The following is a 141,554-nucleotide window of genomic DNA, read 5'->3' as shown; positions in this document are numbered from 1 at the left end:
AAGAAGGGAAAGGGGTGTGGTGAATCTGGGAGGGCGCAGGGTATTCCTTATTTGGTGGTCTCTTCGGGTATCGTGGCAGTATCTGGTGCCGGTTGCGTCAGTCTTGGGACCGCTAGTCCCGCCCCTCGAAAGGCGGGAAGGCTGGGCCGAGTGGAAGGTCCCCAGGTCAGTTCCTGGAACTGGGTGGTCCGGAAAGTCTCCAGGTCAGTTTCTGGAACTGGGTGGTCCGGAGAGTTTCGGTCTGATGCAACCTGTGAATCTGATTGCGTTCCCCTGCCTCGGGCCAGTTGGCCTTACAGTGGGGTTCCCCTGTAGGACCACTACAAGTCATGAGGATTGATCCTCAGACCCTTTCCCTAGGTTCTCAGTCACCTGAGAACACCTTGTGGCTGGAAGGAGCAGATGTCCCTTGTTTCTCAGAGGTGAATTAATTTAATCTCTCATTTCACTAGCAAAAGTTTTGTTCAGACCATGTATCAACTTTTTCTTTTTTTCCAGTTTAGGCCAAATTTAACAAAAACTCAGCCACCTATGTTTCCCTGGGCCTCCTGCCCTGATCCCCCTAGGTCCCTGCCTAGGAAATGCACCAGTACCCCTTAAGACTCCAAGTCTTAAGTGAAAACAGCTTGAATAAAATTTGGGGGATCATCACTTAAAAGCGTCAGTTTGGCTTAGACTTCAGGTGTCCTCTAGGGGGTATCTGATATCCTGCCAACTATACCATGCATATATTGATGAAAAAAATTAATCAATAGTCGATCTAAGAAAGAAATAAAAAATTTTATTCAAGCCAACTTGAGGATTATAACCCAGGAGGGTCTCTCAGAAAGCTCTGAAGACTATTCTGCCTTTTAGAGGTCAAAGCACAGTTATATGTTTTTGAAACAAAGGCTTATATGTCAAATTATGTAATTATTGACAGTTCACACAATCCAGATCCACAGTAAAAAGCATGGGTCATGGGTCATTATGGCCCCTTACAAGATTAAGAAGGAAGGTTATCTCCTAAGGGGTGTGACCTTTTATGAGATTAGGAAGGAATGTTAGGCAATTCCCTGGTGGTCCAGTGGTTAGGACTCTGTGCTTCCACTGCAGGGAGCACGGGTTCGACACCTGGTCAGGGAACTGAGATCCTGCATGCCACGTGGCATGGCAAAAAGAAAAAGAAATGTTCTCTCATAAGGAGGTCTGGTTAATGCGGATGTACAATACACACTAAAAGGGAGGGAAGAGACCCAAACAGGCAGAGAAAAAGATTTGTTTAAATTTTGTTTTGCCATGAAATATGAATTTTATTTCATCATTCTCAATTTAACTCAGTCTTGTTCTACATTCTCTATTTGTCAACCTGTCTCTCTGACTGTCTCTCTTTCTAAGTCCCTCTCTCTAGTCAGTCTGTTTTTCAGTCTCTCCCTCTTACTGTGTGGTCTTTCCTCTCTGTAGGAACCCCTAGTTTCTTTGCAGATCAGCTTTTTCTGCTCCCCAGGGTTCATAGAAGAGGTGGCCATCTCTTAAAGCTAATGAAGAGCCCTGACCTAAGCCCAGGTTCCTTGGAGATTCTGATTGGTTCATTTCGAATTGGGGCTGTACCTCTAGTCCAAACAACTGTGGCCATAGCGGGGAGTGGAGTATAAAGGGCAGTCCTATGATACAGTCAAAGTTGCTGGGGAGGTGGCACAGTTCTCAGAGGAAAGGGATCTTGGAGAGTTGGGAAGACCCCCCTGAGAGGTGAATACTTTCAGTGGGACAGTGAGCAGATCACTGTGGGTGTATGGTCAGGCCATTCAAGATGGGTGTTCTCTTGGTCTCTGTACTTCCCCTGCTCAACCAGGCCCTGCTTCACTCACATGACCATCCAATTGTCTTAATTATAAGACTTAATTAGTAACTATCTACATGCTTGTCCCCTGCCTCAGCCGCTGGTTTCCTTGGTAACTGATGAGTCAACCTGACTTCAATTCCCCCTATAAATGGCAGCTTACTTCTCCCCCAAGTAGCATCTCTCCAGGACCTTTTGTTTTGTTTCTTTAATAAATTTATTTATTTTTGGTTGTGTTTGGTCTTTGTTGCTGATTGCAGGCTTTCTCTGGATGTGGCAAGCAGGGGCTCTAGGTGCGTGAGCTTCAGTAGTTGTGGCACGTGGGCTCAGTAGTTGTGGCTCGTGGGCTTTAGAGCGCAGGCTCAGTAGTTGTGGCGCATGGGCTTAGTTGCTCTGTGGCATGTGGGATCTTCCCAGACCAGGGATCGAACCTGTGTATCCTGTATTGGCAGGCGGATTCTTAACCTCTACACCACCAGGGAAGTCCCGTACCTTTTGTTTTGGATGTGTAAGATCCCCTGACCAATAAACCATTAATGTCTGGCTGTCTCCGAACTCTTTGGCCTGGAGGCTGGGCTACTACAAGGCTTGCAAGGCCTGCAGGGTGCAGTCCAACAGTGGGTTTACTGGAAGTTTAGAGTTTTCCGTTTCCAAACATCAGGGGACTTCAAATACATCAAATGAGATCTGGGTGGTACCAATTCTTTGAAATCTGTTGTGTATTACTTCATGACCTAGTACTTGGTCAGTTTTTGTAGTTTCTATGTGCAATTAAAAAAAAAAGTATATTCTCTAATCATTGGGTGCAGGTCTCCATACAGGACCATTGACTTATACTTTTTAATTGTTTAGTTCCATAAATGAAGAGTGTGTTGAAATCATCCACTAATGATGTGCTTGTCAATTTCTCCCTGTGATTCTTCCACTTTGGCTTTACATATTTTGAGGCTATGTTAATAGATGCCTATTATGTATTGAATTTTCATTCCTGTTTGTGAGTTGAATCTTTTTTTTTTTTTTTTTGCGGTTCGCGGGCCTCTCCCGCTGCGGAGCACAGGCTCTGGATGCGCAGGCTCAGCAGCCATGGCTCACGGGCCCAGCCGCTCCACGGCACGCGGGATCCTCCCGGACCGGGGCACGAACCCGCGCCCCCTGCATCGGCAGGCGGACCCCCAACCACTGCGCCACCAGGGAAGCCCGTGAGTTGAATCTTTTATCAATATGTAGTTATGTTCTTTGTTCCTATAATGTTTTTTTTTGTCTTAAAGTTTATTTTGTCTAATAATATAGCTTCCAACTCCCTTTTTGGTTAGTATTTGCTCAGTATATCTTTTCTATCTTTTTACTTTTAAGCTTATGTATCTTGTTTAAAGATGTGTTTCTTGTAAACAGCATTGTAGCTGGATTTTAGTTTATTTTATTCAATCTAACAATGTCTTTTAACTGTGAGTCTTGTAAGTACATATGGTGATTACAGTTATATTTGGACTTCTTTTTACCATCTTACCCAGTGGGTTTTTTTTAAAATCACTTTTATTGTCAGCTTTTGGATTGAGTAATATTTTTCTTATTCCATTTTTTCCTTATATTGACTTAGAAGTTTTATACCTTTTCTATTCTTTTAGTGCTTTCTCTTTTTAAAATAAATTTATTTATTTATTTATTTATTTTTTGGCTGTGTTGGGTCTTTGTTGTGGCGCACAGGCTTCTCATTGTGGTGGCTTCTCTTGTTGCGGAGCACGGGCTCTAGGCATGCAGGCTTCAGTAGTTGTGGTACGTGGGCTCAGTAGTTGTGGCTCACGGGCTTAGTTGCTCCATGGCATGTGGGATCTTCCCGGACCAGGGCTCGAACCCGTGTCCCCCGCATTGGCAGGCGGATTCTTAACCACTACACCAACAGGGAAGTCCTGATTTTTATTATACATATTGATTTTAACAAAATCAAAGTTAAACAGTATCTTCGCCCCTCAAACAATATTTTAATTCCTTTTTATTTGCCCTTCAAAATATTTATTTTATAAAAAAATTTATCATTTTATACAGTTTGTTTAAATTTATTTGCATGTTTACCACCTCAGATCTTGCTTTTAAAGTCATTTTTCTTCTTCCTGAAGAATATCTTTTAAAAATTATTTTAGTGAAGATCTGTTGTGGGTAGAACTATCAGGTTTTTTAAATTGAAACTTAATTCACATACTGTAAAATTCACAGTTTTTTAAAGTATACAATTTAATGACTTTTAGTATATTTTAGTATATTCACACCATCACTTTCTAATTCCAGAACATTTTCATCACAGAGAGAAACCCAATACTCATTAGTAGTCACTCCCTGACCCTCGTCGCCCAAGGCCCTGGCAACTACTTTGTCTTTATGGATTAGCCTATTCTGGACATTTCATATAAATGCAGTCCAGCAATATGCACTTGTCTCTTTCACTTAGAATGTTTTCAAGGTTCATCCATATTGTAGCATGTATCAATATGCCATTACTCTTTTTTTTTTTTTTTTTTTTTTGTGATACGTGCACCTCTCACTGTTGTGGCCTCCCCCGTTGCGGAGCACAGGCTCCGGATGCGCAGGCTCAGCGGCCATGGCTCACGGGTCCAGCTGCTCCGCGGCATGTGGGATCCTTCCGGACCGGGGCACGAACCTGCCTCCCCTGCATCGGCAGGTGGACTCTCAACCACTGTGCCACAAGGGAAGCCCTATGCCATTACTTTTTATGACTGAATAGTATTTCATTGTATGGATATACTACAATTTATCTATTAATCAGTTGATTAATATTTGGGTTGTGTCCATTTTTTGCCTATTTTGAATAATGTTTCTGTGAACACTCCTGTACAAGTTTTTGTATGAACATATCTTTTCAATTCTCTTAGGTATATACCCAGGAGTAGAAGTTCTGAGTCACGTAGTATTTCTTTTTTCTTTTTTATAAGTTTATTTATTTATTTATTGGCTGCGTTGGGTCTTCATTGCTGCGCACAGGCTTTCTCTAGTTGTGGCTAGTGGGGCCTGTTCTTTGTTGTGATGCGTGGGCTTCTCGTTGCGGTGGCTTCTCTTATTGTGGAGCCCAGGCTCTAGGCATGTAGGCTTCAGTAGTTGTGGCACGCAGGCTCAGTAGCTGTGGCTTGTGGGCTCTAGAGCGCAGGCTCAGTAGTTGTGGTGCATGGGCTTAGTTGCTCTGTGGCATGTGGGATCTTCCTGGACCAGGGCTCAAACCCGTGTCCCCGGCATTGGCAGGCGGATTCTTCACCACTGCGCCACCAGGGAAGTCCTCATGTAGTATTTCTGTGTTTAACTTTTGAGGAACTGCCAAATTGTTTTCCACAGCAGCTGCATCATTTTCCATTCCCACCAGCATTGTGTGAGGGTTCTAATTTCTCTACATCCTTGCCACCACTTGGGTGTTTTTTGCCTTTTTTGAATTATAGCCATCTAGTGAGTGTGAAGTGGTATCTCATTGTGGTTTTGATTTGCATTTTCCTAATGGCTAGTTATGTTGAGCATTTTTTTTTTTTTTTGTGGTACGTGGACCTGTCACTGTTGTGGCCCCTCCTGTTGAGGAGCACAGGCTCCGGATGCGCAGGCTTAGCGGCCATGGCTCATGGGCCTAGCCGCTCTGCGGCATGTGGGATCTTCCCGGACTGGGGCACAAACCAGTGTCCCCTGCATCAGCAGGCGGACTCTCAACCACTGCGCTGCCAGGGAAGCCCTGTTGAGCATTTTTTACATACTTATTTCTTTTTACTTAGTATTTATTTTATATACTTACATACTCATTTGTATATCTTCTCTGGAGAAATGTCTATTCAAATTCTTTGCTCATTGTCTTATCTATTTGAGCTGCTACAACAATACTATCAAAGACTGAGCGGCTTATAAACAATAGAAATGTATTTCTTATAGTTCTGAAGGTTGGGAAGTCCAAGAAGAAGGTGCTGATATATTTGGTGCCTGGTGAGGGTCCACTTCCTGGTTCAAAAGGGCAAAAGTGCTCTCTGGGGCCTATTTTATAAAGGCACTAATCCCATTAATGAGGGCTCTACCCTTATGACCTAATCACTTCCCAAATGCTCCAGCTCCTAATATCATCACACTGGGGATTAGATTTCAACATATGAATTTTGGGAGGACACGGACATTCAGTCTATAGCACCCCCTTTTAAAACTGGGTTGTCTTTTTACTGTTGAGTTGTAAGAGTTCTTTATATATTCTGAATACTAGGCCCTTATCAATACTTGATTTGCAGATACATTTTTCCCCATTCTATTGGTTGTATTTTCACTTTATTGATAGTGTCCTTTGAAGCACAAAAGATTTTAATTTTGCTAAAGTCCAATTTATTTGTTTTTGGTTGCTTATGTTTTTGGTGTCATATTTAAGAAACTGTTACCTAATCCAAGGTCATGAACTTATACCTAGATTCTCTTCTAAGAGTTTTATATTTTAGCATTTGCATTTAGGTCTTTGATTCATTTTGAGTAAATTTATGTATATGTATATAGGTAGAGATCCAACTTCATTTGTATGTGGATATCCAGTTGACCCAGCATCATTTGGTGAAGATTCTTCTTTCTCGTTGACTGGGCTTGGCACTCGTTGAAAATCAATTGGCTGTAAAAGTGAGGGTTTATTTCTGGACTCTCAATTCTATTCTATTGCTCGGTATATCTATTCTTATGACAGTACCATTCTGTCTTGATTACTGTAGCTTTGTAGTAAGTTTTGAAACCAAGAAATGTGAGTCTTGCAACTTTGTTCTATCAGCTTTTATTATCTGAAAATGTCTTAATTTTGTCCTAATGCTTGAAGACAGTTTTGCCACTACACAAACACTAATTCAATAGTCATATAATTTTAACAATTATATTTTTAATCTCAAAGTTTTTGTTGTTAGGGTTCTTTTTCAAAATACCTGGTCCCTTTTTTTTTTTTTTTTTGCCACACCGTGGCATGTGGGATCTTAGTTCCCCGACCAGGAACCTTCAGTGGAAATGCTGAGTCTTAACCATTGGACTGCCTGGGAAGTCCCCTCTGGTCACTTTTTTTTTTTTTTAAGATTTATTATTTATTTATTTTTATTTATTTTTGGCTGCATTGGGTCTTAGTTACGTCACTCGGGATCTTTCGTTGCGGTGCCTGGGCTTCTCTCTAGTTGTAGCGTGCAATTTTTCTCTTCTCTACTTGTGGCGTGCAGGCTCCAGGGCAGGTGGGTTCTGTAGTTTGCGGCATGTGGGCTCTCTAGTTGAGGCGCATGAGCTCAGTAGTTGTGGCGTGCGGGCCTAGCTGCCCTGCAGCATGTGGGATCCTAGTTTCCCGACCAGGGATTGAACCCGTATCCCCTGCATTGGAAGGCGGATTCCTTACCACTCGTCCACCAGGGAACTCCCCCTTCTGGTCACTTTTGATAGCCTCCAATTGCTTGCTCATTTTAAAAACAATTCCTGAGTTTACTTTTGATTCTTCAAAACATTTATATGACAATTTTCAACCTATGTAGTAACATAAGAATTTGCATGCATGTTCATGGAAAATTTTCTTATTTTTTTAAAGCTCAACAATGAAATAAAAAGTGTATTTCATCCAAGACAATCTAATAGTGAGTCCTGTGGAATATAGTATGGTGGTTAAGTGCATGGCTATAGAACCAGGCTACCTGGGTTCAATACTGGTTCTTTTACTTACTGGCAGTGTAATCTTGGACAAGCAGTGTAATCTTGGACAAGTTATCTAACCTCTGTGTGCTTCAGTTTCCTCAACTATAAACTTGAGAAAATAATATATACCTCATGGGACTATTTTAAGGATCAGTTGAACAAATGTATGAACACAGTATATATTAGTAAATGGAGGTTTGTACCTCTTAATCCCCTTCACCTATCTTCCTTACCTCCAACCCCCTCCCCCTTCTGGTAAGACCGATTTGTTTTTTTGTTTTCTGCATCTGTGAGTCTGTCTTTTTATTGAGTTTTAAAAAAATTTATTTGGCTGTGCCGGGTCTTAGTTGTGGCACGTGGGATCTTTTTATTTGCGGCATGAGGGATCTAGTTCCCTGATCAGGGATAGGATCCCCTGCCCCCTGCATTGGGATCACGGAGTCTTAACCACTGGACCACCAGGGATGTCCCTGTCTTCTTACTGAGTTCTTGCATCCACTTCTCCATTTCCTCCTTTTTTGTCAGGCTCTCAGAGAACACTTTGGCTGTGGTTAATATGCCTGCTTCTAGCACCACTCCCCTTTCTAATTTACTCACTTCTGGGCAGGAGATCCATATGACCAAATCAGTATTTGAAATGAGTAAATAGACACAGAATGAGATTCTGAAGGCCCAGGTATGAGCAAAGTATGTGAACTTTGAATTGCCAACTTTGCAACATCTATTTTGGTGGCTCAGAAGCTTTTCTCTTCATTTCTTCTTATTGACTAATTTACCAACGGGTACTACTTTACACACACAGCCCAGTGGATGCTTGCAAGTAATAAATGATTACAACTGTTACCAAAGCATAAATATCTCTTATTGTCTAATATTATGGCTAAGGCAAATTAATTGCAAATTGTAAAGGACTTATAAACCAAGGGTCTGTATCCTCTCTCTTTCGTCTCTCTTCTTCAATTTTGCATTTGAAATCAAGTGAGCTCCTTACAGTGCTAAGGTATAATGGAATAGGGTGAGGTTGTCAACAAGTTGGCCAGGAAGCGTAACTAAAAAGGAATTTTTTACAGGCATAAAAGGAAAGCCATAAATTACAGCATTGCACAGTAAAAAAAAAAAAAAATATTAAGCACCTACTGTATACTACAACTCAGAATCTTTTATTTACATTAACCCTAGGGGGTCAGGAGCTCCCCGATTTATAGTTGGAAAAACAGGCTTAGGAAGTTAAGTAACTTGCCAGAAGTCACAGGGCTGGTGAGTGACCCAGCTAGTAGACACACAGCATTCCTTCTACCCCTGACATCTGTGCCCTTTAGAAAATACTAAACAAGCATTCCTAGCACTGTCTTCAAGATCTGGTACACCAAAAGTTCCAATGGATTAGCTTTAAGAACACTTCCCCCCATCCTACAACGCCTCTACCATGGATTCAAAGAGGGAAGCCATGGTGAGTTAGTGCCATCTGCTGACCATCTCCCTGAACATCAGGATGAAGGACATTCCTCTAGCTGAGAACACGGTTGGGGGTGGGGGAACCTTGTGCCATCTTAGGTCACCACCCCCCACTCAAGGACAGACCCAGGAGGACAGTGAGCATCTTCTTGTAGAATCCTTGGTCTCCCTACAGTACCAAGGCTGGGCAATGATTTACTGAGGGAGAAAGTGGTGGTAATTAAGGAAGCCTAAAATAGAGGCCTTGAGAAATAAAGGCACAGGCTCTACCACCACAGAAAAGACACTTTGTTCATTTCGGCAAATAAAACTTAGCATTTCCTGATTCTAGTATTCTAGCAATAAAAATGGATTCCTGAGCCCCACTCCAGACTATTTTATCAGAACCTTCCCTGGTGGCGCAGTGGTTAAGAATCCGCCTGCCAATGCAGGAGACGAGGTCGAGCCCTGGTCCGGGAAGATCCCATACGCAGCCCATGTGCCACAACTACTGAGCCTGTGCTCTAGAGCCTGTGCACCACAGCTACTGAGCCCGCGTGCTGCAACTACTGAAGCCCGCATGCCTAGAGCCCGTGCTCCGCAACAAGAGAAGCCGCCGCAATGGGGGGCCAGCGCACCGCAAGGAAGAGTAGCCCCCACTCGTTGCAACTAGAGAAGCCCATGTGCAGCAACGAAGACCCAACACAGCCAAAAAAAAAAAATAAATAAATAAATTTATATTTTAAAAAAACCCTTAGGGAAAGGGCCGAGGTGTATTTTTTAAATTAATTAATTAATTATATTTCTGGGTAATGAGTGAAGATTCTGTGAACCTCTAAAATCTTACCAGCTTTTGGAGGAAGATACAGGGAAGTAACGAAACAGTAGTGGAGATTAGGGTATGAATCCTGGTTCAGCTGTGACCTTTGGCAAGTTACTTAAACTCTCTGTGTCTTGATTTTCTCAGATGCAAAACCGGAATGCAGATAACAGTACCTCACTGAGTTGCTGTGAGAATCAGATGAGAAGGTGGATGTGAAAGCACTTTGTAAAGTTCTATACAATGTTCTCAGTATTACTTTGAGTCTCATACTACTTACAGACATGAGCCTTCTTTTTTTTTTTTTTTTTTTTGGTCCTTATCTTTTAAAATATAAATATTGAGTTCCTGTTATGTGTCTGGCAGGATCAATGTCTGCTGGTCTGAAGAATCAGTGTTCAGCCATGAAAAAGAAATGTCTTTATTCAGAAGATACAGTGATTCCCAACAGAATGATGACTCTCTTAAGAGGCTGTATGAGAATCTCTGGTGGAGGAGAAGGTAAGAGTTTTTCTGTTTATCAAAAAGAGCCTTGGGTTAAAAAAGAAAAGATTGAAAAACACAGTTTTCAAATCAGGAGACTTGGGCTCTATTTCTCTTTGTTTCTGACTCAGTATGTGACCTTTGTCAAATCCCTGCTTTTTCATAGGCCTGTTTCCTCATGTGAAAAATCCAGTGCTAGATTGGATGACTCGCTGACTCTAACCTACAAAAATATTTTTCACTTAGCAAGTCACAGTGTTTACAATCCTGGGAGGTAGAATCAAAAACATAAAAGGAAAAAGTTTTACATAGAGTGGAGACATAAAATGTTATGTACTTTTAGTTATGTAGTTCACAAAAGGTAAATAACTCAAGAAGTCAACTCAAGTAAAACTATTTGAGCTGGAAAATTGTATTTGACTTTTTTTTTTCAGCTTTGGCAAAATTTTACTATTTCATTGCATATTTTTAGACTATTATTTGTAGTTATTATAGTCCAAGGCAAATAAATTTCCCTTTCTACAAATCTTCTACAGCTTTCAGTATCCAGGTTTGTCCTTCATTATCCTCTTTCACATTTTGGAACAACCTAGATACTTTTTTTTTTTTTTTGGCTGCGTTTGGTCTTCGTTGCTGCGTGCAGGCTTTCTCTAGTTGTGGCAAGCAGGGGCTACTCTTCGTTGCAGTGCACGGGCTTCTCATTGTGATGGCTTCTCTTGTTGCAGAGCACAGGCTCTAGGTGCTCGGACTTCAGTAGTCACAGCGCGTGGGCTCAGTAGTTGTGGTTCGCGGGCTCTAGAGCGCAGGCTCAGTAGTTGTGGCACATGGGCTTTGTTGCTCCGCGGTGTGTGGGATCTTCCCAGACCAGGGATAGGACCTGTGTCCCCTGTATTGGCAGGCCGATTCTTGACCATTGTGCCACCAGGGAAGTCACCAACCTAGAAACTTTATTTCAAGTGTGAAACTAATCTTTTCCCTTTAATAAACAAGAACATATGCCATTCATTATCTTGTATTTGACTTTCTTTTCAAAGCACCATTAGCCTATCAGAAAAGAGCTGAAAGTAGGTGTGATATGGAAATATTTTGTTCCACAAAGCTGATAAGAACACAAGTATTTGCCATCACTCTCCTGATAGAGGATCCATACTATCACAGGGAAAATCTCAAATGACTCCGTGCTTCCAAATTCAGAAGTTAAGGGAGGGGCCTGATAGGAACCTAACCAGAGGCTTCCCATGAAGTACCAAGTGAGAGAGAAGGGTCTTAGTATGCATCTAGAGCCTCACTGCTCTTTGCCCAGACACCAAGCTCTGCTCCATCTCATGGCTACCTGGTCATACCCTGGAGCAAAGACATTGTCCCAACCTTTGAGTTTCAGGTCAGGGAATGTACACTTGTAAAATGGAACATGCTCCTTTGTCAAACAGCCACGTGGTTCCTAAAGAATGATCTTTTACATTTGAACCTTTCTAGCACAGATGATATTTTATTTAAACATGACACTCCTCTGTGCTCAAGTACCAAATGGAAGTCTTGGTATATCCCCATGGTATAATTCCCCAATTTGAATAACACTGTAAGATTTATACCATCAAAGAGCCTAGCACAAAGTTAGTGTCCCAATACAGGCTTGTTGGGTACTGATCCTAATAATCCAGGTACATTCTGACCCACAGAGCATAGTTTGGGGGTGATGCATTGAAACTACCAAATTCATGTTGCCTGTGTGATGAAACCATTACCAGTCTGATGCCAAAGCCACATGACCTTTGCTCACATTTGAGAAAAAGTTAAACTGAGTTTTGTACACCTCCCTTTGTTTTGTACTTTCTAGGACAAAGTCTACATTCTGCTAATCAGGCATCTCCTGAGAATTCCTTCTGAGACACTCAATCAGTTGGATCAACCATTGTATAAATTTGTAGAATTTGTGTCTATTAACACTTCTTTGTCAATTATAATTTGCTCTGATTTTATGTCAGATTTTCTGAAGACACCATCCCAGCTTTCCGCCAAGCTAATGTAGTTGGAAGATAAGTACTTAATCAAGTACTTACTGAATTTCTACTGTGTATTCAGCCCACGTTTATAATGAAATACCTGCCTTCAAAGACTCATAGTACAGTTGGGAATACAGACTAAATACACAAAACATCGGCCCATAAATAAGACTGAATACTCAGTTGTCCTTGGAATGATAGAATATATTATGAAACAATATAAAGATATTCCTATGTCATCATACCAGTGGCACATATCTTTGTTTTACTTACTATCTTATCTTTCCCCACTAGAATAGAAGCTCCATGAGAGAAACTTTTTTGTTTTGTTCAGTGCGATTTCCTCAGTGCCTGGCATGTAATTGGTACTCAATAAATATTTGTTGACTGAATGAGTAAGTCAAGTTTTTAGAATGGACAGAGAAAAGGAAGGCTTCATGGGGTGCCCCCAGATGAGCCTTGGCTTAACAATGCTTTTATTCAGCTTGCTATATAGCAATCTATAGATTTTAGCAACCAACTTCTTAATTTCTATAATAAGAAGAAAATGTGTATATAATTGAAATAGAAGTTGGGGTGGAACGAAACAAATTTAAATTGGGTGTTAAGAGTCCATGTGACCTGCTTAGCTTACTGCTACAAGAAGTTTGTCCTAGAATCAGTGGTTTTCAAACATTGTTTTAAAGCAGAACAACTATATTTTCTCTTTTAAAAAATTATTTATTTATTTATTTAATTTAGTCTGCGCCGGGTCTTAGTTGCAGCATGCTGGATCTTCGTTGCGGCATGCAGGATCTTTCAGTTGTGGCATGCGGGCTTGGACTTCTTAGCTGTGGCATGTGGACTCTTAGCTGTGGCATGCATGCGAGATCTAGTTCCTGGACCAGGGATTGAACCCAGGTCCCCTGCATTGGGAGAGTGGAGTCTTACCCACTGGACTGCCAAGGAAGTCCTATGACTGTTTTTTCAAATGAAACCACAATAAATGAAACAGATAAAACCAGAGCTGCTCTGATTGACTTTGGAGGTGGCTTGGAGGAGGATTTGGGGAGGTTCATTCTCTTAGTCCCCTCACCCCCACCAAAGAGCTTTGGCTTCTGAGGGATTCTAGGGACACAGTTTGAAAACACTGGATTGTAGGAATTTTAGAGTCTCTATTCTCTTAACATTCTATTCATGAAGGCAGCTGAGTTAAGACCTGGGCTCCCTTCTGGTCTCTGTCACTTTAAGCTGAAGGAGTACCAGGAGTCAGCACCCAGAGAGACAAAAAACCTATGTGGTCTGGGCCAAGGCCAATGCCCCCCTTCTCATGGCCAGACCCGGGGAACTAGAAGCCACATTTCTCTGATCCCAGACTGAAGAGGGCTAAATAACTGACTCTGGCTTGCATGTCGTCGTTCCCCCACCCCCTCCGTCCCCACCCCCTCCTCCGCCAGCTCAGAACTGAAGGTATCCAAGCTCACTTGGCAATTTCTCTGGGCTTTGGAGTTTATGAGAATCTTATATACAAAGTAAGTACTCTGTCTGGTGCCAACCCAGATGGGAAAAGAGTATGATTCATTTGTCACCATCCTGCACTTTGTCAGCTAGCTGGTTGATCCGCTTTATTTATTTATTTCAAATTTATTTATTTTTGGCTGCCTTGGGTCTTCGTTGTGGGCTTTCTCTAGTTGTGGCAAGCAGGGTCTACTCTTCGTTGCCGTGCGCGGGCTTCTCATTGCGGTGGTTTCTCTTGTTGCAGAGAATAGGTCTCTAGGCTTCAGTAGTTGTGGCTCGCAGGCTCTAGAGCGCAGGCTCAGTAGTTGTGGTTCACGGGCTTAGTTGCTCTGCAGCATGTGGGATCTTCCCAGCCCAGGGCTTGAACCCGTGTCACCTGCATTGGCAGGTGGATTCTTAACCACTGCGCCACCAGGGAAGCCCTGATCTGCTTTAGATATCCAGAGAGGAACCAGCCAAACAGAGGTCTAAGAGTAACAGAAGAGAGATTCATGAAGTAACTATTTACCAGGGTGTGCTCAGGTTTAAGGGAACGGACAAAGGATTGTAAAGCACCCAGGGACTAGCAACGGCCTGAAGAGTCATCACCACTAGGCTTGAAAAAACAAGTAAAGAGAGCTATCATCCAACAGCTGTTGCTTGAGGAACTTGGTAAAAAATACCGCCACTTCCACGTCGCAAGTCAGGAAACCAAAGATAAGGAAAAGATAAGGAACACAGGATGGGGAACCCCCGTGGGGAGGAACTTATCGATTCTTATAGAATCGGCGGCTTTCAAGACTCCTCCTGCGACCGGCTAAGCCACCGGTCTCACTTTGACCTTCCCAGCCACCAGTAGAAAATGACCAGTTTACTGTTATGAGCTGGAACTACAACTCCCGGCATGCATCTCTCCGCTACGATCGCAAACTTTTCAACGCTAGGATAAAGGGACTTCCGGAAGAATTGTGGCTCGGGACTTGTAGTTCTCCATTTGGTGGTGGTTGGTGGGGGTCGGCCTTCTGCCGTAGCGTGCTCATTGGCGCCCAGGTCACCGCCCCCTTCCCCTCGCCTACGTTGGTGTCTCACGCACGCGCGGCTCGTGCCTACGACCCCTCCCTAGGCCTAGGACGCAGGCGCGCGCAAGCCCCCCTGGTAGGCGGGGGAGGGTGCGGGGGGAGGAGAACGTGGAGGGGGTTGTATGTTAGGTGTCTGTTCAGTAGACGGCAGTGGGGCACGAAGAGTGCGAAGGCACTGCTGCCAGGCGGGTGATATCTGCACTGGGCCTAGAACCGACAGGAGAGTCCGGAGCCAAGCCAGCGAACCCCGCGAGTAGCAGTTGGCCGCTGAGACCCGGAGGGCGGCAGGGGGCGAAGCCCCAGCCTAGGCCCCGCGGAGATGTCGGGCTGCGGCGCTTGTACTTGCGGCGCCACAGCCGCCCGGCTCATCAGCTCCTCGCTCGCCTCCGCGCCAAGAGGTAACGAAGTAGTCCCTCACCTGAGCTCTTGACCCAGCAGTGTCCCGGCCGGCTGCGGCGGGGACCCCGGGGAGGGCGAGAGGCGTCCCCCACCCCGAGGGTGTGAGGAGGTGCTCGGCGCTTCGCCTGGCAACCCCCGCTTTCTCCGTGGCATGGGTCTCTGCCAACCTCTGGAGCAGCTGGTTCTCACATTTGAAGTGAAACCCTCTGGCTCCCCTACCCCTCCCGCTTTCAGGCCCTCTGACTTTGGGGCCAGAATGTGGTCGCTTCGCAGAAACCCTGAAAGAGGCACGCAGTGCTCCGTTGGTTAAAAAGTGTCCCCAGACCCCACTCCGCAGGTGACTGCCGCCTCCCCTGCTGCGGCTCCTCTTCCGGAGCCCGGCCGGGTTCCCCTCGGGCCTGTCGCGGGCCGCGGGAAGGGCCTGGATGAGGAGCCGCCACTGTTGGGGTCCCCCCGGGGCCGCGGGGCGCCGAGCGGGCCGTCCCGGGCGCAGGCCGCGAGGGGGCCGCGGTGTCAGTCGTTGTGCGGCCGCTCACACCGGGACGTAAAGCAGACTCGCACTACTTTTCGGGGGCCGCAGCAAAGCGCCCGTGGAGATGGAAATTCCCGCAGAAATTGTTTCTGAAGGGCTTAGGTGTCTCAGGGAGTCAGTCGTTTGCCGGATTTCCTAACTTGACAGTCCCAAGTAGTTTTTTAAGGGTGGCGCTTGTTTACCTTTCCTTTCTGTTTATCAGGATCTGTGGGAGAGTGGCAACCCCAGCCAAGAGATTCCGGAAAAGAAACCATTTTTCTCTTCCCTAAATCTATGAATAGCAGACAAAGAGGCTAGATCCTGTTATAATCACTAACTTCTAGACAGATTCGTTTTGTTTTGGATTATCAGTTTATGATCTTTGGATTAGAAAAAAACAGCCCCCTTTTCCGAATTTTTAGCTTCATTGTAAAATTCTTACAGTTTACTAAATGTTTATTTTCCAACATTTTATTTCACAGAGGGATTCAATGAGGTTGTGTGGGCAGAAGCATTTTGTAAAATGGTACATAAATGTAAAGGAGTGAATTTAGTCCCAGGACACTGTTAATCCTGAACAAGTAGACATCCCTATTCCAGGAATATGAGTTGCAAACACTCGAAAGTGACAGATATTTAAATTCATTTATTTGACAAATTTGTTGAGGGCCTGCTATGTCTCAGGCCCTGCTTTGGTGCTGGAGATGGAGGGGTGAATAAGTCCTCCTCTTCGAGTTTAGAGGAATAGACAAAGAATAATATTGTTTCTGGGCCTGTATAAGGTATGTGTTCTCTTTGGGCAGGGAAGGCTTCTTTGACAACATTCTTTGTCTCTATCAATTGTTCCTGAAAACTATGAGTTATAGGAAGTGTGCAGCTATTTGTTTATTTTTCTTTTCAAAACAACGTCTTTCAAAATTAAATCTGTCATTAGGTAAATCAGCAAAAACTAATGACTTATTTAGGAATTATCTATTTGTTTCTCAGTTAATACAAGTTTACTAGAGGTTTTCAGAAATACCAAACCATAATTTTCACTGTAAAGGAGTAAATTAAACCTAAAATATGAGACATTACCCAATATCATTATAGAATTTAATATTTTTATATGACAATAGAACAGCAAATGGTTTTCACATGGATTTAAGACTTTCCCAAAGCTAAATTACATAAAATGTTTGTTTTCCATGGTAGAAACTCTAAAAGTATACATAAGTCTACAAGAGTATAAAGATGTATTTTTTTAAGGCCTGAAAAACCTTGAAGAGGGTTATTTTTATTTAGAATTCTTGGAAAGAGGAAGAGAGGTGAAAAATAGAAAAATCAGAATTGAACTTTAGCTCGTTTATTATTCTTATGTACAGAGTTAAGAATTTCAGCAACATAATTTAAACAAATAAAAATAGTTTCATCAATATAGTCTTCTAACAGGAAATTTGTACAATGAATTAAGAATAAAAGGGGAGATTTCAGAGCTCCTCTGAAGTACAGTGCTATTCTCTATTTCTATTGGTTTATCTGTCATGTTAGACTTTAAAATTTTTAAATGGTAGTTTGAAAAATTAATTTGATAAATTGTCATACTAGACACTGGATCTGTTTTCTTTTCCTGTTGGGCTATGTGTATCCAATTTAATGTGTTTTTCTTCACTATTCTCTTTGAATATGAGACCTATTAAAGTAAAAATTTTAAATGTTTTTTCTACTTGAATTGCTGGTGTTTTCAATATTGATGTATATTTTTTTAAATGTACTTTGCATATATAACAGTAAGTTTGCATTCTAAATATATGCATTCAGAAATGTTTGATTCCATTTAAAAAATTCTGGGGCTTCCCTGGTGGCGCAGTGGTTGAGAGTCCGCCTGCCGATGCAGGGGACACGGGTTCGTGCCCCGTTCCGGGAAGATCCCACATGCCGCGGAGCGGCTGGGCCCGTGAGCCATGGCCGCTGAGCCTGTGCGTCCGGAGCCTGTGCTCCGCAATGAGAGAGGCCGGAGCAGTGAGAGGCCCACGTACCGCAAAAAAAAAAAAAAAAAAAAAAAAAAAAAAAAAAAATTCTGAGTGACAATACTTGGTTTGAATTTGGCTGTGGGAATTGTGTGATCCTGTGTAACTCCCTTGATTTCTGGATGCTTTCTGTTCTTGTCCATTGAAAGGGTGTCACCTCATGAGGGTGTAAATGAAGATTTGAAGATGCTCAAACATGTTGGTGGGCATCCATAATTTTCATGATAGTTACATAATGTGCCTACCTTAACAGTTTTAAGCTAGATTTTAATTCCCTCCCTCCCTCCCTCCCTCCCCATCTCTCTCTCTCTCTCTCTCTCTCTCTCTCTCTCTCTCTCGCCCCCTCTTTCGTAGTTAAATCCAATACAAATTAAATAAGACAAACCGAGTAAATGATAGAGCATCTTTATTTCTAGAATAGCACACTATTTCCTAATCAACATTTCTCTTTTCTTGGGCATGTTCATCTTCAGACCAGCAGACTAGTAACCTTAGTGAAAACCTATCAAACGTTTTTAAACTTGAGGAAAGCTATCATAGGAGTGATGTTATTTTTCTTTATTAAGTATTCAGTATTCTTGAAGTAATAACTTGGGCATAAAATAAACATTTGAGATTATTAAAAGCAATAAGCATCTACTAAGTTGCCAGCATTGTGAGTTTTTGTTGAATTTTGTTTCCAATTTGTGTTGGAGGTTAGAGGACAGGTGTTTAAGAGAGCATTTAACTTAATTTGCCATTTCATCCGTTGTTATACACTTAAAATATTGTCAGTACAAATATAGTTTTAAATTTTCATTAGTTCTTTTGCTCTGTTTCTAAAATGCAAATTAAAGATTGGTTAATCTTTTAAGCTGAATCATTTGTATGTTTTTGGAGAATGCTTAGTTCAAGATTGAATATAGGAAGTCAAGTATTTAGAAATTGAATAAATTACCCTCCAAGTTCTTAATAGCCCTAAAATCGTTGTACCTTATTCTAATATATATTTTTTTAAAAAAACTGCTCTGAAACTCAAAGCTTTATCCTTATGACAGAAGTTTTGTAAGGGGTTTAACTTTTGACTGTCTTCTGTCATTGCTGTCAAGTACTCTTTCGAAATATACTTCACGTAAATACTTCCCTTTTTGGCTTTTAGGGGTTTTTCACCTGGGCTCACAGGCTTCCAAAGGGCCCAGGGATAGAATTCAGAGGTTCTTTGAACTTTATTTTCACTAATCTGAGTGAAATATAGCGTTTCCTTCAATTACGAATGTAGGCAACAAACCACAGTAGTAGTAGCAATACCTGTGGATTTGTCACCAATCAAAATCACAGATATTTCCATATCACATTACATTACTGGTATCTCAAAATATTGTTTATACTTTCCACTACTTTGAAATCATGGTAGTTACATTAAAAGCTGTTAGATCTTATTTAATTTTGTTAGTTAAGAAGAATATTTTTAAAGAGAAAAACAAATACCGTATGCTAACACGTATATATGGAATCTAAAAAAAAAAATGGTCATGAAGAACCTAGGGGCAAGATGGGAATAAAGACACAGACCTACTAGGGAATGGACTTGAGGATACGGGGAGGGGGAAGGGTAAGCTGGGACAAAGTGAGAGAGTGGCATGGACATATACACACTACCAAATGTAAAACAGATAGCTAGTGGGAAGCAGCCGCACAGCACGGGGAGATCAGCTCGTGCTTTGTGACCACCTAGAGGGGTGGGACAGGGAGGGTGGGAAGGAGAGAGACGCAAGAGGGAAGAGATATGAGGACATATGTATATGTATAACTGATTCACTTTGTTATAAAGCAGAAACTAACACACCATTGTAAAGCAATTATACTCCAATAAAGATATTTAAAAAAAAGAATATTTAAAAAATATTTTGATAACTACTTCAGGATAATTGGTTTCCTTTGTTATGTATTTTATTCTGTACATTTAGAAACATTCTGAATAGGCTTCACCAGACTGCCAGAGGGCACAAAAAAGGGTTAAAAACTGATCGGGTTGCTGCAATAATTTCTGTGAGGATTTTATATGATTGGTGAATGACTGGTCATTTAAATTGTTTTGTACAGTGGTTTTAAAAAGTGGGGTCCTCAAACCAGCAGCATCAGCATCATCTGGGAACTTGTTAGAAATGCATTCTTGGGTCCCACCTCATACCTTCTGAATCAGAACCAGGGAAGATCCCCTCCAGCCTGTGTTTTAACACGTTCTCCAGGTGATTCTAATGCATGCCCAAGTTTGAGACCCAGAGATTTAGTATTTATAGCATCTTGTTGGTGTAGCCCTTAGATTATATCAATAGAATATTACAACAGCTCTCCAGTACCATACCATCAGGGCCAGCAAAGAAATTCTTAAATTTAGATTTTTAAATGATATGAACATGTTTCTCATAGTATTTTCTGTGGTGACTGTATGGTTGCATTAGTTTCATGTTACTTGATAAATTATTTAAGGTGAAGGACACTTTTTCTTTCTATTCAAGTAGATTTTAAAAGGATCATGTTCATAATTTTTATCTCTCTTAAATTCCCAAAGATAATTTCCTTTCAGCTTATTTTCTAATAATACTAGATACTGTAAATTGTTAAATACTATTTTAAATGATGTATTGTAAGTGGGAAATAATACACTCTATCTGATACTTCAGGGCTAAGTTTTGTTCTAAACATCCAAGTACAAATAGCCTCACATAAAGCTTGTTACAATTGTAGTTTTCTTTGTGAATACATCATAAAGGTTCAATAAAAAAGTTACCCTTGTTACGTAGATTATAATAAATTATTGTATTATGCTGCCTTTCATATTAACTTATAATGGATGTTTTCAAGCACACACAAAATAGAACACTGATCCCCAAAATACCTGTCACCCAGCCTCAAGGTGCATTCAACTTTCTGCATTCTTGATTTCATCTATCCCTCTCCTCCATGACTTTTTCTAGACTTGCTTTCTAGATTGACATAGTCTTTAAATCATATTATGTCCTTGGAAAAACATTAATGTTTAGCTTAAATTTCATAAACTACCTTAGATCTCATTCTAATGAGAGAGTAATAGCTAACATAATTTACTGCAAAAAATGGGAATGTTACACTTGAGAAAATTTAAAATGTCTTTTGAAGATGTTTCTTAGAAGGAAAACATCAAATATAGTTTTTTTTTTCCTTATTAATAGTCAAACTTAATAGTGTTAAGCAAAATTTTACACTCTTTGGGTTAGGGACTGGGATGTCATAATCCTTTTTTGGTGTTCTTTGTGAATTTATATAGAAATGAGAAAATTTGTTTCCTCTTACTTGTATCTTTCCTGAGTAGTTTGGTGGGTTCATTTTTGTACTTCGTGGAACTGGAGATAGCCTGTGGTGATAAGTAAAGAAACTAGTTCTAACAGTAAAGAAACTAGTTCTAACAGTGTACAAAATTGTGTTGGAAAATGGGAGTCGTTAAAAAAACAGTTATATAATTAAGCAATTGGTTTTGAATTGTTTGGCGTACATAATTTTAAACCAGTTTTTGCATTTGGATACAATATATACATGTGTGCATGATCTTTTAAAAGCCCTAACAGGTGTGGGAATGAAAATTTAAGTCCTGAGTTGTGAATTTTGCGGGGAATAAAATGAGGGAGGGAAAATCAGTTTCTTAAATTTATCTAAGTGTTAACCCCTTGGTTGTTTATTACCTCCTAATAGCACTCTGCTGGGAAACTTCCTTTTTGGGGATTCATTAATGTACATTATAGCTTATGCAAGACTCTGAATAGCTCTAGGGTACTGAAGTCTATGGAATTTTGTTTAACCTATTGTATGACCATTCAGTTTTCTTGTGTAGGGAACAGTCTTTTAAAAACCAGCTTGGGAAATGCTGCCTTATGGGAGTATGGCTCTTTTGTCATTGACTATAATTTATTCGGAGGCCTGTTTTGTATTTATATGCAAAAAAGCAGGAGTCAGCAAACAATGGCCCCATGGAACAAATCCAGCCACACCCATTTGTTTACATATTGTTTACACTTGCTTTCATGTTACAGAGAGAATTAATGAGATTGAGACTACATATATGGCCCACAAAGCTGAAAATACTTACTATCCTTGTCTTTTACAGAAAAAGTTTGTCAAATAAGTCAGTGATTAGCCTATGTCTTTTCTAAGAATTTTGACTTCAAATATGGCAAAAGGTTAAAATGTTTGAAAGCTGGATGGTGGTTACACAATAATTTTTTATTGAAATATATTTCTCTTTTCTATAGGATTGAAATATTTTATTAAAACATGTGATTTAATGAATAGCACATAACTTTTAAAAGAACATTTGGGGGCTTCCCTGGTGGCGCAGTGGTTGAGAGTCCGCCTGCCGATGCAGGAGACACGGGTTCGTGCCCCAGTCCGGGAAGATCCCACATGCTGCGGAGCGGCTGGGCCCGTGAGCCATGGCCGCTGAGCCTGCGTGTCCAGAGCCTGTGCTCCGCAACGGGAGAGACCACAACAGTGAGAGGCCCGCATACCGCAAAAAAAAAAAAAAAAAAAAATAATAATAATAAAAGAACATTTGAAATTTGTTGCCATTGTTGCAGATATTACCCCCATATAACCAAAGAGACAGATGAGTTCATGTCAATTGTTTATTCTCATTGGTAGAAATAATATAAGAAGTATAAGAATATAGGACATAAATGGCCTTTTCCCCCTACAGGTGAGGCAGATGTTGAACTACTTATTTTTCACACTTTGAAAGAGCCATTCATTGTTATGACCTGGGTGGTCTTTCCTTACTTCCAAAGCACAGGTCCGGCCAGTTTTTGAAGATGGTGTCACCAGTTTGTACTACTGCTGTGAAGACTATGGCTTTTTCAACCTCCTTTATGCTTGAGGGATTTTTGTCCCCAGGGGACTTATTGAAGGTGTGTTAATATTTGATGTGTAGACTAAATTTCATTGTATTTTCAGGTATTTCTTGTGGTCGCATTCATATACCAGTTTTAGGAAGGCTTGGGACCTTTGAAACTCAGCTTCTACGAAGAGCTCCTTTTAGAGCCTTTACAGAAACACCAGCATACTTTGCTTCAAAAGATGGGATGAGTAAAGATGGCTCTGGAGATGGAAATAAGGTATTTTATCTTTATTGGCATCTATACACATATTTGAGTTCCCTCATTTAAACAATTAAATATAATAATACTACTCTGTATTTCATTGGTTTGTATGTTTTCTGTAGGAAATGTGAAATATATAAAATGATTCAATTTCATTGAAATGTAGTTTTTTACCTAGAGTAACTTTTTATTTACTAGTGCTTATTGATTTTTTTTCCTTAGTGTTTATTGATTGTCATTGCAGAAAAGCTAATTATTATACATGCTGGCACATACCATGTAAAGAAGGAATGCAGTAAATATATGTGTTTACTAGAACTGATTTTATTTTTTTTACAGCAGTGATAATAGAGATATAAATTATACTAATAATTCCATTCTAAAAATTGTAAAAATTATAAGATTACAAACAATATTGTTTATACTTAAGTTACATGGTGGTTGCCTGAAAGTAATAATTGACTCTTTCTTTTTTTTTTTCTTCCACAAACATTAGAAATCAGCAAGTGAGGGAAGCAGTAAGAAGTCAGGCTCTGGGAATTCTGGGAAAGGTGGAAACCAGCTTCGCTGTCCTAAATGTGGCGACTTGTGCACACACGTAGAGACCTTTGTGTGTAAGTATTACTTCTTCTATTGTTCTTCTTTTTCCCTGCCTTTTCTGTAAGTCGTTACTTGCATTATATACATTGTATAAACATATACATTATAAATACATACATTATATAAACCAGAATTATTTTCTTCCTGAACTTACGTTAGTCTTTTATGTTCACCAGATACTAAAAATCTCCTGGACTAGTAATGCTTTGCACTGTGGTATAAGGTAATTTAAGAAAACTCTTTGCTTCTTTTTTTTTTTTTTTTTTTGCGGTACATGGGCCTCTCACTGTTGTGGCCTCTCCCGCTCCGGACGCGCAGGCTCAGCAGCCATGACTCACGGGCCCAGCCGCTTTGCGGCATGTGGGATCCTCCCGGACCGGGGCACGAACCCGTGTCCCCTGCATTGGCAGGCGGACTCTCAATCACTGCGCCACTAGGGAAGCCCTCTTTGCTTCTTTATTTTGCTTACATGTGTTTATTTTAAATTTGGATTTTGTGGGTTTTCATGTATGTAACCATTAAGCTGTAGAAGAAGCAAGGCTTATTTATTCTGTATTTATTCTTCATATACCTATTAATCATCTCATATAGCTGGAGATTGTCAGTTATTCAGATATTAAGGTATTTTCCCTCTCTGAGTACTTACCAGAGGTTCTAAGTCCTCAGTTTTAGGAAGTGTCTGATAATTATTAGTGATTCAGACACTAAGAGAAGGAAGACATCAATAGTCCTATTTTTGCTGTTAGTGTCAGTAACTATTTCTGAAATACAGAGATGCTACTGCTGATATTTTATTTAATGAATCAGATAAATCATTTCCTACATGATTAGAGTTGATGGTAATGACTCAAGAGTAAATTACTTTGCACTACCATGTTACCTGCTATACTATCCCGTTGTGAAAAGATTGACGGTCAGGTTTGGCAGAAGTTTCAGTTTCTGATGATTAGCTAGAGAGGATTCTCTATATTCTAACTCAAATATTGAGACTTCAGTTACATTTTCACATCTATCATTAATATTAATTGGCCACTGTATGAAAAAGTATTACATGTAGCATATCTTTACAGTTTTGGAAAGACCTTTAAAGTGGTACCATTCTATATGAGGTTCTCTTCGTGGCTTTGCCTAGTAAGAGATCAAAGAGAAGAATCAGTATGAATGAAAATTAATTTGGATTGCAACAGAAAATGAAAGTGGTAGAATTGGATGATATAACTTCTAAATAACATTTACTATTAACACATTGGTGTCATATAATAAAATTCCAAAAAGTCTGAGGATTGCTCAATTCATAGTGGCAGTGTCATATTACATATGTTTTAATCAAGAAAATTTCCATTTTTTCCCCCAAAGAAAGATTTCAACTTTTATAGGCCTATAATTCTACTCTAAAAATAATTTCCTAGAATAGAGAAGGAAAGAAACTAACATTTAATAAATGTCAGTATGTATAATTTTATTCTCACAATCTTATTTTTGTCAAAACAGGGAATATCCTCATTTTTATAAATGAAGTAGCTAAAATTAAGTTTAAGTAATTCATCCAAGGTTATAGAGCAGTGAAGATATCTTATTCAGAAATTCCTTTCCTATTCAGAAGTTCCTGTCCTTTGTACCAACTGGAATTCTTTAGGGATAAACTAGCTCCTCTTGAGATTAAATTTTTCTTTTTATACAATGTTTTCATAACTTTCCAGGTTGTATTAATCACTGAAGGTGATTGTTAACATACAGATTCCCACCTTCCCTAGAGATTATCTAGATTAAAAAACACTATACTTTAGTGTTATCTAATCAACTCAAGGCTGTTTCCTTTGGGAATTATAAATAGGGAGGGAGATGTGGGAGTAGAGAATGTGAAAGAGAAGAGTAAAAGAAGAGTACATTCTTATAAAGCATCTGTTGAGTCAGACACTGCTAGGTCCAGGAAATACACAGATGAGCATGACACTGTCCCTTTCCTCTGGAGCTGTACTGCATAGAAGAAAGAAGCCCCAACAGTGAGGCCCTCTACCTTGGTTTTGCTGGCCCATAATAAAAGTCTCTCCAGAATGCATCCCTTTTGAATGCTGAGGATCTTCTGTGTCTACTCACTGAAAATTGGATCATCCTGGTTCTAAAGAATTTTGTTTGATCGTGGGTTATTCATTTTGTTTGAATCTGCATTTATTAGTTATTAGTTCATAAACATCTTTTTATGTGCTTTTTGTTTGTTCTTGTTTTTATTCTTTTATGTGCTTTTTAGTCACTTGTAATTCTTTTGCGAATGGCCTGTTTAAGTAATTGTCTACCTTTTTTGTCATTTTAAATTATTTTTAATTTCCCGAGGAATACATATGTATATCTCCCTTTGTAAAAAAAAAAAAAAAAAAAGAGCATTATAGATAATGCTAAAGATATATTTCTGTAATATGTCTTCATTGAACACATAACTTTTAAAAAGCATAAATGGTTTCATATTGTTCATGTTTTTGCAAATTGTTTTTTTTCCCAACTCAGCAGTGTTCTGAGAGCTTTGTGTGTTAATACATACAAGTCCTTTCTTTTAAATTTTAATTTTTTATTGAGCTATTATTATTCACATACCATACAATTCACCCCTTTAAAGTATACATTTCAGGAATTTTTAGTATATTCATGAAGTTGTACAGTCATCACCAGTATCTAATTCCTGAATATTTATATCACCCCCAAAAGAAACCCCATACCCCTTAGCAGTCACTTTCCACCCCTTCCCCTCCCAGCCTTGGCAACCATTAACCTACTTGTGGTCTCTATGGATACGTCTATTCTGGATATTTCATATAAATAGAATTTATACATTATGTGACTTTTTATATCTGGCTTTTTTTACTTAGCATGTTTTCATGGTTGATCAGTGTTGTATTATGTATCAGTACTTCATTGCTTTTTATGGCTGAATAGTATTTCCATTGTTTATCCATTCATCAGTTGATGGTGATTTGAGAGTTGTTTCTGCTTGTTGGCCATTATGAATGAATAATGCTACTGTGAACATTCCTTTGCAAGTTTTTGTGTGTAGTTATGTTTTTACTTCTCTTGGGTATATGCTTAGGAATGGAATTGCTGGGTGAAATGTTAACTTTGTTTATCTTTTTAAGGAACTGCTACAGAGGTAGTAGTTTTATAACCATTTTACAACCCCACTAACAATGTGTAAGGGTTCTAATTTCTCTACATCCTCTTCAACATTTGTGTCTTTTTTTATTACAGCCATCATAGGGATGGGAAGTGGTATCTCATCATGGTTGTGATCTACATTTCCCTAATGACTAAAGATGTTAAGCATCTTTTCATGTGCTCATTGACCATTTATATATCTTCTTTGGAGAAAAGACTAAATTTTTTGTCCATTTTTAAGTTGGGTTATCTTTTTATTGTTGAGCTATAAGAGGTCTTTATGTATTTTGAATACTAGACCCTTATCTAGATACGTGATGTGCAAATATTTTTTCTCATTCTATGGGTAGTCCTTTCCTTTTAAATGCTGTATAGCAGGAGTCAGCAAACTTTTACTATAAAGACCAAATATTAAATATTTTAGACTTTATGGGCCATATGGTCTCTGTTCTGACTTTTCTCCTTTGCTGTTATAGTGCAGAAGCAACCTTAGACAATGTAAAAGAGTAAGGATGGCTATGTTCCGATAAAATTTTGTATATGGACACTGAAATTTGAATTTCATATAACTTTCATTGTCATTTTTTAATGTAGAAACTGTTCTTAGCTCATTGATCTTGCTGTACATATTTCATCTCACAAGTATATTTGTAGTGATTTTTATGTTTTCTTATAGTGGTATTACTCTTGCTTGACTGACTAGAAATAAAATGCCGTTTTTATAGATACCATTATGAATGTATAGAAAATCATCAGAAATTGAAATAGTATCTAAGATTCTTGATTATAATGATATATATTATTTAATTTTTTCTTGCCCATTTAAAAAATAACTTGTCAAACATGAATAGCATCCCTACTTTTATTTAAGGTAGAGCTTTTAGTTGTTTTTTTTGTTTGTTTTTTGGTCTTTATTTCTTTTTTATTTTAACTTAAGGGAGAATTGAGATACAATTTCTTTACAGAAAAGGAAAGAAAGTGTATGGATTCTAAATGTACAGTTTGATGGATTTACATATCACATATTCCCACACCCCAGAAGGCTCCCTCTTCTTCTTTCCTAGTCACTAACCTCTCTTCCCCCAAGGCAACTACTACCTTGACCTCCACCATTAGAGATTGGTTTTGCCTGTTCTTATACTTCATTTAAACAGAGTCATAGTGCATGTTTTGCTTTTGGGTAGAGCCTTTAGTTTTTATTTTTATGTATATAATACTTTTTGAAGGCTTACTGTAATTACGTTTCTCATAGGTTAAGAATAAACTTTCCTGCAGTGGTTTGGAGATTTTATGTTTGACCCTGAAACTTTTTCCAAATCATGAAGAACTTTCATTTAAACAAATATCCTGAAAAAGGTTTTACTAAGGTAGTCTTTCTTCTGTCGTGGGTATATTATACAAGCATGTTTACTGGAATCAATATTCTGTTTATAAAGGAATATAGGATACCTGTAGTAATCATTTAAAGGAAGGAGGTTTGTTTATCCTCTGATAATTTAACAAAATAAGATTTTGCCCCTTGTTTTTAGGAGTAAAAAATATGCATTGCAATGCTTGTTTATTTGTTTGTTTTTCTGAAATAGCATTTTGATAAATAAAATTGAATCCTTGAACTTGGGTATATGTTGAACATGTTTCAGTGTAAAACTGTATTGCAAGTATCAGGTAGAATTTAAGCAACCCTTCAAACAGTAAGCAGAGAGGAATGTTATTTGTCAGTGTTTCTCTTTCCCTTTCACCTAATTTCTTCAGAGAAATATTTTGTTCTTGTGTTCTCAGGCCAGATTTTTCTGTCACACAGCCTGAACTAGATTAGAGGCTTCTCTTCCCTTTAATCCTTCCCCTGTTTACTGGTGCCTTATCGTAAAATAAAGCCACTGTCTTTCCCACTGATGGGAGCTGGTGATAATGTGTTTGGGCTTGTGTTAATCAAAGGTATTTGGAATAGCTTAATCTTTTTCTTTAGGGAAGGAAGCACTTACTAGGTGATTGATAAATGGAATACACAAATGACCCCTAATCTAGTTTAAAATTTGTGGCTAGAATTTATCCAGAATGTATTTTTGTTTGGCCTTGTGTTTAAGAACAGACACATAAGAATTAAATTGGCTGAATTAATAGTTAAATTTATTTTTAAAATGCAGAATTGTCTATTTTTTTAAAATTTAGATTATTTTGTGAAGATTGAGGTGTGCTTGCCAATGCAGTTTTTCTTGTAATGTATGGATAGGTAGTTATAATATTCCCAAAGGACAGAGATTCCCATGTTTTTAAAAATTCTTTTTACCTGTCTAGTTAGGTTACACAAAGGTAACACAAAAATGTATTACCTAGACCTACCAGCATGTAACTAATCCCTGTGTACCTTTTGCTCTGTATCTGTTAATAGTCTGTATGGGATTCTCTACCATGCCAACGGGGGCTACTCTTTGTTGCGGTGTGCAGGCTTCTCATCGCGGTGGCTTCTCTTGTTGTGGAGCACGGGCTGTAGGTGCGCGGCCTTCAGTAGTTGTGGTGTGTGGGCTCAGTAGTTGTGGCTTGTGGGCTCTAGAGTGCAGGCTCAGTAGTTGTGACACACAGGCTTAATTGCTCCGTGGCATGTGGAATCTTCCCGGATCAGGGATCGAACACGTGTTCCCTACATTGGCAGGTGGATTCTTAACCACTACATCACCAGGAAAGTCCCTGACTCCCCGCTTTGACTGCCGAGGACCCGGGTTCAATCCTTGGTTGGGGAACTAAGATCCTACAAGCAGTGTGGTGTGGCCAAAAATAAAAACTTTAGCGAATGCAGAAGTTGAAAGAATTTCAACTGATCTTTTCTCTAGATGCAGTCTATCACAAAATGAAAGAACCTAGTTAAAGTGAACAAAGTGTAGTTTACTGAACTCATCTTTATCATCTATTTTAGATATAAACTAGGCTGTTTGTTGTGGCTAGTGGAGTGAACTACAAGCATTTTTGTCAAGTACGTAGGTTTCAGTTTCAATGAGTCTTTAAGGTTAAACACTATTTGAATTATTTTTCTCTGTCCTTTTACAGCATCCACCCGCTTTGTGAAGTGTGAAAAATGTCATCATTTTTTTGTTGTGCTATCAGAAGCAGACTCAAAGAAAAGCATAATTAAAGAACCTGAATCAGCAGCAGAAGCTGTAAAATTGGCATTCCAACAGAAGCCACCTCCTCCCCCCAAAAAGGTATAGGTCTTAGTTCAGTCTTATAAATACTTTATCTTGAAAACATTTCATTGCTCCCCTCCCTCCAGTTTATATTGAATCTTAATACTAGTATCTAAACAAGTGTTATAAGTTCTTAATATGGACTATATCTGGCTAAATTGTTACTGATATTTGATACTTGAAATTCAGGCATGGAATCCATTGCTGTTTTCCCACGTCATGATTACTGTATTCATAGCAATGAAATATAGTTGATGATTATTAAAGTAGTGTTAATGCTGAGTTAATCTAAAATGATATCCTTAAAATAGAGCAGTTGGGGATTTATTTTTGTTAGTTTGGGCCCCTAAATAACACCAGCCTGCAATTTTCCCCCCTTAAGTTAAGCTACTTTATGGTAAAACAGCCTCAGGCTAACAATGGAAGCAAGTAATTTTTTCCTGACCAATGTGCCAGGGCTCTCCTGTATAGCACTGTGACTTTTGTGGTGTGGGCTCTTCCTAGGAGTCTCAGATGGATTGTGATTTGGCCATATGAAACACAGCAGAGTGTACCACCAGCTTCATTGGGTACTTGGTGTACACTTTCTGAGAAGGAGGAGCCCTGCTCTGGGCTGTGTGCCCTCTGTTCTGGCCATATCTCAGATGTTTGCACACTTATATCATTTGTCACCCTCTGCTTCGGTTTAGCTTTCTTCTACTGTTTAGGTACCAGTGCATTTGCCTCTGCAAATGTGCTATGGCAGGTTTAATAAATCATGGGTATAATTTGTGAGGAATGATGATTTTTAAAAACCATAATAAAATACATATGGTCAACGACTATAGAATTTGTCATGTAAAAATAAATGAAGTAATGGAAAATATAGCTGTTAAGCTTTATGTTCCCCACTAATTTGTGTAGACTTCAGACATCTGAGTCAAAGTTTTAGAGAATAAAGTTCTAGAAAATAACTATTTTCAGGAGTTAGTGAATATTAACAGTTAATTTCTGTTTCTAAAAGCTGAAATAATTTATCTCAGGTGCTAAGCTGTTGGCAGTATCCAAGTTTCATCTAGAGCTTTAGTTTCTACCAAGAATAAGGCTTTTAGATTGCCATTTAGATAAAAGCATAGCTTTAAAGTTAATATCTAAGAAGAAGCTAAATGTTTATGAGCATTAAAACACATTGATTCAGGTGGTATAATGGTCTTTATAATGCCTATTTTGAAAAAGTTAGTTTTTTAATATGTTGTCTTTGTGAAGAATATTATTCATATTGAGAGAGGTATAAAAAGGATTTTTAAAAATGATTTTCATTAATGATGATAGCTTTAGACCCATGGTGGCAAGTGTAGGTATTCTAATTGACTTTAATATTAACTTTCAAAAATTAGGATCAGTGACATTGTTTATAGAATAGAAACTGGCATAGCAGTAGAAGAGTACAGGGATACTTTGTTAAGCTAGAGAACAAAAGAATTGTGTTTTGTTCCTTTAAAGTTTGGGGCCTCTGAATCATTGCTACATAATGTGTCATGCCCTTTGCATTTTGTTTTGTTTTGTTTTGTTTTGAAACCTAAAGGGAGCAAACATTCATTCATTTGTTTGTTTGTTTATTTATTTATGGCTGTGTTGGGTCTTCACTGCTGTGCGTGGGCTTTCTCTAGTTGTGGCGAGTGGGGGCTACTCTTCACTGCGGTGCAGGGGCTTCTCATTTGTGGTGGCTTCTCTTGTTGCGGAGCATGAGCTCTAGGCGCACGGGCTTCAGTAGTTGCAGCGCGCGGGCTCAGTAGTTGCGGAACACAGGCTCTAGGGCGCGCGGGCTTCAAAAGTTGTGGTGCACGGGCTTAGTTGCTCTGCGGCATGTGGGATCTTCCCGGATCAGGCATTGAACCTATGTCCCCTGCATTGGTAGGCAGATTCTTAACCATTGCGCCACCAAGGAAGTCGTGGCATTTTGTTTTGGATGAGAATCTTTGTTCAAATTTAAAACTATAAGTAAATGTGCTCAGTATAGGACTTTCTCGGTGGTCCAGTGGTTAAGACTCCATGCTTCCACTGCAGGGGGCACAGGTTCAATCCCTGGTAGGGGAAGTTCCGTGTGCTGCACGGTGCAGCCAAAAAAAAAAAAAAAAAAAGTGTGCTCAGTATGTAACTTTAATGTGCATATTTTGTGGTAGCTCATAGTAAGTTGTTCATATCTAATCATTTTTCAGATTTATAACTACCTCGACAAGTACGTTGTTGGCCAGTCATTTGCTAAGAAGGTGCTTTCAGTTGCTGTATACAATCATTATAAGAGAATATATAATAATATCCCAGCTAATGTGAGACAGCAAGCAGAAGTTGAGAAGCAGACATCATTAACTCCTAGAGGTTAGTGTTTTGATAATTGACCAAAATAGAGATTACTGTGCTTTAGAGGTAATCCTTATTTGGAACTCTTTGCTTTTGTCTTAAAATACTTTTAGTACACTACAGCATTTTTCAAAATACAGATCACTTCCCATTAGTGGTTCATGAAATCATCAGTACATTGCCAGCAGCATTTAAAAAAGAGTTAATAAATGTGAGTAGAAAATACCAGAGTATGTTAACAACTTAAGTATTATTTCTTAAAACTTTTGTTTTCAGTTATATGTACATGGGTTCTGGTATACAGATTGAGACATCATTTCTGAATTGTAGACTTGACCACAACTAGTTCCCCATGACTGGATCATTGCAGTGCTTGAGTTCTTCTCTTTTGGGTTCAGGATACAGAATTTCATTTGCCTAAGTCAGAGATATATGGAGATGATAAAGCTTACAGAACATTTTCAGCACTCTTTCCTTTTAGTCCCCAGCTACAGAGTGCAAGGTTCAGGGCAAATTTGTAAGTGATTCAAAGTATAATTCCTATTAATGGTAGATTCGAATGTACCAGTATACTGTGTAATGTCAACTTACTGTGGACAATATTGTGTGTGATATTAATAGAATGATTTTATTTAAAAAACTATGAATAGAGTACAGTGTAAATATTTTAAGGGTTTTTTTTGTGTGTGTGTGTTTTTTTTGGCCAGGGAGCTGTAATTTCTGACTCGTCCTACAGTGTATCATTTTACATTCTTTTAGTCATCATTTTACAATTTTAGGGAGTTCTGCTAAATACTTTTAGTATTAAATTACTTTTAGTAGCTACTAAATGTATGACTGATTGGCTTAATGAAGACAGTTGTTCTGGTTGAACTTACTGCAAAATAGTCATGTAGTAGGATCAGTTACTTTTTTAGAAAGTATAAATCATAGTAACTATTGAAAGACTTGGAACCTTCATTTTTATAAGGTCCAAATTGCGTTGTTTAGTCATGGAGCAAAATGATTTTTTCTGATTCCTTCAGTTAACAGATTAATAGTTAAGCTCTTCTAGGTGTTGGAAAAGCAAATGGTTACATGGTATTTATAGTATGAGGGATTTAAACTCTTATTAAAGACCTAAATTATTACTACTCTTTTCTTAAAATAGATAGCAGCTTTGTATTTGACAAATGTGAATATTAGCAACTGGACAGCCATCATTAAGCATCTTTGGGGTTTTTTTAATATAGAAAGGAGGTAGCATATAAATTCTTTGATAATATGAAAAGCTGAAAGGACGTTAATGAACATATTCTTTAAATATATTTGCAAGAGGGCAAGAAGTGGAATACTCCTTGTTTGTTCCCCTAAATTAAACAAATATATAATATTTTCACATTGCCATTTTCATCCTCTTTCTTAGAGTTAGAAATAAGAAGACGGGAGGATGAGTACAGATTTACAAGTAAGTGACCTCTCTTCAGGTCCTCCTCTGTAATCATTCTTCCTTTTGAGATTTACCTCAGTGAAGTTTGTCAGCAGTAGTAATGGTAGACATGTATTTGCTTGTGTATTACTAAGAAAGATATTGTATATTATCTAAGCCTGTTTGTTATACATGGTATATATAACTTAGGAACAGTTTCATAGCTAATTTGTATAGTTTGTAGATGTTGGGTTATTTTAGATACTTGATTTTATCTTTTCTGTTGTGATATTTCTTAAAGCATAATGTAGAGAAATAAAAAGTATATGCAGTTTTTCTCTAGATCTGCATATTAACAGAAGTTGTATTTTTAAAAATCTGTAGCTTGAATATTATATCCTTTTTAAAAAAAAATCATACAATTAGAGTTGGTCTGCCTGTAAGTGACAAATTTTAGGGGAGGCAGATTATCTTCCAGCTACTCTTTGCCAGAAACCACACTGTTTATTTTTTGGTGTTTATGAAACTTAGTGTAGACTTGCTAATTATACATAAGCACCAGTTCACTGTTGCGAGCCCTAGACTGCCCCTATAAGCATCAGATGGTCTGCTGGAGGGTGTGGAAGGACCTGATACACCAAAGAGAGTGGCCCTTCTGATGTCTTGAACCCATTCTTTGGAGGTAGATATAGCTGCCATACAGAGGGAGAAGGTTCCAAAGTTATCATAAAAAGATTCATGTTGTCACAAAAGACAAAAAACAATAGATAAGCCAGTATGAACATTTTTCACTTAAAAGTTTGATAATTTTACATTTGCCTTTGAACCAAACAGTATTATATATCTACTATTTGAAGTGTACTATATATTCAGGATGAGCTATGAGAACATAACTAGTTTACCAATTCTGGCATGAGATTTATTAAATGTAATAAAATATGCTATCAATATATATTTGTAAATTTGGGCAGGTGGCTGATGAAGCTACTATGAATTATTAAAGAAAAGTCTATAGTGAGTATTTTGAGAAAATATATAGTGATTTTTTAAAATGTATGTAGTGATTTAATATAATATAAATGTTAACAAGTAACAGTATTTAAGAACTTAGGCAAAATAATTTGTAATTACATATATTGATTGACTTGGAAATTAATATTTTGAGAGCTTATATAGAATTTACTTTCATGTATAGTTTAGTCTTCTCCTATGTGGGGCATTCGTTTTTAAAGTTAGGGCATTAGGCCAAAGTCATATATAATTAAAATATTCTTGGATGTTCCTTTGGAAATCACATATTAGAGACTAACATATGTCTTTTTAACATGTTAAGATTGATGCTTTTTTCCTCCATCATTGGAACATAAAGTTTTTCTGAAGTTAAGCATGAAATGAAATAGTTGGCTTGCATATAAGGGCTATGTTATACAAATACTTAAACACAAGGAAATGGTAATACTAATAGTAAATTCTTCCAAAGCACATATAAAACTATCTGCCAGGCACTGTTTTAAGTGTTTTACATGTATATACTCATTAATCTTCCCCAAACCTATGAGACAGAAACTGTTATTTTCACTACCATTTTACATATAAGAAAATTGAAGCACAGAAATTTTAAGTAGTTTGCCTAGGGCCATATAGCTGATGAGCTGCACACAACTAACTATTCTAGCCTGCTTGCTCATAGTCCTTATTATAGAGAGCTGCCTATGTAGTGAGAGATATGCAAGAACAGAGACTTAACTGAAATAACAAGAGAGTTATCTCAAGTTTACCCTGGGGCATATTTTCATAAATGGAATGACAAACATCATTTGTTCTGTACTATTTAAATTATTCCTTTTTTAAAAAAACTTAAATCGTAGAGTAAGTTAAATACATGTGTCATATGATTTCACTATAGTCAGTATGCTTCTGGTGATTTTGTTCAAATTACCTAAATCATCTTTTCCCCATTGGGCAGACCTGCTTTTCAGCCAAGCACCTTCTTATATTGTCACAATTCCTAACTAGATTTTGCTGAAATTAAAAAAAAACTTTTCTTTTTTTTTTGTTTAGTAGGGACAACTATCTAACTGAACTAATATAGACTGCATTTTTTTTTGCCTAATGTGAATTGTACTGAGACATAGCATTGTGATTTATTCGCTGATCATTAACCGTCAAATGGAGCACAATTTAATTAAATTCAAATGTTTATTGAATGCCTATTATTTTTGATAACTAGAATAACCCTTTACCAAAGGGTGTGACCCAAAGATAGTTTGAAAGTGACAGCCAGATAGAATAGGACTATAATAATTTGTCTGCTGAACATCTGTCTGTTGGTTTGATTAAAATAATAAAGCATTGGAGGCTTCCCTGCTGGCGCAGTGGATGAGAGTCCACCTGCCGATGCAGGGGACACGGGATCGTGCCCCGGTCCGGGAAGATCCCACATGCCGCGGAGCAGCTGGGCCTGTGAGCCATGGCCACTGAGCCTCCGCGTCCGGAGCCTGTGCTCCGTGACGGGAGAGGCCACAACAGTGAGGGGCCCGTGTAGCACAAAAAAAAAATAATAATAATAAAATAATAATAATAAAGCATTGGAAAATACTGATATTCTTAGAAACAACCTAAAAATAAATCCAGAAAATATAAACAAGTATGATATGAGCACAGATACCTTAAATGCTGAGAGCCATGAGCAATATGGATAGTTACAAATCTGGCTAATTGAAAAGAGTATTGGGATTCTTTCCTTCAGCCAAGAGAGAGTGAGAATAAGATTTTTTTAAAGGGATCCAGCTGATAAACTGTTAGTTCGCCAAAAATATGATTCCCATATAGTTAAGATTATGCCTCTAATAAACGAACTGCAGTGATCCAGTTGAGATCCTGTAAAATCAGGAATTCAGATAGGGCCAGGGATAATGAATCTTACCATAGTTGGTTTCTCTGGTAGACTCACAGGATCATTTTTAAATGTGGAAGAGACTGTTTAAAGGTCATATGTCTCAGTATTTTCACTAAGGAAGCAGGCCCAGTAAAGCTAAGTGACTTGCCATGCTCCTACAATAGAACCGAGACTAGAACCCAAGTTTCCTATTTCTCAGTTCATTGTTTTTCCCTTTCTCTACAGCCCGCTTACTTTCATTTGTACTGAAAAAAATAATATACCTTTGTTTATCTTTCAAAGTGCCTCCAAATCAATTGTGTTTTGTTCTTTTTTTTATTACTTTTTATTGGCTGTGTTGGGTCTTTGTTGCTGCACGTGGGCTTTCTATAGTTGCGGCGAGTGGGGGCTACTCTTCGTTGTGGTGGGTGGGCTCCTCATTGTGATGGCTTCTCTTGTTGCGGAGCATGGGCTCTAGGCACACAGGCTTCAGTAGTTGTGGCATGTGAGCTCAGTAGTTGTGGCTCGTGGGCTCTAGAACACAAGCTCAGTAGTTGTGGCTCACAGTCTTAGTTGCTCCATGGCATGTGGGATCTTCCCAGACCAGGGCTCAAACCCATGTCCCCTGCACTGGCAGGCGGATCCTTAACCACTGCGCCACCAGGGAAGCCCTTGTGTTTTGTTCTTAAACACAGGCATAGAAACACAAAGTGTACATATGACTTGCTCAAGATCATATAGCTATTTAGAGGCAAATAAAGGACCAAAGCTAAAGCTTTCTGACTCCTAGCACTGTTCTCCTATTATACTGCCTTCTTTTCAGTAAAAGTATATTCTTCATACAAGTTTATGTAAATAAGGAAGGTAAAAATAATCCATTTCCTTTGCTTAAGGCTCCCTGAATAATCACTGTGTACTGTACATTTGTCATTAGATAATTTGAGGTTTTCTTGCTTTATAAGTAAGGCAAAATGTCAGAATATTTAAATTTTTTCTAAATAGGTAATTGGTTTTAGATGTAGGGTTTTATTGGGCATTATTTCAAGTAAAATCAAATGAAGCTCTAATAATTCCTTTGGCATTTTTTCAGAGTTGCTTCAGATTGCTGGAATTAGTCCACATGGTAATGCTTTAGGAGCATCAATGCAGCAACAAGTAAACCAACAAATACCTCAGGAAAAACGAGGAGGTGAAGTATTGGATTCTTCCCATGATGACATAAAACTTGAAAAGAGTAATATTTTGCTGCTTGGACCAACTGGGTCAGGTAAATAACTTACTGAAAAATCACTACTCATTAAAAAAAATAGAATATAAATGATTCTGTAACCTGTGCCTTATGACTGGGGGATTCTCACTCTTAAGAAGAACATCTAAGGCCAATCTTATGGTAGTTATAAAGGACTTAGAACTGAATTTGAGGTGTTGGTATTGCCTTTAGGCCAGTCCCTAATATCTTAACAGGAATAATGAAAATAGCATACCATTATATCTGAGTAATAGTAGAGAAAAGATGTAACACTAATTTTTCTTATTATACATTCTTCATATTTAATTTGTTTTGCATTTTTGTAGAGAAATTCCATGACAACATTTTTAGTAAATTTTTAGTTACTGTTTCTATTTGTAGGTAAAACTCTTCTGGCACAAACCCTAGCTAAATGCCTTGATGTCCCTTTTGCTATCTGTGACTGTACGACTCTGACTCAGGCTGGATATGTAGGTGAAGATATTGAATCTGTGATTGCCAAACTGCTCCAAGATGCCAATTATAATGTAGAAAAAGCACAACAAGGTATGTTTCAGTGTAGTTTGTCCCCAGATACAGTCTGTTGGGGAAGCAGTCTAATAACAAGAGAATATAATTTTTATTTTGAGTCAAGGAGTAAAATTCTATAATTATATAAAAGTAGCTATGTTAAAACATTTTCTAGCATACTAAGGGCCACAAAGTTTGCTTTGCCTTAATGTTATAATATGGCTACTAGGGTGAAAACAGGCTAAATGACTATTCCATTAGATCCTTAATACTATCATTGTTTTTCCTGTTCTGACTTTCCTCTATATACTCATAATGCTGGGGTGGGGTAAGGGAGGGGACAAGGACAAGTGCAGGAGAGTGCAAGATGTATATAGAAACAAATTAGGCTGTTGACTTAGGGGATGTCATAGATGCTGCATTCCTCTTTTCCCTATCTATCATCTGTCCTTGTTTACACGAAGAGCTTGACAGCTTCCTGTCCAAATTCCTTTAAGACAAGAATATAGATGGGAAAAAATAAGCTAAAATTTTGCTAATACCAGCCCTGTATCCACCTTCTGCTTTCACACTATGCCTCTATCTCAGCTTCGTAGAATAAAGAACCTGAAAACATTAGTGGGGTAGATAACTATTGTCATAGAGAATTGGTTATTATACCCAAGTGATATTCTATAGAATAAATTATAAAACGTTTGCACAAAATGATGAGTGGGAAAGCTAGCAGTGTATTTTTATAGTATTAAGCCATTGTATATGTTAAGTGTTAAAGATTAAATAACCTTGCTCTCTAGCTACTTAGTCGTTTAAAGCTGAGTTATCTTGTGTATATCTTTTTCATATTATAAATAAATAGAATCCTCCTTAAATTATAGGAATTGTCTTTCTGGATGAAGTAGATAAGATTGGCAGTGTGCCAGGCATTCATCAGTTACGGGATGTAGGTGGAGAAGGCGTTCAGCAAGTAAGCAGTTGAATATTTTGTTCAAGTCCACTAAAAGGAAGGGAATACATCAACCTCCCAAATATTGTACGTTTGGTTTCACATTCAATTAGATTCTGTTTTGTTTATTTCTCCCACTCCAAACTCCATATACCATTTAGTTCAGGTCCTAAGAGAAAGCTGTTGGCGATTTTAAATACCAAATTACCTTTGTTAGGAAATTAAAAATATTTTAAAGAAATAAATGAAATATAATTTTTGTTGGTTTTATTACACGAAGGCCCAGTTAAACATTTCTAGAGGACTCTTGAAGAAAGTTCTGGTTCTAACTAGACATAAATGAACTATGTACATGTATCTTATTCTTTGCACTTAATTAGAAGATAAAATAGAGTTTTATGCCTTATAGAGTCATACTTAAAGTCATAATAATTTATTGGGCAACTTGACCTTTTACTGGTAACTAATTATGACATAAACTACAGGGTAAGGAAAATTGCTTTTGTTTTTTTGACCAAGACATAGACAGGTACAGTTACACTTATAAAATGTGCTGGATGATGTTTTTTATAAAGGCATCTCAATATATAGGTATTCTCAAAGTTTAACACTAGGAGTAGAATAGAATTTTAATTTGCATGAAAGACAAATCTTCAAATATTTTCAAATTTTGAATGTTCCCACCATGGTTGGATAACATCTTAGAGAGCCATAATTCTATCTTTATGTCAGAACTATGTCTTTACTATCAAAAACAACCTCTTGGGTTGACTGTTTCCTGAATGCATCAGGAGTCCTATAACTATTCCAAATAAATTTATGAATAATTAATGTGATAGTATATTAGATTTTCATGTTAGTTATTGAAATGTGGGAGTTTTCTTCAGTTATGCTCATTGACCATAACCACATGTTATTTTCCCCATTGAATCCCATTACCTAAAGTATAATAAATAATACACTTATATGATGATGCCATAAATCATTTATTCTTTATTTAGGGCTTATTAAAACTACTAGAAGGCACAATAGTCAATGTTCCAGAAAAGAATTCCCGTAAGCTACGTGGAGAAACGGTACAAGTTGATACAACAAACATCCTGTTTGTTGCGTCTGGTGCTTTCAATGGTTTGGATAGAATCATCAGCAGGAGAAAAAATGAAAAGGTAAGTTTTTCTGAGTGATTACTAGGAGAGAAAGCATTTGCAGTTAGAGGATGGACCCTCAGTTTCTAATCTCATATCTGCTGGCTGCCAGTTGTGGATTTTTATGAGTTAGGTTTTCTTGGAGTATACCAGAAATATATGCCTAGTTATTTTTAAAATTTCATAGTTTGGAAGATTTCTAAATATCATCTATATATGGGTGTTTTTAAAGTATAACTTGATGATTTCAATTTTATATTTCATCTAAGGAGTTTTTTATTATTTGAGGTAGCTGCTGTATCAATAAAAATTCTACTCATTTCTCTTGCCCAATTCACTGGAGCCCAATAAAGAGCTTGTCCCCATTGCTCCTGTCCATAGAGTCTTCATAGATCACTGCTGACATGCACAAATGGAGGAAAGCAGTTTGGAGGTTGGGGGAAGGGTTGTGATCCCACCTAGTTTTATAGATGTTTCTTAAACATTCTTATAAGCCTTGATTTTAACTGGAACTTATTTTTTTCATATCCTCAAAGTTCATGCCCAGTACCTATTTATTGATTGATTATGATAAAATGTAATGTCAGCATAGTGGCAAGAAGCCCAAAAACATGCCTGTTTTCCATGCTTTTGTGTTTTACATAATAGCCACAAATGATACCTTTTATATAATATATTCTACGTAAATGAATATATCATAGATCACCTCTTTGCTATATTGTTTGCTTTAAGTCTCCTTGGCCTTGCATGTTTAGTAGTTTACTTTAGTTTTTAGTTTAGTAGTAGTAGCTACTAATGTAATAGTTTAGTAGTAGTAAAAAAAATAAATAAAATAACGCTGCTAATAAATGGTTGCCTGTGTTAATTCCTTTGCATAGCCTAGATGAGAAACCTCTTGTACAGATACTAACTGAGCCAGGCAGTGCTGTTATTCCTCAATAAGGTTAGATTTTTATTTTTCATATTAGTTAATTTATGTTTTTCTTGCTTTTGAAATTCTGTATAAATTAGCCTAATAAATTAGAAGAAATTATTTCTTTGTGTGTGTGCCCTCATACACACGCATGCGTTTGAGAGAGACAGATGGGGGAGGGTGGGGAAGAGAGAGAGAGAACTTTATATTCAAAATTCTGTAACCAAAGGCAAGGACCATGTTCTTATATTTATTTATAATTCATACTTCCAAAAAGAATTTGAAGCTAGAAACATTTAGAAAAGAACAATTAAAAGTATTATTAGTAAAGAGATCAGAAACATGTAAAAGGAAGGTTTAGGTCATTTTAACTTAGTGGAAATTAAGTCACTCTGTTTAGCTTTGAACTTCTTAATGAAAAGTAGGGAGAAATCGTGAGCTAGTTTTTATTGCCTGAAAGAGGAAGGGTATGATGTCTTCATGAGAGACAAAGATTAAAAAAGAGTTTTTCACTTAGATTTTTTTTTTAATTTATTTTGGCTGTGCCAGGTCTTAGTTGCAGCATGCAGGATCTTCGTTGTGGCATGTTTAGTTGCGGCATGCAGGATCTTTAGTTGCAGCATGTGAACTCTTAGTTGTGGCATGCATGTGGGATCTAGTTCCCCAACCAGGGATTGAACCCGGGCCCCCTCCATTGGGAGCGTGGAGTCTCACCAACTGGACCACAAGGGAAGTCCCTGTCACATAGATTTTTAGGAAAAGAAGACAGAGACATAAGAGAGTCTGCAACGGTGATTTTATAGGGATTAAACACATCCATTTGGCTACTGTTTTTACCAAACCTCATTGAAAGCCAGGAGAACAATATAAATAATATACCTCTACCTCTTCCTAACCATATGAAACTGCTTGCAGTCTTAAGTTTTATTCCTATTGCCTTTGCTCATGTCCTCCCCACCTCAGTCCAGTTGGCAGATATGTGTTCATTTTTTTTTAACACAATAAACATTTATTTCTTGCTCAAACAAATCCAGAAGTGTATTGGGTGGTAATATGTGTTCATTCTTTAAGACTCAGTCTGTTAAATGATTAGGCAATTCCTCTGTGAAGACTTTCTTGGTCACCTCCTACCCTCCGTCCCCAGTATTCCTCTTTTCTTTCTTTCCACTGCTGTAGTTTCCTGTACAGTTGTCCTTCATTGCACCTATGATGCTTTAATACCTTCATGTGTTCTCACTGTAAATAAGTTCCTTTAGGTTAGGATAAGGGCTGTCTTCAGGTCTGTATCCTCAGTGTTTTATAATAATGCTTAATGCTTAATAAATGTGTATCCAATATATAATAAATGAGTATATATATTTATTACTATATATGCCTATATTGTATATATAATAAATGCTTAATATATGTTTAAATTATTGAATGAAAGGTATTTTGCTTTCTGATACACTAACTGTCCACATACACAGCTTAGAGTATCAGGAATGGATTTTTAACTTAGCTCTTTTCTCATAAATCATGTACTTGTTCTTTTGACAAAAGTTGTATGACATATCAAAATTAAACTTCGGACAGTTGCCTGGAGTATAGTTCTTTTATATTGACTAAAGCAAGATCCATATTAGATACACAACTTTTTGCAGCAAAGTTACCATTTTTGTTTGATGTCCTTACATGTTCTTTATAAAATCGAAATTATTCTAACTCATAGGATGTTCTAACTCATAGGATATTCTAACTCATAGTATGCAACCCCAAATCACGATTTTAATAGAATGCTTAGCAATGACTTAGGACACTTGTGGATAATTTTAAGTCTGCTTGTTCCATAGGCACTACTCCTGTTTACAGTATTACAAAACTGACTTTGGTTACAAAATAATTACTATCTCTGTTTCCACAGTTCTTGCACATTTTGGAAGCCACACTAGTCTAGAGGTCTCAGAAAAATCCTGCAACATCATTGTATGAGTTCTAAGGGACTTCCCTTCACAGTTCTTACTTACCTACTTTTACTAGAATTCATTCTTTGAGAGTTGGTTAGGTTCTCAATTCTGAAGGCAGATAGACCTGAGTTTGAATCCTGGCTTTTACCACTAGCAGCAATGAGAGCTTTGGTCAAGGTACTTAACCTCTCTAAGCCTTTTTTCTTCATTGTAAAATATAAATGATAATACTTTCTTCTGTTTTGAAGAAGGCATGAGATATGCATGTAAAATGCTGAGCACGATGCAGCTTTATTCTGTTATTTGTAATACCTGTCTTTTCTTTGGCAGTATCTTGGATTTGGAACACCATCTAATCTGGGAAAAGGCAGAAGGGCTGCAGCTGCTGCAGACCTTGCCAATCGAAGTGGAGAATCAAATACTCACCAAGACATTGAAGAAAAAGATCGTTTATTACGTCATGTGGAAGCCAGAGATCTCATTGAATTTGGCATGATTCCTGAGTTTGTGGGACGGTTGCCTGTGGTAGTTCCTTTACATAGCCTAGATGAGAAAACACTTGTACAAATACTAACTGAGCCACGTAATGCTGTTATTCCTCAGTACCAGGCCTTATTCAGCATGGATAAGGTTAGATGTTTATTTTTTATACTTACTTAATTTATGGGGTTTTTTTTTTTGCTACTGAAACTCTACATGTGTTAGCCTAACAAATTAAAAAGCAATACTTAAAAAAAAAAAAAGCAATACTTATCTGGAACACCAGCCTATTCCTCACTAAATACGGATCTAGGAATCAGGGAAGGCACGTTGTGTCATATTAGACACTTAGGAATTGGCTTTATTTTTTTCTTAATTAAAATCGACATTGTAGCTTAAAGCCCAAGGATATATATAGAGAGAAATTGTGCTAGCAGCCTACCACTAACCCCTCAAGCCAGGCACACAGGATTGTCTTTTCAGCCTTGATATTCTAAATGCTTTCATTGTGACATACTAGGTATACTTTTTTCTAAAGTTAGCTCTCACATCTACTTCTCTGCAGCCCAACACCTGGAGCCATATATCTAATCAGATAGCAAATGTTTGTGTTTTCTGAACCTAGTGTCTCAAAATATCAGTCTCCTTCCCTCCATTGCCACTGTCCCTACCTCAAGTCAATCTCCTTTATCATTCTTCACCTTGACCCATGCATTTACTTCCTAATTGGTCTCCCTGTCTAAAGTCTATCTCTGACCACCACCACCAAAATATTATCATCTCCCACTTTACTTCCAGAGTGGATCTTTTTAAAATTATTGAACACAGTGTCCAACAAATAGATATTAAGTTCTTAATAAATACTTAATGAATAAACACAAAGCTAATTATTTTACTTCCCTCCTTAAAAATCCTTCATTGGTCCCCTAGCCTTATTTAGATGCCCCCACTTTGATGCTCTCTTAGCACCATGTGCAAACACTATGCTGTAAATGCTCTTTTGCTAATTTGTCACCACCCAATACACTTAAGTTTCTTGAGGGCAAAGGTGGTGTCTGATTCATCACTCAGTTTCTAATATATAAACACACAGGGGTTCAATAAGTGTTGAATAAAGTCCTAGAAAATCCATGTTAATGTAGAAAACCTCTTCAAGGACTAAGGACAAACTTGTGATTCATACTGATACCTTCCCATAGGTTAATTCATAGAAACAAGTGCTTTTTGAAGGCAAGGTTCTGAAGCACCATGAGAGATAATTACCTCACTTAAAATTTACATTTTCTGGATGTAGAAATTAATAAACAAAAGTTGTTTAATACCAAGATTTTATAAAATCTGATGTTCCAAAGTATTTTGATTTTGGGAGGGTATATTAACTTCTCAGTAAGTTTTGGAATTTGTGGTAATTTAGAGAGACTTGTCTAAAGTTTTACCTTTGTTCTATAGGATGAGAGGGTTAGTAACACTCTTTAAAATGAATATTTTCCAGAAATGAAGTTATAGTCTAAAAATGCTTTAGTCTGAAAGGGGATAGGGTCAGTCAAGACACAAAGATTCTGACCCTGTGTTTCTGAGTATTAGTGAATCAGTGTACTTAACTCTCTGGAACTTATTTCTTTACCAGTAAAGTCAGGGCATTAGTCTCTTTTTGTTCTAAAAAGACCAGTAATGGTGGTAGGTAGTAATAGTTAGTAGATCAAATACTGCATGGTTATATTAGGAAAATATCATCAAGTATTATCTGAGTTATTTCTTTTGAATATATTTGTAGTGTGAACTGAATGTTACTGAAGATGCTTTGAAAGCTATAGCCAGATTGGCACTAGAACGAAAAACAGGTGCACGAGGCCTCCGGTCCATAATGGTAAGTTGGCATAAATTTACAGAAACTAGATTATTTCTTGGTCTGAATTTTGAGAATATTAAACCTCGATGTTTTCCTCTGGAAATACATCCAGAAAATTGGTCTAATATTTTTTGTGATTTTTTTTTTTTGGTCACAGTATATTATATTTTTCTTTTTTCTAAAAAGGAACTCAAGGTGTTTGCAACAAAGGACATACAGTTAATATGATTAATATGATTAATGAAATAGAGGAAATCAGGATCATGGGAAGGAGAATTTCAGAAAACTCTACATAGGCCTTTTGACTTAAGCTCCAGAGTGCCTTCTCAGAATCATTGAAATCCTCATTGTTGTTTTTTGTTTGAAATTAAGTTGTAGATACTGTGGCATTTTACCCCTAAATTCTTCAGTATGTTATGAACTCACTATTTTTATTTTGTTACAAATCCTAGAGACCCAGCCTACTTTGAGTCACCACCCACCCTCTTCCTTAGAGTTCTCTCCCCTACTCTCCCAGGTCTGGCTGTACAGTGGGTTACTATTTCCCTGCATGCTCCCAAAGCAAGCACATATTCTGTTCTCTGAGGATTTCACTGCTAAATATTACTTCTCTCATCTCAGTAGGACTTTTTGATTAGAACTACACATCCATCACAATTTGAGATTTTACTCTTTAATGAAGGCCTGGACTTCAGGTGTTGTGACAGATTTATAAGCATGTAAACTAGAAGAACAGGTGATATAGTTGACATTTTTAGAAAATTTGATGTACTCAACCAGTATTTTCCTTAAGATGGAATATAATCCAGCCCCTACTCATAGGCAAAACTAGTTTTCTTTAGTAAATAACTTTAGATCTACTGCAGCACTTAAGACGAATGCCTGTTTGAAGTCATAGCTTGGTAGAGATGATTTAGGATTAAATCGTTTTCAAATTAAGGATTACTAGTTGACCTCCTTTGGTTATAGAGTATGTCAGGAATGCTTCTGAGTAACATCTGAATCACATACAAAATGAAGGTACAGTCTTTTTATATGTTCATGGTGACCTAAGTAGGCAGAACTACAGACAAAAAGCCTTCCCTTATAGAATGACTTCTCTCTGAATTTAGTTAGAAGCTGTTTTAATATGAAGAATATGAAAGCTTTTACATTGACTTTTCAACGTTCAGTTACTGGTGCATAACAGGGACTCCATAATATTTGTTGAGTTGATGAATTTGATTGATAACCTATAGAATACAAGCATTTTATATGTAACCTCAGTTTTCCATGTAATTCATTACTTTTTTATCTCTTTAGGAAAAGCTGTTACTAGAACCAATGTTCGAAGTCCCTAATTCTGATATTGTATGTGTGGAGGTTGACAAAGAAGTAGTAGAAGGAAAGAAGGAACCAGGATACATCCGGTAAAGTGTATTGTCAAACTAAAACAGATTTAAAGCTTAAGATAGGCTCTTTATTGCTATGGTTTATTGGTCTGTCATAAAATTGTATAAAAATCATTATAAATCATAAAGGAATCAGTTATCTCAAGTTTTCTGTAGAAAAATTTTCTAATTTTGGTTTATAAAATGATATTTTGAATCTTGAAAATTGATCTTCAAAATTAGTCTCCACTTGGGACTTCCCTGGTGGTGCAGTGGATGACTCCACGCTCCCAATGCAGGGGGCCCGGGTTAGATCCCTGGTCAGGGAACTAGATCCCACGTGCATGCTGCAACTAAGAGTTCACATGCCACAACCAAGAAGCCCACCTACCGCAACTAAGACCTGGTGCAACCAAATAAATAAATATTAAAAAAAAATTAGTCTCCACTTTTTTCTCCTAAAGGAAGAAGTATCAAAAAAAGATATAAAAGTAATCCAAATGAAAAGACTTAAATGAACTTTGCTGCTAATTCTGTAATTTATGAATTACTTGTTTCATGTCTTTCATAAGACCAAAACTTTTAAAATATTTATTTATTTACTTGGCTGCGTCGGGTCTTAGTTGTGGCATGAGGGATCTTTGTTGCGGCATGTGGGATCTTTCATTGTGGTGCAAGGGCTCTTCATTGTGGCGCACAGGCCTCTCTCTAGTTGTGGTCCCGTGGGCTCTGGCTCTCTAGTTGTGGCGTGCAGGCTCAGTAGTTGCAGTGTGTGGGCTCAGTAGTTGCGGAGCACGGGTTTAGTTGCCCCGCGGCATGTGGAATCTTAGTTCCCAGACCAGGGATTGAATCTGTGTCCCTGCATTGGAAAGTGGGTTCTTAAGCCCTGGACCACCAGGAAAGACCCACATAAGACCAAAACTTTGATGACATAATTTTTCTCTTAGTCGTATCTTATCAGTTGACAAATTTGACTTATCTTTCACTGCTTTATTTAACTATTCTAGGGGTCCATAAACTGTCTTGTACAGGGCTAGATTAATACTTCAGGGCCATACAATCTGTATTGCAGCTACTCTGCCCTCATAGCACTAGAGCTACAGTCCGTAAATGAATGAGCATGTCTGTGTTCAGATAAATATTTACAAAACAAATGATGGGCTTTATTTGGCCTGCAGGCTGTAGTTTACTGACCCAGATCTATTCAATAAATATTTATTAAACAGTGCTTGACATTAATGTTACCTACATAAAAATTAGATTTCTGCCACAACGTATGTTTTATGCTTATCTTCTAAGGTAACTTATGAGGCAGTTGATTGTTTTTTTTGTTTTGTTTTTTTTTTTTTTTGCGGTACGCGGGCCTCTCACTGCTGCGGCCTCTCCCGTTGCGGGGCACAGGCTCCGGACACGCAGGCTCAGCGGTCATGGCTCATGGGCCCAGCCGCTCCGCGGCATGTGGGATCTTCCCGGACTGGGGCACGAACCCATGTCTCCTGCATCGGCAGGTGGACTCTCAACCACTGCACCACCAGGGAAGCCCAGTTGATTGGTTTTGAACAACCTTTACTTATTCAAAGAGATATAATCTCTCATTTTTATTGTTTAATATTAATATGTAAAGGAATTGTGGTGGTCTGATCATAATTTTGACTAATATGAGTCATATTGGTTTGATCAGAAGCTTTCCACTTCTTTACCATTGACATGCTAAATGTCAAGCATTTTCGTTAAAATAATAGATTCTACTTTTTTGCTGGAGGAAAGGCCTTCACAGTTGAAGCCTTGTTGTTGATTTATTTCAGTAAAAAATTTGTTTGGGAAAACTACTTGTAGTTTTTGGTTGTGTGCTCTAAATGTTTCCCATATTTTACCATTAAGCAATCTTAGTATTAGAAGTGCTCTTAATATTTTCCTTCTTTGTATGTCATTTCTAGCTAAATGGATTAATTTTTTATTATTCATTTTTTTGAGAAGTTGTGTTTACCCCTAATTCTTATTTAAAAAAACAAAAAACACTGATGGCTTTTCATTATAGGGCTCCAACGAAAGAATCCCCTGAAGAGGAGTATGACTCTGGAGTTGAAGAAGAAGGATGGCCTCGTCAAGCAGATGCTGCAAACAGCTAAACTGTCAGACTTCTGTCCTGTATATAAAGTTTTCCTTCTTCTGTTTAGGATCGTAACTGTCTCTACAGTCTGACATTAAAAGCATTGGATCTATCTTGGATATCATACATGGTCAGAAGCTTTTAGGATAAAAATCAGATCATGTATATAATGTAACATCACATTGATTTATACAGACTGACATTACATGGACTTTAATGACACAATGTTCAGAGACAAAATGTACATTATTTTGGTTTGGTTTTTAAAAAATATGCTTTAAAAAAATTCCTAGGAGTTCTTTTAAGCAATGCAGGTGTTGCAATAACTGTGGATTTTACAATAATGTAACTATAAATGGGAAAATAAATTCTTTAAAATTGAAGATTGGGATGCCATTCTTTAGTTTAGCCTTTTCTACCCATGTTTGTTTCCTGAAAATATTAGAATTTTTTTCATCTTAAAAATTGGAATAGGTAGTTTCCAAGTAGTTAAAGATTTCATGGAAAAAGTACCCCGAAGAACCTTATTTTGATGATTTGTTTAGCTGTATTCTTAGTCTTATCCACTAATGCATGACACTAAACTTCCCCATTGGACTATAAAAAAAGGCCATTCTCTTGCTGACTTGTCTGATTTGCCATCTTTGGTCCATTTTAGTACCATGAGTGAGCAGATGGAATTGAAGTCTGCCTTAAATCTTCAGAAAAAGACTACATCTAATTCTAAAAGTAGCATTACAGCCATGTGCTGAGCTAAATAAAATATCCTAATACATTTACCTAAAGTACTTAGTTTTTTGTTGTTTTCTGGTGCTGGATATTTGTCTAATTCTTTGGCTTCATAGAATATTAAAGAAAATCTATGCTATCAGCAGAAGGGAATGTGTTCATACTAAAATATGTTATTAACTTCCATTATATAAGAAAACTAAACAGTGGGGGAAATTTGGGGGACTTAACAGTGAAAATTATTTCATTTGATTCCATAAATATTAAAATATTTGGGTACCTTTTAAACTTTTTTCTTTCCCACTATATTGATAGAAGTTCCTATACTGTCCCTTCAGTTCAGCCTCGTTGGAAATTGTTTAAATCAGAGTACCTTTAAACATTTGTTTTCAGTTTTTAGTTTATAAACTCGAGTTTTCCTCTTACTGCCCCCGCCCCCATTTTCTTAGGAAAAGAACCCTAAGCTATTAGCAAATCCTACATCTTGTTGATGAAATTGGGTTTTCTGTGATGTAATAAGAGATGTTAGATATCTATTTATGGCTGGGGTAGGACCAGAAATGCACTTTTGCAAAGTGTTTAAGCCTGGTTGCTAGAGTATAGAACAGAAACTGGTTATCTTTCTTGGTCTCCCTAGTAATGGTTGAAGTTCTTCTCAGGAAGTCTTTCATATTATAACTGTTCCTTATCTTTTTCTTACAGCCTCATCATTTTCCTTTTTGTAGAGTGAAAATTGGAGTAGCTACTAAATACATTAAAGGCAGTCCTCCAGAAATGCACTGGGAGACATTTTAGTCACAACAACTTACATTTGGTTTTGAAAGTTAAAGCATAATTGATGTTTTTAAATTAAACACAACTGAGTATAACTACGATTTGTATCTTGAAACTTGTTTTGGCATTTGAATAAAACAAAAGGATTAAATGAAAGCCATTGTTGTGGTGTGTCCATAATGCAGTGCCATTTTTAAAAGGACACAGATATCATGAGTGGCTTTATTCTAGAGACTGTTAATCCTGACACATTCATATTCCTCTAATAAATTCTCCTAGTTGTAGATTCCACAGACAAAAAGTCTGTTTATGTTAAACATTGATTGAAAATCCTTACTTAAATATCCTGCATGGGCCCCACACTAGGAATACAGACCAAGCTTTCCAAGAAGTTTACTAGTCTAGTAGGGGAAGCAAATACAAACATCAGTGCATTATAATAATGGAAGTGAGGTAGGTACCAGGTGTGGCACAAAAGGTTATAGCCCAGATGGATCTGGAAGAACAAGTAGGAATTTTCCAGAAAGGAATAATGAAAATTAAATCAAAATCTCAGAAATGTGAAACAACTAGGGAGATTTAGGAGTTGAGAAATAGGCAACCAGTACAACTTCATGTTACTACTCTGAGATGACCAGTTCATGTATTTTCTCCCCTCTCCATCTTGCTGAAGACTTTGCCTTTCATTGAGAAACCATCAAAAGATGGAACTCATCTTCCCACCGTCAAATCTATAAATGTATCTGCTTCAGCACCCAACCTTTCTTTCCAGTTACAGCTGAAGGATCCCTTTTATCAAAACTCAGTCACTCCATGTTATTATGAGGGGATCCCATCATCCCCTCTCATTTCTTAAGGCCTCCGGTTCTTTTGTTAGTATCTCTACTACATTATTGGTCTCCTTCCTTCTGAAACATTCCCAGAAGCATCTAAACAATGCCTAGTATTTCCTGTTCTATAGCAAACCCCCAAGCTTATTTTTCACTTGGCTTTCCAACTACACCGTTAAGTCCACTAGCATGAAGATCATGCCTGTTTTGTTAACTATAACCAGCACTTACATGGTGCTTCATATATTTGGTACTCCGTACATTTTTTTAAAATTACAGAATATCTTGTATGCCAGGTTAAGTTGTAATTGTATGCAGAAAGTAGCGGAGAGCTATTAAAAGGGTTTTAAGCATGAGAATTGGACATGACTAGATATGTGTTTTAGATTGTTGGGAAGGGAAGGTGCTGAGATAAATGGAAACATGACTAGAGGCCTACTTGTGGACATTTCTCCAGCACTTGCCCTTTATCTCCTACCATCTTTTGGATCAATTTTTTTTTTAAACTGGAGTATAGTTGATTTACAATGTTGTGCTAGTTTCAGGTGTACAGCAAAGTGAATCAGTTATAAATATATCCACTCTTTTTTAGATTCTTTTCCCATATAGGCCATTATAGAGTATTGAGTAGAGTTCCCTGTGCTATACAGTAGGTCCTTATTAGTTTTCTGTTTTACATATAGTAGTGTGTATATATCAATCAGATAAATTCTTATCAACATACAAAACATAACTCTCTTGAACCCACATCCCCTCCATAGTAAACTACAAGTTGATCTTGCTGTTTCCAGTTCCCTTCCAGGCTTTGATTCTGAGTGAGATGAGAAGTTGCCGGAAGGTTTTGCATGGAGAAATGACACTATCAGACCTAAGTTTTAAAAGACCACTCTGGTTGCGGTATAAGGGAACACACTATAGAGGACCAAGGATTAAATCGGGCACTTGGGGCTATTATAATAAGCCTACTAGAAGATGATGGATTGGACTAAGATGATAGCAATGTAAGTGGAAAAGTGGATGGGTAGGTATTTTTGCAAATCTGATGACAAGTGGTATCCCATGTTCCTCAATGGGAAAACTCAATATTATAAAGATGTCTGTTATCCCTATGTTAATTTATAAATATTCCAATAAAATGCCAATAAGTTTTAAGATGAAACTAGGCAAATGGATTCTAAAGTTCACACAAAAAAATAAGGATGGTAAACAAGCAAAATGATAATGAACACTCATAGTGCTTACTCTGCGTTACTCTGTTCATTTAATGCAACAACTCTATGAGGTACATACTCTTATCAACCCTTCTAGATGAAGAAACTTAAGCCCAGAGTGTTTAAGTAGCTTTCCCAAGGTCACACAACTAGTAAGTAACAACCAGGATTTAACCCCAGGTAGACTGGTTCCAGAGCCTCTCCACCTAACCAACAACTGAAGAATGAGGAAGGACTGCATCTTCTACTTTTAAAATATTATAAACCTTTAAATATTTAAGTGTGTACTAGTGCATGAATGAACAGACCAATGGAAAAGAATGTAAAGTACAGAAATAGATCCCAAATAATATATGGGAATTTAGTATTGGAAAAGGTGGTATTTCAAATTAGGAAAAGAATATTTAATAAATGGTATTGACAACAGTATATATCTAGAAAATAAAAAGGTATCCATACCTTACCTAATAAATTTTAAGATGAAAACTGAAGCCTTTAAATATTATGTACAGTATTACCTAATTACTGAATACATAAAATAAATATGTAGAATATTACAAAGTTTCTGAGAAATATTAGTGGTCCCTTGGGAAGTGAGGTCAGGCTCATGTTGGTTCTTCTCATGGTACAGAGCTGGACTCTTACCCAAGGGATCATCCATCACTTTACAGCTTTGAAAAGTAAAGCTCTAATCATGTGATACTGGAGCAATTGGACATCCAAAGGGGTGGGGTGGGAGTGGGGGCTCAAACTAGTCTCAATACCTTATCAACTCAAAATGGATCACAGACTTAAATGTAAACCTAGAAAACTTTCAGAAAAAGCACAGGAGAAAAGTTTTCAGGATCTAGGGCTAAGAGTTCTTAGACTTGACTCCAAAATCATGATCCATAAGAGGAAAAACTGCTAAGTTGGACTTTATCAAAATTAAGAACTTTTGCTCTGAAAAAACAAAACAAACATGTTAGGATGAAAGGACAAGCTATAAAATGGGGGAGAATATTTGCAAACCACATAGGACTAATATCTAGAATACATAACTCAAATTTCAGCAGTAAAAAACCCAAAAAATCCAGTTAGAAAATGGGCAAAAGACATGATCAGACATTTCAGTGAAGAGGGTATACAGATGGCAGATAAGCATATGAAAAGATATTCAATATAATTAGCCATTAAAGAAGTGCAAATTAAAACCACAATGAAATATCACCACATATCTATGAGGTTGTCTAAAATAAAAAATAGTAAATACACAAAATGCTGATGAGAGTGCAGGCAAAATGGATGATTCATATATCGCTGGTGGGAATATAAAATGGTACAGCCACTTTGGAAAACAATGTGGCAGTTTCTTTAAAAACTAAACGTAACTGGTGTGTGACCTAGCAATTGCACTCCTGGGCATTTACTCCAGAGAAATGATGGTTTGTGTTCACATAAATACCTGTATACAAATGTTTATAGTAGCTTTATTCATGATAGCCCCCAAATGGAAACAACCCAAATATCCTTCAGCAGGTGAATGATTACACAAAGTGTGGTTTCGTTTTATCCACACATTTTTTTGCACACCTTTATTGCAATAAAAAGGAACACTGATGCAAGAACCTGGATGTATCTCTAGAGGATTAGGCTGAGTGAGAAGAGTAAATCCCAAAAGGTTATGTACTGTATGATTCCATTTATATAATATTCTAGAAAGGACAAGTTATAGAAATGGAGGATTAGTGGTTGCCAGAGGTTAAGGAAGGGAAGTGGGTATGGCTATAAAGGGGCAAATGAGGGATCCTGGTAGTATGGAAGTATGGAAATGTTCTGTATCTTGACCATCAATGTCAACATCCCGGTTATGATATTGTAATACAGTTTTGCAAGAGAAACTGAGTAAAAAGTACGCGGAATTTTGCGGTACTATTTATTACAACTGCTTATGAAGCTACAATTATCTCAGAGTTTAATTTTAAAAATCTAATCATGTGGAGTGAATGGCCTTCCCTGTCCCTCCTGCTTAAAACCCTCCAGTGGTTTCCCACTGTTCTTAAGATATAAGATCCTGGACGCTACGATCTTGTCCACCTCCCAGGATCATCAGGCTCCCTTCCGGCTTTCTGTGCTCCATCCACACTGGCATTCTTTCAGTTCCCGCACCAGACCTACTCCTATAGTCTACTAGGGGGCTTTTGTAAATGCTGTTCCCATTTGGACTGTGCGTCCCTCTCTTCTTTCTCTTCTATTTCTACTATTTAACTCATAATTACCCTTCAGACCTCAGATGGAGTCTCAAATCCTTAGGACAACCTTCCCCAACCTCTTTAAATTTAATTTTCCTATAAGCTCTTCTTGCCCTTTTTTCCTCTTTGGTAGTACTTACATTCGCCGCTGCCCTTTTGCATTTGATTGCAGGACTACTTGATTAATGTGTTTTCTTTACTAGGTAGGTAGTTCTACGAGGAGAGGAACTGTATCTGTTAGTCGCACTGCAAAGGGGCTAGTTCCGCACCTAGAATGCTCAGTAAGGATAGTATTTATGAATTGAAGGGTTGAATGAACGCCCATCCATGCGCCGGGCTCCCTGGATCGGGTGCGTCACACTTATGTCGCGCGCGGTATACGTCACTTCCTCCCGGAAGACACTTTCGCTGGGAACCACTCAGATTCCTGTCACTTCTTAGAATCCCTCCGTGGTGGCCATGGCTCTGCCACCCTTCTTCACTCCAGGTCGCCAGGGCCCGCCGCTCCAGCAGCCGCCGGCTCCCGCTCCCTTCGGCTGTCCGCCACCGCCGCTACCCTCTCCGGCTTTCCCACCGCCTCTTCCCCAGCGGCCCGGCCCCTTTCCGGGGGCCTCCGCCCCCTTCCTCCAGCCCCCGCTGTCTCTGCAGCCCCGGGACCCCGGAGAAGCCTCCCGCGGGGGCGGGGGCGGCGGCGGCGGCGGCTCCTTCTACCAGGTGCCGCCACCGCCGCTGCCTCCCCCGCTGCCCCAGTGCCGGCCCTTCCTAGGGAACGACGCCGGTGAGCGCCCGCGGCCGCCGCCTCCAGGCCCGGGGCCGCCCTGGAGCCCGCGCTGGCCTGAAGCACCGCCGCCGTCCGACGTGCTCGGGGACGCGGCCCTGCAGCGCCTGCGCGACCGGCAGTGGCTAGAGGCGGTGTTCGGAACCCCGCGGCGGGCCGGCTGCCCGGTGTCCCCGCGCGCGCCCGCCGGCCCCAGCCTGGGCGAGGTGCGGGCCCGGTTGCGCGGGTCCCTGCGCCTGGTGCGGCGGCTGCGCGACCTGGGCCATGCGCTGCGCGAGGCCGAGGCTGACGGCGTGGCCTGGGCACAGCTGCATGCGGAGGCACAGCCGCTGCGCGCCGAGCTGGCAGAGCGACTTCAGCTCCTGACCCAGGCAGCCTATGTGGGCGAGTCGCGGCGCAGGCTGGAGAGGGTCCGGCGCCGCCGGCTGCGGCTTCGCGAGAGGGCCCGGGAACGCGAGGCCGAGCTGGAGGCGGAGGCCACGCGGGCAGCGGAGCGCGAGCAGGAGATTGACCGCTGGAGGGTCAAGTGCGTGCAGGAGGTGGAGGAGAAGAAGCGGGTAAGAGCAGCGGATGCACACGGGAGCAGGGGTAGTGGTGTTTGACACCCGATGGGGCTTGAGGCTTTGCACTGTCATTCCTCAGGGCTAAGCCTCTTTTTCCTCACCCGTAGAATAAAAAGATAGTTTACCTTTCCGACCTCATATTTCCGTATTGGTTGCGTGTTAGTGGTGTACAGTACACAACACAGGTGCTCTAGGTGCGCTGCAAAGTCCCATAAACACAAAGTATAGGATTGCATAGTGGTTTTGCAGGGATGACAGATCTGTTTTCTGCTCCAGTGTTCTGTCCACTTAGTAACATTCAAGACGAACAAGAATCTGGGTCCTTGCGTCTTGCCCTGCTCGAGGTAATTTTAAGAATACAAAATAAAGAGAACTTGGGGCCTTTTCTCAAGGAACATATACCCTAATTGGCTGATGGGGCACTAGTGATGATTTTCCCAGGATTCCTTTATTTACAAGTTCAACAATATCCCAAGTTCAACGATGGTATTTTTGAGCACTTACTCAAAACCTTGTAACAATCTGAGAGGTAGGCAGTATTATCCCAATTTTACAGATTAGGAAATTGAAGCATAGAGAGGTTAACTTGCCAACAGTCACACAACCGGTTTGTGGCAGTTTCACTCCTGATTTGAGCCCAGATGGCTCGATTCCAAAGTCTACTGATCTCAAGTTTTAACTTAAGTAGAGGGCCAGGGTGAAACTGGAAATCGGTCAAATAGTTAAGGCATTCTCATTACTTTTGAATGCCTCTAGGGACTTCCCCTCTTCCTCCACTCTCCACAACCAGCTGGTACAGGCTTGTGTCCTCCTTTTGTCTGCTACAGCCCTGGAGTCTGATCCAACTCCCCTCTAAAGTATATTGATGGCAAGCTTTGTCTTCACACCTCCAGGAATATATCAGCGCTTTAAAGGAGAGTACTAGGAGGCAATGCCTTAATCTAAGGGAATTTGATCCGTTCACCAGACATTTAATGTGGGCCCATTATGGCAGGCCCACTACTGAGTGCTGGAATTAAGGGTGAATAGGACATAGTGCTTGTCCTTGAGGGGCTTAGAGCACCATGGGGGATCATATCTGTACAGCATGGTGTGTGTTCAGATCTCAACTGTAGGTGCTATAAATGCCCAGAGAAGGAATATCTAATCCGCTGGGGGAAGGTACCAAGGAAGGCTTCCCAGATGATATGGTGACATCTCAGCTGAGTCTTGTAGGAAATGTCAAAGCTAAGTGCAAGCAACATGTGCAGTTCCAGAAACAAGAGTGAAACAGCATGGTGTGTCTGTAATGGTGAAACTATAGTGCTTATTTGACAGATGGGAAAGAGAGCTTTTAGGCAAAAGGATCCTCCCTACCATGCACTGTGAGGGTACTGGAGACAGAGTCCTGTGAGTAGTGACTTGAGGAACCAGGGTTATTTAGCTTACATGTGAACCAACTTAAGAGTAAGATTGGGTCTTCAGATGTTTAAAAGGCTGTCATATCAAAGAGGTCCTTGAGACTTTAGAGCATCGGGGCACAAACTGTGCTTAGGTTATCACAGAGAACATTGTAGAGTCCTAGTCCTTTCCAACCCCATTCTTTATCTTCCCTGCTAGTCTGAATCTTTGGATCCAGGAGTCTGCATTTTTAGTAAGAGAGCCCCAACTTAACAAGGTAAGTTGGAGGCAGATGTTCCTTGAACCACACTTTGAGAAACTCTGAGGAAGAAACAAAGGCAAGAGCCCACATGGAAGCTGCAGAGAAGATAATCCCTTGGCTGGACCAATGTAGAGGGGAGTTGTGCATGGCTCAGGAAATTGGGATGTAGATCCAGTAGAGTCTTTCTTAACCTTGGGACTGTCTGATCCTCTGAAATCTCACGGCCAGGCAGATTTTCTGTGCTGTAAGGTTGTTCCTCGTAAGGTTCCATACTGGGTCTCATGGGCTCTCTCTCTCCTCCAGGAGCAGGAACTTAAAGCTGCTGCTGATGGTGTCCTATCTGAAGTGAGGAAAAAACAAGCAGACACCAAAAGAATGGTGGACATTCTTCGGGCCTTGGAGAAATTGAGGAAACTCAGGAAAGAGGCTGCAGCAAGGAAAGGTAACCTGGCTTTGCATTTCTTTCCATTCTTTACCCTAACCCCCTCCTCCCCAAAACTGCTGAAGGAAAAATGCTTGATACTTCATTATTTTCACCAAGTAGGGCAACTAAGCTTATCAGCAGTACCTCAGAGCTTTTTGTTGTTGTTGTTGTTTTTGCCGTATGCGGACCTCTCACTGTTGTGGCCTCTCCCGTTGCGGAGCACAGGCTCCGGACGCGCAGGCTCAGTGGCCTGTGGCTCACAAGCCCAGCCGCTCCGCGGCATGTGGGATCTTCCCGGACCGGGGCACGAACCCGCGTCCTCTGCATCGGCAGGCGGACTCCCAACCACTGCGCCACCAGGGAAGCCCTACCTCATAACTTTTGAAGTAGAAAGCTTCAGAAGATATTTATCCCTGGTAGCCAAGATTGAAAAGGATGTGGGAACCCACTGCACTGTCTTCCTCTTTTTTTTACTTTTAAAAAAAAATTAATTTATTTATTTTTGGCTGTGTTGCTGCACATGGGCTTTCTCTAGTTGTGGTGAGCGGGGCTACTCTTTGTTGCAGTGCATGGACTTCCCATTGCAGTGGCTTCTATTGTGGCAGAGCACGGGCTCTAGGCTCACAGGCTTCAGTAATTGTGGCACGTGGGCTCAGTAATTGTGGCTCACAGGCTCAGTATTTGTGGCTTGCAGGCTCAGTAGTTGTGGCGCATGGGCTTAGTTGCTCTGAGGCATGTGGGATCTTCCTGGACCAGGGATCAAACCCATGGCCCCTGCATTAGCAGGCGGATTCTTAACCGATGTGCCACCAGGGAAGTCCTGCATTTCTTCCTCTTGACTCATCATTGCCACCCCAGGCATTCCTGGCCACACTTTTCTGAGTGAGGTTGGCCTGGCTGGTCAACTTTGCCCATACACCAAGGTGAAAGCTATTCTGTCTGTACTTGGTGCTTCAGAAGGTGTCGAAAACTTAGCATGCTCCTTCATATACATTTCAAACCTGAAACATTGATATTTGTAGAGGTGTGAATGGTTGGATGGGGCAGGGAGTGCCCTGAAGACTGTATGGGTGTCCCTGGTTTACCTGCGTGTCACTTTTGGACCCAGAGAACCTCAGTGGTCTCCTCTTGCCTCTAGAGGGAGCACTGGTTTTCTAGAAGTTCCCCAGTTGTGCTTTCCATTTTGCCTGCCTGCATCTTTGCTCTTGCCAGTCTGTTTGTCTGGAGGGCCTTCAGTACCATCTTTGCCATTGTTAGCTCTCACTATCCTTCAAAAGTAAATACAGTAAATTCCATCCTTCCCTGATCTGGGCTGAGGTGACCTACTGCTCCTTCTCATTTGCACCTGGCTTGAACAACATGCTGCCTTATTTAGTAGGCTGTAGGCCATTGACATTCACCAGGGATATTTGAGAGTATACAAATTAGCAAGTACCACAATAGCAAATGATCTGCCCTGTGTGGTTTAAAATATAATTGAAAACTGCAGCTCAGATCCTTAATCAAATGTCACTGGGACATGTGCATTCAGTCAGGCTCATTCATTAGCTAAATGATTAACTTCTACATGCCAGCCTCCAGACTGGCTGATTCAGATTCAGGTCTCAGAATCAGATGACCCCACAAAGCATTCATGAGTCAGAGGGAGTTTGCATCTACTGTGTCTACCTCTATCTCTTCTTTATAATAATGCAAAACCTGAGGGCTACTATTTCATATTCCCCTACTTCATGTCCTCCGTGAGCTGAGTGTTCAGTAAACTTATGCCAAGTGAATTTATTGTACAACATAATTTCTATTAGTCTTCCTCACTTTGGTCTGAAAGAAGGAAGAAATTTTAGGAGAAATTAAGATCTAAAATAAGCAGGCTCTGTGGAGTTAACTGACTTGAATGAAAAACGATTTAGTATCTAGTAACTGGTTTTGTTGGATACTTTAAAAGAAAAAGAGCAACTTTCTAAGTTCTCTAACTGTGCTGAGAAAATGAAGCTGGTTATGTAAGCAGGGCCACGTCTCAAAGTGTCTTATTTGCTAGGCTAGACTTCTCACCTATGCTTAAAGCTGAGTGGAACCATTGGAAGATTTTAAGCAGAGATGACAAAGATCAGTGCTGGCAGAGTAGAGAAAGGTTTGGGGCTTCTAGGAGGGAGGAAAAAAGAGAGACTGATAGGGCTATTGCAGTCTGGGCAGGGATAATATGGGAATGTGAACTAAGAGTCAGATGGTGAGTTGGAGAAAAGTAAGCAGATTTAAGATGTGAGTAGAGTGTGTGCGTGTGTGTGTGTGTATGTACACGTACACATAAGTAAATAACTTGGGGGAACTCAGCATGTGGGAGCTGAAGGAAAAACATGACTTTCAGGTTCTAGCTTGATCTATTGAATGAGTGATGATACCATTCTAACTGACCAGGAAAACAAGAGGGGGAACAGGCTTGGGGCTGATGAGTTCAGTTTGGGACCTGTTGTGTTTGTGGTGCCTGTGGTACATCCTGGATGAGAGTTTATCAGCATGTAGCTGTAAGTAGGGATGACCTTAAGGAGATTGTGCGGTGTGAGATGAGGCCCAAAAAGACAAAATCCTAGGGAATGTCAAAATCAAGATGGGTAAGGAGGAGGCCACAAAAGAGATCAAGAGAGGTCAGAGATAGGAGGAAAGTGTAGACCCCTTACTTTTTCTGGAAAGTGGCAAATATTATGCAGAGAGATTGCATAATATTGGGCAGGTTACTTAAACTTCTCTGTGCCTTGGTTTTTCCTCACCTGTACGAAGGGAATAGTGATGGTACCGATCCATGGGGTGTTGCAATGATTAAATTAGTAAACATGTGTAAAGTGTTTAAAACAGTCCTGGCATGTAGTAAGTGCTGTCTAAGTGTTTATTATTATTATTATCAAGTAATATGAAGATTAATAAACATCCATGGGAATTAGTACCGAACAGATTATTAGTGACCGGTGCTGGGTGCATTTCAGTGGAGTGGTATGGGTAGAAGCCAGACTAGGCTAGATCAAAGAGGAGGAGATAAGAAAAGCAGACAGTGAGTCCAGCTTATTAAAAGTTTGCCTGTGAAGAGAAGCAGGAGAGATAGTTAACGGCTTGAGGTCCTGCAGGAAGTAGGGAGATTCAGATCCCAGATGGAGGAATCAACTTAAGTGGAGAAGGACCCATTTTCCACTGAAATGAAAATGAAGAGGGCAAGGATGGGTAGTAATGCAGATGAGTAAAAGTCAGCGGCAAAAAATTAAGGGATTTCCTGCCTGTTAGCCTCTTTTCTCTAGGGAAAATGCTAGATGGTTTGCTAAGAGTAGAGAAGTAAGGCTTTAGGAGGGAAGTGAATGTTTGAAATAATTGTTGTGAGGAATGAGTGAGAGCCGACCAGAGACGCATGGGAGTATGGCTGTAGGGAGGTGCCATTATGGGCTGAGCTGATGTAACTACACACTGGCACTAGGTCACATAATCAAATGAATCTGCAGTTGGCAGGTGAGCACAGAGCACAGGTCTGTTGGGGGTTTGCTTAATGGGCGACCACACATTTTGGTGAAATCTGATATATTAGATTGGAGGTTTTAGTGAAGCTGACAGGGTTTTGGGTAGAAAGACAGAGAAGAGAATAATTGGGTTTAAGACTTCAGAGGTGGAAACTTTTTTCTGATGATGCCAAGGTCCAAAGACTGCGCGATACTCTAAGGTATGGGTGGCTAAAAGGGAATAAAGGAGAAAGCACTGGTATCTAGGAGCTGCAGGAACTAGAGAAGTAATGGTAGAGGTGGAGGGAACCTAGATCATGTCATCGCAGGGGGTCTGGAGGAGGATTGGTGGGGGGTCGTTTCAGAGGGAGTGTGTCATGGTGGTCAGGAGGGATCCACGAAAGGCTGAGGGGGATGAGCGCGGGTGGTGCAGGCCAGCACACCGAGATGGGAGCAGGCCACACCTTCTCAGGGGTCTGGAGGCACTTTGGGGCTGATGGCGTGTCTGTGTATTTTTGCTGTACTGAAAGATTTTAGTACTTGCAGCAGAGATTGTATGACCCACAAGCCTAAAATATTCACTCTCTGGCCGCTTATGGAAAAGGTTTGCCAATCCTTGGTCTAGGTAAAGAAGTGAAACAAAACCATGAAATTATTATGAAACAACAAAGTGACAGCTTAAATTTCTCAGTGCATAAGAATTTTGTGTGTATTTGGAAAATAATTAGCAATTTAGTAGAAGATGGATTTGAGTTGTAGAGTTTCCATAGGTGGGAATGAGTAGATGAAAATTTGTTCAAGCCAAGAAATCATGACAAAATCTGAAGGAATGTTAGCCTTGGAGATGAAGACAGGAGAGCGAATTCTGCAACTACTTAGCTGCCGTGATTGAGGGAAAAAAGAGTCAGACCTCCAAATCAGGGTGACCAACCATCACATCTGTCCCAGGACATTGGGTTTTCAGTGCTAAAACTGGACAAATGAAACATTTGGTCACCCTACCCTCAGCAGCAGACTGTGAGGTTATTGTGGTTGGTTAAGTGTATTTCTTCCTCACTGTCCAAGTGTGCGCTCTCAGAAGTTCAGACTCAGTCAGAGGAAAAATTGTTTATTAGTTGGGTCTAGGAGTCTGTGCTGTAGGAATTTCACAGTGAAGAAGTAAAAGACAGTTCCTCCCTTTAGTAAAGGAATTCTCCAACTGAAGGATCAAAACCATTAAGAAATAAACAAAATCAAAGGTTAAGTAGTGTGATACAGAAAGCGGAGTTAGTGAAAGTTAGGTTAGGGTGAAATTAATTGAAGACTCAAAAAGATCAAATTGAGCCTTGAAGGCTGGTTGGAATTTGTAAACTCTAACCAAATTCATACTGTAAGTAGGACTTTGAGTCTGCTCATTAGAACATGGATTTGGGGATAAGAAAAAGTTGTATCTAAAATGTCATTTGCATCTCTTTGCCCAGGGGTCTGTCCTCCAGCCTCAGCAGATGAGACCTTTGAGCATCACCTTCAGCGACTGAGAAAACTCATTAAAAAACGCTCTGAATTATATGAAGCTGAAGAGAGAGCCCTCAGAGTTATGTTGGAAGGAGAACAAGAGGAAGAGAGAAGAAGAGAGTTAGAGAAGAAACAGAGGAAAGAAAAAGAGAAATTTTTACTACAGAAGCGTGAAATTGAGTCCAAGTTATTTGGGGATCCAGGTAAGTTCCTCTGTAACCTGTGGAGAAAAGAAAAATACTAGATTGACAGCTCTTTTCCTCATGGATGATCTCCACCTAAGCTAAGAGGTGGTAGGCGACAAATTGGAAGGATCCTTTAGGATTTGAATTCTAAACTATATCCTAGAAATCAAGGATAAAGATGAAACACATTTGATCATATTGTATAATCATAGACTAAGTCACTTTGCCTTGAGAAGTATGCTGTACATATGAAGCATGATGACATGGTATTGTGCCTTTTCTTTTTCAGATGAGTTCCCACTTGCTCACCTCTTGCAGCCTTTCCGGCAGTATTACCTCCAGGCTGAGCACTCCCTGCCAGCGCTCATCCAGATAAGGTCAGAGGGGCATTCTCCATGTTTTCTTTCCCTTAGGTAGCAAGAAGCAGTCGACAAAGTGCTTATGTTGTTGAGGTCTATTACTATATCTTTTTTTTTGTTTAGTTCCTTATGAGTTTATAGAATGTTTCCAAGTTTGAAGCATGCCACACATGTCTTGTTTAGTCCTCATCAATTCTTGAGAAGTAGATGTCCCTATTTTAACAGGTGAAGACACTGAAACTCAGGTTGTGACTTGCCCTCTGTATTATCCCATGCTATAGCTGTTATGTTGACTTAAAGCATTGACTTCCTTTTCCTAATTCTCTTCTGCTGCTAAACAGACCAAGGAAAAGAAACCCTCCCTGTATACTCACCTGTGGAGACTGTTAACAAAGACCCACACTGACTTGTGAGTTCTTACAGGTCAGAGCCAAGAGAGCTAGGAAAAAGGAGTCTCACCTTAATCTGCAGTTACTAATGAGCTGGGTAAAGTTTTCAGCTCTGAGTCTCACTTTCCTCACCTACAAGGTGAAAATGATGGACTAGACTGTGGCCTTCAAATGTGAACAGTAGTACCCTCCCAAATGTAATCTTTTGAAAAATCAGTTTGTATAACAATGAATGAATGGGTTCCACAGGCAGTTTAAATGTGTTATTGACTGGAAGCACTTTGTTATTTCTAGACTCCCCAAAGCATCTACTTGGGGCCTAAGTGTCTTCAAAGCCTGATTTGAAAAACCACTGAACTAAGTGCTCTCTGAGGATCCTTCCAAGGTCCAACAGTACTCTTTAGCGCTGTTCTGGGAAAAGTGTATTTCTGGTTAATATACAAGTTTTAGCCTTTAAATATATTACAGTGGGTTCTCGTTATTTACAGCAGCTATATTCTATAAAACTGCAAATGCTGAATTAGAGAATACTGAACTGCTGCTCCTGAAGGAAATACAGAGCTAGGCTCCTGTGAGCCTTTGGCCACGACATTTTCATCAACTGATCAATACCTAACCTTGTCTTTCTTTTTAAAGACACCTTATTTAATACATACTGTTGACTCATCAACATTGAACTCATAACTAATGGCACTATAACTCATGCCTGAAGGCAGCTTATCTAACATACATGTGTTCTCCATAAGGCATATCACAGCCTTCTAGGGCCAGCTATAGCACTCCAGCACTGTACTCGTGAGCCATCTTAAACAGCAAAACGCCAATAGAAAGCACAAAAGTTTGAAGAATGTGGTACTAAACAGACTACAAAAAGGATACTCGTTTACAGTAGGGGAGCTGAAAACAAGAAGGCAGAGTGTCACCTTGTTCTACCACAGTTGGGAACATGCCTTTTGGTGACTCAGATTTTTCACTGCTCTGTGCATGTTGGCAAGTAACCAGGGAAGCACCATGAATAATGATTTGCGGGTTACAAATAAATTTTAGTGAATAGCCAAATTTGCAAATACAGAATCTGCAAATAATGAGGATCGACTGTATATTCATTATTTGGTTATCCATAAAATATAAGTTCTTTGGAGTTTTTTCCCACTTACATATATGTACATTTAAGAAATAGCCTTTTGCATAATTTCTAGAAATCAAGTTCTTTAATGGCCTCATATCGGTCATTTGAAAGCGAAGTCCTGAAATAGAATATTTAGTTGCTAACATAGTGCTTGGAATGAAACAAAAATAAACAGTTGTTCTGTAATGTTCTCATTAAGGCATGATTGGGATCAGTACCTGGTGCCATCTGATCATCCCAAAGGCAACTCCGTTCCCCAAGGATGGGTTCTTCCCCCGCTCCCCAGCAACGACATCTGGGCAACCGCCATTAAGCTGCATTAGTAAAGATGCTCCAGGAGTGTCGTCCAGCCAAGGCTCTTTCCAGCTCTAAGTATTAGTGACGCTGCCACCTTCTTGTACTGTAGTCTAAATCGCAACCTCTAAACTCCATGTGGCATTGCCCTACCCAGAAGTTACATTTTCCTTCTGTCCTCTGTCCTGGCCAAGGTGCCTCTTGAATCAGGAGATTAATATGGTTCCTCAGGAAAGGACCTAGGTGAACTGAGGTTTTTACGACAGGCAGTGGCCTTGGTTCATGAAATTCGCCTCTGTTTTGAGGGGCTTGGTCCAGATTGATGTATAAGTTTACTCTTATCTTTCTTGTGTGCTGATGGATAAGTATACGCTATACAGTCATACCCTCGACACAGGTGTGCACTGGGTAGATTTAACAGTCCCTCCCCCAGTACTCCTTGTTAAGGCAAGCTTGATGCAAAACCTCCTTACCTTTCTTACCCAGAGAGCCTCCTAACTTCCAGGAAGAAAGGTCAGAAATGCTTTATCTTCAGTTTTGTGAATCCCACTTTTGGTGCAGCTGGAGAGGCTGGGCTGCCAGAAAAGCTGGTGGCCTTGTCTGGTAGTCAAGTGGAGAACTTGGAAAGCCTGAAGAGTACCTGTACCCAAACTGGATTGTGTTTTAATGGATGATGGCTGCATTTTCCCCATATTAGAAGGATCCTAATGAAAGCACCTGCTTTTTAAGTTCCTAGAGGTCTGGTTGTTGAGAACCTGCAAGGATAAAAATTAATTTCCTTATGGGAGTGGGACCTTGATTAACCTCACTCAGTCACATTGTGGGAGCTGGTATAGTGGAAATTGTGGAATTTTCTTAGGAACTCAAGCTTCCAAAAATATACATGTAGTTTAAGCTGGGGGAAAAGCAGATAAAAATAATAAAATTTATTTTTTTATACTCATTAATAAATGCTGTTGTGCCTGGAGATGATCAGTCATATAACATGTCAGGTTTTTTGTTTTATTTTGTTTTCCTTTTTGTCATTTATTGTGTTATTTATATTTCCAAAAAGCTAAATAAATATCATTTTTAGTTTGAGCCTTTGCCCCCAGTTTGTTGCCTCCCAAATCACTACACACTCTTTCACATTGACGAAAGACATTTACTGCAAAGTTCAAATTTATTAACTAGGCATTTGCTACCGGAAGGTGAATCTCAAGCACCAAACTTTTTATGCGGTATCCAATTCTGGATAAGCAGGAAAGGACATCTCAACTTTGGAAGTGATTTCATGTACTTAGAAGCTCTTGGGTACAAGATGCTAACACATTTGTCCCTTTTTTGTTGTTTCGTTTGCACTGTTAAGTTTATATATTATGCATTACAGAGTTAACGGTATGAGGGCCAGCACTCCTCTAATGTGTTTCTAAGCTCATAAACCTCAGAATCTGATGTGATTAGCCTCACATAACCCCGTAGGCCTGTGTGCCCTTTTGTTATAAATCTCCACCATTTTCTGATGAGATGCAGGAAGAGTAGAAATAAAAGATGAATTGTACAATTATGTTTGGTGTCCAGACAGCCTTGCCACTAAGATACCTGCATTGATGGGGTTAGGGAGTGTGGAGCAGGGACTCAGGAAAACTCAGGCAGCAGAACCCAAAGAAAAGAAAGCATTTAACCTCAGGTGGAAAAAACCATTCCCTCTTCCCTCTCATTCAGCTTCTGCAAAGTTTTAATAAAGTGAGCATTATTTTTATTATTTGTTTGGTCTTCTGTTAAGTTTTTCCTAGTTTATGCCCTGTGTGGCAGGGCATAAAGTGGTGGTGGCAGCAGCCACTGGTACTTTAAGGCAGCGGTCCCCAACCCTTTTGGCACCAGGGACTGGTTTCGTGGAAGACAGTTTTTCTAGGGACCAGTGTTGGGGAGGGGAGCGGGGGTGGGGATGGTTCAGGCTGTAATGCGAGCGATGGGGAGCGGCAGATGAAGCTTGGCTCACTCGCTCACTCGCTTGCTGCTCACCTCCTGCTGTGCAGCCCGGGGGCGGGGGTGGGTGGGTTTGGGGACCCCTGCTTTATAGGTTCAGAAAGAAAGACTTTAAAAAAATATATATTTACTTATTTTGGCTGCTCTGGGGGTCTTAGTTGCAACACGCAGGATCTTCATTGGGGTGTGTGGGATCTTTTTAGTTGCCGCATGTGGGCTTCTTAGTTGTGGCATGCAAACTCTTAGTCGTGGCATGCATGCGGGATCTAGTTCCCTGATCAGGGATCGAACCTGGGCCCCCTGCATTGGGAGCTTGGAGTCTTACCCACTGGACCACCAGGGACGTCCCAAGAAAGACTTACAGTAGTGTCTTTAATGAATTGTACTTCTGAGAATATGGACAGTATCATTGTAATCTTATCCCACAGTCCTTTCTTTTTAATTGTGGAAATTTTCAAATATTAAAAAGTAAAGAGAATGGTATAATTTTTTTCATCATCTGGCTTCAAATAATGGTCAACTCTTGACCAATCTTGTTTCATCTGTACCCCTACCAATCACACTGGATTATTTTGAGGCAAATCTCAGATGCCATATTACTTCATAGGTGTTTATGTAGCTCTAAGATTTTAAAAATTTAACCACTGCTATTATTGCACCTAAAGAAATGAATAACTCCTTAGTATCATCAAATATTCAGTCAACGTTTAAATTATCTCATAAATGTGTGTTTTACACTTTGTTCCAAATCAAGATCTGGATGCAATCTATGCATTGTTGTTGGTTGATGTGTCTCTTAAGTTTATGATAACCCATAGGTCTCTCTCTCCTTCCTCCTATGTACTGTTGCACTTTCACTCCCTTGCAGTTTATTACTTGAAGAAATCAGATCATTTTTTTCCTAAAAAGTTCCCAGTCTGGATTTTGCTAACTGCATCCTTGTGATTACATGTTCCTCTATTCCTAAAATATAATGATTAGACAGGGCTGTACTGTCTAATATGGTAGCCATGTATGGTTATTGGGGACTTGAAATTGAGTTTGAACTGAAATTGAGTTTGATTGGACATGTACAATTACACATATGGTTCACATGTTTCTATTGGACCACTCTGATCTAAAGGTTTGATGATGTTAAGATCGGGATTTTCTGGCAAGAGGATTTCATAGACCTGGTGTGTACTCCATTTAGGAGGACTAATTGGTTGTCTTATTTTGTGATCTTAGCAGCCATTGACATTCAAGACCTAGACTCACTCATTTGGATTTGCAAAATAGTGATAGTTTAATTATGCCCTTCTTTCTTTAATTATCAGCTGGAATATACTAAAAGGAGAAACATCCCCTCATCAACTATTTGGTTACCCTGGGGTACAATTTGTATAGGAAAGGTAAAAAAATATATACATGATTCTATTTACTAGTTTTCAAAATAATGAGGTAGTTCCATAGCATCCTCCAAAAGTTACCAGTGAATTTTTTTTTTAAGTATCATTATGAACTCAGATCTAAATGTGTCTTTCAATCCATTGTTTTTATCTTTTTTTATTGATTGCCTCACCTTTGGCCAGTGGGAGCTTCTTGTAACTCCACTCCTGAGTTCCCACTCAATCCCAGTATTCCGTTCCAAGTTTATCTTGCACATTTCCTATCCCTGACCTATACCTATATTCTCTATGTATTGAACATAAATTAATGAAAATAGAGAATTAAACTCTTTCAAAGACTAACTAGAAATGTGTTGATTCATCATGTCGTATATGCAAGAAATTTGTTTATCTTGACAAATTTCCAGGAGACCCTGGATTTGTGAGAAACTCTAACAAAAGTGTTTATTTTTAAGAAATTAGGTAAATACAGGGAAGATTGGAAAATGAAAGAGATTAGTTGTATGTTAAATACTAAGAGTGTTCAACGGGAGTGCCTGAGTTTATGACATCAAAGAATTTGCTACAGCCAGCCAACTTAATCACTCTAAAACCATTCATGTTCCTATGTCCACGTGACTTTCGTGCAAGGATGTATCAAGAAGCTTAGCTGAGACTATACCATCTGTTGTAGCAATTCACTTCTACAAGTTTTGTCCACAGAGAAGCTATCCTGGGAATTACAAGGTAAGTACAAAGTATGTCTTGTTCCATTCAAATAAGAATAATATATATAGAAGGAATGTGAATGCTGTTAAGTAGTAGCTGTGGTAGAATTTAGGAACTAGAGATTACATTTCCAAGCATTTCCAGCTAAATTTTTTTTAAAAATTGCTTATAACAAATAAGCTGTTCCCACATAATTAACTTTTTACTTTTGAGTGCACCCATCAGTAGATCCCGACTTGCCACACCTGGCTATCCGTGAAGAATTTGTTTCCATTTGCCTTTTGGAATAAACTGGGTTTTTCATAGTCTCTGAAGCAAAGATTGAAGTCTTTGAGGCAATTGGTGTCAGAGTGGATAACTATACAGAGCAGTAGACATTTTCCAACTTCATTAACTCATTCTTGCCGGAATGTGGTTACCAGGATTTGAATGGTGTTCTTGGGAAATGATTTCTATTTACCATTTTCCAGGTACAATGTTAAATGCTGGAGACATAAAAAGGGGGCAAACAGACAGGATTCCTGCCCTCCTGCAGTTAGTCTAGAGTAGAGAAGCTTAATGATTATACAGATAATTAAAGTCAGATATAATTGTGATAAGCATTACAAAGAAAAAGTACTTAGTCACAAATTTATATTTTTCACTGTTCAAATTTTTTTAAGTGCCTGTTGAGGCTCAGATAATTTGCTAATAAGTACAAGGGCTCTAATGGTGAGCAAAATACCAAATACTCCCTAATGCAGGTTTTGAGGGAGATAGATATTAACCCAACAATCATAAAAAATGTGCCAAGTGCTTTGAAGGAGAGCTACAGTCCATTAGATTGATTAGGCCTCCCACCCTTTTTTTTCCCCCAACAGTGTTCTGTAATGCTTTTAAGTGAAATAATACAAAATATCTATGTATCATATAGTAAGGGTAAGAATTATCACTCAGTTTATGTATGTATATGCTAGGTCACAAAGTCAAATATATTTCATCCTATGGAGCACAGTAGAAAAAAATCTTGAAAACCACTGGACTAGTTGGATTGATTCAAGTTCAGGGGTCAGGGAAAGCTTTTTTGAGGAAATGCTGTTTCAGCAGAGCTCTGAAGAATTAACTAGTGGGAAGAGACAAAGGAGCATAGCAAGTATCTGGAGCAGCATACACAAAGGCCCTCTGGGGGCCAAGAGACCAAGACAAGTTGAAGGCCATCATGGCTAGAGTAAGACAGCAAGTGAAGAAGGGGCCAGACACTGTAAGGCTTTAGAAGCCCTTGTCAGGAGTTTGCTTTTACTCTGAGAGTAGGTGGGAACGACTGGAGGCTTTTAAACAGTGGAAATGGCTTAGTTTGCTGTTTTGAAATGATCATTTTCATCCCAGTGTGTGGAACAGAATCATAAGGCATGAGAGGATACATGGACATCAGTTGTCTGAGTGAGAGATAATGGGGGCTTGGATTTCCATGGTAGCAGTGGAGGTAGCACGAAATGGCTAGATTCCAGAGATTTAGGAGAGAAAACCTGGCAGGGATTTGAGATGGGTGGCAGTGAAGGAGAAGAAAGTATCGGGGGTGAGTCCCAAGCTTGTGTGCCCCTTAGACGTTCCTTGAGACAAGGAATACTGGAGGAGGAGGAGCAGTTTGGGGGAGGGGAAGATCAGAGTTCACTTTGGGTATGTTGAGTTTGAGGCACCCTTGAGACATCTTGGAGGACTTGCCTCAAGGGCAGTTGTGTTGTGAGTTTGATCTTAGAAGAGAACTGGAGAATTTAATGTGTGAGTATTAGATTATTGAAGCTGTGGGCAAGGATGAAGTCGTTTTGAGAGGATAGTGGACACCTTTAAAAAATAATACTAGTGTCATTGTGGGGACTCCATGTAGAACAATTACTACAATCCCCACCTACCCAGCCCCTTGCCCCAGGCTCAGATGCGGCCACATGGGCACAGACCCATGGACTGCTGATGGAAAGGTCCTGGATTATGCAGTTTGTTGAAACATGCATAGACTGGCTTTCCTAATATCCCCATTGTCCCACCCTCATCCCATCCCTTCAGACCCCTTCAGGGCTTTCTCTGCCTACTGAATGGCATTAGCACTCAGCCTGAAGTTCAGCACCCTCCCCAGCTCCACCCCAATCTACCCCTTCGATCTTACTGCAGACAGCTTCTCAGCACAAAGGATATACTTGAGTCAAGCAGCTTGTCTCCCCCTCTCTCTGCCCTGCCTCTGCTCCCTGGCTTAAGCTGTTCTCTCCCTGGAGTTATGCTCTCCACCCAGCCTTTTCCCTGCTCACAGGCTGTTCTCCCACCCTCCAGGGTCCAGATCAAGTCCCATCTTGCCTGAAGTATCCCCAACGCCCATAAGGACTAGAATATTCTCCTCCCTCTGAAGAATATCATCACTTAATTATCTGTACCTCTTATTTTGTATTTAGCAGATGCAGATGTGACCGTCATTTTAGAATATGTTCTGACTAGATCACATCTTGCACTGTAGCCCTTGCTGCTATTAAGAGGTGTTTCCAGAATCCTCAAACTCTTAAATTACTCTAGAAGCAAGTCTAATGCTGAGTAGAGAATATCTGTTAGGATGCAGATGCTGGGGCAGAGGGAAGGAAGCAGGAGGGTGGCCCTGTACTTGCTCATTGGACAGGCAGTTCACACTTGGGACTCAGCACAACTGTGGTCCTTCCCCATAGCTAAAAATTCTAATGATAGCTGAAAATGTGAACAATAAATCTGAGAATGCCAAAACTTCCTAACTTTCATGTATCCCCTACAACTCCCTACACTCAAAGGTCCCCTGTAGGAACAGGTTGATGGGGCAGATCACACTGAAAACTGTCTGATCCTGTAGCATAAAGACTCAATGCCAATATGATGGGAAACTATCTCCCAACATGGGGTGGAGAAGCCTTTGGAGTCTTACGTACAGTAAGACACTGACAAAAGAGGGCAGACAGTAGAGATAAGGGAATTAAAGGATTTGCCCATCTGGCCTCATTTGACCTCTCTGCACTCAGATTATCGACTCTACCTCCTCACATGATGCTCTCCTGTGGATGTGGTGAGGACCCCAGTGACCCCGAACAGCAGGGCTTTGCACCATCCTGGTAGGGATGGCATTGTATTGAGCCAGGGAGCCACTCCTTGGTGTGGGCTCCCTGCTAAGCCCTGGTTATTTGCAAAATGCCAGACTGTGGTCAGGAGTCTAGATTTAAGTGTATATTATAGGCAGTCATGAAATTGAATTATGTGAATGAGTTTTGCTTTGGTTTTTAAGGCAACAATATTTAATGTGGTCTAAAATACATAAAAAAGCAAATCCCTGGCTGTTGTGAATATAATTAAACTAACAGATACTACACTTGATCTTAGCCAAAAGGCTCAGAAGCTATGTGTGAATTTTTAGTGCTTAGGTTTCAGCTTTAGTAGATATTGTTGACTAATAATAATTGACTTTCTCACCAACAGTGCATGAGAGTTCCAGATATTCCACAACCTCATCAACACTTGACATTGTTAGGCTTTTAAAATTTTTAACTCTTTGTGTGTGTGTGTGTGTGTGTGTGTGTGTGTGTGTGTGTGTGTGTGTGTGTGTGTGTGTGTAGTGTTATCTCATTGTTTCATTTTGCAGTTCCCTGATGACTAATGAGGTTAAACAACTTACGTGTTTATTGGCTATTTGGATATTCTCTTTTGGGAAGCGCCTGTTAAAATCTCTTGCCTATTTTGGGATCTTTTTCTTATTGATTTATAGAAGTTTTTTGCATATATTGGATATGAGTACTTTGTCAGATATGTGTGCTACAAATATCTTTTCCCCCTCTGTGATTTGCTTTCTCACTTAATGGTATAGTGATGAATGGAAGTTCTTAACTTTAATGTAACTCAGTTTATCAGTATTTCCTTTATGGTTAGTCTTTTTTGTAATCTTTTACGAAATGTTTGCCTTTTCTAAGGCCATAAATATATTCTCCTATTTTATCTTCAAGCTTTTTTTACCTTTCACATTTAGATCTACAGTCTATCTGAAATTGACCTTTGTTTATGATATGAGGCGAGGTCAAGATTTTTTTTCTAGGTGAATATCCAGTTGGTCCAGAACCATTTATTAAAAAGACCTTCATTTTCGTACTGCTTTGCAGGGCCAGTTTTGTCATAAATCAAGGATCCATATATGTGTGGATCTGTTTCTGGACTTTTTTTTTCTGTTCTATTGGTCTCTTTGTAAGCTCTCATGTCAATACCACACTGTATTAATTGCTTTCACTTTAAACTAAGTCTTGACACCTGATAGTATAAATCTTCAACTGTGTTGTTGCTTCTTCTTCATGATTGTCTTGGCTTTTCTTGGCCCTTTGCATTTTATTTAAATTTTAGAATTAGTTTGCCAATTTACACCAAAAAATGTGGTGGAATTTTGATATGTGGGATCTATAAATCAATTCAGGGAGAATTGATATATTTACAATATTGAGTCTTACAAGCCATGAACGTGGTATGTTCCTCCATTTAATCTAATGTTTTATAGTTTTCTGTGTAGAAGTCTTATAATCTTGTGTTAGGTTGAGTCCTAGGTAATTAATGCTAATATAAATGGTATCAATCTCTAATGAAAAATTAAAAAAATTTTTTATTTTATATTGGAGCATAGTTGATTAACAATGTTGTGTTAGTTTTAGGTGAACAGCAAAGTGATTCAGTTATACATATACATGTATCTATTCTTTTTCAAATTGTTTTCCCATTTAGACTATTAAAGAATATTGAGCAGCATTCCCTGTGCTAAACAGTAGGTCCTTGTTGGTTATCTATTTAAATATAGCAGTGTGTATATGTCAATCCCAAACTCTAATGAAATTTTTAAAAGATAACGTTTACATGGTTTGTTTTTTTTATGTAGAAATACAATTGATTTTTGTATATTGACCTTGTATCCAAAGACCTTGCTAAATTACCTTACTATTCTTTTGGATTTTCTACATATAAATATGACATCTAGAAATAATGGTGGGTTTGTTTCTTTCTAATCCTTATACTTTTGTTTTATTTTTCCCTCTCTTTTTGCACAGGCAGTGTTGAACAGAAGAGATGATGGGGACATCTTTGTCTCATTTCCAATCTTGGGGGTATCTTTTAATATTTCACCATTAAGTGGGATGTTTGCTTTAAATGTTTTAGAGGTTTTCTTTGTTAGGTTAAGGAAATTCTCTTCTATTCTTAAGTTGCTAAAAATGGTTTGTTTATTGTTTCTTAAAATCATGACTGGATATTGATTTTATCAAGTGCTTTTTCTGCATCTATGGAGATAGCTAATTATACACTTTTTCATTTTTATTCTATTGATATTTATCTTTATTCCCATTGATTAATTTTGGAATGTTAATCCAGTCTCTCATTCCTGAAATAAACTCAACCTGGCAGTGTTGTATTTTTCTATCCATAATTATTTTTGATAAGATTTTTGCATTTATTTTCATGAAATATCAGCCTCTAATCTTCTTGTCAGGTTTGTTTTTTTTTTAACATTAAAAAAAATTTATTTATTTATTTATTTATTTTTTGGCTGCATTGGGTCTTCATTGCCGCACACAGGCTTTCTCTAGTTGCGGCGAGTGGGGGCTACTCTTTCCTGTGACGCACAGGCTTCTCATTGCGGTGGCTTCTCTTGTTGAGGAGCACGGGCTCTAGGCGGGTGGGCTCCGTAGTTGTGGCTTGCAGGCTCAGTAGTTGTGGTGCGTGGGCTTAGTTGCTCCGCAGCATGTGGGATCTTCCTGGACCAGGGCTTGAACCCGTGTCCCCTGCATTGGCAGGCGGATTCTTAACCACTGCACCACCAGGGAAGCCCCCAGGTTTGGTATTAAGGTGATGCTGAAATCAAAACAAGTTAGGATGTATTCCTTCTTTTCTGGAAGAGTTTGTGTAATTTGATATTTCTTTCTTAACCATTTGGGTGAAAACTTGATGAAATGCTTTAGAACTAGTGTTGCAGACCGTGTTTTGGGAAACAGTGGTCTAGACAGCAAAACTTAAATATGAAATAGTCAGTTGAATTCTCTTGTTTTATTCATTTCCTCCCTTAGGCAGCACGGGCCTTTCCCTTCCTGGTTCTGTGGGGCTCGGCTAAGTCACCACATAGGAGAGCAGTGAGCCATTTGAGACCTGAGCCTGGTCCTCAGGAATTTGCTCTCTCCCTGCCAGCAGGAGGCCTGCCCCAGCCCTGCTCAGCCATCTCCACATTCCTCTGACAGAATGAATGCCCTGGATGGTGTCCCCTTCAAGGTGCCCAAGGGCTTTGTGATAGGCACGGAGCCCCTCCCTGGGCCAGAGCTCAGTGTCCCAGACTGCAGGGAGCTTCTGCTGGGTTCTATGGTAAGTGTATCTCTCTGTCTGTCTTCTCATCCCTGGGTCTGTGGGTCTGATGCTGAGCCTCATGAGGTCCCTTGCTCCTTGATGTTAACTGGCAGCCAGTCCTGTTCTGGTATATTCTAGGAAGTTTGGAAATAACCCAAGAGGAAAAGATATTTCATGAAAAAGGCTAGTGTCCTGGTGTTGGGGGCTATTTAGTGGGTCTTATTTTAAGTTTAGAATGACTGGAAGTTTGCCTATATAGAGTGACTGAGAGTCATAGCAAGGATTCTCCAATTCCTCTGTTCTCTATCAGCCTGCTGCCAATTCTAAAATTCCACCATTAGAATCACTTCGTTGGGCTAAGACACTATCTCCAGAACCCTCCATTAAAATGCAGACAGTTACATGGGACACATCAGAAGGGATTACTATTCCACAGACCCAAAGCACATCTACCCTGGGGGCACCCTTGAGGCACCCCTTGCCCCACGGCTCACACACTGGGATATGCACCCAGTATATATGGTGGTATCACATACCCTCAGGATAAACATGATTATTTAACTTCCAAGTGAGTCAAATTTACTTGAAGATTTAGGAGGAAACCTATTGCATTTATATTATAACACAGATGTATCATGGGGTAGAAGGCAAAATTCACATGAATTTTTAAAAAATGAAAGAAAAGACTTGCAGAGAACTGTGGAGCTGGCGTTGGGTCTCTTGGGACTGAATCCTCAGGCTCTTCTGTGCTCAGTCAGCGCTGTCTGTGGGCTAACTTTGTAGGAAAGTTTGAGGATCTAGTTCAGCTCTCACTCACTTTGCATATGTGGACCTGAGACTCAGAGAAGGGAAATGATTTGTCCAAAGATAGTGGCAGTGGCAGGACTAAAACCCAGGTCCTGACTCTAGATCACTTCCTGCTGGCTAAGAGAAGGATTGGAACATGAGAGCCATCAGACAGGTAATGTTCAAGGGCAAAAAAAAGGTTGTGGGAAGTGAGGTGCAGAGAGCATAGTCCAGGAAGGAGAGGCCTGAGGAGGGTCAGGTAGAGAGGCATGAGTGGCCTGTGGGGACAGGAGCAGGAGACTTATCTGCAGACTCTGGAGTTGCACTTAAGCTCCTTAGGACCCAGAACAGAAATAAGCTTTGTAAAGCCCAGAGCACAGTGTCCAGTGGCCCATGCTCTGTGGGGCAGGAGCTCTTGCTCTCCCCAGGCAGCCTGGGCTGTGGGCCCTCTGGCAGTTGGGCCTGTATTGTTGGGAAGAGGAACTTGCTTTACTAAACTCCAGGGGAGGTAGACTATCACAACTTTTCCCTCTCTGCTGGGCTCAAGCCAAGCTGGGAAGAGGCTATTCTGAAGGTTACTTCTCCTCGAAGCAGAAATGTGTACCCTTCTGCCTAGTCTGTGTCTAGTGTCCTAGCTCATGTGCTGGCCCTGGCTCTGCCTCCTGTTCTCGGGTCGGCCTCTGTACTCCCTTGTGCCTGTTTCCCTTCCTGAGCCTCCATTTCTTTTACTGCTGTGGCAAATAATCAAATAGACTCCAAGTATGATTTACAGCCTCTCCTGGTCAGTCTTCCAAATGTACTGGGCTGTATTCCCAGTGTTTGGAACTTGAAACACATTTTCCCATAGCAACAATGTTATAGATAGTAGTTATATTACCAGATGAACCTGTAGTGGCCTAAAGAGAAAAAAAGAAAACATAGCTACCATTTATTGAGCACCTGCTATGCACCAGGCCCACGCTAGGTGCTCTTTATACGTTCACTCTTCTCTCATTTTTATGACCCGTTTAGCAGGTGGGTGTTCCTTCCCCATGGCACAGGAAACCAAAGTTTCCACCCAGGTGACCAACAGGGTCATGTGGCTTGTAAGTGACACAGCCAGGACTCCAATGTGATCAGACCCCAAAGCCTATGTCCGCTCCCTGTACCCTACTGCCTTCCCAAGGAGCCTCAACAAGTCTGTGTTTTGTTGTTTCATCATCGTTTCATCATCCCTTTAATCAGAGTTAATTTCCCTTTTGTCAATTAAAATTTTTAGACAGAAAATATATTCATACAGTTTGAAATGAAATACATATATATACATGTATATATAGGTATAGCACAAGGGTCAACAAACATTTTCTGTAAAGGACCAGATAGTAAAAACTGGCAATTACTTAACTCTGCTGTTGTAGGAAGAAAGGGCCATAGACATTACAGGAAGTAGTGGATGGGTATGGCTGTGTTCCAATAACACTTTATTTATAAAAACAAGGTTAGAGGTCAGTTTGGCTCCCAGGCAGTTTGCCTACCCTGAAAGAGTGAAAAGCCTTCCACTGACACCTTCCCATCTGTCCTGTCCCCACCTCTACTGGTGACCTCTGTTACTCATTTTTTAAAATGTATTATAGAGATTCTTATGTGTGTATATACAAGCAAATACAGCTATTTCCTCCTTTTTTACACCAAGGGTAGCATTTTATATACACTGTTCTTCTTGATTTTTTTCACTTAATATATTTTAAGACCTTCCACATCAATACATAGAAAGCTTCTTCACTTTGTTTTTCACTGTATTGCGTTAAATGAATACATCGTACTTTATTGAATGAATCCCCTCTTGATGGACACTTAGGTTCTTCCCAGTCTTTTGCCATTACAAACAATGCTGCAGGTAAAGACTATGCAGATGTCCTTTTTTTTTTTTTTTTTTTTTTTTTTTTCTTTTTTGCGGTATGTGGGCCTCTCACTGTTGTGGCCTCTCCCGTTGCGGAGCACAGGCTCCGGATGCGCAGGCCCAGCGGCCATGGCTCACGGGCCCAGCCGCTCCGCGGCATATGGGATCCTCCCAGACCGGGGCACGAACCCGTATCCCCTGCATCGGCAGGCGGACTCTCAACCACTGCGCCACCAGGGAAGCCCCCAGATGTCCTTTTGAATTGAAGTGTATTGCTATATTGCCCTCCATAAGGGTTATATTGATTTACATCCAACCAGCACTCTACAAGGGGCCTATACCTCAGCTCTACTCCCCAACAGAGAGCCATAAGATGTTGGATCTTTGCCCAGGGATAGGCAAATGGTATCTCAGTGTAGTTTTATTTTGCCTTTCTCTTATCCTTAGTGAGTTTGAGCAGCTTTTCATGTGTTTTAAGAGCCATCTGTATTTCCTTTTCTGTGGACTGTCCATATCTTTTGTCCATTTCCCTGTTGGGCTGTTGGTCTTTTTCTTATCTATTTCTAGGCACTCCTATATTAGTCTGTGTTATCAGAGCTGTTTTCCTTCCAGTTTGTCATTTGCCTTTGGCCCTGCTTATGGGGTATATTTGCCATGCAGATTTTCACATGTGCGTCTGTGTACTTTCATGGCTTCTCAATTTCAATTCAGAGAAATGTTTTCCCACTTGAGGTTATAGAGAATTTCTCTCCTGTTTTCTCCTAGTACTTTTATGGTTTCATTTCATACAATTGAATCTTCGATCCTTTTGGAATTCATCCTCGTGTATGATGTGAGGATGGATCCAACTTTATTTCCTTTCAGCTGACTAACACCATTTTTGACTAACACCATCTTCTTCCCATTGCTTGAGATGCCACCTTATTATTTACTAAGTCCCATAGATATTAATTTCTATTTCTGGACTTTCTGTTCTGTACCTTTAGTCTATCTGTGCCAGTGCCTTAGCTTTAATTATTGAGGTTTTATAATATATATTAACAGCTGGTAGGGCCAGTCCCCCTTATTTCTCTTTTTGTCCCCAGAGTTTTTCTGGCTATTCTTATTGGTTTGTTTTTCATATTGAAATTTAGAATCATCTTGCTTAGCTTCCACAAATCACAGTGCTGGTATTTTTTTTTTCACATCTTTATTGGAGTCTAAGTGCTTTACAATGTTGTGTTAGTTTCTATTGTACAACAAAGTGAATCAGCTATATGTATACATATATCCCCATATCCCCTCCCTCTTGAGTCTCCCTCCCACCCTCCCTATCCCATCCCTCTAGGTCATCACAAAGCATCAAGTTGATCTCCTTGTGCTATGGAGCAGCTCCCACTAGTCATCCATTTTACATTTGGTAGTGTATATATGTCCATGCCACTCTCTCACTTCATCCCAGCTTCCCCTTCTCCCCCTGTGCCCTCAAGTCCGTTCTCTACATCTGCATCTTTATTCCTGTCTTGCCACTAGGTTCATCAGTACCGCTTTTTAAAATTCCATATATATGCGTTACTATACAGTATTTGTTTTTCTCTCTCTGACTTACTTCACTCTGTATGACAGATTCTAGGTCCATCCACCTCACTACAAATAACCCAATTTCATTCCTTTTTATGGTGGAGTAATATACCATTGTATATATGTGCCGCATCTTCTTTATCCAGTCATCTGTAGATGAACATTTAGGTTGCTTCAATGTCCTGGCTATTGTAAATAGTGCTGCAATGAACGTCGTGCTACATGACTCTTTTTGTTTTTTTTTTTTTTTTTTCTTTTTTTGCGGTATGCGGGCCTCTCACTGTTGTGGCCTCCCCCGTTGCGGAGCACAGGCTCCGGATGCGCAGGCCCAGCGGCCATGGCTCACGGGCCCAGCCGCTCCGCGGCATATGGGATCCTCCCAGACCGGGGCACGAACCCGCATCCCCTGCATCGGCAGGCGGACTCTCAACCACTTGCGCCACCAGGGAGGCCCACATGACTCTTTTTGAATTATGGTTTTCTCAGGGTATATGCCCAGTAGTGGGATTGCTGGGTCATATTGTAGTTCTATTTTTAGTTTTTTTAAGGAACCACCATACTGTTCTCCATAGTGGCTGTATCAGTTTACATTCCCAACAACAGTGCAGGAGGGTTCCCTTTTCTCCACACCTCTCCAGCATTTATTGTTTGTAGATTTTTTTTTTTATAGTGTTTACTTTTACTTGTTGACAGTTTGCTTTATTTATTTATGGCTGTGTTGGGTCTTCGTTTTTTCTGTGCGAGGGCTTTCTCTCATTGTGGCAAGCGGGGGCCACTCTTCATCGCGGTGCGCGGGCCTCTCACTATCGCGGCCTCTCTTGTTGCGGAGCACAGGCTCCAGACGCGCAGGCTCAGTAATTGTGGCTCACAGGCCCAGTTGCTCCGCGGCATGTGGGATCTTCCCAGACCAGGGCTCGAACCCGTGTCCCCTGCATCGGCAGGCAGATTCTCAACCACTGCGCCACCAGGGAAGCCCCTGTTTGTAGATTTTTTGATGATGGCCATTCTGACTGGTGTGAGGTGATACCTCATTGTGGTTTTGATTTGCATTTCTCTAATGATTAGTGATGTTGAGCATCTTTTCATGAATTTGCTGGCCATCTGTATGTCTTCTTTGGAGAAATGCCTATTTAGGTCTCCCACCCATTTTTGGATTGGGTTGTTTGTTTTTTCAATATTGAGCTGCATGAGCTGCTTGTATATTTTAGAGATTAATCCTTTGTCAGTTGCTTCATTTGCAAATATTTTCTCCCATCCTGAGGGTTATCTTTTCATCTTGTTTATGGTTTCCTTTGCTGTGCAAAAGCTTTTAAGTTTCATTAGGTCCCATTTGTTTATCTTTGTTTTTATTTTAGTGTCTCTAGGAGGTGGGTCAAAAAGGATCTTGCTGTGATTTATGTCATAGAGTGTTCTGCCTATGTTTTCCTCTAAGAGTTTGATAATGTCTGGCCTTACATTTAGGTCTTTAATCCATTTTGAGTTTATATTTGTGTGTGGTGTTAGGGAGTGTTCTAATTTCATTCTTTTACACGTAGCTGTCCAGTTTTCCCAGCACCACTTATTGAAGAGGCTGTCTTTTCTCCATTGTATATTCTTGCCTCCTTTATCAAAGATAAGGTGACCATATGTGCGTGGGTTATCTCTGAACTTTCTATCCTGTTCCATTGATCTATATGTCTGTTTTTGTGCCAGTACCATACTGTCTTGATTACTATAGCTTTGTAGTATAGTGTGAAGTCAGGGAGCCTGATTCTTCCAGCTCCATTTTTCTTTCTTAAGATTGCTTTGGCTATTCGGGGTCTTTTGTGTTTCCATACTAATTGTAAAATTTCTTGTTCTAGTTCTGTCAAAAATGCCATTGGTAATTTGACAGGGATTGCATTGAACCTGTAGATTGCTTTGGGTAGTATAGTCATCTTCACAATACTGCTTCTTCCAATCCAGGAGTATGGTATGTCTCTCCATTTGTTTATGTTATTTTTGATTTCTTTTATCAGTGTTTTATAGTTTTCTGAGTACAAGTCTTTTGCCTCCTTAGGTAGGTTTATTCCTAGGTATTTTATTCTTTTTGTTGCAGTGGTAAATGGGAGTGTTTCCTTAATTTCTCTTTCATTGTTAGTGTATAGGAATGCCAGAGATTTCTGTGCATTAATTTTGTATCCTGCAGCCTTACCAAATTCATTGATTAGTTCTAGTAGTTTTTTGTTGGCATCTTTAGCGTTTTCTATGTATAGTATCATGTCATTGGCAAACACTGACAGTTTTACTTCTTCTTTTCAATTTGTATTCCTTTTATTTCTTTTTCTTCTCTGATTGCTATGGCTAGGACTTCCAATACTATGTTGAATAATAGTGGCGAGAGTGGACATCCTTGTCTTGTTTCTGATCTTAGAGGAAATGCTTTCAGTTTTTCACCATTGAGAATAATGTTTGCTGTGGGTTTGTCGTACATGGCCTTTATTATGTTGAGGTAGGTTCCCTGTATGCCCACTTTCTGGAGAGTTTTTATCATAAATTGGTGTTGAATTTTGTCAAAAGCTTTTTCTGCATCTATTGAGATGATCATATGGTTTTTCTTCTTCAGTTTGTTAATATGGTGTATCATATTGATTGATTTGCGTATATTGAATACTCCTTGCATCCCTGGGATAAATCCCACTTGATCATGGTGTATGATCCTTTTAATGTGTTGTTGGATTCTGTTTGCTAGTATTTTGTTGAGGATTTTTGCATCTATGTTCATCAGTGATATTGGTCTATAATTTTCTTCTTTTGTGATATCTTTGTCTGGTTTTGGTATTAGGGTGATGGTGGCCTTGTAGAATGAGTTTGGGAGTGTTCCTCCCTCCACAATTTTTTGGAAGAGTTTGAGAAGGATAGGTGTTAACTTTTCTCTAAATGTTTGATAGAATTTGCCTGTGGAGCCATCTGGTCCTGGACTTTTGTTTGTTGGAAGATTTTAAATTATAGTTTCAATTTGATTACCTGTGATTGGTCTGTTTATATTTTCTAATTCTTCCTGGTTCAATCTTGGAAGGTTGTACTTTTCCAAGGGTTTGTCCATTTCTTCCAGGTTGTCCATTTTATTGCATAGAGTTGCTTGTAGTAGTCTCTTAGGATCTTTTGTATTTCTGTGGTATCAGTTGTAATCTCTCCTTTTTCATTTCTAATTTTATTGATTTGAGTCCTCTCCCTCTTCTTCTTGATGAGTCTGGCTAAAGGTTTATCAATTTTGTTTATCTGATCTTTATGATTTCTTTCCTTCTACTAACTTTGGGTTTTGTTTGTTCTTCTTTTTCTAGTTGCTTTAAGTGTAAGGTTAGAATATTTGTTTGAGATTTTTCTTGTTTCTTGAGGTGAGCTTGAATTGCTGAGAGCTTCCCTCTTAGAACTGCGTTTGCTGCACCCCATAGGTTTTGGATCATCACGTTTTCATTGTCATTTGTTTCTAGGTATTTTTTTATTCCTTCTTTGATTTCTTTAGTGATCTCTTGGTTATTTAGCAGTGCACTGTTTAGCCTGCATGTATTTGTGTTTTTTACTGTTTTTTTCCTGTAATTGATTTCTAATCTCATAGTGTTGTTGTCAGAAAAGATGCTTGATATGATTTCAATTTTCTTAAATTTTCCAAGGCTTGATTTGTGACCCAAGATGTCATCTATTCTGGAGAACGTTCCGTGTGCACTTGAGAAGAAAGTGTATTCTTCCACTTTTGGGTGGAATGTCCTCAAAATATCAATGAAGTCTATCTGGTCTACTGTGTCATTTAAAGCTTATGTTTCCTTATTTATTTTCTGTCTGGATGATCTGTCTATTGTTGTAAGTGAGGTGTTAGAAGTCCCCCACTATTACTGTGTAACTGTCAATTTCTCCTTTTATGGCTGTTAGCATTTGCCTTATGTATTGAGGTGCTCCTATGTTGGGTGCATAAATATTTATAATTGTTATGTTTTCATCTTGGATTGATTCCTTGATCATTATGTAATGTCTTGCTTATCTCTTGTAACAGTCGTTATTTTTTTATTTTTTTAAAACTTTTATTTATTTTTATAAATTAAAAAAATTTATTTATTTGTTTTTGGCTACATTGTGTCTTTGTTGGTGCTCACGGGCTTTCTCTAACTACAGTGAGCTGGGGCTACTCTTCATTGTGGTGGCTTCTCTTGTTGCAGAGCACAGTCTCTAGGTGCGCAGGCTTCAGTAGTTGTGGCATGAGGGCTCAGTAGTGGTGGCTCACAGGCTCTAAAGTGCAGGCTCAATAGTTGTGGTGCATAGGCTTAGTTGCTCCATAGCATGTGGGATCTTCCCGGACCAGGGCTTAACCCCGTGTCCCCTGCCTTGGCAGGCGGATTCTTAACCACTGCGCCACCACAGGGAAGCCCCCAACAGTCTTTATTTTAAAGTCTATTTTACCTGATATGAGTATTGCTATTCCAGCATTCTTGTGATTTCCATTTGCATGGAATATCTTTTTTTTTCTTTTTTTAAAATAAATGTATTTATTTATTTATTTTTGGCTGCATTGGGTCTTCATTGCTGTGCGTGTTCTTTCTCTAGTTGCGGCGAGTGGGGGCTACTCTTCATTGTGGTGCACAGGCTTCTCATTGTGGTGGCTTCTCTTGTTGGGGAGCATGGGCTCTAGGCGTTCAGGCTTCAGTAGTTGTGGCACGCAGGCTCAGTAGTTGTGGCTTACAGGCTCTATAGCGCAGGCTCCGTAGCTGTGGTGCACAGGTTTAGTTGCTCTGCGGCATGTGGGATCTTCCCAGAGCAGGGCTTGAACCCATGTCTCCTTCATTGGCAGCGGAATCTTAACCACTGCACCACCAGGGAAGTCCCCAACAGTCTTTATTTTTTTCATTTTTATTTTTTGCGGTATGTGGACCTCTCACTGTTGTGGCCTCTCCTGTTGCGGAGCACAGGCTCTGGACGTGCAGGCTCAACAGCCATGGCTCACGGGCGCAGCCTCTCCGCGGCATGTGGGATCCTCCTGGACCAGGGCACGAACCCACGTCCCCTGCATCGGCAGGCAGACTCTCAACCACTGCGCCACCAGGGAAGCCCCAACAGTCTTTATTTTAAAGTCTATTTTATCTGATATGATCATTGGTATTCCAGCTTTCTTTTGATTTCCATTTGCATGGAATATCTTTTTCCATCCCCTCACTTTCAGTCTGTATGTGTCCTTAGGTCTGATGTGGGTTTCTTGTAGACAGAATATATAAGGGTCTTGTTTTTGTATCCATTCAGCTAGTCTGTGTCTTTTGGTTGGAGCATTTAATCCATTTACATTCAATGTGATTATCGATATTTATGTTCCTATTACCATTTTCTTAATTGATTTGGGTTTGTTTTTGTGGGTCTTTTTCTTCTCTTGTGTTTCTGACTTAGAGAAGTTCCTTTAACATTTGTTGTAAAGCTGGTTTGGTGGTGCTGAATTCTCATAGCTTTTGCTCGTGATTTCTCTGTCAAATCTGAATGAGCAGGCTTCCCTCGTGGTGCAGTGCGTAAGAACCTGCCTGCCAATGCAGGGGACATGGGTTCGATCCCTGGTCCAGGAAGATCCCACATGCCGTGGAGCAACTAAGCCCATGCACCACAACTATTGAGCCTGCGCTCTAGAGCCTGCGAGCCACAACTACTGAAGCCTACATGCCTGGAGCCCATGCTCCGCAACAAGAGAATCCACTGCAATGAGAAGCCTGTGCACTGCAACGAAGAGCAGCCCCTGCTCGCTGCAACTAGAGAAAGCCTGTGTGCAGCGATGAGGACCCAACACAGCCAAAAATAAATAAATAAAATAATTAAAAAAAAAAAAGACTCATTAGCCACCTTTCTTTAAAAAAAAAAATCTGGGGCCTCCCTGGTGGCGCAGTGGTTGAGAGTCCGCCTGCCGATGCAGGGGATACGGGTTCGTGCCCCGGTCTGGGAGGATCCCATATGCCGCGGAGCGGCTGGGCCCGTGAGCCATGGCCGCTGAGCCTGCGCATCCGGAGCCTGTGCTCCGCAACGGGAGAGGCCACAACAGTGAGAGGCCCGCATACTGCAAAAAAAAAAAAAAAAAAAAAATCTGAATGAGATCCTTGCTGGGTAGAGTAATCTTGGTTGTAGGTTTTCCCCTTTCATCACTTTAAATATGTCCTGCCCCTCCCTTCTGGCTTGCAGAGTTTCTGCTGAAAGATCAGCTGTTAACCTTATGGGGATTCCCTTGTATGTTATTTGTTGCTTTTAATATTTTTTCTTTGTACTTAATTTTTGATAGTTTGATTAATATGTGTCTCCGAGTGTTTCTCCTTGGATCTATCCTGTGTGGGACTTTCTGTGCTTGCTGGACTTGACCGACTATTTCCTTTCCCATGTTAGGGAAGTTTTCAACTATAATCTCTTCAAATATTTTTTCAGGCCCTTTCTTTTTCTCTTCTTCTGGGACCCCTATAATTTGAATATTAGTGCGTTTAATGTTGTCCCAGAGGTCTCTGAGACTGTCCTCAATTCTTTTCATTCTTTTTTCTTTATTCTGCTCCCCGGCAGTTATTTCCACCATTTTATCTTCCAGCTCACTTATCCATTCTTCTGCCTCAGCTATTCTGCTATTGATTCCTTCTAGAGTATTTTTAATTTCAGTTATTGTGTTATTCATCACTGTTTGTTTGCTCTTTAGTTCTTCTAGATCTTTGTTAAACATTCCTTGTATTTTCTCCATTCTGTTTCCAAGGTTTTGGATCATCTTTACTATCATTACTCTGAATTATTTTTCAGATAGGTTGCCAATTTCATCTTCATTTATTTGGTCTTGTAGGTTTTTACCTTGCTCCTTCATTGTAACATATTTTTTTGCCGTTTCTTTTCTTTTTTTCTTTTTCTTTTTGATGGATGGGGCTGTATTCCTGTCTTACTGGTTGTTCCGCTTGCGTCTTTGCATCCTTTTATTCCTTAAGTCCTGTTGACTGTCTCATTATCTCGCAGTCTCTTTCTCTCCATGACTGCCTCATCAGTTCTGAAGTTGTCTTTTTCACTCCTCTGTCCTTCACAACCCACTTATTTTGCTCCAATCTCTTTTTCTGTCCGTTTATTCTGCACACACTTACAAATATCCCCTTGGGGCCAGAACTGCCCTGGGCCTTGAGAATACAGAGAGAAATAAGATACACTCAGGGAGCCACACTTAGAACAGCTAAGTTATGTTCCTCTCTCCAACATAGGATCATTCAGGGGTGGGAGGGGGCAGTGCCTGTCTGCCTTTCTGCCTCCCATTTTCCCCACACACACCACTTCCCCCCACACACACCACTTCCCCCAGCCTTAACTGGCCATCATTGAGCACTGAAATTGCCTTTTGAGAATATTTATATTTTTTAATGGAGTTTTATATTTCCAGTTCTAAATTTTAATGGTAGGTACTGGGAATATTTTATTTTTGCCTCATTTACAAACTCTCAATTTAGATTATTTATGTGGGCTCCAGATTTATTTTTTAGGTGGCTTGATCTGTAGTGGAGAAAGCACTACAGTCAGATGGACAGAGGAATCCCAGCTCAACCACTCACCACTAATCTGACCACAAGCAAATTAAATTTTCTGAGCCTCATTTTGGTAATCTGGAAATAGGAATAACATTAGGACCTACTAAGTAGAGTTCAACAAAAATTAGCAATTTTTACATTTCCTGGGCCCCAAAGTAACCTCGGATGGCAGCGAATGGGATGGAGGCAAGTACCACTCTACAGAGAGGTTGGCAGGCCTGGGCCGGCCTCCAAGGCCAACTGCTCAGTGACAAATGATGCTGGGCTCAAGTGAAAGCTTCTTTGCTAAGAACAAGTTTTGTTGGAGAATTTTTTTAAGCCCCTGTTGTTCAATTATATACTGAATGGCAAAGGGACTTAGATATTTGTTTTCACTGTTTCAGTCTATTAATCTATTCCTCACTTTGTCCTTCCTGCACAGTTTGCCATTAAATTGTTATTGATATCCATCCACCCCAGTGCTAGCTAAAACCAAGGGTGAGGGTGGGCTGTGATGAATGCCTGGGGCTTAGAATCAGAAACTGCCCAGGCCTGGCGAGTCTGTGCCTGAATAGATTCCCCAGAGGCCAGAAGGTAGGGGTGTGCCCCCCGCCCTGGTTTGCCTGGCGGAGCCTCATGTGGCCGTCTTTCCGCAGCACGACTTCAGCCTGGAGAGAAGGGCACTCTTCTGGGTGGAGGCTGTAGTCCGGGGACCCTGCCTGGTCCAGTGCGATGCCTCGGGGGCAGCTTCAGCCCCTCCCGCCTGGCTCTTGCTGGTCAGCCCTGAGCAAGGGCTGGAGCCCATGCCTGCCACAGCTGAAGGTCCTGAGGCTAGACCGCAGGAGCATCCTGAGGAGGAAGAGGTGGAGGAGAAGGACCAGGATGAGGAAGAAACCTCTGCCATGGAGGAAGAGCCGGACCCCTGCAGCCCCCAGCCCAGCTCCTCGGCGAGTCCCAGCCTGGGCCAACACCGGTGCTCGCTGGACGTGCTGCGCGGCGTGAGGTCGGAGCTGGCAGGGGCGCGGCGGCGGCTCTCTGAGTGCAGGCTGGCCGCCCGCCCCCGCAGTCTCCTGCACCGCATCCGCCACCGAGCTCTGAGCCTCTGCCCTGGCCCCGCGTCACCCCTGGGCCCGGCACTCCCGCTCCCCAGCGCCCCCGCGACACCCCCGGGCCCCAAGCCATCGCTCCCCAGCACCCCTGCGCTGCCCCCGCGGCCCTCCACGGCTGGCGCCGTGCCCCCGCTGCGGAGCCACAGGCCCGCGGTTGCGGTAAGGAAACTGCCCCCTTGGCCGAGGCCACAGCTCAGCAGTGAGGCTCCCGCAGTCTGGGTCTCCAGCCTGGTTCGAAGCCTCGGTCCCCTCCTCTCCGTGCGCCTCCTCCCTACCTGCTCTCACCTGGCCCTATACAATGCAGTCCTTCCTGCGGCCCTTTGCCTAGAATATTCCCTGCTCAGAGGTCCCTAATCCCTGTTTCTCACTGTGCCTTCTTTGCTTCTGTTAGGGCGCATGTCATAATAATTGTAATTACCCAATATCTGTCTGTCTCTTCCAATGGAATATGATTCTTCTAGCGCAGCGACTGGATCGCATTTATGTTTGTTTCCACAGCACCCAGCAGCACACTTGGCCCGTAGGGGGTGCTCAGTGAATGTCTGTTGAATCAGTGAATGTGGCTCAGATCTAGGGCTTCCCACCCAGTAAGGCTTGCTGTAGGATGGGTAAGGGGAAGGCTCAATCAAGGAATATTCACTGTACAGTTACTTCCTTCAAGAGACTGGGTTGGAAGAGACCAGGTCAAACGCACAGGACAAGGAGAGTTGGGCAAGGAAGTGTGAGGCAAGGCAGCACTGTACAGTGGGAGGAATCAGGTATTGAGAGAGAGGTGAGGGTTGCTGCAGGATGGGAAGGCTTCAGGACAGGATGTGTACCAAGAACTGGGAGCAGATATGAACATATGGTGAAGCCAATGAAGCTTAAGCCTCAGGCCCCTCACTAGCTCCTTCCAAGGCCTTGTACATAGTTTTATATCCGTAACTGTTTCTTTTTTCTTTAAGTGGTCCAGATTGTGTAAGTATCAAACTCCACAAAACCTGGATCTGGAACAGATGCATTAGGTCAGGATTAGTAGCAGGAGTAGCAGTTAGGCACAGCTTTCTTCCCCTCAGCAGTTCCACAGTCAGGCCAGGAGATGCAACAGAATAAGGCCAAGGTGAAATTAAATCCAAAAGACAGATTCAAGGTCTGGCATTTCCCACTCACTGCTGTGTGAGCTTAGGCAAGTCACTGAACTGCTCTGAGCCATCTCTTCTCTACCTGTCAAGTGGGCAGCAACCCCTCACACAGTTACTTAGAGTGAACAGAGAAGAGGCTGTGTAAACTGCACAGGCCACGCCCACATCACAGACTAGCTGCTGATACCAGGATGGCTCTCCCCTGGTCCCAATTAAATTTAATTCTAGCAACAATCCTACAGCGGGGTTGGGGGGAGGTTGGGGCAGATGTTCTGAAGAGGAGGAAACTGAGGCAGAGAACAGGTAAGAATCTTTTTCAAGGTCACAAGAGTAGACTCAAATCCTAAGATTTGCATGTTTTTCACCTGGGGTAAAGAGCAGATCCTAGGATGAGGTCATGGCAGGAAAACCCCTGAGAAGATGAGGACGGGTGGGGAATTCACATGTCACATGCACTCTGCTCCTGAAGTCAGGGCAGCAGCTAGGCTTTTCTTGGGGAGGAGGGGACAGGGCGGTATGTTCGGGGTTAGCAGATGGGTGCTTCTTCATGGGGGATGGGTTAGGGGTGATGCCAGCCAAACCAATTGAAATGCCTTCAAGCCACCCTCCTTAGTCCAGGGTCTGTGTGGGTTTCCCCAACACCACAGCTGTACCCAGTTCCTACCCTACTCCATGCCCAGCCAAGCCCCAGCCAGCCAAACTCAAGAAGGAAGATCTGGCTGGGAAGATCACCCCTGCTTCCCCCTTACTAAGGTGTGGGGTAAAGAACCCTGGATTTGATTCTGAGTAGGGTTCAGGTCCCAAAAGTGTGTTGCTTACCGGGTCATTAACTTGTCTGAACCTTGACTTCAATATCTGTAAAATAGAATGAGCCTATCATATTTCTCTTTCAGGGTTGTTTTAAGCAGTAAGTATTATCATCTACTGGCAGTTTCTGTATGCCAGCCCTTTGCTAATCAGTTTTCTCACCTTGTCTTACTTAAGCCTTGTAATAACCCTGTGAGGTATCTGGTATGATTGCATCCATTTTACACATGAGTAAACTGAGTAAACAGTGGAGAGCTGGGATTTGAATCCAGGTCTGCAGGACTCCAAGCTCCTCACAATATTAGCCCCTACACTCTGTAGAGAGGGTGGTACATAAAGGCATCTTTAAAAATGTCCTGCCTAGCCAGGTGTCACCTCCATGGTAACTGACACATCCACTTGTCTGTGTTTCAGTCCCTCAGCCCGCATACCTGCCTGCCACCTCCTGGGCAGGTGCCCCAGCCTCTCGCCACCCACAGATTGCACCCTGATTCTGCTGACTTGCTGTCTGCCCTGAGCCAGGAGGAGCAAGACCTCATCGGGCCAGTGGTCGCCCTGGGGTATCCCTTGCACAGGGCCATCATGGCTCTACAGAAGACTGGGCGGCAGAGCCTGAGCCAGGTGAGTGGAGGACCCAGAACTGGGGGGGCTGTGGAGCTGGAGCCCAGTGAGTGGCCACGTTCTTTTTATCTTCAACTTGAAGACATTTTATGTTTTTCTCTAGAGGCAGAATTTCAGCTTAGAATCAATTATTGGGGGCTGTGAGCAAGTTTCTAGACCCTAATGCTACCACCTCCATAGGCGTTTATCAGGAATCCCCATATCTACTTGGGGAGTCTCAGTATTCTACTCCTGTCCCAGTCTCTGCCCCAGATACAGAAGACTGGAGCTTTGGGCAGCCACGAATCTCTCCAGAGCTGCCCAATAACACTTTCTGCAGTAGGAGAGATGTTTTATTCCTGTGTTGTCCAATACAGTAGCCACTAGCTATATGTGGTTACTTGAAATGTGGCTAGTGTGACTGAGAATTTTAATTAATTGTAATGAATTAAAATATAAAGGTAAATAGCCACATGTGGCTACTGGCCACCATATTGAATGGCACAACTCTAACCACTTCCCTCAACAGTTTATCCGTACCCATATCCATGTCTCTCTCTTTCCATCTACCCATCCATCAATCTAGTCATCAGTATTTGCTGGGCACTTCTTGGGTGTTTAGATGCAGCTAGGAGCTATGGGGAAAACCAATATTGTAGGTTGGGTTCCCCAGGAAGCAGGCTCCAATGGAGTTTGGCATACAGGATATTTATTAAGGAGACCCTTGGGAACAACTTCTGGGTAAGGGAAATGACAGAAGCAAGGATGGGTAGAGGGAGAGGTTGAGCTTTGTAGACCCAGTGACAGCCAACGCCACAGCTCAGAAGCATAAATGGCCCTTCAGAGTTGTCCTAATTGGGGATGAGATAGTCAGGCCTTCATACTTCTGATTCAGTCAGTCACCAATGTGGGAAGAGGGTGACTTGAGAGAAGTGATTCTCTGCAGCTAAGGCAGTTCCTGAAGGGACAGATAGTTTCTGTGTGAGAACCTTCCAGGGCAGCACCTTAGGCTGATCTGAGATTTCAGAAGTTGCCTCCACCTTCGGCTGCCACTGAAAAGCCAGGACCTTGGCCAAGAAGCTGTCCAGGAGGGCTGTGAGGGGCCAAGTCCATGGTAGGGACTCTGACATGCCCCTTCAGTCCCTCCAGACCCTGTGACAAGGCTGAGGTCTCGGACCATCACTGTGGGGGTCTGAAGACTAGCTGGAGGCAGCACAGGGCACTGGCCTCCCTGTGGGTGGGCTGGGAGAATCTCACTGCATCAGGAACGTTGTGTTTCCAGACATAGACTGACCACCTGCCTGGTGAGTCTTCTCCCAGTGAGCAGTCAGGGGCCAGGCACTAAGCGGTGGGCCTGAAGGGCCATTGGATGACTTCATCTATCCTCTCCCACCAAGTTAGTATTCTCTCTGTTCTGTGAAGCTCCACCATTAACTGAGCATCTCCTTTGGGTTCACAGCCCTTCTCCCTTTGAAAGACAAACACTACAGTAAATCCTTTTGAAAAGAGATGAACGACAGATGTCCAGGAGGGAGGGCATCAGGTAATAGAGACAGGGCACTTGGAGGAACCAAGGAGAGAGGAAGAGATACAAAAGATAAGCTTTGTCCATCACTCCTTCCTTCCTTCCACAAGGATCGATGTGTCCACTGACTGCCTGCAGGACAGGTGTGGGTGGCATGTGTGAGGGTCCATAGGCCGGGCCCAGACTTGCCATGGGACTCTAGGCACATCAGGTCCCCTCTTTGAGCCTCACTTTCCCCATTCACAGAGTGGAGGGGAATATGTGTTTATAATCAATAACTGCTGGAGGTCCCATCCTGGAGTCTGATGGTGACATCCTCACCTATTGTGGGGCCTGAGATAGGCCTGGTAACTGACCAAGCAGGAGAATCCTTACAAATGCAGATTCTCAGGACCTACTCTGCAGAGTCCCAATCAGTGGATCTGGAGTGGGCCCAGGGCCCTATCATTTTAAAAGATCTGCAGATAGTTCTGATATGCATGGTTCTGATATGCAGCCTGGCTTGGGTCTATTAGTGTGGACTGAGTCAGAGATTCTCAACCTTGGCTGCACACAAGAATCACCTGGAGAGCTGTAAAAGTCCCAGTGCCCAGGCTGTCCCCCAGACCAGTCATACCAGGGCCTCTGGAGGTGAGCATCAGCAGTTTATGGGTAGTGATACTGAGGCACCAGTAGTTTTAAGGCTCCCAGGTAGCTACAGTCAGCACCAAGGCTGAGAACCTTTGCTGTCGATGAACCAAGAGGTGAAGGGAGCATCTCCCATCTGCCCTGCCCCTGTTTTCACCTTCGGAAACCCTGTCTACTTTCAAGCCAGCTCAAAGCCCCTCCTCTAGCAGCTGGCCCCCCGATGCACAAGGCACTGGCCAAGAGGTCAGGTGATCTGAGCCCTAGTCCTGGGACCTGGGGCAAGCTTCCCGCCCTGCCTAGACTTCAGTTTCCTCAACTGTGCAAGGAGAGCTTGGTTGGGTGGTTTTCAAAATGTGCCCAGAGCAGGGTCCCTAAGGTGGGGGCACTGGACTCTGGGTTCCCTCTACCTCCTGCCCACAGTTCTCCCAGAGCAGCTTCAACCTTACCCTGTTACTGTTGAAGCCCCCTGGTGCTTGGACAGTTCAGAAGCTAAACCAGTTTGAAAACCATTAGTCTATTATGATCTGTGTTTTCTGCCCAGTTCTGAAGGTCTGCAGAAACCTGACCTGTTTCTCCTCCACTTATACCCATAATTCTGATCATCTGGAGCCTTCATTTGGCAGACTCCCTGTAACTCCTGCTTTGATCTGCCCGGCACTCATGTTTTCCTGTATCTGGTTTATAGCCCCCACTGAGCTGTAAGCTCCCGGAAGGTAGTTCTTAATTCATTTTATAAACACAGCATACATTTATTGAGCTCCTTCTGCCTGCCTGCCATGCTGGGTTCTAGGAACACAGTGGTGAACAAGACTGACACAACTCTTCCCTCGTGGAACAAGAAGTTAGTGGATGAGAAAGACAGTAGAGCAATTACAAAGCTGTATGTGAGGGGAAGCATGGGGTGCTGTGGGAGCACCTGGTGGAGATGGGGGGTGGGGAGAAGCTCCCCAGGGAAGAGGAGTGAGGCTGGCCTTGGCCTTGGAACTGGATGTGCAGGAGTCTGGGGGTGCTGAGGGAGCAGCTGGGCTGCTGACAGAGGTAAGCTGGCCACTGAACCTGGGTTGGGAGGCAGCATTTTATCCTGAGGGCAAAAGTAGCCCCTGATGACTAAGCAGGGAGTGACTAGAAGAGGTGTTCCGCCCTGTGGGTCCTCCACTGTTCCCTCCCCTTTCCAGAGCTGGTGCAGGACTGTTGCAGAGAGTGGGGCCCACGGGGTCCTGGATGGCAAAGATGTTATGTGTCTGGCGGTGGGTGGGGTGCACAGCTGTGGGTGGGAGAGGAGGTTATCTTCTCACAGGTGGGTGCTCACCAGGGAGGGTAAGCATCCTGGGTGGGTGGTGGGTAGATACCCGTGTTTGAACCCTGGCCCATTCCCCACTTAGGTTCTGGGAACACCTTAGCCCACCCTGAGAGCCCTCTTCCTGGATTCCAGCCCCCAGCTTGGGACAGTTGGTGAGGCTTTGCTGTCCACCTGTCCCCAGGGGAGGCCTCTGACCCTCTTCTGTTGGCTCATGGGTCTCTGGGGCCACGTTGTGTGTGGCAGGTTGCCTAGTCAGCCTGGCCCTGAGCTCAGCCTTAACAAGGCCCTTGGGTGCCTCCTCCACCCCATCTGCTGTCCCTGTCACTCCTCTTAAACTCCTTCCCTCTGTGCCCCTTTCCTGCCCAGTTTCTCAGCTACCTTAGTGCCTGTGACCGGCTATTGCGACAGGGCTACGAGGAAGGCCTGGTGGATGAGGCCATGGAGATGTTCCAGTTCTCCGAGAGCCAGGTCAGCAGGGCCTCCAGCCTGGGCCCCCGGGGAGGGGAGGTGTGGGGTGCACACATGAGCCTGGTGTGCTGGGGAGGACCAGTGCCAGAGCCGGCCTGGGGGCCACAGGAGACAGCCTGCTTGCTCAGCCCTGGGGAGAATGAGGCAGCCCAGGGAGGTGGGGCATGGGGAAGGCAAGAGGACCCAAGGGGAAGGGGAAGGGCGAAGGGAAGGGGAAGGGGGAAGGCAGGAGGGAGGGCTTTAGTGTTATTTAACTGAATCAACACAACAAACATTGACTTACTCATTGTCAGACACCCAGACAGGAGCCAGATAGGTAGCAGAAAGGTGCTTGAACTCTGTGCTCGGGGAGTGTGCCGCCTACCTGGAAACCCAGAATGCATGCGCCTGTGGTCCCAGTAGGAGGACATTCTAAGTGCCTGATGAATGTGACCTGTCCACAACTGGCAGTTGCCCCAGGCCGAGCAGTCTTCACAGAGGCTGAGGGAGGGATGCAGGGGTGGGAGAGATGCCGAGGATGAGGAGCGGAGAGGGACAGGGAAGTTTCAAGCACCGGGGCCTGAGGAGGAAGGAAGGCAGAGGCTGTGCTGTGTGAGACCTTGGCAGGGTTTGGGGCCTGGACAGAGACCCTGCTCTGTGCATCCTCTGGGCACCAGTATGCAGCCTTCCTCTTCCTGCCCCAGCGCAGCACCCGAGCACAGGGAGTCAGGAGTGAGCCAGAGTGGGGAAGGAAAGCCGCACAGAGAGAGCTGGCAGCCTGGCTGGGCTCCCCTTCCTTGGCACAGGAAGGGAGGCTTGAGCCCATGTCACTGAGGTACAGGAAAACCACAGGTGCTGCCCAGGATCAGGCTCACCTGGCCTGTGGGGGTCACAGCTTTCTGGGGGTATGTACAGTGGGCACCTGGGAGGGGGCTCCCCAGGGCAGAGGCCCAGCCTCACAGAGTCCCCCACGCCCTCTCTGCCTCCTGTTCCTCAGGCAGGGGAGTTCCTGCGCCTCTCGGAGCAGTTCAGCGACATGGGCTTCCAGCAGGACCGGATCAAGGAGGTGCTGCTGGTCCACGGCAACCACCGTGAGCAAGCCTTGGAGGAGCTGGTAGCCTGCGCCCAGTGACCCTGGACGCACCTTGCAGTGCCCACGCATCCCTGGCAGTCCATCCTGACTGTATTATAAAGACCACATAAGAATAACAAATTGATGCATACTCGTTGTAAAAATGCAAATGATGCCAAGCGTGGGAATAAATACTGTAAAGGAGGCAAAACTTTACCCATCTTAGGATTTCAACTGGGGCTCTTTAACAAAAAGAGATTAACAAGAGAAAAATAAAAGTTTATTAATGCATGCGGCACACATCATGCCTGAGAAACTTCAATGAAAAGTAACTCAAAATAGCAGTTTAGAACTCTGGCTTATATAGCATCTTCAACAAAGAACAATAAATTTGTAGAGAAATGACAGGACAAAGGAAAACAGTTTTAGGCTTCCAAGGATGGCAAACTGTGGGAAGGTAAACATATGGGAGGGAACTAATGGAGTAAGGTTTGTTTGTAGGTTTCCCTGGTACATTTCTGGGCTGACAAGAATCTGTCTCCAGAAAAGGAGAATTTATATCCTGCCTTTAAGCAGAAAAGAGGGGAAGGGTAGAGAGAGCTTTTCCTGCATTTGCTGCTTCTTAGTTGCCTTCAGCTCAAAATAATTATGTCAAAGAGGCATTTTTTTGGGTGACAGTCTGGTTTCCTTCAATACCAAAAGAATCAGCTGAAAGAGTTGAAAGTGTTTCCTTGTGGGGAGGGGCAGATGGAGTTGCATAGGCGAGGAACTGTTTTCATATAAGCTCCATAAAATGACCTATATTTGATTCTTTAAACTATGGGCATTAGTAACTTTGAGTTTAAGAAAATTAAAACAAATAAATGATGTGCAGTTCTTTGGGTCCTATAGGTTTCTGGTCTTGGGGTGCAAAGAATATCTAACTGTGGGTCAGAAGACTTAATTCTGATTTTGGTTCTGCTGATGACTGGCTCAAGGCCTCTTTGGGCCTAAGTTTCCCTAGGATAAGTGGAGTGATTAGCCCTGACTGCTATCTATAAGAATGCCCTGGGGAGTTTGTTAAAATGTCCAAGGCCCCACTCCTGGATAATCTGATTCAGAAAGTCCAGCTTGGCAGCCCTCGGGAATCTGTTTTGTTATTATAACAAGCTCTCTGGAGATTCTTTCTTTTTCTTTTTTTAATTGATTTTTTGGTTGTTATTGTTGACCCCCTTCACCCATTTCCCCCTCTTCCATCCCCAACCTCTGGCAACCACTAATCAGTTCTTTGTATCTATGATCTTGTTTTTATTTGTTTCTTTGTTTTTTAATATCCCACATATGAGAGATCATACAGTATTTGTCTTTCTCTGTCTTATTTATTTCACTTAGCATAATACCCTCAAGGCCCATCCTTGTTGTCATAAATGGCAAGATCTCATTCTTTTTTTACAATGAATAATATTCCATTGTATAGTTACACCACAGTTTCTTTATCCATGCATTCATCAATGGACACTTAGGTTGTTTCCATATCTTGGCTCTTGTAGATAGTACAGCAATGAACATGGGGATGCAGATACCTTTGCAAGTTAGTGTTTTTGTTTTCTTTAGATAATATCCAGAAGTGGAATTGCCAGATCATATGGTAGTTCTATTTTTAATTTTTTGAGGAACCGCCACACTGTTTTCCATAGTGACTGCACCAATATACATTCCCACTAACAGTTCTCAAGGGTTCCCTTTTCTCCACATCCTCACCAACACTTGCTATTTCTTGTCATTTTGATAATAGTCATTCTGACAGGTGTGAGCTGGTATCTCATTGTGGTTTTGATTTGCATTTCCCTGATGATTAGTGATACTGAGCATCTTTTCATGTACGTGTTGGCCACCTGTATGTCTTATCTGGGAAAAATATCCTTCCAGATCTGCCCATTTTTTAATCATATTGTGTGTGTTTTTTGCTGTTGAGTTGTATGAGTTCTTTATATATTTTGGATATTAGCCCCTTATCAGATACATGATTTGCAAATATTTTCTCTCATTATGTAGGTTGCTTTTTCACTTTGTTGATAGTTTCCTTTACTGTGTAGAAGCTTTTTAGTTTGATGTAGTCCCACTTGTTTATTTTTGCTTTTGTTGCATTTGCTTTGGATGTCAGATTCAAAAAATCATCACCAGAACCGATGTCAAGGAGCTTACTGCCTATGTTTTCTTCTAGGAGTTTCATGGTTTCACGTCTAACATTCAAGTCTTTAATTCCCTTGAGTTAATTTTTGTGTGTGGTGTGAGATAGTGGTCAAGTTTTATTCTTTTGCATGTGACTGTCCAGTTTTCCCAATACCATTTATTGAAGAGACTGGCTGTCTTTTCCCCATTGTATATTCTTGGCTCCTTGGTTGTAAATTAATTGACCACACATACGTGTGGGTTTATTTCTGGTTTCTCTATTCTGTTCCATTCATCTACGTGTCTGTTTTTAGGCCAGTATCTCTGGGGATTTTTATTCAATGTAATGGGCCCATGGCCAGTGTGTCTGATATCAGAGCCAGAGATCTGGCTTCTGCTCTCACAATCTGTGGTCCTATGTCAGTCTTTCCTCATTTGGGGATTGGGCAGGTTGGGACCAAAGTTGTCTCCAGTCACCCCAGGCCTAGCTTCTGGAGGTCCCCAGGGATTGAGGGGACAAATTGCTGGAGCTACCCATGATTCAGGCAAGCAGAGGTCAGAAGACAAGATGCTGATGCCTCTGCCCTTCTCAGCTGCCCTGAGCAATGACCTGCAGCTATTAGCACAGAACCAAAACCTCTCAGCCCCCTCCACCCAACAAACAGGGCTGGACCTGGAGTTGAGGCCTGTAAAAAACGCAAATAAAATCTTGTTTGAACATGCAGTGAGGACTTCTGGAGGCTTACACAGGCCTAAACAACAAGTTTGGGACTAGAACCCAGGTTTCCTGAGGCCCATCCAGCCCCTGGGTGCTTTCCATTAAGCCTCAATGCCTGCCGACTTGAAATTACATTAAAAATATTCTTTGGCCTTGAAACTTGCTTTAAATAACTTGCAGGCAACATAAAACTATTTTGGAAATCGGCGAGATGGCATTAAGTTAGTCAAAAATAAAACTGCTCTTGGAAAAGACAGTAAAATTCAAATTCAATTTCTAAGATGTAATGTTAAATCTAAAGCTATTTATGTTTTGATTAAGGTAATCTGGCCTCAGTCTGCCACCTTATTAGGTCCCCTTGTTTCGAGGCGACCAGTTGGCTGGCCTCTCCCCCATGTCACAGGGCCTTCCTCCATGTCACTCCCCCATCCTTCTCCCACCTGCCCCAAACTTTCCCATCCCTAGAAAACTATTGCTTGATTAAAAATGAGACATCAATGGGCACAGTTAGTTTAAATTATTTTTTAGGAGGTAGAATAGTGTGGTAGTTAAAGGCGTGGACTCTGAAGTCAGATTTGGGCTGAAACTACAGCCCTATTACAAACTATCTTTGCAAGTCACATAACCTCTCTGTGCCTCAGTTTCTTATTCATAAAATATGGACACTAAAATTTCCCAGTTAGGATGATTGAACAGGAGAGTGTACAGGAAGCTTGTGACATGGCATCTAGTAGCTATTTACTTATTTATACATATTTATGCCCTGCTTTGTTCTAGAATCACTACTACCTTTACTGTCATCCTTCTCATTATCATTATGGTTAACAAATCTCCAGCATTTATAATCAAACTCAGAAAACCTGGGAGAAACTCTCCCCCAGTGACTTGGCCTCTTTGGTCAGCAGGGTTTAAGAAGCTGTTTGGGGCTTCCCTGGTGGCGCAGTGGTTGAGAATCTGCCTGCCGATGCAGGGGACACGGGTTCGTGCCCCGGTCCGGGAAGATCCCACATGCCGTGGAGCGGCTGGGCCCGTGAGCCATGGCCGCTGAGCCTGCGCGTCCGGAGCCTGTGCTCCGCAACGGGAGAGGCCACAGCAGTGAGAGGCCTGCGTACTGCAAAAAAAAAAAAAAAAAAGAAGCTGTTTGGAGCAGAGGATTCTGGGAGAAAGACAGTCTCTACAGCTAACAGTAAGGGTCATTGGTGGCCCCTTGAAACAGCAGCAGATGACACACTCAGCTACCAGAAGCCAGAGTCTAAACAATGTGACCCTTGGAGAGGAAGCCAGGCGGATGGTGGAGTCAGGGGACCAGGTGGTGACCAACGCCTGGCCCAAGGAAGCAGAATGAAGTAAGTTCTCCCTGAGGCTTTGCTTTTACTTCTGTCCGCATATACTCTGTCTCCTCTTCTGTGTCCCAACCATGTTCCCTCTGAGACCCAGTGCCAGCAGGTTGAAGCAGCCCTCCTGACTCTGATGGGGAGGGTGTAGTGTGTGTATGGGAGGCCCTCAGAAACTATTTCAGGCTGAAACCTCAAGTTCTTTGTGTGTTCCCTTCTCAGGGAAACGTGTGCCCTCTAACTAGCTGACCCTTCTGCCTCCTTCTTATAAGGACCTTTATGATTATATTGGGCCCATCTGGATAATCGCCCATCTCAAAATCCTTAACTTAATCACATCTGCAAAGTCCCTTTTACCATGTAAGGTAGATAACTCCAAGGATTAGGACATGGAAGTCTTTGGGGGACCATTATTCAGTCCGGCACAGGGGGCAATGCTTAAACCAAAATAATCCGTGACTAATGGTGGAATTTCAGGCAGTCACATAAGGGAGTTTTGTTGTGTTTTGCATTACTCTTTATACAAAGGACATTTCTATTTTGGAACAGAATGACAGTGGAGCAGGCCTTACCCAGGGGTCAGGGTCTGAGCCTGGGCCCTCACCAGGCTCAAGCTGACACAGCTGGCTCTTCTCCTCTCTCACCTCTACCAGGAGCCTCTGGGGCTCTTGCTTCAACTTGAGTCAACCTTCTGCAGCTGACAACATTCTCCTGGCACCGGGAGCAGTGCCAGCTGAGGGGCTGCCAGAGCCTCCTCTTGGCCCTGACCCTTCCATTCTGGAGATAGTGGGGTAGGACGCACCCTCAGGTCACAGCTGGCCTCCAAGGATCACGTGGAGGTGTCAGGAGCTTCCTCTTCCCGGACCCTCCTCCCCTCTCAGCCTCCTTCCTTCCACACTCCCTCCCTGCCCCCTCCCCATCCTGCCCTGTCCTCCTATCTTATCTGGTGATTAGAGAGGTGACTGTGGGCCCCTGCAGAGAAACACGTTTTTCCTTTTAAAAGAGGATTCAGGGAGACAGCAATGCTTACCTCATGAACAGTGGCTCATAAATGATAAGGTTTGGCTGAGTAAAAAGCCTGCCAAGGGATGGGGTGGCACTCCCAGTTTTCACCTTATTTCACCATCCATTCTGTCTCTTTTTAGACTCACTTCAAGGAGGATTTGGGGCTTTTGGAAGCTCTGGAAAGAGTCTTCCCTAATGAGATTGGGGGAGGCTTCCAGAGCCCCTCCCTCAGGACAGGGCCTCCTGGGCACACCTCCCCTCACCCTCTGACCCCAAGGGTGAGGGCTTTGTTCCCAGACATGCTGGGCTCAGAGGAACCCTTAAACAACCAGGAATCTCCTAGAAACTCCCTCTCTCTCTTATACCCACACACACACTGTCCTCAGGAGGAGTGAAGCCCCTGTCACAGGCATTCTCTGGAGCAGTTGTGGAGGTGTGTGCCTTCATGCCGGGACGAAGTGATCCTGAGTGAGGTAAGAACTGATCGCTCAGCTCTACTCAAAGGCAGGTCCCACTCAAGCACCAAATCCTTTGTTAAGCCCCTGCTCAGCTGTGCACTGGTCTCCCTGAGAAGGCGCTGCTCCTGTATTCCAGGTGTTACAGCCCAGCTGATGAGCTAAAACTACCACCAAACAACCACTCACTTACTAATCTTCCAGCCAATACAGCTTTACTGGGTGCCAGCTGGGTGCCAAGCCCTGCTGGGCCACGAGTGCAGGGAAGTGGGAAGAAGAATGAGAAATGGCCTGTCCTAGGGTGGGCGGCTTCCCGGTGCTCGGCTGGGCGGTGTAGGGCAGCGTGGCAACTGGCTGGCAGCAGGTCAGAGCCTGTGCTGTTGATGCAGGGAAGGCGGAAGGACAGGCGGGCTTTGGCCCAGCGAGGACCTCTGGAGGTGGTACTTTTCCACCTCCTCCGGTGGAGCTGGGTCCTAGCCTGCTGGCTCCGTTCCTGGCCCAGCAGTGGGGCACCCACCCCCACGCCAACCTCCCCCTCTGCTGGTGGGCGGCTCTGCCTCCTGCCCATTCTCCTCCTAAACCTGTCCTTATAAGGCCACCCACTCAGGAGACGTGTGTTCTGTGTCCTCTGGGAAGTTGCCCATGCAACGTCATCTGCTGTTTTATTGCTCGAGATTTTTAACCTATGATTTTATTTATTTATTTATTTATTGTCGTTAAGAAAATGTTTCCAGGCTGAACAGAGACATTCACTGGGTGCTGGGTGAGAGTGGAAGGATGGAAGCCGGGGGCTGGGGAACCAGGGACCCAGGACAGGCCAGCCCAGGGCATGGCTTAATCACAGACTCTGAAACCCTCAGCAGCCAAGCGATGTCATGAACCTCCGCCGACCCTGCGCCGGGCACACGGAAGAGATGGGGGGTGGCGGGGAGAGGATCAGGGGCTCCGCCATGGGGACAGACAGCTCCTAAGCCACCACTGCTGGTGCAGGGAGGGCAGCCTCCAGGCAGAGGTGAGCCCCCACCCACAGGAGCTTGAGCCAGGCTGAGAGATGAACCTCAGGCTGGCACGAGGTGTCGTCCAGGAGGGGGCACAACTGAGCTGGGTCTTGCAGCATGGGAAGGGGTTCTTCACATAGAGAAGGAAAGGAAGGGCATTCCAGGCCGCTGTCACCCAGGCATGAGACCACCTGGGGTGGGAGGGAAGTGGTGAGCTCCTCAGTGTGCCTGGAGGGTTGTGGCTGGGCCTTGAGGAGTTTGGATTTGATGCTGCAGCCAGCGAGCTACAGAGTTGACACAGTGGTGCCAACACGGGGGATGGAAGGGAGACCATAGTGAGCACTGCTGTTTTCTGGCCACCCAGCTAGGGGCCATTCTCGCTTTTTTTTTGTTGAGAATTTGGCAGAGTTTATAGATTTAGAAAGCAAACTTGGATAAACTTTTGGTTAGCCCCTCCCTTATTTTCAGATGATACCCAGTGAACCTGGAGGAATAACCTCCCCCAGCTGTGGGTCATCTTGTTGTCAAAGTGCCCTGTCCTCTCCTGACCAGGGGGTGGGCACATGTCACCTGCACAGGGCCAGGCCAACTCTGGCGTGTCACCTTGTAACCTTGAGCACACTCATTCTGTCCTTTCTCAGCCAGTGCTCTGACCTTCCCTGGGAGCCTGGAGCTACCGAAAGTCCTTCCACTAGAATTCCATTCTCCTTAACTTAGCCAAAGTTGGTTTCTCTTGCTGACAACCAAAGCACCCTGCTGGATGCAATGAGAGAATATGAGTAAAGCCAGCGCCAAATGGGGCAGAAAGTGTCCTGTCACCCCTTGAATCTAGAGGAAAGTCTTAAGACTAAAGCAGGATGAGGGAAATATGGGCCGAGGTATGGGCAGCCAGGAGGCTTGGAGGTCCTGGGTGTCACCAAGGGGCTTATATCCATCAGAGACACCTTGTGGTCCTGTAACTGCTGAAGGGGCACCTCCATCATTCCCTGTGAAGCCCTGGGGGTGGGGACCGAACCTGCTTTGTCTCTCTGCCCCCATGCCTGGCGCAGCTTGTGGTAGAGGAGGTGCTCTGAGTGTTTGCAGAAGGAAGAGGGAGGAAGGTAGAGAAGGAGGGAAACCATGAAAGTTAGCCCTCTGGGGAGTGGCCATGACAAAGGTAACTGGCTTCCATAGAGGTTTCACTGAATTGCCAGGTGAAAAGACTCACCAGAAAGTATTAAGGGAAGCTCTGGGTACTTGGGATGACACTATCAGCACAGTGGTTTCAGGGGACAAAGGCAGCCGGTCCCCATTCCTTAGTGCCCAGCCCCTCAGAGCCTGGAGGGACCACGTGGCTGGGACCAGAGTGAGTAAGGCATCCTTGTGGCTGCTGGGAGGGTGCCGGTGCTAATCTGCACGAGGCCCCTAGAGCTCCGTGGAAGGGACAGAGGTCCAAGTTGGCTCATGATCCCTGTGATGTGCTCCTTTGGGGGAGCACATGGCCCCTTTTTGATGGCAGCAGGGCTGGACAGAAACAAGCATGGGTCACTGTCCCTGAGCAGGCTGGAAGCAGTGACCATGCTCTCTGTGGTGGACCAGGCTGAGCTTTGAGGAGAGGGGTGGGCACTGCTGGTCAAGAAGGTGACCAGCCCCGTCTCTGTGATGAGCAGCTTTGCTCTGCCCACCCTGATGCCAGGCTATGTGGGGGCAGGTGACCAAGGAAATGGCTGAGTGATAGTTGTTCTTGGGGTTCAAGGTAGGTCACTGCTGCTGAAGCTAAGAGAAGTATTTTGAGCTCCCCAGGAGTTCAGTGCCTTCGGGTACAGGGGCTGGGGTCCAAGGATCTCAGGGATGACACCGTCTCAGTGTCTGGCGAGAGGACTCACATGCCTGCCCTTCCACCCCACCAGGCCTATGACCCTTAAGACAGTGCAGGGTCCCGGGGTTACACTCTGGAGATGATGGCCAACCAGGAAGAATGGTGAAAGATGCTTTCAAGGCCAAAGGCCCTCTTTGAGGTTCCCAACCACACCATGTAGACATTATTTGCCTTCTCCATCTGAAGCCAGAATGACTGCTACTGGCAAGATAACCCACTGACCTCGCCTGAGGGCGGAAAGTTTTCTGGGGTTTACTGACACTTGCTGTGGGCCTGGTACTATCCTAAGCTCCTTCTGTGTACTAGCTTGCTCACCTCCCAACAGTCTTCATTGACAGATGCCACCTGAGGCTCAGAGAGGTTAAGAACTGCCCAAGGTCACCTGGTCAGAAAGTGCTAGAACTGAGTTAGAATCCAGAAGGTCTGAGCTAGAAGCTGGAGCACTGGGTTCCCCTCACCACGGGCCTGCAGACACGTCCCCTCACTTGACCACCAGTGAACATGTGCACACGTCCCCTCTCTTGACCACACAGTGAATGTGTGCACCAAAGGCTATCATCTTCAGTGACAGATGCAAAGTGGGGCTCAGAGAGGTAAAGCATCGGGCATGACATCACCCAGCAGATGGGTGGCAGGGCTGGGCCTGGAATAAATGTCTCTAGGGGTCCCTGCTGTCCCCATCAGGACCCCTTGGTTAAACCTAGTAAAGGTCAGGTCTGATCAGGGCAGTGGAGAACCAGGGCCTGCCTAGTGGCCAGGGCTGCAGACCTGCCTGGTTCCTCACTTGGGAGGGGGCAGCAGAAGCTGTGCTCCCTGGAGCTCATGCATTTGGTTGTTTCATTCCCAGCCATTCCTCCAAGAGCTTCTAAAGGTCACTTTTTTCCCCTCAAATTCAAGTGGCTTGGGAAGCAAGGCCGTAGCTTCCGGTCACTGAGGCACCACCCCTTCTGGTAAGACGTTTCTCTCGTTCCCATCACTGTGTAATCAGGCCAAGATACTGAGATGGACATTTTCCAGTACAGGCATATCTCAGAGATATTGCGGGTTTGGTTCCAGACCACTTCAATAAAGCAAATAACACAATAAAGCGAGTCACACAAATTTTTTGGTTTCCCAGTGCGTGTAAAAGTTATGTTTACACTATATTGTATTCTACTGGGTTGGCCAAAAAGTCTGTTTGGGTTTTTCCATAAAATGTTATGTTAATGGAAAATAACATAAAAACTAATGTTATCCATTGAGTTCACAGTCTTATATAAGCGCAGTTCATGGCACCCCCAAACAATTATAACAGTAACATCTGATCACTGATCACCATAATAAATATAATAATAATGAAAACGTTTGAAATACTGTGAGAATTACCAAAATGGGACACAGAGACACAAAGTAAGTAAGTGCTGTTGGAAAAATGGCGTGACACGTGCTCAATGCAGGGTTGCCACTAACTTTCAATTTGTAAAAAAAAAGCAACATCTGCGAAGCATGATAAAGTGAAGCGCAGTAACGCGAGGTAAGCCTGTATCCTTTGCTGTAGCAAACCAAGCCACTCGGTGACAGATGCCCAGAGAGACGAGAGCCAGAGGGAACAGGGCACGGATCATGGCAGGAAAGAGATGGCAAGTCAGATCACGTCCTTAGAGGAGACTTGAAGAAAGAGGCTGTTTGCCAAGGGTGGAGGCTACTACTATAGGGATAGTGCCGGGCTGGCAACAGTGGGGCTCTCACCACCCCCAGGCCTGCAAGGGGAGGAGAGAGGTGGCCACCACAACCTGGAGACTGAGAGGGCTGCACAGGAAGGGCTACCTGACAGTGACTCTGGTCACTGGAGGAAAAAAAGTCAGTGTGAGGCAGCCCGGCAAGGAAGGAGCCATCAACGAAGTCCCTGGACCTCCCACTCCCCCCTACCCCTGTCTTCTTCAGGTACCCCCATGGGGGGCCAAAATCAAGAGAGCCGGTGATATAACCCAAAGGGCAGCCTCCTGGGGTGGGAGGCAGGAGGAAGGGGGAGTGGATCTAGAGGGGCAGGCAGGGCGGGCGAGGGGCCTGGTATTGGAATTCGAGAAGCACGATATCCGTCTTCCATAGTCTCCACCTCAAACCCTTGCTATGGCTCCCTTTTCCTACAGAACAGGCCCACATTCTTAGCCTGGCATTCAAGGCTCTTCACACTCAGGCTCCAACCTCCCTCCCTCCTGGGAGAGCTACAGGGGCTTCCTGTGATCTACCTGCACGACACCTCTGCACGGTGAGCCTTCTCATCCGCAACAGTTTTTTTTTTTTTTTTTTTTTTTTTTGCGGTACGCGGGCCTCTCACTGTTGTGGCCTCTCCCGTTGCGGAGCACAGGCTCCGGACGCGCAGGCTCAGCGGCCATGGCTCACGGGCCCAGCCACTCCGCGGCATGTGGGATCTTCCCGGACCGGGGCACGAACCCGTGTCCCCTGCATCGGCAGGCGGAATCTCAACCACTGCGCCACCAGGGAAGCCCATCCTCAACATTTTATAAAGAAACCGAGTTTGCCCAAGATGACACAGCTGGCAAGTGATGGAGCTGGAATATGAACCCAGGTCTCCTGATGCCAAAGCTGATGCTTACCTGTTCTGCCATCCTGCTTCCTCACTGAGCGATAAATGTGTGGATTGCAGGGCCATGTTTGGCTCATCCTACCCATGCCTGTCTCACAGAAGGGGTCTCAATAAGGGGTGAGGAGCGGGAGGGAGGAGAAAGGAATATGGATGGTGAGCATAACCTGTGCTAGCCTCTAGGTCATATTTGACTCTCATAACCATCCTCTGGGACAGGAATTACCCTCCCTGTCTAGAGTCGAGACACCTTAATATCAGAAAGGTGAAGAGACTTTCCCATGGTCAGAAGGCAGAGTCTCAGCACCTTGTTTCCACCCCAACCCAACGCTCGCCCCCTCTCAGAGCCCCTGAAATTCCCTCTGCTAATCAGGACTGTGGGGCTAGGCCCATCCATGGAGGCCCCAGTGAGAATGAAAATATGTTACTGGAAAGAAAAGCATAGTGGGCCAAAATCATAAGGCCACCCTTAGAGTTGTCAAAATTGTGAGTGTGTGTGTGTGTGTGTGTGTGTGTGTGTGTGTGATGTGAAGAGCCCAGGTGCCCAAATACCACCATTAGAGACCAAGTCTTTTGTCTCTATCTGCTGAATGAAAGCAGAGTGCTGAATTAATGTGACGCAAGAGGGGTGATATTTACTGGAAAAAGTAAGGATGGAGGTCTGGAATCGGGGAGGGAAGGCCTGATGGGTCATCTTGGGGAATCTTACTCATGGGTGTCCTGGAAGGCAACACAAGAGATGCAGCATGGTGTGTTGGGAAGAGGATTCTACAGATGTGGGTTTTAGCTCAGAGTGGTCCACTGCATTGCTGTGTGGCTCCAGGCAAGTTATTTGCCCCGCCCCCTGCCAACTTCCCTTTCCTCCCTGTAAAAAGAGAGGGGTTAGATGAGATGCTTATATCCTGCTCCAAGACCCTGCAGCCCTACAAAAGGACCCCTTTACCTTTTGTTAGTTGCTAAGGTGCCAGAGAGAGAGGCTCCCCACTTCAGCTGGGGCAGAATCATGAGGGTTGCAGAGGACACTGCTGGGATGAGTCCTGGGAGACCCCCCTCCATGGCGGTCCCATATTCCACGGCCACGATGGGCCTGCTCAGAGGTGGCCTGTCTGCCGACAGCTGTGTCTCCCACCAGCACAGTTAAACTTGCCACTGTTCCTGGGAAGTGACAGCAACTCGAAGAAAAGCAATTAGGATGAAAAAGAGGCTCAGCTGCTTGGGGCCAAAGGAAAATAAACAGACCAGCCCTGTGTGTATTCCACCGCCAAGAGGAGCAATTCTTCATAGGATGATTAGCACTTCCAATTCCCGTCTCCTCCCCTCCACTGGAGCCGGAGAAGTGGCCTCTGAGCTGCTGCTGTTCTGAGATCCCACTCTTCGCCCGGTGTGCTGTGCACCCCACAGCTCATCACCCTCTCATGAAGGTCTCCCCTAGTCACCCGCCCACCCCAGCCCCTGCCAGAAATGATACCCCTCTCCTCTGAAATCCGACAGCCTCTTTCTATGGGTTTTTCCTTTGATTGATTGACCATGTGATTAATTCATTTATTCTTTTGACATCCATTGAGCACCATTGATTCATTCAAAATTTATTAAGCCCCTACTATGTTCTGTTCACTGTCCTGGTGATACAGCAGTGAACAAACAGACACAAATCTCTGCCCTCATGGAGCTCAACTTTAGTAGAAGGAAACACACACTAAACAAGTAAAAATAGAGCATAGGGGATGGTGCTAGATGCTATGGAGAGAAATAAAACAGGAAAAGAAGTAGGGAATGCAGAGAAGGGGGAGGTAGATTTTATGTAGGGTGGTCAGGAAAGGCCTCAGAATGAAAGTGACATTTGGGCAAAGGCCCATAGGAGGTGGGGAGTGAGCCAGGCAGCTAAGGGAGGGAGGTGTGCCCAGCAGAGGGACACGGTGCAAAGGGAGGGAGGTGTGCCCAGCAGAGGGACACGGTACAGAGGGAGGGAGGTGTGCCCAGCAGAGGGACACAGTGCAAAGGCCCTGAGGTGGGAGCATGCTCGGGGTACTTGAAGAAGAGCAATGAAGCCAGGGGGAGAGTGGTGATAGATAAAGTCAGGGAGGAAATGGGCAGGGGATCCTGAAAGGACTTGGGCTTTCACTCAAGGGACTTGAGGAGCACCCAGGGGTCTGAGCAGAAAAGCAACAGGGTCTGGCTGGCGTATCATCAGGTTGACTCTGCCCACGTGAGCAGGCCGAAGAGCGGCCAGCAGGGAAGCAGGCCCTGGGTAGAGTGTGGGAAGGGCTGGTGTCTCCTTCTGCCTCTGTCAGGCAGGCTATGTAAGCAAACCAGGATAATTCCCAGGGAGAGGAAAGCTTGGGGTGCAGGGCCTCCAGAGTCAGGGTGAAGGAGAAAGTCTGTCGAAGACTGGAGAGAGCTCCAGAGAGTGGGGCTGCAGGGCTGTCATGGAGGTTCAGGAAGGTGCTCCTTGCTGCATTAAGCCGTGTGTGTGTGTGTGTGTGTGTGTGTGTGTGTAGATCTCTCTGGAAGGACAAGCTTCTTAGAGTGTCCCTCTGGGCAGGCACAGAGAGATTTCAAACCCAGCCTTCTGGGCTTAGTAACCTCAAAGTATCTCTGTAATTCGCCCTCTTGAAGCTGCCTCACATCCCCAAACACCTTCATGCAGTGGTCAAGTCTGGATGCCAGGGTATGAGAGACTGAGAATCCCAAGTCCTGGTCCCAGGTCCTTGCTCTTCCACTTGACTGGCTGTGTGACTCTGGGTGACTCATTTCAGCTTTCTGCTGATTTCCTCACCTGCAAACCAGACATGGTAACCATCCTTGCCGAGGGTGGCAGGCTATAGGAAGAAACGGTGCAGCCTGACCTGTGAGGCCAGAGGGTAAGGTGGGCTGGATTGTGAAAACCTCCCCACACTGTGAGAGGGAGGGAGTATCTGTCAAAATGCAGATACCCGCCAGGGCCTTCAGTCAACACCCTCGTGAAGGGGGCCATTCCTCTACCAGCTAGATCCTAAGGTAAGAGAACCCAGGACAGTCAATTTTCCTATCTCAGGAGGAGGAGGGAAAGGGCTGAGTCCAGGGGGGCAGATGAACCCCAAGAAGAAGAGGCGCAGAGAGAAGGGTAACAGGGAGGGGAGTGTAAAGGAGACCGGCAGAACTACCCTGTCCGTCCCAGGATGTCAGTCAAGCAGGGAGGCAGCGACAGAAAACAGCACATGGCCCTGGGTTCAAAGCCGGGCTCTGCCACTTCCTACCTGTGCCTCTTCTAGTCACCCATGACCTTTGGGTGTTTGGGGTTTTTTTTCCCTTTAAGAAGGGAGTGGGAATGTTGCCCAGCTGCCAACCACTTAAAATTCTTACAAAGCTGAAATAAGTCCACTGTGGGAACGTTCTCTGTGAACACTGTGTTCTTATTACACATAAAAGGCGTCTCAGAAAGGGTTGGTCTAGAGCTAAGGACGACCGAACGCTGGAGCCAGCAGGCCTGTCTGGGCTGGTCCACGCAGCCAGCTCTAAAAGCCGACAAACAAAGCTCTGTGGGTTGAGAGAGCAGATGAGCTAATGGATCTCAAGACTGCAAGTGCGCTTAGCACTGATCAGGAGTGAGCGGGGAGGACAACGGTCTGTGCTGTTAAGAAGAATTGTCCGTAACTTAAAACTAGGCAAAAGGAGGACTGCATGTCCTTTCAGTGTCATTCTGGGGCAGGGTTGAAGCACTAAGAGTTATTTAATTCTCTAGGAGACTGTGCCTTTGTTCTACTATTTACTATTGATTAGGGTCCTGACATTGTAAAGTTACATGCTAACGTAGCTGCATGTACAAGTATGTATGTGCATGTATGTGAAGATGAAAAGGAATTTAGTCCAGTAGAGAACCACAAAAGTTATGGTTTTATTCCCTGTAAGACACCAACCGGCTTTACCTCTATCTTGGCAAACTTATTTCAGTATATCTTTTCCAACAAAGTATACAGATCTCTTGTCTCTCAAATGTGCCTTTGAACCAGCCCTACCATTCTTTTGGTTCCCTTATTAATGAGTTAGATAAATCTTTGACATGTGAATAAAATTACATATTGATAGAACAAAAAAGTGAGGGGCTCTGTGGCATGGGCCAGTCACTTGACCTCTGAACCTCACACATCTCATCAGTTGGGAGAAGGTACCCAAGTCCCATGACTGAGGTAGGGCTGGAGTGGGGAGATGGATGTGAAAGTACTTTGCACATAATTCACAGGATGCAAAAGTCAGGATTTATTATTGTGACTCATCAGATTAGATTAATCCAGGCCTAAAAGGTCCCAGGCTTCTGAGGGCAGCATTCTCCAGGGCTTGGAATAGGAACATAGGTCAGGGGAAAAGGCAATAAGGGGCAGCCCAGACGCTAGGCTCCATGCCCAGGAGGTGCCAGGCTGATGCTTCATTCTCCATTTGTGATGAGGCCAGAATTTCCCACGGCCCTTGGGTCTTGGAGGATGGAGACCACTTAGGACCACTCAGAGAAGTCTGCCCAGAGGCTTGGAGAGTCTGGAGGACTGAGCTGGCATCCGACCAGAAACCAGGGTCAGGGTACTCTAGAGGCGAGATAAGAGTCCTCATCTAACACCAGAGGTCAGCACCAGAGGTCAGCAGCAGGTCCCTAACTAGTGATCTCTACAGCCTGATGTCTTTCAGGACCTCATGTTTTGTTTCTAAAACTATTTATTTTATTTATTTATTTGTTGGCTATGTTGGGTCTCCGTTGCTGTGCATGGGCTTTTGCGGCGAGTGGGGGCTTCTCTTGTTGCGGAGCGCGGGCCCTAGAGTGTGCAGGCTTCAGTAGTTGAGGTGCGTGGGCTCAGTAGTTGTGGCACACGGGCTTAGTTGCTCCACGGCATGTGGGATCTTCCTGGACCAGGGATCGAACCTATGTCCCCTGCGTTGGCAGGTGAATTTGTAACCACGGCACCACCAGAGAAGTCCCAGGACCTCATGTTTTTCTTCTTTTAAAAAAATTTTTATTGAAGTATAGTTGATTTACAATGTTGTGTTAATTTCTGCTGTACAGCAAAGTGACTCATACATATACATATATATGTTCTTTGCCATTATGGTTTATCACAGGATATTGAATATAGTTCCCTGTGGTATACAGTAGGACCTTGTTGTTTATCCATCCTGTATATAATAGTTTGCATCTACTAATCCCAAACTCCCTATCCTTCCCTCCCTGACCCCTCCTCTCCCTTGGCAACCACAAGTCTGTTCTTTATGTCTGTGAGTCTGTTTCTGTTGCGTAGACATGTGCTTTTGTAGGACCTCATCATTTTATTCTGTAGGTGGGAAAGTGTCCCAGCTCAGCTGACAGCACAAAAGGATCTCTGCTCTTGCTATCTGCATATGTGCACGGCTGCACACATGTGCACATACACACATGGAAAAGGACGTCAGCCAGGGGTCCAATGAGCAATGCACGCAGCCATCGTCGGGAAAAGCCAACCCTGCACAGAGAAGGTAGGCACAGAGCCAACAGAGAGAGAGGAAGAGGAATGGCATTCCAGGTCCAGGGAATGGCAAGAGTGGAGGCTAGGATTAACCTGTAGAATGTAGAGGAAGGGGTACAGGTGAGGAAGATGAGGCAGTTAGACCTGCCCCAAATTGGGCTCATACCTTGAGTAAACTGAAGTCATGGAAATTAATAGTCTATTGCCCTGGAGTGATGACAAAAAGGGCAGTGGATAAGGGACTTCCAACTGGGTTCTCCCCTGCGGGCCCACATCCCATTAGAGGGTATGGGGAACCCTTTTTCCCTCACAGGTCTCACTCCAGGTTCAGCTCAGTTTCTGCCTCTACAAGGCAGTGCAGCCTCACTGCCTCCCCAAAGGCCTCCATCTACAGCTGCTCTGCCTTAAAGGCAGGGCTCGCAGACTCTTCCCATCTGCTCCAGCTTTCCCCGTCTCTCCTCTTCCGAGTCTCCCCATTTAGCAGCTAATTATCCTGCCTGTCTTCTTCATACAGTTTGTTTACTACCCTTCTGCCTGGAGTAACATATTTTTCCTCTCCCTATTTTCCCTTTGCCCTGATTTCTTCAGGACTTTATTATATTGCAGGGTTTGGGTTTTTTTGTTTGTTTTTGCCCGTTGCCTTCAGCCCTATGTGGATCAAGACAAATGTGTGTAAACCTTTTGTTGTCCTTGGCTAGACTCTAAGCTTTATGGACCCCTGTCTGTCAACTACAGCCACATTAGGCGCAGCACCCTGCTGAGCACACAGTAGGTGCTTAATTCTTGCCTGACTGGCAGTTTGATTAACATCACTGAACCCACTCCCAGCTGGTGCTCAATTACTGGCCCATTCACACACAAGCCTGGATTATTGAAATCCTACACCCCATCCCTTCCACTGACATTGTGACCCACCAGCTCTCAAGACAGCCCAAGTAATTTGAGGGTTGAGATCCCAGAGTCGTTGCTTCCTGAGATTCCTGGACATGTTCACACCACCAGAAGGCAGAAGGCACAAGGCTCCCGACATCTCACCTGGGGCAGGTAGAGAGAAGTTCCCAGCAGCTCCTAAGGCCAGTCTCATAGACTCAGCCATGGCTCAGAGAAGACTCTGGGCATCCCCTCCTAAAGCCCAGCCCAGGGGTCACAGTTCTGGCGTCGTGGAGGCCACCTGCCCCCGGGCACCGTGAGGCAGCCTGAGGAGAACGGTCTGCAAGGAGCCGGGCCGTGGGAAGCCGGCCTTCTCCCTGAGCAGCCGCCAGGTGCCGCCCTCAATGGCATAGAGCAGCGTAAACATGCGGTTGACCGTATAGACGGTGTCGCCGCGCACCACGGCTGTGAAAAGCGCGCCCTTGCTGTTGACAAACTGCCCGGGCAGCGCCGTCCACTGGCCCGTGGCCAGGTTGAGGCAGTCGATGGCGCAGTGCAGGAAGTCATCCTTAGGTCCGTTGCGCACCACGTAGAGACTATCGTGGTGGGCCACCATGCAGTGGCCATAGCTCTGAGGGCGCCGCAGCTCGGCCACGGGCAGCCACACGTCTGCCCTCACCGTGTACTCCACCACGGTCGTGGTTTCGGCTGGCCGCCACAGACACACGAAGAGGCGGCCGCGGGCTTGGGCGCAGGGCACGCCGGCAGCTGGCTGCGGCAGGTTGGCTGCGAAGCTCCAGCAGCCCGCGGCCGGGTCGTAGCGCTCCACGGAGCTCATGGCCATCCTCTGGAATTCGCCCCCGATAGCATAGAGGTGGCCGTCAAAGCCGGCCAGCGCCGTGTCGTAGCGCGGCTGGTGGGGGCTGGGGAACTCGCGCCACGTGCCGCCGTCGGGGTCGTAGCAGAAGCCCAGTTCCACCACCTCCTTGTTGGGACCCCGCACGCCCCCAACGATGTAGAGCTTGTTGCCCAGCGTAGCCACGCCGGCCAGCAGCGTGCTGGCCTCCAGGGGCAGCGCGGCCAGCGTGCGCCACACGTCCTCTTCTTCGTCCAGGTAGCACACGGTCCGCGATGCGTCCTCCAAAAAGCCGGGCGCTGGCGCGTGCGTGCTGACGGCCACGTAGCTGCTGGGTCGCAGCGCCGCCACGTAGGCGCGAGCCTCGGGCAGCGCCAGCTCGGCCGTTAGCTCGCGGGCGCCGTCGCGGATGAAGAGCGCGGCGCTGTGGAAGACGTCGTGCAGGCCGAAGGCAGCGGCGGCGTCGCACAGCAGCGCGCAGTTGTCCGACGTGAGGCTGTGCTCCAGAAAGCGCGCCAACGCCGGCGTCTGCAGGAAGGCGGCGCACTCCACGGCTTGCAGCAGCTCTTCGGGGGCCGCCAGCTCCGGCCTTTCACCGCGCAGCACCCGCAGCGTGGTGCGGAAGCCTTCCGGGCTCAGAGCGCCCAGGCGCACCTCGGCCGCGCGCGCCTCCCTCATGCCCGAGCGGAAGAGGCCGCGGAAGAAGCCGCAGTGCTCCACCAGCAGTGCCCGGTCGGCCTGGAAGAGCTGGCTGCCCACCCACACCTGCATCAGGGCCCCAGGGCCTTGTGGCATGGCGGGCCCAGGCGCGGAGGCCGCCTCCGGGGGCCTGGATGCAGTGGTCACCGACTCCGGGGCTCCCCCGTACCGGCAAAAACTTACCCGGGGCATATAAATATCTTCCTGGCTAAAGATAGTACGGCTCATGTCATGTGGTGGCCAGCGGGCTGGATGGCCGAGGGCCCAGAGGGCATCTGGAGACCTGCCGGGTCACTCACTTCCGTAAAAAAAAATAGTAATAATGGTGACCATATACTGGGCACCTACTGCATTCAGGGCACTATGAGGGCAGTTTAGAAAATATCCCATTTAACCACTAAAGCAGCTGTAAGCCCTCGTGCAGGTAACCTAACTCTGACCCTCTGTTTCTTCGAAATGGGGCCAATAATAACACCTATTTCACGGTATTTCGACAGTATCTGTACAGTGTTCGGAATGAGGCTCAGAGAATTTACATGACTTGTTCAAGATCATTCAGCTGGGAAAGAGCAAGGACGGGATGAATACCTAGCTCACGCCTTCGGTTGGTGGGGCAGGGGTACTTGGGTGCCAGAGGGAGAGGCAGAGGTGGAGCACGTAGAGTGGGCCAGGCTGGGGTCCAGAGCAGGTTTTCTTTTGGCTTGGGCCTCTGCCCCTGACTCTGGGCTAGACCAATCTCTCTCTCTCTCTCTCTTTTTTTTTAATGGTTATTTAGTTTTATTTATTTGTGGCTGCGTCGGGTCTTCGTTTCTGCGCGCGGGCTTTTCTCTAGTTGTGGCGAGCGGGGGGCTACTCTTTGTTGCGGTGCGCGGGCTTCTCATTGCGGTGGCTTCTCTTGTTGCAGAGCACGGGCTCTAGGCACATGGGCTTCAGTAGTTGTGGCTCGTGGGCTCTAGAGCGCAGGCTCAGCAGTTACGGTTCACGGGCTTAGTTGCTCCGCAGCATGTGGGACCTCCCCGGACCAGGGCTTGAACCCGCGTCTCCTGCACTGGCAGGCGGATTCTTAACCACTGCGCCACCATGGAAGCCCCTAGACCAATCTCTTTTTGAGCCTCGATTTCCTTCTCTGCAAAAATGGGTGGGTAACAGGTGAACGTTCAGTAAGTCCCTGAATGTGGAAGTATTCCGTGATTCGGGATGGGTGTGGGAAGCTGGTGTCTGTTCCCCTCTTGCTACTCCCCACTCGTCCATTGCTGTATAGCTCAGATCTTGGGAAAAGGAAAGTGGGGCTGCTGAGGGGACTATATGTCTGTGGATGGGAAGGAGACAGGCTTCTTGAAATAATATTTAACACTTAAATTGCAGGCATTTTGTGAGCACTTGAACGTCTATAATCCTCGCAGCAATCGGGTGAGAAAATAACTATTATTTCCCCTCGTTTGATAGATATTATCCATTTATTGCTTACAGCATGCATAAGTCAGATATTATTAAATTCACAGATGAGGAGACTGAGTCACCAAGAGGTTCACTCACATGCCCGAGATGACATGGCCAGAGAGCAGCAAAGCTAGGACTGGCGTGCAGCCAGTCTGACCCCAGAGCCTGCGTCTCTAACCGTTGTGCTCTGCTTCCTCCCTGTGCTACAGATGCTGGGTAGTCACTTTGTGCCAGGAGGTCACAGTTGGAAGGAATTTCAGTCTCCTATGGTTCAACCCCTTCACTTACAGTAGAGGATGAGACAGGGAGTTGCCCAGGGTCTGGAAGCAGACAGCCCCAGGCCTCCTGCTGCCCACCTTGCCCAGAACTTTCCTGGGTGACCACCTAAGACTCCGGGTTCCAAAATGTCAGCCGGAAGGGAGCTTGGTGATTATCTTCTCCTGCTACCTTGTTCTACAGGTGGGTTAACTGAGGCCCAGCCCTGTGTAGGATGTATCTGCCTTTCAGGATATGTTCAGCAGCAGGTCTTCTTCAGGAGGGATGGGGTAGCTTAGCGGCTCACAGTGATCAAGCAGTACTTGGGAAGGGAGCAGGGGAACTTCCTTTCCCCCAAGACACACGCATGCACAGATCCTCAAGTATGAATCTGCAGACCCAACACGGGTGTGCCTTTCTTGCTGGGGACTCCCACCCAGTTCACCCCATTAAAGCAGGGCTGGGATGTGGGGACCACTTGTGTGAGCCTGGGAAGCCAGAAGCCTGGAGGCGGCAGCCAGAAATATGCAAGACTCTGCCCCAGAGACCAGACAGGAAGAGGAGGAAGAGATAGAGGGGGTGGGCAGGAGTCCCCACGGATACTATCCCAGGCCCTCTGCCAGCTTTTCTCCTTCCCTGAGGCTAGACGTTGGCTGAAAGCATGACAGCCCCTCCTTGGAGGAAAGTGGGCTCTGCAGTGCCCAGTCCTGACTCTGTCCTTGCTAGTGGCAAGGAGAGTGTCTGACTCTTCTCATTTCACAGATGAGGAAAGGGAGGCCTAGAGATGGAATGGGCTTTGCCTTGGTTATGAATGAAGATGTGGGATGGATTTAACCCCGTCCACTTGACCCCAGGCCCCAGCGCAGCTGCCTCTCCTCACCTGCATCAGCCTTTTCTTCAGGAAGGGAAGCAGCTGCCTCCTGCCAGGCTCAAACGAAGGGGCGGGTGGGGAAGGGGCTGACCCCCAGGGGGCCACAGTTCCCTCCCCAGATGGCCTGTTCCTGGCGCCTAGTAACTGGTAGTCAAACAGAACCACTGCCTGCACCTCTCCTGAGAGCAGGAGTGGGAAGGAGCACAAACCCCCTACTGGCTGAAGTTCCCTCCCAGTCCCAGTTTTTCACAAGTCCATCCCTGATTTCAGTGGGTTGGAGGGCTAGTGCACACACCCGGCTCCCACCCTCAGCAGCCAGGAAGTGGGGAGGGGGTCATCCTAGGTGGGGGGTCATGACTCTGAGGCTGAGTCCAGGATCAGCACTTTGGTCCTGTGCCCAACGCCCCAGTGGGGTGTTTTCTGCAGCTGGTGAGAGTTTCCTCCACCCGGACAACAAATGTCCCTCTGGGACTTGGAGAGGACAAGGAAACTGTCATGGCTGTGGGCAGCCCACGGAGTTCCCAGGCTCTGCCCGACCCCACACCAACCTCCCTCTCTACTTAGCAAGGTTGAGGGTGGAGGCAAGGAAAGGGGCTCTGTGTCAGACCTTGAGCCTTTCTAGAGCACACGCCCCACCTTGTACATCTCTCTGTCTGCAATGATTGGCACACTGAGGGACCTGGTGGACTCCTGGGCCCTAACCTAAGTAGGAATCCCCAGTCTGATGGAGGAGACACAACCCCTGACCCAGGAGAGCCTGCAATCTGGTGGAGGACTGGGCCCAGCTCCACCACCCTGCACAATTCCCCTTCTGACCCTCCACTATAAATGAAGGTGTTGAACCATATGAGACTGAAGTTCCCTCCAACTGTGACCTCCTGGCCCTCCTGCCTGATGGGTGACCCCTGGCCTTTGCCACCCATGGTGGTATTTCTGTACACAGGGTAGTGATGAGCTTGCCTGGACCTGAAGAGGAGCACTGGACTGGGAGTCAGGATTCCTGCCAGGCTTTGACGCTGGTACTACCACTGGCTTGCAAAGCTACCCAACCTGTCCAGGCCTCAGTTCTTTTTTTTTTGGCCATGCCATGCAGCATGCAGGATCTTAGTTCCCCAACCAGGGATCAAACCTGTGGCCCCTGCATTGAGAGTGCAGAGTCTTAACCACTGGACCACCAGGGAAGTCCCCAGGCCTCAGTTCTTCATCTGTAAAGTGGAGCTTGGATCTGACTTCTAAGGTTCTGTTCAGTTTTGACATCTGAATTTATAATTGAAAAATCACAGAAGTGGTTGTCATATTGTGCCTCCAGGGAATGCAGTGACATCACAAAGCGGTCCCAAAAAGTTAGCTTTATGTGGAATGGCTTCTGGGGGTGGGAGTAGGAGTGGGTGGCAAGAGCAGGATCTAGTCCTACCTGTCTAGACCTGTATGTGCCCCACTCACTCCAGAGCCACCTATTGAGCACCTGCTGCAAGCCCACTGCTGGGTGAGGGGCCACATCCTCTGCATTTCAAGGACTCCAGGGCCCCTTATAAGAGCCTCAGATGTGGGGAGGTGGTGATAAGGAGGGTTGGGATACTGGCCCTAGCAGAATAACCTCTCTCTTCACCCAAAGTGCCCAAATGCCTGGTCACTAAACAGTTGTGACTTCTTGGCAGTTGGGTGAGAAGTGTGAGCTATTTGTGTCCAGGGGAGTGCAGGGAACTAGCATTTGCTGTTTTGGGCTATGGGCCAACCTCTAGGTGGAATATTTTCATGTTATCTAATACTTAATATCATCCCTATTTTAAAGACGAGGTGTCTCTGTAACTCTTCCATTATGAAATGGGTGTGATAACTACCTCTTAGGATGATAATAAGGAACAGATGGATAAAAAACAGAAGTGCATTAAGCATTGTGAATAATTCAAGGAGATTATTATCATATTGGCTTAGTCTAAGAGATATTTAATTATATTGCAGCTCTGGGAATTCTGAATGAGTTTGGGGTCTTTGAAAAATAAACCAAGAAGGGCACCTGAGAGTCAATGATGATTTCTCGTTGGTAGGAATTCCAAACACGTGTATTTCAAATCCTTTAAATCAAAGAGTCCTTTCAGCTCAACATTGTTCATAGATTTTTTAAAATCCCCAAGACAGGTCAATAATTTGGTGATGGTATTTGTGTATAAAAACAATGACTATTCCTTTCAATAAGTTGTACCCCCCAGGGAATGACATAGGTGGAAATGTTGAAATTTTTATATTTTAATCTTTTAGGTCTGACTCAGCACTTCAAATTTCCTATATCAAATTTCCATAATTATTTGACTGTATTTGTTTGTTTGTTTTGTTTGTTTTGGACTCACCACGCAGCATGTGGGACCCTAGTTCCCAGAATAGGGATTGAACCCGTGCCCCCACAGTGGAAGCACAGGATCTCAACCACTGGACCACCAGGGAAGTCCTTTGACTGTGTTTTTGGATAGATTTTGGAACTGTTGGTGGTGGTTGAGAATACAGTGATGTGTGAGAAAAAATGTACAGGGAGTAATAAAATGAGGAACTGAGGCCCAGATGGACAAAGTAGCTTATTCCACAGTCTGGCAGTAAGTGACTGATTCCAAGAGCCTTTCTGGTCCACAATGGGCACTTCTGAGCGCTGGACATGCAGCCCACAGATGAGGAGGCTGAGGATGGGGAATGGGAGTGGTTGCAGCTGTGAGATGGGCACTGTTTTCCTCCCAAGCCTCGTAGGAGGGGCAGACTTTGGGCACTTAGCGGTCACAGCTGAGGGCCTGAGTAACCAGCTGGCAAAGAATTCAAATAATCTTTTAAATAGAAGTGAGTTAAGATCATCTCATCCCATCTTGCAAATCATTGTGGTGTCTCCTTACAACACCTCCTTGAAGTGTCATCCCCTTGATTGCCTTCAGTGTCAGGGGGCTCACTTCTTCCAAAGACAGTAGTCCCTTCTAACTATGGGCAGCTCAGGTGATTAGAGTTCACACTCACACTGAGCTAGAACCTGCCTCCTTGCAGCTCCCATCTACTGGTTGGTCTGAGTCTTAAAGATAAGGAACGTAACTCCTCCAAAATCATATAAGTAGGGAAGTAGCAGAGCCCAGGTTTACTCCCAGTTGGGCCTCTGGGCGTCCACAGCCTGCCCTCTCTCCAGCAGTCCTCCAGTGAGACTGAGTCTCCCCACAGCCCCACCCAGAACCAGTCTGTCCTCCCAGGACTAGGGCCAGCCCAGGGATGTGGCTAAAACTTGGCTCCCACTTTTTCTCCTTCTGCAACTCAAAGGAAAACCCTTGGCCATTAGCTCTGTGAGTGATTCTGGCCTGTGAGTGTAATCTAAACAGATTCCCTCAACACCTTAGAGTCTTAATAACACAGCTGGTTTACCATGATCTCCCAGAAACACTATTAGGCTGAGTCAGTATTCATGTCCTGTCCTGGAAAATAATTTTCTCTCTTGGTTGAGGAGAAGTTATTACCATCAGGCTCTGACTCCAGACCCTCCGCCTGCTGACCTGGGTTTTTCTGGTTTCTTTTGCACATGGGTGGGTAGATTAGCTATGGGAGGATAGGGGTTTGGGGTTGGAGGGGGAAGGGCTGCAGTGAGAAGTCTCTGAGACTCCCATATCTTTCTCCACTCAAGACTGGAGTGTATTCCAAAAGAGAGGTCCCGCAGGGTTCTAGAAAGTACTCAGACATGGAACCCAGGGTTGATTTTGTCACTCTCCATTAGGCTTGAATTGGATTTATTTTCCCCTTCCTTTAGTATTATAGATGGGGACACCAAAGCCCAAAGAAGTGAGATGACTTGCCTAAGGTCACCCAGTGAAAGAGCTGGCACTAGATCCTAAATGTCCAGATTCCTCGTGTCAGCCCTTTGCCGTTTCCAGCATGACCAGATTTACCCTGGGTTTCAAGGGGAATGACAGGTGACCCTGCCAGGCTCATCCACCAATCCCAGAATCATAGGCAAGAGGGAGTGCCAGGTTTTAGAATAAAATGCCTCATTTACACACTAGGCCACAAACACATGCGACTCATTAGCTCCCATCAGGGAGAAAACAGTAATCCAGAATGGGTTTGGTTTCTTGAAGCTGGACCCAGATTGGCCATGAAATCTTAGTAAAGTCGTCTCCCCCCAGCCCCCCAGCCCCCGACCCCGTTCCCAGAAGCTAGGATTCTTTATGGGTTCTGTAGTGATGCCTGAGAGTCCCCACACCGAAGGGCAGGGTAATGTGGTCAGGGAAGTTGTGTGCCAAGGCTGAGCTGGCTTGTGATCCAGAGAAAGGACCAGGCTCGGAGTTGAACCCGGCAGGCTTCCCGGAGGAGGAGGCGGGGCCAGCTGGGTAAAACAAAGGGAGGGGTGGATCTTGCTGATGGGAAGTGACAGAGTGGAGATTCAGACAAGGCTGGAAACATCTTCCCCTCAGTGCCCCTATCCCTGGCTTCCCTCTTTCCGGTTCTTGTCCTTTCCCGCCGGGTCTTGGGGGCGCTCCGAAGGGTGAGGGCGCCGCCTGGCCCTCGAGGTACAGCAAGGCCCTGGGGGGCGCGGCCGGCCGGAGATCCTTTCCGCTCGCAGGGGTCTCCGCAGCCCTTACAAGGAGTTTGGCGGCGCTCGGGCGGCCCCGCCCACCGGGCTCCCCCGGCCCCTCCTCCCCGCACGGTCGGGCCTGACCGCGGGAAGGCTGCTAGGCGCGGGGCCCGGGAGGCCGACGCCGCCGGGGCCGCGAGTGCCAGAGGCCTCCACTCGCTCCCGAGGGCCCCTACGGGCGGGCACGCTGCTCGGGGCCCTTAGGCCAGGACCCGTCTCCCTCTCCACAGCGTCGCCATGTCCTCGGTGTTCGGGAAACCCCGCGCGGGCAGCGGGCAGCAGAGCGCACCCCTCGAGGTCAACTTGGCTATCCTGGGGCGCCGCGGGGTGGGCAAGTCCGGTGAGTAGGGTGCGGGCGGAGGGGAAGGGGTCAGGCGGGAACGCGAGAGACGGGGAGCGGTGGAGGGAAAGGGGCGCTGTGGGCTTGCGGGCAGCCTCTTCCCCTGGCTTTCGGGGCTTCCTGCGCCCAGGTGGGTTGGATGAGACACCGTGATGGTATCCTTCTTTGCCTCAGCTTCTCTTGCTTGGTTCTCCCTCAGCTTGTTTTCAGCTCCTCCATCTCTCAGCTGTCTTCTCTTCCTGACCTGTCTTTCCCTCTGTGTCTCCCTTCCTTGTCTGTGACCCCAGCTGTCTCCCCTCTGTCTCTGTGTCTCCCAGTCCTCTGCTGGTCTCCCCCTTGCCGTTTACCGCCCTCCATCTCCTCTTCCTGGCCAGCAGTCAGCCCTGGTGACTGGCACCAAAGGGACCTGTTAGGCACTGATCCCCAGCCCAGGGCCCCTACGGAGCTTAGTCGCAGCCTTGCTGCTCCTTGATTTAGGCCACCGGAGAAGGGGCCCCAGGCCCCTGAAGGGAGGTGGTAAAAGTCGCTGGCTTTTGGGATTTCCCAGGGAGAGGCCGCTACCCACTCCCCACCCCAATTCTCTGGGATTCTGGAGCAAAGTGTGAATTCTTATCAAATGTATTTGTTTCAAGTCAGACCCCTCTCTTGACTTTATGGAAACACATTGGACTATGGTCTCAGGTGCCTCGGACTTGTCCTTGATGAACAAAGCGCTTGGATTTACACTCAGGCCATTTCTATCAACACTGAACTCTGCCTTCACCACTTTTGGCAGCTGGAGCCCAGGGGGTGGGGATGGGGGTGTCACCATAGGCAAAGATCCAGAAAAAGGGCTCACCGCTCTCCCTGCCATTCCCAGTCCCAGGTAGCTGAAGGGGGGAAGGCAGAGGGGGCTCCTCCACTGGCTGTTTTCCAGTTGCAGCCATTAGTGAATGGCCATCATGGACTCAGCTGTGAGTTTCCTTCTCCAGAGTATTCTTTGAGACTCACTGGTGGGAGCCTACTCTCCACTTTTGAAACCAGCCCCCTGGCTCAGAGATGGGACTCTGAATCATGCTTTCCTAGAGAAAAGATTTGCCCTCTTCCCTTTGAAAATCAAATTGTTATCTGTGGCTCTGTCACTGGTACAGTTTAGCCAGTGACTACATGAATGAAAGAATTTAAATTTTAAAATATGTATTCCCTGGGTATTAGTTTGCAAACTGACACTGTTAGGAATCCTGGGAAAGAATTTAAAGGATTTTCTTTAAAATACTGCATTATTTTTTAAGAGTTCAGTATAGTAGTGGGCTGACCCTCAGCTCTATGTGGTTAAGTTCTGAACAAAATCAATCTTGTTAATGCATTCCACCTGGGGAGAACTTCCCCAGGTTTTATGTTCTGTGACACTCCCATGATGAGTGTGGATGCCTTAGAGCCAAGACTCGAGGACTGAGGACTAGAGTGTGTTTACTTGGGATTCGGGGGTTCCTATCCCTCCCAGAGATCACCCACTGATAACTCAGCTCTTACTCTTTCTTTGGCTTGTAGCCAAAGCTGGGATAAATGCCTCCACACTTCAGAGTCTTTGTGCCTTGTCAAAGGTGGGGGAGGTCTCTCTTCACTTGGAGTCTCAGCAAGTTGACCCTAAGGTAACTGCTTGCCTGGGTCCAGACCCCTTAGTTAGGGTCTTCACAAACGCCCCTTAGGCTTGCCTCTCATTTGTTTTCTCGCTGCCATCCCCCTCCAAAATAAAACATCCCAGAATGCAACCGGGAAGGACATGGTTCCCCATATTTCTGGTTTCCTCTGAGCCTCTCAAACCAGTTCCCCAGCTCTCCAGAGAGCAGAGGGGTCACAGAGGCTAGATAAGTCCTCCCTAAAATGAGAGGGGCAGGCTCCAGGGCCCAGCAGCCAGACACGATGGGGAGACTGAGCCAACTTCTTTCTCCTTCTTGCAGCCCTGACGGTGAAGTTTCTGACCAGGAGGTTTATCAGCGAATATGACCCCAACTTGGGTAAGGGCCCACTCCCCCCTGTCCCTCCTGCTGTGCCCACTTGGCTCTCGCCTGCAAACACACACATGCCGTGGTGGGCCCAGGCCTGACCAGGACCACACATCTGGGGGCCGAGGGGAGGAGCCACCAGGATGACTCAGCCCATGCGACAAAATGTTTTAAGTTCCAAAAATGTACCCTTCCACAGCTCACCCCAGACAACTTGGGGGTTAGCCCAATTAAGAGAACTGAGAGAAGTTGATTTGCCCTAAAATATGAAGTATGATGAAACTTAAAAAAAAAAATCAAGCATTGCAGAATATCCACATCCATTAAGTGTTTTTCTTCCAGATGGTTATTCAGTGTACTTTTCCAGAAAAGCTGGACAAGATATTTGGGAAATTCCCTAGTAATACTGGCTTCTAAACCAGTTTTTTAACCACGCAAGAAAACTAGTCTTGTTTGGTAGCTGTATCATTATGGTGTATTGGAAAAAGGGATGCCCTGGTGTCAGAGCTGAGTTTGAATCCTGGCTCTGTCACTTATCGGCTGTGCACCTTTGAAGCAGTCACCTAAGCTCTCTGAGCTTGTTTCCTCATCTGTGAAATGGGCATAAAAATACCTATCTCAGAGAATTACTGTGAGGATTAAAGAAATAACACATATAAAAGATGTAGCATACTACTTGACCCACAGAGACATTGAATGCGTATTCACTTCTCCCTCCTTCTTTCTCCTCAGATGGCTTCCAATCTGTGGTGGCTGAGATTCGCCCAAGTTAATTAGTTCACTGTTTCTGAAAATTAATTTTAGCAGCAGGACCTTTTCCTCAAATAACCTCTTACATGGAAGCCCAATACCTAAATACGTAAAAGCAGAATTTTATTAATATAAATGTAACTTAAAGCTCACATTTATAGCATTTCTTTATGGTAAACTTTCCACTGAGAAGAATGGGGTGTCTGGATGCTCTTTGGAAATGGGAGTTGCAGTCTTAGATTATCTTTCCCCTTCATAAGAATTGAATAAGGCGTTTGTGGAACCCCTGAAGGCCCTCTGAGGAAACCCAGGGCTCCGGGAGGACCCTGGGGTCCCACAAATGAAACCTCCACAGTGCAGCAGCACCGGCAGCAAGCCCCTGATGGAGTGCACCCTTCACGCCTGAAGGAAAGAGCTCCTCAGCCCACTGGTGCCCCTCAGCCCCTCAGTCCAGGCTGGGATGTTGAATCCCAGTGTCAGAGCAGGAAGGGATGTCAAGGCTACTTGGGCCAGTGGTTTTCAGCATTTATTCCTTACGTAGCAGAATCCCTTCTTCCACAGAGATCTTACACAGAACCCCAGAGGTCAAGCAGAGGAAGCAAAGGGGGTCCCCTGGCTAAGTCGGGAGTGCAGGGCAGGCAACTCGCGGACAGTCCTTAAGGGGGTTGTTCCTCAAAGTTTGGTGTGACCGCCTGTGCTTTGACACAGCCCCTCGGCTACAGCGGAGGAAGTAGGCCCAAGGAGCTTTGTGGGCCAAGGTCACCAGCAGGTCTGAGCGGAGCCCATTGATTAGTGGAGGTCAGTGCCCAGGGGAGTGAGACACAGGAGCATGAAGTCAGATGGGCGGGGTGGGGGAGTGGGTGGGAAGGGAAGGCACACACCAGGGATGTCTGGGAAGGGAAAATGGAGATTCTCAAGGACAGTGCCTCAAAAGACAGATTCTGCCTACCTCAAATATTGCATGGAGCATACTTATACTAAAAAGTATTAGCTGTTTATCTGAAATTCAAATTTAACTGGTTATCTTGTATTTTATTTGGCAACCTGTCTCCAGTCTCTCTTCTTCCTGTCCCCCATCCATACCCTCCAGGCAGGGTCCCACCAGAGGAGCCTATTACAGTGGTGGTTTGAGCTTCCTGGTTGAGCAGTTTTGGAGTTCTGAACTGGTAGGGGAATGCGTGGTCAGACGGTCTGGGACGGGGGTGTGGCAGCTCCACAGTGGTTAGTCACCTCAGCCTTTGGTCTCCTACCACACCCTGAGAGCTTCTGAGCTGGAGAGATGGCCAGACGCTCTCCTGTCGGCCATTCTGGGAGGCTAGTGCTGCTCCTTGGGGGTCCTGTCCACTGTCTAAACATTCCTGCCACTATCCCGTGGCTGCTTCCAGCAACAGCGGGGGACTCTCGGACCAGAGCCTTTCCTTCTGTGGAGAAAGGTCTGAGCGTCCAAGGAAGAGTTAGCCATGTGGAGATGTAAAACCACCCTTTCCCCTTTTTGAACACCTCCCAAGAGCTTGAGCTCAAAGGGGCCTCTTGAGGGTGGACACCTGTGATGTTCATTCCTCTTTCCAGCTTGGAGTGCAGTGCTAGGCACAACACAGATGCTGTTAAACATGGGATTTGTATTTTGGTTTTAGGATTACCCTTTAAGGAAGAGCTCCTATTATTATCCCCATTTTACAGGTAAAGAAACTGAGGCAGAGAGGGCTCAGTGGTTTGCCTAAGATCATGGAGAACCTCAGGTACAAAGAAAGATGAGACACCACTCCAGTTGCCCTCCACTAAGGGTGGCCTTATGCTATCAAGGACCTAAAGTCAGAAGTGTGTGTGGCACTGGGCTCTCTGAGCCTTGGTTTCCCCATCTGGAAGATAGGACTAATAGACTGTGCTCTGTGTGTGAGCTGTGCCTTGTTATAGGTTGTGACTGTTAGAGTTGGTAGGAGCCAAGAGAGTCAGTGCCTGTGAAAGGGCTTTGCCTGTGCTGAGCACTCCAGGAAGCGAGCAGGGGTATCCAGGAGAACACCCTCCTCTCACAGAGGGATTGGGGGCATCTCACCTGGTTTGCCCAGGGTAGAATGACAAGCTTCTCACTGCTCTTCTCTTCATCCTGCTCCAACAAGGATACAGGCACCATTTCTGAAGCATCATCCCATACACACTCTGACCAGAGCTCCTTTAGTGACGTTTTAAAAATTATTACTGTAAATGAGAGAAAAATACTTTGGGAAAGGGATCTTCTCTCAGCATTGAAGTCCTAAGAATGTTATTTAGAACTAGGACTTATGAAACCCATATTTACTAAAGGACTGTAGAATGACCTGAGGGCAGGGACTTTGTGATGGGGAGGCAGGACATTACTGTGACTTGGAAAGGAGCCCCCAATGCACCCCCAGCCCCTGGAGTCACCTCACTTGCAAAGGGGGAGGGAGCTGGATAAGATGATTTCATGACCTCTGAGACTCCTCCACTTTGCCCATGCGTGTTCCACGGCCTCAGCTGGACGGGGAGCTTCTGCTCTTTCCCTGTATTCTGCACAGATAGAGCTGGAGAATTGGCTTGTCCACTGAGCAGAGGGAGTGAGGGGGTCCCACTGTAGAGCCCCAAGTTCAAGTTCCTTCTGATAGGGTGCTGTGTGGCTGTGGGAGAGTTCTCTCCTTTTCTGGGCCTCACCTTCCTGTCATCTCTCTATGGAAGAGCTAACAGCAACCTCAAAAGGCTGTTGCATTTAAGGGACTGTAGGAGACCAAGGTTGGGCTAATATATTTCCTTGGGCTGGGCACAGCATGGTGCCTGTTTGGGCACGGAAGCTGGGAAGCACCTAAAAGGCATGCATCAGACAACTCTGGCAGGAAAATAAAGAAAAATCTGAAGGAGATGTAGGTATCCAGGGGTAGCTCTTCACCAAATATAGTTAAACATTTGGGGCATATTTTCCATTAGATTTTTTTTTTTTTGGTCTTTGAACAAGAACCGCTATTTATCCAAGTCCCCACAGCAGACCAGGGATGGGAGCTGTCTATGACTCCTGCAGGCTGCTAGTGGACCTGGCGTGTGTCCAGGCCTGGCTTGGCTGCCAATGGCCCTCAGAGAGAAGGGTTTGTGAATTCCGCCACGGCTGAGGGGTACTCTTCTCACAGTGGCTGCTACCAACAGGCAGAGAGGGCTCCAGTTCTGCCCAGAGGATTCTTCTTTGGGGTCACTTGGGGCACAGGGGCACCACACCCCCAGGGAAAGGTGAGGGCCAAGTGCACTCACATGTCTGGGCCAGTGGCACAGGGGAAAGTTGGGGGTAGGGAGAATGATTGTGACAGCGAGGTCCTCTTTGCAGGCCTGGCCACTTGATACTTTCTCAGGTTTGAGGTCATGAGAACTTAGAAAAAAAATTTGTAAAAACTTATGAAATCCAAATAAGGTCAGTGGTGTAGTTCATAGTATGGTACCAATGTCAATTTCCTGGTTTTGACCATTGTACTATGGTTATGTAAGGTGCTAACATTGTGGGGGGGAAGAGTACACAGGAACTCTCTGTACTCTTTTGCGACTTCTACATGAGTCTAAAATTATTTCAAAATAAAAAGTAAAACAAAAAAATCACCTATAGGAACGTGAACCTGCCCTGGAAACTTTGGAGCACTATGTGCGTACTGTCCTTTACCAGGCACCTGTGGAGGGCCAGGCCCCATGCCTAGGGGCCCATCCAGTCCTCGTGCAGCCCTGTGAATGGCGCAGGGACAAGCCTTTAGCACAGCGCCTGGCACGGAGTAAAAACCTGAAAACTGTTAGCTGGTGTTTTCACATCATCCCTATTTTAAAATGAGGAAACAGAGTCTCAGAATGCTGAAATGACTTGGCCAAGGCACACGTCTAAAAAGTAGCTGAAGTTGGGTTTGATTCCCATCTCCACCCTAAAACTTTCAACCATCCTAGATTCCTCTGCTATTATTTTGACAAGGATTATTTGTAAAACCTTCTTGGGACTTCTTTTTCTTTATTGAAATATAGTTGATTTACAACGTTGTGCCGGTCTCTGCTCTACAGCAAAGTGACTCAGTTATACACAGAGACACTTTTTTTTAAAAATTTATTTATTTATTTATTTATTAACTTTCATTTATTTATTTTTGCTGTGTTGGGTCTTCGTTTCTGTGCGAGGGCTTTCTCTAGTTGTGGCAAGCGGGGGCCACTCTTCATCGCGGTGCGCGGGCCTCTCACCATCGTGGCCTCTCTTGTTGCGGAGCACAGGCTCCAGACGCGCAGGCTCAGTAGTTGTGGCTCACGGGCCTAGTTGCTCCGTGGCATGTGGGATCCTCCCAGACCAGGGCTCGAACCCGTGTCCCCTGCATTAGCAGGCAGACTCTCAACCACTGCGCCACCAGGGAAGCCCCAGAGACACTTTTTTAAATATTCTTTTCCATTGTGGTTTTTCACAGGATATTGAATATAGTTCCCTGTGCTATACAGTAGGACCTTGTTGTTTATCCATCCTGTATATAATAGTTCACCTCTGCTAATCCCAAACTCCCAGTCCTTCCCTCCCCCATCCCCTGCGCCTCCTGACCCACCTCCCCTCCCCGCCCCCAGCCCCTGCCTTAGTCATGTTGTGTGTTTCTCCTTTCTTGTCTCTTCCCCACCGGGGGCCAGAGGGTTGTCCTGATTGTCCTTGGGGTCTTCCTGTGGGCCAGGTACTGTGGTTGGAGGAGGGGGGGGTGGAGAAGCTCGGGGTTCAGGTGGGAGGTGCTGGCGGTGCAGCTTCTGAGGCCTCTGCTGCTTACTGGGCCCATGAGCCACGCACTCCACCCTGCAGGTGTGGTGGGTGGACCCAGAACACACTCCCATACCCTGTGGCATGTTCTGTGAGTGCCCTCTGGTGCTCTGGGCCATGACAGGTGGAGCAGCATCTCCTTGGTGGGAGGGTCTGCCCGTGTCCTCCATGTGGGTGAGAGCCAAGGTCTTTCCAGTGGTCCTGGCTCAGCCAGCCCCAGAGCAAGTCCCCCAGGGGTGCACAGGGATCCAACAAAGGGAAGCTGGGACTCAGACCCAGCCTACCATCAAGTGGCCTGCCCTGCCTCTGACTGGGCTGACCGTCTGTGTTGCAGAGGACACCTACAGCTCCGAGGAGACCGTGGACCACCAGCCTGTCCACCTGAGGGTCATGGACACTGCAGACCCGGTAACATTACCCCCATGACCCATGAAGAGCTGAGAGTCAGTGCAGCCTCTTGGGAAGTCCTGCTTCCAGAGTGTGGACCTCAGATGGGAATCTGTAAACCTTTTAAGCTCCAATTTGATATGCGTCCCTGATTGAGGTGCTGACTTCTCTGGGCCTGAATCTGTTGATTTGCCAAATGAGAAGGGATAGGAAGGGGCCTGGGGAGACCTGATCATTGTTGGTGTCAGCTCTGAGATTCTGTGCTCTGGGGCTTGATGCCTGTGTACACATGGGGACAGGTGCACACACGTGTTTACACAGAGGCTCCCCTGGCCCAACCCCGCCCCGCCGCCCAGTACATACATCTCCCTGTGTCCTCACCGCCCCCTGCCAAGGCTGGATGCCAGTTCTTCTCAGAAGCCAAAGGGGCACCATGAACCCGACCCAAAACCAGCAGTGCCCAGGCACAGCCAGGTCTCTGTAGGGGCCATGCCAAAGTCTTGGCTCTGTGCCCCAGAGGCCAAGGTCTCCAAGTCTGTGGCTGGGTGGTGGGAGTGAGGCTCCGAAACAATGTCTCCTTTCACAACAAGCCAAATCCACACTCAAGTGCCCCTTTGAAAAGGGCCCTGCTGGGGAACAATGTACAGAGACGCAGGGAGCGGGGAAGTGGGATGAGACAGCTCAGGTGAAGGCCTTTACCCTGGCCTCCTCTGCCCCTGACAGAGGCTGCCCTCCTTTGCCCCAGGACACCCCCAGGAACTGTGAGCGCTACCTGAACTGGGCCCACGCCTTCCTGGTGGTGTACAGCGTCGACAGCCGCCAGAGCTTTGAGGGCAGCAGCAGCTACCTGGAGCTGCTCGCTCTGCATGAGAAGGAGACGCAGCGCAGCTACCCTGCTCTGCTGCTGGGCAACAAGCTGGACATGGCCCAGTACAGGTGAGTGCGGCACTTTGTCCCACATCCTAGAGCTCGCCTTCTTCTTTCTCATAAAACGGTGTCACCTTCAGGGATTATTTGGCTGCTAAGAAGAGTAATCCCCTTGGATGTAGATAGAAGGGGGTGTGTTGTAAGGAACAGTGGGCAGGGCTTCCAGGCAGCCAAGGGCAGGAAGGGAAGAGCATCTGGGCTGCACAGGGGCTGGACCCTGAAAGTCAGAAGAGAGGCCACTCCTCCCATCCTCCTGAGGCTCTGAGGTCTCTCTCAGCCTCACCCTTTCTTTCCTGAGACTATATGACCTTCTGTTTCCACTCCCCACAGCTGGCTGGTCATCCAGTGCCCAATTCCAATTCTGGGGCGAGAGGCTCTGATTGGCCACCTGGGTCAGGTGTCTGCCCTGGTCCAACCAGCTCTCGCCTCACCCAAGCGTGGTCCCCAGGCTCATTCCCACAGTTGGCTGTGCTGAGGGCAGGTTCTCTTAGAAAGAGTTGGAGTTGAATCAGAGACCACAGACTGGGCCAGAGGGCAGATGACCGCTGAGTGCTGCAGCCATATTTTGCTTGGCTGGCACAGAGTTTTAAAAGACCCGGAATTGGAATGCTTTGAGGCGGGGCGTGCCCCCCTCCAGCCGAACACAGGCCTCATACTCCCCGTGGCTTACCTCCACCCTCCCCACACATTCAAGTTGCCCGCCTGGCCCCTGAGGTGTTTGAGACTGTGATGCCTCCACCTGATGAGTGAGCCCACTGGCCCTCTCCAGCACATCCGTCCTGTGTGGCCAGTCCACCTGCGAGGTAGGGCACCTCCCACTAGCCTTCCTCCCGTCCCTCCCTTCTCAGGGCTGGTCACTCCTGCTTCCCTAGGCCCCAAAGGCCCACTGACTGATGTTAGGAAGGAGGGAACACTTAATATAGATCGGGGCTGATGGGCAGTGGGGAGAGGGGGTGTGGTCTCATGAAGGGGGCTCACGGTAGGAGCCTTGAAAGGTGGGCAGACCCTCAGACCCAGACAAATTCCATCTCAGGGAATGAGGAAAGTTGTGTGATCTTAAAGCCAAAAGGTAGTCTTTGAGGAATCACAGATCCCACAGAGCCTAGAATAGGGATCAGAAGACTGGATTGTGAATAAACCAGTTTTAAATATGAGGATAAAAACTAGGCCACTGTTTTGGTCCCAATATTTGCCAGTGGGATTGTCCGAAAGTGGTTTGGGGGCAAAGAGCAAAGCAGCATCGTTTCCCTAAGAAGGAGTCATGAGATTTATCCCCACTTCCTTCTTTGGTCAAGTCCCGAGGTTGGTAGGTCAGGATGTGATGGGCACAGACAATGTAATTTTTAGCTGAGCGTTGGTCAGTGTCTCCCATGAGTGTCTTGCAGCTAAAGGGTAAAATGTGGGTTAGAGCGGTGATAACCACTGATAACATTTTCGCTAGGCTACGCCAAAATAAGAAAAAGGGTAATAATATTATATGCCCGGCTCATCCATTCACGCACACACATGCACGTATGGGGTTCTTGTTTCTGAAAGCTCATTATTCAAGCCCCACAATGACAAAGTTTCAGATTCAAGTTCATCACAAAGGCACATAATACCAAGCATTCTTTCAAAAGGGGTTCCTCAGGAATCTGTGAGCTGACAGTCAGGACACCAACCCTGGTTGGGGAATGGATTAGGCGCTCTGTCCCTGACCCTTTTTGTCCCAGTCATTCCCTCTGTCTGTTGAGCTAGCCCACTTCCAGCCTTTGCTCCTGCCAAATTAACCTTGGCTCAGAAACCTTTTCCCACCATACCCACCCTGGTGTCCCCTCTCAGCTCACAGGCTGTGCCACTGTCCTCAGGAATGGCAGGTGAGGCAGCTCAGCAGTGAGATTTAGCCATTGAAACCTTGACCTCCAGCCCTCAGGGACCCCTCCCCCCCCACCCCCTGCCTCTTCTGGACATCTGACCTATCCGAGGACCAGTATTTTTCTCTCACCCTGATTCCCATGGTTTTCAGGACCTTCCTAGTTACAAATACTCGATCCCCTCATCATGGGAAGTGGTACAGGATGAAGCTGGGAATAGGTGCTGCTCCCTCTCTCATGCTGTCACCCTTGCTCTCTCCTGCCTCTCTCCTGGGCAAGCAGACAAAACTCCCTGGCATGAGTCTCTCCCTGAGACCTCTGCCGACCACAGGCGTCCTGATTCAGGACCTCGGCCCACCAGGCCTCTGTGGACACTGTGGTCTCACATCCTTCCAGCCAGACCACTGCCTTTCCCCAGAGCTGATCCCACATGCCAGGGCTGAGGATGGCTCATTTCCTGACCAAGGGAGTCAAGGAGATGTGGGGCTGGGAATACTCATCTTCCTCTGGCCACAGGCAGGGCCTAGCCAGGGACTTTGGGCCAGCTTCTCCCTTCCCCTCAGCCTCGTTCTGAAATTCTGGCTTCGGTGACATCAGCCGCCATTTATTAAGCAGGGACTGTACTAGGCACTTGACACAAATCGTCTTCTTAATCTTAACAACCCTGAGAGGCAGCTCTCATTATCCCATTTTACTGATGAGAAAACTGAGCCTCAGACAGATGAAGATGGTCACCGAGCTAGTAAGTGAGGCTCCAGGTGTAGGCCTGGGCCTGCCTGACTTGGATGCATGCTCCTGACCCCGCCTCACCCTGCTTCCCCGCCAGGCAGGTCACTCAGGCAGAGGGCATGGCCTTGGCGGGCAGGTTCGGGTGCCTGTTTTTCGAGGTCTCTGCCTGCCTGGACTTCGAGCACGTGCAGCACGTCTTCCACGAGGCAGTACGGGAGGCACGGCGGGAGATGGAGAAGAACTCCCTGGCCAGGCCCCTCTTCATCTCCGAGGAGAGGGCCCTGCATCACCAGGCCCCACTCACGGCCCGGCACGGGCTGGCCAGCTGCGCCTTCAACACACTTTCTACTGCTAGCCTGAAGGAGATGCCTGCTGTGGCCCAGGCCAAGCTGGTCACTGTAAAGTCATCCCGGGCTCAGAGCAAGCGCAAGGCACCCACCCTGACACTGTTGAAGGGCTTCAAGATCTTCTGAGGGCCCCTGCTCAGGATTCCAGGCTCAGCGCTGGGCAGTCTGCAGGGCAGGAGCTGGATTCTCACCACCGGCTTTCCTTCTGATGGAACAGCAGCCCTCACCCTCTGGTGGACAGCTGACCCCTCCTCCAGCACCAGGCAGTGTTCCTGACACCCAGTTCACTGTAGGAGCAATAGGGACAGGCAGAAATTCTGCTCCTATTCCCTCCAGACCTTGGTTTCCATGGTAACCACCGCATCCCTCACCCTGAAGGAAACAGCCACTGTGACAACGCAGAGACCTGGGGTCAGCCTGAAGTGGAAGGAAATTGCAGCGTCCATCATGGCACCATCACCCCTTCCTGCTCCATCTACAGCCAGGCCTGATGTGGCGCCTGGTGGACAGCTCTGGGTGGACAGCTTCAGGAGGCACTGCATAAGTGTGGGCCTGAGAGCATCCTGCCCTGAGGTCCCAGCACCTCCTGGTGGACGAGAAGAGCAGGGCAGCTGCAGGTTTTGCGGGGCCAGAGCCTGGCCCTCCCCTTGCCTTCTGACCTCACAGAACCCCCAGGCAACAAACCTCACAGTTTATCCAAGTAAAATCTAGTTTGCAATAATCCTACGGGACAGCCTGTGAGAAGCAAAGGTGTCCCAGGAAGGCCTATTTCCAGTCCTTTGCCTCTCAATGAGGGTAGAGGGAGAGGGCCACAGGTAGGCCAGTGTAGGGAGCCGCCTGTGTGTTTCCACCAGGAGGCAGGGCCCCCGTATTTTCCAACCTTAAATCAAGGACTCTGTCCGCAGGCCCTCAGGACCAGCCTTCTCAAGTTTACTGATCAAACCTCAGAACAAAGTCATTCTGTCCAGTGACAATCCCCAGGACTCCAGGGAGCCCACAACTGGCTGTATCAGACATCCAGTAGGGAGAAACACAGTTTTCTGTTTGTAGTCTGGTGCGGCAGGACCTAGTACCCTTGGCAATGGGTCTGCGTGTTCAAAGTCCACTTTTGTAAGATACCACCTAAAGCATTTTTGGTTCATAAAGCAAATTTTTGCGTAAATTATTTGGGGTTGCCACCACAGCTTACAACACGGTGGCTCAGACATGGGATCGCGACACTCCTTTGGGATCCCACGATTAGCAAGAGAAGGGTCTCAGAGGCAGGGAGTTTCTTAGTTTTCTAGCTCTCTTTACCACAGGGCCCCTGGCCCAAAGGAAGTCTTTCACGGACCCTCAGCAGACCAGCAGGTAGAGGAGTGGCCTGTGGTGGGGGAAGGGAGGGGGAGGGGATTCTGAGTCCAGAATCCTGCCCCTTCCTCACTCAGCCCTTCCAGGAGCTTGGATTGAAAACAATAGCTCTTGCCCAGGCTTCAGCCACCTTCTGCAGACGGAGAAGCCGAGGTCAGAGGGAGGCTGTGAACTCCTCAAGGCCACGTGAGGAGTCCTGGCCAGGCTTCCTGACCCACAGGCTGGCTCTGGATTTTGCACTTTTGTTTCAAGCCGCTTGTGTGTGGACCACGGCCATTTGAACAGACTATGCAATTCCAACTGCCCACATCCAGAAGCATTTTAATAAAAAGGTTTTGTTCGTTTTTTCCTAACAGGGTTTTAGTTTGATTGCAGTTCACTCACTCTGTCTGCTAACACCACGGGGGCACTGCCCTGCACCCTAACTAGCTCTCAGATTCTCATGGGTCTGGAAAAATGACTGGCGGCACATCACTGTCATTTACGTCCACTTCCGCCTGGGCCACCTTTGGCTTCTCTGAGAGCAAAGTCTCTCTTAGGGTGGTCAGGTTGTTGTCATCTTTGTTTCTGGCCTCGGCCAAGTACAGGACTTCTGGAGTTTGTTTTTCTGGTGGCAGCCTCTTTCGATTTCTGGGAGGAGAGAAAACACTATGGAATGTGAGTTCCCTGAGTTGGGGTACCGAGTGTTTGGGGCAGGACTGGGTGTCCCAGGTGGGTTAGTGAGTTTGAGGTAGAAATCCAGTACACAGTTCTGGGAACAGTTTCGGGAGAAGCCGAGATGGTGCCATGGTTTTTGGCAGAGAAACATCTTATACTTGTCTGTGTGTCACCTTACCAAATCCTCAGTGCCACCTGTGAGCTCAACTACTATTGCTCCCCTTACAGGTGATGTAATGTGGCTCAAAGGGGCCAAAGGAGCACATGCCTGGGACGTGCGTTTCCGTTTCCTGACTCTGAGTCCCGTGTTCTTTTCACCAAACCACATTTTCTCATCGCAGGGCTGTCGTCCTATTTAGTGCAGGTCCTTGTCACCCCACACCCCATCCCCACCCTCACTCCACCCCATCTCTAGACAAACTACCTCAGGAAATTCCTAACTAATCTTCCTGCCTCTAGATGCTTACTGCTCCAAACTGGCCTACACACACCAAATCATGATTCTAAAGTCCCTGTGCGTACACGTTACTCCCCAGCTCAAGCACCTTCAGTGGCTCCCCACTCCCACTTCCTTAACCTGGCATTCAAGATCCAGTCTTCCTTCCAATAACCTTCCCAAATGTCTCCCCTCTGAGGTGGTTCTACTCAAAGTATCCACCTCTAGATTTCCTGGCCATAGTAGAGGGACCCGGCTGTGGTTAGAGCTGACCGCCCAATCTGCTTGGGCCATAGGGGAGTATCTCAGCGTCTGCTGCTTCTGAGGACACCTGCCTTGTCTCTGAAGTGACCTTGTTGAGGGGGATGCTTCCTGACAGGGTGAGAGAGGAAAGGTCACCTTCTTAGAAGCTATACCCTCTGGGTCTTTTTATATCCTGCATCCAGACTGATCTTGCTAAAACATAAGCCTTTCATGTCCCTGTGCAGAGCTCTTCTTCGGCTCCCCAATGCCCATGAGCTAGAACCTGAACTCCTTAGGGTGGCCCCCAGGGCCTGTTCACTCTGGGCTCTGCTGCCTCTTGGCCTCCTTCTCCCCCTGCCCTCCCCACACTCCACACTGCAGCCCCACGGGCCCTCCTCCTCCTGTCTCGAGCTTGGTGTGTGCTGTCCCTTGGTCTGGAAGGCTTCCATAGCCCACCCTCTCTCTCTTTTTGCCCCACAGGCCCCAGATCCCATCTCTGTGCTCCCACAATACTCTATATGTCCCACAGTCGCCACCTGTCACTCTAAACTACAATTATCTCCCCACCAAACTGTAAACTCCATAAGGCCAGGGCTGAATCTATCTTGCCCAGCCCTGTGGCCCCCGCTCTCAGTGCGGAGCTTAGCGCAGAGCAGGTGCCCAGCTTATTCTGTGGATTGAATGATGACTGGGCCGTAGCAGTTCATAACGACTAGTTACCAATGTGAGCAAAGGGCACTGGGTTATTTCTTTCTGGCTTTACGGCAGAACTGTGAGGAGGATTCATAGATGACATAAAATATAGCACAGAAGGAAGAGCACGGAGGTTAGGCCAACCCTTCCATGGATCCTCAGTGACCTTATTCTGTACAGTGGGAATAGGTAATTTTTGCCAGCCCCGCCTTACAGGGCTGTCTTGATCAAGTGAGAGAATGTGAAGGTGCCTTTAAAATTGTAAAACATGATACAGATCTGAGGGAGAGATTCTCATTATTATTATTTAAAAGTTACTGCTAGTTACTAGGGCTATAGTAATTATTGAATGAATGGGAATGAGTGAACCAAGCATTTACTGAATAACTTCTAGAACCAGACTTTGTGCCAGTTGCTTGGGGAAACAAAATTGAGTCAAATGTGGTCCCTGCCTTCAAGGAGCTCTCAGAAGTTAGCCCTGGAATCATCCAGAGAGTTTAACAAAATGCCAATGCCCAGGTCCCACCCTACACCCTTTGTGTCAGAATCTCCAAGACGAGGTACAGATTTCTGTGTTTTTAATATTCCTCCTCAGGTGATTTGGTTGTGTATCCAGGGTTAAGGAGTATTGTTGTTATAAAGGTGTCAAAATTACCCCAGGAGCACCGACTGATCTCAGGTCTCTTTCCGTGCCCTGCATTTGGCCTTGGAGCAGCACAAAGCTTTCCCCTTTAAGAACAGCCCTAACTCTGCAAAAGCCCCCACTGTGCACTCCCCACAATCCTAGGAGGGGGGAATCCGTTATTACTGCCATTTATAGAAGAAGAAGCTGGCTTGGAGATATTGAGTGTCTTGCCCAGCTACTGAGTGGCAGAACTGGAATTTGAACCCAGCTTGTGTGACTCCAGAGCCAGAGATCCTGACTTCTGAGATACACCACCAGCCCATGCCCTGTTTGCTGGCCAGGGCCAAGGAGTGGTCATCAGGGACAGTTGCCAGTTTTTCAGCAGCTTTGGGTTCTCAGAGGACCCTAAAGGATGCATTTTGCTGTCCCAAAGGGTGGACAGCCAAGGCCCCTAGATGACCCCTCTCTAGGTTTCCTTTGGGAGGGCAGGGCCCACCCCCTCCAGAGACCACCCCCAGACCAGCTCCTCACCTGTTTGCCTGGATGTTCCTTCTCAAGAAGACAATGCTTATCACGACCACCACGGCCACCAGGACAAACATGGAACTGTTCCAAGGAGTTGCTGGGGAGGGACACCCAGGACAGAGCCTTGAGGAGAGGCTGGGTGCCCTTCAGGCCCCTAACAGACCAGCTCACAGCATCAACCTTCCTGTGCTGTGGGCCAGGTATTGTGGGGAGACTCTAAGCTGAAAATGAGCCCCCTGCCCTGCGGGAACTCCCAGTCCAGTGTCGGCGGGAGAGGGAGATAAGATCTCTGCTCTGAAGAAGCTCTCATCTACCTGGGGCAGACAGCACTGCAGCTGGGTAATGATGGTGGGCAAAGGAGGAGTGTGGGTGAAGATAAACTTCACAGCCTTCAGAGTTTTGCTAGGGGCTAGCCAAGTGCAGTACAAGGGAAAAAGGAAGGAAAGGAGGGAGGGAGGGAAGGAGGGAGGGAGGAAAGAAAGAAGGGGTGGCAGTTAAATTGGATTCGACCCACTGCCCACAGACAATACGTAAAGTGGCTAATCTGAATTTGGATAATCAAGATTGGTCCACACTGTACCCAAGTGAGGCAGGATCTAGCTTCAGAGCTTTTGCGTTTGCTGTTCCCTCTACCAGGAATGTTCTTCCCCCACATAATCTGCATGGCTAATTCCTTCACCTCCTGCAAGCTTTATTCAAACACCGCCTTCTTAGGGAGGCCTTCCTTGACCACATTATGTTCCCTGCAGCACACTTCCTATTCCCTTTCTCCGCTTAATTTTTCTCCGTATTATGCATCACCAGCACACTATGCATTTTAGTCATTTGTTGATTTTCTGTCTCTTTCACTAGAAGGTATGCTTCATGAGGGCGGAGATTTTTGTTTTTTCCCTTCTGTAACCCCAGTGCTGAGAACAGTGCCTGGTGCACAGAAGGAACTTAATAAATATTTGTGTATGACAGGATGGATGAGTAAATGAGTGGCCAGCCCTGAGAAAAGGAGGGTGCAGTTTAGCCAGACCCCTCTGGGTAGGGAGACCCCCTCAGCCTCAGTCCCTGGCTTAGAGGAAACGTGCAGTCTGCTGCAGAGGAGGGGACCATGAAGGGGGGCTTCAACCAGATTCCTCTCTTTGTGTTGTGTCCACCACTTACCATCTTCTACGCGAAAAACCCAAAGCATTTCTTCCAGCAGCTCCTGAGGCACCTCGGTGCCAGGTGGGGCTCCAGTAAGCTCCTCATTGTAGCCCATGCCGCTGCTCCTGGTTGGGATATGTTTCTGACAACAAAGTCCTTAGGCCCCTTCGCCCCCAGGTGCTCTCCTGGCCTCCTAGGTTCTGGCTCTTTGCAAAGCCCCAAAGCCTGCTGGAGACAAAGCAGAGAGCATGACTAGATATCCCACCCCAGTGTACTCTCCCCTCTCTGCCCAAATCCAGCTCTCCTCAGGCCCAAAACAGCTGGAACTCCCGGAACAGGTGGGGCCTGGAGAAGCAGAGACCATAGAAGTGGGAGTCACTCAAATCTTTAGGAAAACTCATCATGTGTGGGGAAAAGCACTAACCTGGGAGTGAGGAGGACTGAGCCACTGATGGGCTGTGGGACTCTTGCAGGGGACTCCTGTTCTCCAAGAAGAAACTGATATCTAGAATATACAAAGAATTCTCTCAAATTAAGAAGAAAAAGACTAGAATCCTAATAAATGTGTAAAGGATATAAACAGGCAGTTTACAAAATAGGAAACCCAAAAGGCTAGCAAGAATATGAAAATAAACTCTTTGCCAATAACAAGAATGAAAATTAAAACAAAATGAAACACCACTTGACATCTGTTAGATTGGCATAGTTTAGAAGGTGGATAATGCCGTGTGTTGGTGGGGCTCTGGGGCTATAGCCTTATGCACTGCCAGGGTGTTTAGACTGGGGCAGCCATCTAGGGAGCAAATTAGTCAAACTAAGTGTACACGTGACCCAGCAGTTCTACTCCTGAGTGTATTTATATCTCAAAGTATCCCTGAGGATCATAAGGGGGCATGCCACACCATTTATGAAAATTCACGTATGCACACAAAACAACAACACACATTTTACAAAAACACATTTTTAAAAAGACACATTCAACACATTAGGATAATTATCACTGGGGGTGGGGAGAAGAAAAAGGTAACGGAAATGGAGATCCAAGTAAAGAAATAAAACAGGAGAAGGGTTTTGAACAGACCAATCATGAAATCATGTCATCGGGCTAAGAAGACAATGAGGCAAAGAGAGAACAAGAGAGGCCAGAAGCCATCTCAAGTCCCCCCGCTCTGATACTGCCTTCCAATCCAAAATAGCCTTTGGAGGCTCAGCCAGGAACATCGGAAAACAAATGGATGGCAAACAGCCAAACAGATGAACAAGGTACTAATAAAAAAATTGCCATCAGATTTTTCTCCAACTCTCCAGCTCTGAGAAAACTGAAGAAACATCTACAGATTTTGAGGGAAAATATTTTGACACAAATATAATATTGAGCTGAGTTTTTCCTATATGAATGATCATTCATGTGTCAAGATAGGGATGGAAGTCAAGGAGAAAGAAAGACCTTTTTTTAGACTTTCAGGGACTCAGATGCCTACTACCTGTTTACTCATTTGAAGGATATAATATATATACTGGATAAGGGAAAGACAAAGTTACAGGAGTG

General features: G+C 44.2%; 6 protein-coding genes across 7 annotated transcripts; 4 read left to right on the top strand and 2 right to left on the bottom strand.

Moving 5' to 3' along the window:
* The first annotated feature begins 14,869 nt into the window (after nucleotides 1-14,869).
* CLPX (caseinolytic mitochondrial matrix peptidase chaperone subunit X) lies at nucleotides 14,870-50,470 on the top strand. Its single transcript, XM_082619110.1, has 14 exons — nucleotides 14,870-15,179; nucleotides 22,663-22,823; nucleotides 23,305-23,422; nucleotides 29,595-29,749; nucleotides 31,930-32,089; nucleotides 33,477-33,518; nucleotides 37,448-37,624; nucleotides 37,988-38,152; nucleotides 38,992-39,080; nucleotides 40,061-40,225; nucleotides 43,394-43,693; nucleotides 45,318-45,410; nucleotides 46,695-46,801; nucleotides 48,801-50,470. Exons 1-14 carry the CDS (start codon nucleotides 15,101-15,103, stop codon nucleotides 48,889-48,891), a joined length of 1,902 nt encoding a protein of 633 aa, XP_082475236.1. The 5' UTR covers nucleotides 14,870-15,100; the 3' UTR covers nucleotides 48,892-50,470.
* A 4,599-nt stretch (nucleotides 50,471-55,069) lies between these two features.
* On the top strand, nucleotides 55,070-66,457 carry PDCD7 (programmed cell death 7). Its single transcript, XM_082616681.1, has 5 exons — nucleotides 55,070-55,982; nucleotides 57,934-58,072; nucleotides 62,988-63,224; nucleotides 63,496-63,583; nucleotides 65,283-66,457. Exons 1-5 carry the CDS (start codon nucleotides 55,107-55,109, stop codon nucleotides 65,404-65,406), a joined length of 1,464 nt encoding a protein of 487 aa, XP_082472807.1. The 5' UTR covers nucleotides 55,070-55,106; the 3' UTR covers nucleotides 65,407-66,457.
* An 8,916-nt stretch (nucleotides 66,458-75,373) lies between these two features.
* On the top strand, nucleotides 75,374-96,376 carry UBAP1L (ubiquitin associated protein 1 like). Its single transcript, XM_082618998.1, has 5 exons — nucleotides 75,374-75,801; nucleotides 88,164-88,775; nucleotides 90,959-91,165; nucleotides 94,963-95,064; nucleotides 96,041-96,376. The coding sequence occupies exons 1-5, from the start codon at nucleotides 75,682-75,684 to the stop codon at nucleotides 96,173-96,175; spliced, it is 1,176 nt and encodes a 391-aa protein (XP_082475124.1). The 5' UTR covers nucleotides 75,374-75,681; the 3' UTR covers nucleotides 96,176-96,376.
* Nucleotides 96,377-113,827: 17,451 nt separating this feature from the next.
* KBTBD13 (kelch repeat and BTB domain containing 13) lies at nucleotides 113,828-115,204 on the bottom strand (the record flags this gene model as incomplete). Its single annotated transcript, XM_082617985.1, has 1 exon — nucleotides 113,828-115,204. The coding sequence occupies one exon, from the start codon at nucleotides 115,202-115,204 to the stop codon at nucleotides 113,828-113,830; it is 1,377 nt and encodes a 458-aa protein (XP_082474111.1).
* A 6,915-nt stretch (nucleotides 115,205-122,119) lies between these two features.
* RASL12 (RAS like family 12) lies at nucleotides 122,120-136,045 on the top strand. Of its 2 annotated transcripts, XM_082618062.1 has the most exons (6): nucleotides 122,120-122,200; nucleotides 122,496-122,605; nucleotides 124,546-124,602; nucleotides 130,434-130,507; nucleotides 131,232-131,422; nucleotides 134,093-136,045. In XM_082618062.1, exons 2-6 carry the CDS (start codon nucleotides 122,503-122,505, stop codon nucleotides 134,466-134,468), a joined length of 801 nt encoding a protein of 266 aa, XP_082474188.1. In that variant the 5' UTR covers nucleotides 122,120-122,200; nucleotides 122,496-122,502; the 3' UTR covers nucleotides 134,469-136,045. The 2 variants fall into 2 exon arrangements, with proteins under 2 accessions (XP_082474188.1, XP_082474189.1); XM_082618063.1 differs by lacking the exon at nucleotides 122,120-122,200 and having other exon boundaries at nucleotides 122,213-122,605; nucleotides 134,097-134,453.
* Nucleotides 136,046-136,122: 77 nt separating this feature from the next.
* On the bottom strand, nucleotides 136,123-140,276 carry SLC51B (SLC51 subunit beta). Its single transcript, XM_082618067.1, has 3 exons — nucleotides 140,024-140,276; nucleotides 138,878-138,968; nucleotides 136,123-136,322 (listed from the first exon to the last, which is right to left on the bottom strand). Exons 1-3 carry the CDS (start codon nucleotides 140,118-140,120, stop codon nucleotides 136,133-136,135), a joined length of 378 nt encoding a protein of 125 aa, XP_082474193.1. The 5' UTR covers nucleotides 140,121-140,276; the 3' UTR covers nucleotides 136,123-136,132.
* Nucleotides 140,277-141,554: the final 1,278 nt, after the last annotated feature.

The sequence above is a fragment of the Mesoplodon mirus genome, assembly GCF_964341445.2.
Source record: "Mesoplodon mirus genome assembly, chromosome: 4".
NCBI lineage: Eukaryota > Metazoa > Chordata > Mammalia > Artiodactyla > Ziphiidae > Mesoplodon > Mesoplodon mirus.
Note: the sequence above shows the minus strand (reverse complement) of the source record. Positions and strands in the feature narration are given on the sequence as shown.

What these genes read in the sequence shown, in the direction of transcription:
- UBAP1L (XM_082618998.1), top strand. Translation starts at nt 75,682, where the DNA reads ATGAATGCCCTGGATGGTGTCCCCTTCAAGGTGCCCAAGGGCTTTGTG. An exon ending in AGCTTCTGCTGGGTTCTATG is followed by an intron (nt 75,802 to 88,163) that starts GTAAGTGTATCT and finishes GTCTTTCCGCAG; the next exon opens with CACGACTTCAGCCTGGAGAG. An exon ending in GGCGGCAGAGCCTGAGCCAG is followed by an intron (nt 91,166 to 94,962) that starts GTGAGTGGAGGA and finishes TTTCCTGCCCAG; the next exon opens with TTTCTCAGCTACCTTAGTGC.
- CLPX (XM_082619110.1), top strand. Translation starts at nt 15,101, where the DNA reads ATGTCGGGCTGCGGCGCTTGTACTTGCGGCGCCACAGCCGCCCGGCTC. An exon ending in ACACGTAGAGACCTTTGTGT is followed by an intron (nt 23,423 to 29,594) that starts GTAAGTATTACT and finishes GTCCTTTTACAG; the next exon opens with CATCCACCCGCTTTGTGAAG. An exon ending in GTGGAGAAGGCGTTCAGCAA is followed by an intron (nt 39,081 to 40,060) that starts GTAAGCAGTTGA and finishes TTCTTTATTTAG; the next exon opens with GGCTTATTAAAACTACTAGA.
- RASL12 (XM_082618062.1), top strand. Translation starts at nt 122,503, where the DNA reads ATGTCCTCGGTGTTCGGGAAACCCCGCGCGGGCAGCGGGCAGCAGAGC. An exon ending in CCGCGGGGTGGGCAAGTCCG is followed by an intron (nt 122,606 to 124,545) that starts GTGAGTAGGGTG and finishes TCCTTCTTGCAG; the next exon opens with CCCTGACGGTGAAGTTTCTG. An exon ending in CTGGACATGGCCCAGTACAG is followed by an intron (nt 131,423 to 134,092) that starts GTGAGTGCGGCA and finishes CTTCCCCGCCAG; the next exon opens with GCAGGTCACTCAGGCAGAGG.
- SLC51B (XM_082618067.1), bottom strand. Translation starts at nt 140,120, where the DNA reads ATGGGCTACAATGAGGAGCTTACTGGAGCCCCACCTGGCACCGAGGTG. An exon ending in GGTTTTTCGCGTAGAAGATG is followed by an intron (nt 138,969 to 140,023) that starts GTAAGTGGTGGA and finishes GTCCCTCCCCAG; the next exon opens with CAACTCCTTGGAACAGTTCC. An exon ending in AGGAACATCCAGGCAAACAG is followed by an intron (nt 136,323 to 138,877) that starts GTGAGGAGCTGG and finishes CTCTCCTCCCAG; the next exon opens with AAATCGAAAGAGGCTGCCAC.
- PDCD7 (XM_082616681.1), top strand. Translation starts at nt 55,107, where the DNA reads ATGGCTCTGCCACCCTTCTTCACTCCAGGTCGCCAGGGCCCGCCGCTC. An exon ending in AGGTGGAGGAGAAGAAGCGG is followed by an intron (nt 55,983 to 57,933) that starts GTAAGAGCAGCG and finishes TCTCTCCTCCAG; the next exon opens with GAGCAGGAACTTAAAGCTGC. An exon ending in AGAGGCTGCAGCAAGGAAAG is followed by an intron (nt 58,073 to 62,987) that starts GTAACCTGGCTT and finishes CTCTTTGCCCAG; the next exon opens with GGGTCTGTCCTCCAGCCTCA.